General features: G+C 38.4%; 1 protein-coding gene, 1 long non-coding RNA gene and 2 other non-coding genes across 6 annotated transcripts; 3 read left to right on the top strand and 1 right to left on the bottom strand.

Moving 5' to 3' along the window:
* Positions 1–31,272: 31,272 nt before the first annotated feature.
* On the top strand, positions 31,273–36,376 carry LOC139162504 (uncharacterized). Its single transcript, XR_011558335.1, has 3 exons — positions 31,273–32,103; positions 33,408–33,459; positions 35,197–36,376. It is a non-coding gene; the product is annotated as an uncharacterized lncRNA (long non-coding RNA).
* LOC139163342 (small nucleolar RNA SNORA13) lies at positions 32,936–33,083 on the top strand. The gene has a single exon (XR_011558492.1). It is a non-coding gene; the product is annotated as a small nucleolar RNA SNORA13 (small nucleolar RNA).
* Positions 33,527–33,653, top strand: LOC139163341 (small nucleolar RNA SNORA13). The gene has a single exon (XR_011558491.1). It is a non-coding gene; the product is annotated as a small nucleolar RNA SNORA13 (small nucleolar RNA).
* A 5,473-nt stretch (positions 36,377–41,849) lies between the features above and the next one.
* Positions 41,850–125,597, bottom strand: EPB41L4A (erythrocyte membrane protein band 4.1 like 4A). Of its 3 annotated transcripts, none has more exons than XM_070742925.1 (23): positions 124,790–125,597; positions 123,842–124,164; positions 103,046–103,150; positions 91,391–91,442; positions 90,712–90,790; positions 83,063–83,160; positions 79,469–79,589; positions 75,732–75,819; positions 74,646–74,734; positions 73,699–73,762; positions 71,628–71,719; positions 69,402–69,479; positions 65,540–65,661; positions 62,031–62,121; positions 59,887–59,970; positions 57,326–57,436; positions 55,512–55,589; positions 53,784–53,903; positions 48,717–48,764; positions 48,561–48,629; positions 44,489–44,599; positions 43,806–43,884; positions 41,850–43,721 (listed from the first exon to the last, which is right to left on the bottom strand). In XM_070742925.1, the coding sequence occupies exons 2-23, from the start codon at positions 123,938–123,940 to the stop codon at positions 43,593–43,595; spliced, it is 2,007 nt and encodes a 668-aa protein (XP_070599026.1). In that variant the 5' UTR covers positions 123,941–124,164; positions 124,790–125,597; the 3' UTR covers positions 41,850–43,592. The 3 variants fall into 3 exon arrangements, with proteins under 3 accessions (XP_070599026.1, XP_070599027.1, XP_070599028.1); XM_070742926.1 differs by lacking the exon at positions 124,790–125,597 and adding an exon at positions 124,418–124,668; XM_070742927.1 differs by lacking the exons at positions 123,842–124,164; positions 124,790–125,597 and adding an exon at positions 104,785–104,818.
* Positions 125,598–144,179: the final 18,582 nt, after the last annotated feature.

Here is a 144,179-nt window from a genome sequence, read left to right as displayed (position 1 = left end):
GCTCTTTAGTTCTATAATATCATTCTTCATTATCATCTATCTAAATCTGTTACTTAAACCAGTAAAAATGGTTTTTTAAGAACTCTTTTCAATATCGTTTAATATAAATCACTAAAATGAGCAATTTGGACATATGAAATACAAACCATAAAAGAGACCCAGTTTATTTCTGCCACTTAATCCAAGTAGCACCACTTTGAAATAATATTCAGTGGAGCAGCCTGCAGGTTAAGTACCACAAGTATTCCCATTATAATCTTTCAAATGAAAATTAAGTGTAATTCAGTGAATAAAATCAGCTATGTAATGTTTGTAAAAACAAAAAAGAGTCAAAATGGGAATCGTGATGGACAAAGAGAAGTAGCATCAAGATTGTTTTTATAAAAAAGGGGTGGGGTGAGAGATTCACAATACCACCAGGCATTTGCTCAAGTCTAATCATTTGGATGTATAAGAGGACCTCAAGAAGAATCAAATTTAAAAGAACAAGCTGTACCTAGTGTGTACTTAGATTTTACACTGATGTCATTTTGGCTCTACTAGAATTATTGATTGATATTATACAGTGTAATTCAAGGACACTGGAATAAAAAAGGGCAGGAAAAATGTAAAGAAAGAGTAGACATATTAGTCATTAAATTGTCATGGGAGTTTCATTCATGGAATGAAAAATAAGTGAGGATATATCACAGCTCAAATTACACTTTTTTAATTCCAGAACAATTCTGCCAAAAAAAAAAAAAAAAAGTAAGAGCTGGAAGAACTGTAAGTGACACTTGCTTCTGGAATGGGAGGGAGATTTCCAATAGTTTAGACTTGTGGAAGATCCATTTAGAGGAGCCAACTTTTCCTTTATCTCATATATCATATATATTTTCTTCCTTTCATATATCTTCTCCTCTATTTTTATATTTTTCTTTATATATATTACCTCATGTCTATTCTCTTCTATATGTATTGTGTATTGGACAAAATAAATAAATAAAACTGTTAGGCGGCATCTTTATATCTTATTTAATGGGCAAAAAGCATTTCTTTCAACATATCCTAAAGGTACTGATTTTTTACCATTAATTCATTTGACTCAGAGGTGGGCTGATAAGGTTTAACGGTGATGTGTGCTTGCCCCCGTGTTTCTGAGTGCTAGCGGAGACCAGTGCAATTCTGCTACTGCATCTGTGCAGGTAGTAGAATAGCGTGCGGAGACACGGGTGTGCCCGTGTTTCAGTGTGGTTTTTGGCCTCTGCGCGCATTCAGAGCCATGGGGGCGAGCACATATCACCTCTGATTTCACTTAAATTTTGCTTTTCCTCCAAAAGACAAATTAATTTTTTTTCTAAAAGATCGAGGTAACCTTTTTCTAAGAGATTATTCTTTACATGTGTGTTTCATTAATTTATCCCAGACAATAATAACCCTATGACGAAAAATGGACTGAAAAAAAGTGATTGGCATATGATTGACTGAAATCGGATCATCTGCATCTTAACACAACATATTAATTACTACCAAATAAAAGAAGTAAGGCGTAATTGATCATGATTAAACAGTGATTTGGTTATGGGACTGCCTAGATTTAATCTGAAACTCTAAACAATATACCGCGCTGATTTGAAAAAGTTGCAGGTAAATACTGTGTTGCAATTCAATTAGTTGCAAAGATTTAAATCCCTTTCTGCTAATTGTCTATTGATAATTTCACAATAATTGCCTTTATGTTTATAAATGGGTTGTTAGCTGCCTTGAACATAAGAATGAGCAACACTGTCAGCCAGGAGTGGGTTCCTTTGCCACCAGTTCGCATCACGATGTTTCGCGCATCGCGATTGCTCCACTCTCGCCCGCCTGCGCATCCTCTTGTGCCATTTTGCTTCTGCGCATGCTCAATACCAGGACTCAGCCTGAAACACAGCTGAGGAGTTAATTAGTTGTGCTTCTGATGAAGAAATAAAGGTCAGTATTATCCCGGAGACAGGCGGGACGGCTCTTTTTCCAGCAGCGGAAGTAGAGAAGCCATCCAAATACAGACAAATACGCTATAAATTCCCCCCAAAAGATGGCGACACCCACGGACCAGCACCGACCAAACTGGATCCATGACACCATCGTCACGTTACCAGTGGGTTGCTAACAGTTTGGGCGATCTGGTCCCATCTGGGAGGAACCCACCCCTGCTATCACTTTCAAGGATACTGTTAACTTGGTCAAACAACTGACAATGAATATCATACAAATAACATAATTTAGGCATACCATTAGTTAGTGATTATCCTGCATAACTTTAAACCAGTAGGGCAGTGATGGCAAACCTTTTTTTTCTCAGGTGCCGAAAGAGCATGGGCATGTGCTACCGCTCATGCACAAGTGCCCACACCCATAATTTAATGCCAAGAGAGGGCAAAAACAGCTTCCCTCGGGCCCCCCTCCCCTGAGGTGCTCTGGAGGCCAGAAATGGCCTGTTTCCCAACTTCTGGTGGGCCTAGTAGGCTTGAGTTTCATCCTCCCCTGGCTCCAAAGGCTTCCCTGGAACTGGGGGAGGGTAAAAACACCCTCCCCCACCCCCCCAGGAGGCTCCCTGGAAGCCAAAAACGCCCTTCTAGACCCTCTGTGCGAGCCAAAAATCAGCTGGCCAGTACACACCTGCACGTCGTTGCAGCTGAGTTAGGGCAACCGCTCGAGTGTCACCAGATATGGCTCTGCGTGCCACTTGTGGCACCCGTGCCATAGGTTCACGATCACTGCAATAGAGTCTTTCTGAACCTGCATATTATTGTTAGTAATGTGGCAAATCCACATTCATTTTAAAGACCCACAATTTCCAGACTGCCTTACAGCAGTTGTCCCACCCCATTACTGTGCAATCAAAAATAGTCTACACTCGGAAAAACATTATGGATCCTCCTTGAATAGCTTGTTCATGTTATCATTCCTAAGCTCTGCACGGTAAGTCTCAGACACTTAGTTTTCTTTGGAAAATAAAACTGTCACCTTCTGAAACAAGATTGTAATCTTGGCTTTGATTCAGGTCTTCAGCTATGTGATTCTGTGAACCTCCCTAGTTGGTGTAATTAGGAATGGGGAATTAGCAGACCTTCAAATATTGCTGAACTACAACTTCTAATCTCTTCGTTATTAGCCATGATACCACAATGTTTGCATAGCCATAGATGACCCACTTTTATATAATAGAAAATCAATAATGTTCGATAGTATATAACACAATTATGTTGTCTAAAGTTTTTGATTGCCACAAAAAGTGTGAGGCTCTAAACTAGGTGAGGCTCTAAACTAAGACGAAGAGGTACACTTCAGTGCCCCAATTAAATTCAAACCTTTATTGTCAGAGTAAAACATGTGTACTATGGGAATGGTTGAGCCTCCCTTTGTGCACCCCCCCCCTACAACACAATACAACTCACAGGGAAAGACAGAAAATCCTTATCTCAGTGAATCCTGTTAACAAACACTCAATCCTACTGCACTATGTGAACCTATTTGTACCCTATGACAATAATTAAGTGTTGTACCTCATGATTCTTGACAAATGTATTTTTTTTTCTTTTATGTACACTGGGAGGATGTGCACCGATGACAGGTTCCTTGATGTCCAATCACACTTGGCCAATAAAGAATTCTATTCTATTCTATTCTATTCTATTCTATTCTATTCTATAGAAACATAGAAGACTAACGGCAGAAAAAGACCTCATGATCTATCTAGTCTGCCCTTATACTATTTTCTGTATTTTATCTTAGGATGGATATATGTTTATCCCAGGCACGTTTAAATTCAGTTACTGTGGATTTACCAACCACGTCTGCTGGAAGTTTGTTCCAAGGATCTACTAATATTTCAGTAAAATAATATTTTCTCACATTGCTTTTGATCTTTCCCCCAAGTAACTTCAGATTCTATTCTATTCTATTCCATTCTATTCTATTCAACAGCCCCGCTAGTCAATTGTACTATGTTGTTATAATTATTTTTCATTCAGAAGTCTGACAGCCCACAAATAAAAACTGCTCTTCAGCCTGTTTCTATGGCTGCCTATGCTTCTATATCTCCTTCTCGATGGTACACATGGCTTAACTTGGCAGCTAATTTTAGATTTGGATGAAGTCTCATAGGGATATGCCACTGGGTAGTGGGTAGATAAGGGTCTTTACTTCAAATTAGAATGAATCTACACTGAACAATTGATTAAATTCTGTCACAATGATAATGCAGGTCCCTTCTTATGGCACTTTAACTTATTCCTGTCCTCTCCATATTTCAAAAGACCCTTTCCTTACATTTCATGACCTTGAAGTTGAGCAGTTAGCTGTTAATGTCTTCCCTGCCCACTGATCTAATAAGCTTTGTTTGAAGCTTCTTAGAAATCAGGAGCATAGTCTGTAGGATGTAGGATCACAAATCAGTTGCCTCAGAACTTGCTGAAAAAGTCAAGTTTTGAAAAAATTCATAAAAGATAGCAGTTTTATAATTCTTGCTTCACAATGTTCATTTCAAAATGTCAAATAGAGAAGTAATTAAATAAAGTGATAGCTTATTATATATTAATAATCTTGATTATCTAGACCTGACAAAGAAGACTATCTGATTTAAAATCTTGCTTTTAAAAGCGATGCAAGTTATAATAGGCATTGGGAAAATGTATTGTACTATATTCTTTCAACCTGAGATGATCCCCTAATTAAACACTCTTTATAGAGTAGCAGGAATAATCCAACATCTTTAGATTTAGAGATGGTAGCCTCTCATTTAAGTAAAACAAAGCTATTTATTAATTCTTCCTTCATGTATCCTGGACATTTTGTCACTCTGTAATCGAGTCAAATCATTTTTCTTCAATAAAACTCATCTAGCTTTTCAGTAAAATTCAGTTCATTGTTTACTATAAGAATTATTATTATAAGAAATCACTTTATAGATACTCCAGTCTATGTAATTATTTACAAATGAAGCTGACCACTTTTGAGTGAAATATTATATCTGCTCTGTTGTTTACATTCTCATGACTGTCTGTCATATTTCAGTAATCTCTCTGCTGAATCCATATAACACGGGGTTTTATGACATTGTATTAAATTATAGGCAGGACATTTTATATGGTAGAGAGTAGCCATGGGTTAAGTGAGTCTTAGCATAACATAGCAACAGCTGCCTGATTGGCTGCTGGGCCTCTGACTTTCTCCAATACAATTGAGGTATGCTTTTGCCTCTGTTTTGGAAAAGACCGTTTTGCATGGAGCTGAGGAAGAGAGGCTTCAGCAGACTCTGTGCTGATCTATCTGTACCTGTTCTTTTTATTCAATTTTTGTCTCCTGTAATTCTGTAACCTCTCTAACTTCTACTTGATTAATTCAATCTTTCTCATAGCATTATTTGATTTGGAAGTACCAGTAGTTAATGCACATGTTTTAATGTTTATTCAGGTTTGTCCTACCCATCCAGGAAAAAGAGTAGCGTGCCTTTGACCACCGGCACCATTAAGCTGTATAGACCTGGGCTTAGAAACATAGAAACATAGAAGACTGGCGGCAGAAAAAGACCTCATGGTCCATCTAGTCTGCCCTTATACTATTTTCTGTATTTTATCTTAGGATGGATATATGTTTATCCCAGGCATGTTTAAATTCAGTTACTGTGGATTTATCAACCACGTCTTCTGGAAGTTTGTTCCAAGGATCTACTACTCTTTCAGTAAAATAATATTTTCTCATGTTGCTTTTGATCTTTCCCCCAACTAACTTCAGATTGTGTCCCCTTGTTCTTGTGTTCACTTTCCTATTAAAAACACTTCCCTCCTGAACCTTATTTAACCCTCTGACATATTTAAATGTTTCGATCATGTCCCCCCTTTTCCTTCTGTCCTCCAGACTATACAGATTGAGTTCATTAAGTCTTTCCTGATAAGTTTTATGCTTAAGACCTTCCACCATTCTTGCAGCCCGTCTTTGGACCCGTTCAATTTTGTCAATATCTTTTTGTAGGTGAGGTCTCTAGAACTGGCTTGTTACTCAGCTGCTATCTTAACGCTATGGGATTCAGCTAAGGAAAAGATGTTTGGGGAGCCTGGCCAACTGGTATGCTGCAAAAAGGTAGTGGCAACTTGAATCAACTACCTTGACAACAGTAGCACCAGGATGAAGCTTGACCTGAGGAAATTTCAACATCTAGGGCAGTGATGACGAACCTTTTTTAGCTTGGGTGCCAAAAGTCTGTGTGTACCAAAAGCTTGAGTGAAAAGGGCATGTAGGTGTGCAATAGCACACATGCACATGCCCACATCCACAATGCAATGCCCTTCCCCCATACATGTATGCACAACACACACACCCCGCGCTGTCCCCCATGCATGTATGCAGGCCTCACTGAAGCCTCTGGACTTCCAGTTGGCTTGTTGGGGCGTTTTTTGCCCTCCCCATGCTTCAGTAAAGACTCCGGAGCCTGTGGATGACAAAAAACGGGCTCAACTGGAATATTACAACAAACTTCTGGTAAGCCCATTAGGCACATTTTTCGCCATCCACCGGGTCAGTGGCTTTCTTGAAGCCCGGGGAGGGTAAAAACAGCTTATCCCTGCCCTACGGAAGGCCAAAAATCAGCTGGCCAGCATATACATGTGCTCTGAAGCTGACTTAAGGCAATGCCTCGTGTGTCCTCTGATATGACTCTGAGTGCCATAGATTCACCATAACTGATCTATGGAATCTAAGACAACCAGCCTTGGTTCCCTGGATAGAGCAATATAGCTTACTAAGTTTTGCTTCTTTTCATTAGCAGTTGCAGAACCTCTGAGGTAATCTTTTCCAAATAAAAGATTTTCAATATATTCTTTTGCTACATAAAGAGTCCTGAAGTCTGAACCATTTTGTGAGAACTTATTCTTTCTACAATTTGAGGTAAATGCAAAACTGTAGAACAGGGGTCAGGAACCTTTTTGGCTAAGAGAGCCGTAAACGCCACATATTTTGAAATATAATTCCGCGAGAGCCGTACGTATCTTCCTTTCTCTCTTTCTTTCTCTCTCTCTTTCTCTCCCCCTCTCTTTGTCTCTTTCTATCTCTTTCTCTCCCTCCCTCTATCTTTCTCTTTTTATCTCTCTCTTTCTCTTTCTCTCTCTCTCTTTCTCCCCCTTCTCTCTGAAGTGGGGAGGGCCGGGTTGGCACCAAGGGAGCTCGAGACGGGGTGCAAAAGCAAACTACTCTGCTGGCCCAGGCCCACATCGGAAGGAAGGAAGGAAGGAATGGTAAAAGGGGCGATCAAGAGAGGAATGGGTGAATGAATGGACGGAGGGTGGGAAGGAAGGAAGGAAAGAGGGAAGGGACAGGAACAGAGGAAGGGTGCAAAGAAAGCAAGGAAAGGTGTGAAAGGGGAGAGTAAGAGAAGAAGGAGTGAAAGAAGGGAATGAGGGAGGAAACAAGGGAGGAAGGAGAAGGAAAGCAAGAAATGGAGGGAGGGAAGGAAGGAAGGAAAGAAAGAAAGAAAGAAAGAAAGAAAGAAAGGGGGAAGGGACAGGAACAGAGGAAGGAAGCAAGGAAACTTATGAAAGGGGAGAGTAAGAGAGGAAGGACTGAAGGAAGGGAGGGAGGGAAGAAGGTAGGAAGGAGAAAGAAAAGAAGAAATAGAGGAAGGGAAGGTAAAAGAGAGAAAGAAAAAGAGCAAGAAAGAAAGCAAGAAAGAGAGAAAGAAAGAATGAAAGAGAAATAAAAATAGAGAGGGGGAATGAAAGAAATGGAAGGAGGGAAGGAAGGAGAGAAAGAAAGAGAAAGAAAGAAAGCAAGAGAAAGAAAAAAGAATGAAAGAGCAAGAGAGCAAGAGAGAAAGAGAAAGAGAGAAAGAAAGAAAGAAAGAAAGAAAGGCAACTTCAAAGAAAGGCTCACTGAGCATCTCTCACTCTCTCTCTCTTTCTATCCCTCTTTCTTTCTCTCTCTTCCTTTCTATCTCTCCTCTTCCTTTCTCTCTCCTCTCTCTCTCCCTCTCTTTCTACCCTCCTTTCTCTTCCTTCCTTCTCTCCCTCCCTCCCCTCCCTCCCTCCTTCCTTCCTCTCCATTTCTCTTTCCCTCCCTCTCTTTCCCTTTTCTTTCTTTTGGTCCACTTCTCTCTCTCTCTGCTTCTCCACTTGCCTCCCCCTCGCGCCTCGCCCTTCCCACCCGGCCACCCGCGCGCGCTTACCAGCAGCAGGAATTCAAGTAAGCCCAAAAGAAGCCATTGGCTCCGGGCGGCGTTCATGGCCCCCCCGAACCCCCAGCCCAGCTGGAGCTCCCTCTCGCCGCCGCCATCTCCCTGCGACTGCCTGCGGCCGCTGCAGCCCCCCCCCCTCCCATCGGGCCACAAAGGACATTTGCCGCCGACGCCAGTGAAGCTTCAGCTGGGCGGGGCGCTGCCGGTACTTCCCTCCTGGGGCTCCCGCTCGCAGCTGTCCCCCGGCTTCTGCTTGATGCCGCGGTTTTCGGCGATGTCCTGCTGTGCCCCAAAGACGGAAGGCGGGAAAAAGGCGAGAAGAATGGAGCTCTCCTTCTTCCTGCCTTCCGTCTTTGGGGCCCAGCAGGACAGCGCCGAAAACCGTGGCATCGAGCAGGAGCCAGGGGACAGCTGCGAGCGGGAGCTCAGTGCTAGGAGCCCTGTCTGCGAGCCAGATACGGCCATCAAAAGAGCCATATCTGGCTCGCGAGCCATAGGTTCCCGACCCCTGCTGTAGAAGATGAAAATACAGTTTCACCTTCCTTTAAGTTATTTTAATCAGAGGTGGGCTGCTACCGGTTTGCCTGACCAGTTGTTAATTTTCTGAGCAGTTCAGAGAACTGGCTGATGGAAGAAATCTTTTCCCACTTTACAGGGCTATTCCTGCAAGGCAGGCAGTAAAGAAACATTCTGGTATGTCTGTATTTCTAGCCTAACTCCTTATCTTAATTCAATTCAATTCAATTCAATTTATTAGATCTGTATGCCGCCCCTCTCCGAAGACTTTGCCCTTTTCAGGTGGGGGTTCCAACTTCCGCTACTACGGGCCTCCAGGAAGGTGAGGCAGGATGCATGGTGTCAGTTATGGAGAAGTGGGTAGGCATCCAGCTGGCAGAGGAGGCCTGCGGAGCACCCTCCATCATCTGGCAGGAGAGGGCTCAGCTCCATTAGCCCCATCCCAATCTCCCGCTTTCGGGGGCACCTTTGGGAGGGTGCGGCGGTCGGTGAAGAGCGCTCTGAGTGAAGCTGCCTCAACCAGGGAGAGGCAGCCCCTGCCGGGCCCCTGCCACAGCCGCTCGCCTGAGCCGCTTTTTGGCCTGCCGGGAGGGCACCTCAGCCAATGCCCACCGGTCTCCCTCCACAGCTTTCTCAAGTTTTGGCAGCTGTGGTGGCAGCCAGACACCAAACCACGTGAAAAGCCGCCACTGCAGGACTACAAGAAGGCTGCCACCGCCACTGCTGACCACCACCCAACTCCTCCACATGCAACATTTGTGTATAAGACGCACCCAGTTTTTGACATACGTTTTTGAAGTAAAAAGGTGCCCAGTCAACGAAGCAGTGGAAGTGATGTGCCAGTGCCTGGAGGCTGTTGGGGCCTGGATGGGTGTCAACAGACTCAAACTCAACCCGGATAAGACGGAGTGGCTGTGGGTTCTGCCTCCCACAGACAATTCCATCTGTCCGTCCATAACCCTGGGGGGGAGTTATTGACCCCCTCAGAGAGGGTCTGCAACTTGGGCGTCCTCCTCAATCCACAGCTCACATTAGAGAACCATCTTTCAGCTGTGGTGGGGGGGGCGTTTGCCCAGGTTCGCCTGGTGCACCAGTTGCGGCCCTATCTGGACTGGGTCTCTCTGCTCACAGTCACTCATGCCCTCATCACCTCGAGGTTCGACTACTGTAATGCTCTCTACATGGGGCTACCTTTGAAAAGTGTTTGGAAACTTCAGATAGTGCAGAATACAGGTGTGAGAGCAATCATGGGCTTCCCTAGGTATGCCCATGTTATACCAACACTCCGCAGTCTGCATTGGTTGCCGATCAGTTTCCGGTCACAATTCAAAGTGTTGGTTATGACCTATAAAGCCCTTCATGGCATCGGACCAGAATATCTCCAGAACCGCCTTCTGCCGCACGAATCCCAGTGACCGATTAGGTCCCACAGAGTTGGCCTTCTCCGGGTCCCGTTGACTAAACAATGCCATTTGGCAGGACCCAGGGGAAGAGCCTTCTCTGTGGCGGCCCTGACCCTCTGGAACCAGCTCCCCTCGGAGATTAGAACTTCCCCCACCTCCTTGCCTTTCGTAAACTCCTTAAAACCCACCTCTGCCGTCAGGCATGGGGGAATTGAAACATCTCCCCCAGGCCTATACAGTTTATGCATGGTATGCTTGTGTGTATGTTTGTTTTTAATAATGGGGTTTTTAGTGTTTTTTCTTAAATTATTAGATTTGTTGTACATTGTTTTATTATTGCTATGAGCCGGCTCGAGTCTACGGAGATGGGTGGCATACAAATCTAATAAATAAATAAATTTTATATACCAAAAAATACGGTAGCTAAGCAGAACATCTTGTGAGGTGAGTGAGACCAGCTGGTATCTTTAAGTGGTGCAAATAAATCTAATGATTGCTTCTCCTGGTTGGGAAACTGTGTTTTGTCAGTTTACTGAGCACAGGAGTCTCTTGTCTATGGGGATTCTTCAGTCATCCAGGTCATGGTTGTCCCAAAAGTGCTTTTTTTCAAGAAGCAACTGGATTTTCTTGCTTTCCAGAAAGTCCCGATGCCTCTTGAAAAAGCACCTTTGGGATAGGAGTCTCCTGCATTGCTTGAGAGTGGCCAAGCTACATGAGTATTCACTGATAATAAGTGGATCCTCCTTTCAATTTGTCATAGTTTTCTCTCATGATAATGTGGCATAGTAATATGGCACCCCTTGTAGAAAGTTAGCACCCACCCCTCTCCCTAGAAAAATGAAATATTTTGAGAAATATTATAAAGGAAGAATATATTTTCCTGAATGAGAAATGGAGAAACATGTTTTCTTAGAGGGAGAAAGCAGTCCCCACCTTGCTTAATAGCCCACAGCTGATGTCAGCACTTAAGAGATAAAGAGATAGATAGCTATATTCATAGGCAAAAATTCCCTGCAGTAAGGTCTGAACCAAGACAGAATGGGATTAGCCCCTCACGCAAGATGTTAATTTGTTAATTTTTTTCTTTAGCTTGGCATTTTGTAGCCCAAATATGCCCACCCACTTTCTGGGGAGCTTAAATGACTTCTCTGCTAAAGGGTTTCACTTTATGAGCAAGAGTAACTTGGCTGCTGATAGTTATCCTTGTATTTTAAAAATTTAATCCCTCAATGTGCTCTGGCAACCTGCCTGATTTGTAACTCTGGTTGCAGGTATTGCTGAGGAAAAAGAAGGTATTCAGACAGAATTATTTAGGTTTCCATGAGGGCTGTGATTCATTTATCTTCAGTGTGTATTGGCCCATTTCTAATCTAATGGCTGGTGTTTAGGGCAGCTTTTTGCAACTGAAGAAGCTTTTTGTATTTTTGTATCCTTGATTTGTATTTTTAATCCTTGATTTACAACAGTTCATTTAGTGACGATTCAAAGTTGCAAGGCCACTGAAAAAAATGACTTATGACCGTTTCCCCCACTTAGGACAGTTGCAGCATGCCCGTGGTCATGAGAGGGTGAGAGAGGCAAAGTACCCTTCGACGTAAGTGACATCGAGTTGGCCATGCCCACCCACCCATGTCCACCCACTCAGTCATTAGGGCAGAGAATAGGGTGTTTTAAAAAATCGCAACCCTCTGCTGATTTTAATGCATGCTTGCATCATCTGCAAGATCTGGCAAAAGAAATGATTTTAAAAGAATCAAATGTGCAATTTGAATACTAATCCAATCTAATAAACTCGATACACGATTTCCTCTAATATTCCTATGGAGCATAATGAATACAGTAACTTATTCCAGGCACTGAAAAGTGTTCTTAGTAAGTGTCTAGTGAGTCTGCATTTATAGAGGGATAATTTTATTACCCAATAACTCCATAGTTGATTTCCATCTAAAATGTTATTAGGTTGTAAAATGAAATATGAACTTTAGTAATATCTAAAACATTAGAAATTCATAACAGCTAGAACCTCCTTAATTAATCTAAAAGATACCCTTGAATGCAAGAATGCACTCTGGAGAAAGAGAGGATAGAAAACAAAATGCTCAGAGAGATAAAAATTTTCCAAACTGCTCAGTGTATCCCCTTTATTAACCATAACATGTCATCTTCAGGGTAATTAAATCCTGAATATTTCATTGTGTTTTCAATAAATGTGTGCTTGTAACACACTTCTGCATGTGAATACATATGCACATCTACCAAAAGGCATGCCAAGACAAAACAAATTTCAAATATCTGAAGTAATAAACTACTAATTAAAATTAATTTCTTTCAGGTAAGGTTTCCATTTATAAAATTATTATAATTTTCTATCACATTTTTACAAGTAACACATTCCAATTAGGCATTCCCCTCCTTCAGCAGCAGAAGCGATGGAAAGACAATAGGAATAAAACTGCATAAATAATTCAAAGGGAACTGGTAAGTAGACAAGGAACAGGGAGAAAAGGATCTGTTTAGACATTACTGAAACAATTCAATTTACTAAGCAAATAGCCCTGCTGAAGCTAATTTTTGGAAGGATCGAACTCTTCAGCATTATCTCCACAGCCATTATCATCTCAGTCCCTTTGCATGTTTTCAGGAACAATTGTTTTTTGCAGATACCTTTGTAAGCGAAGAAAGCTTCATCTTCCTAGCAGATATGTACAGCCATTATTCATTCTTCTTAGATTTTATAATATCATACATTCATCCAAATCAGCCTGTCAGTCACAAGCCAAATTTCTACATGTTGCATGATGTTTATTATCTCACGAGTCATTTTTAATATTTAAATTTTAACATTGAAGACATTCACATTGAACAATAAAATAATTGATATTTCAGGGAGGTGAGTCCAAACAAACTATTTATTTATACAACCTTCACTGAAATGAATAGAAGCAGCATAGTTTTGTTTAACTTTGTGTTGGGTTTTGCCAAATATCATAAAACACTTAAGCTTTAACACTTAACACTAAGCATGTAGATCTCTGGAGAAATGTTGCATGGCCCCACTCCCCCAACAATATTTATTAATTATTAGAAAGGGGGAGTCATTATTTGTTGATTTTTTTAATATTTAAATTTTAACATTGAAGATATTCACATTGAACAATAAAATAATTGATATTTCAGGGAGGTGAGTCCATGCAAACTATTTATTTATACAACCTTCACTGAAATGAATAGAAGCAGCATAGTTTTGTTTAACTTTGTGTTGGGTTTTGCCAAATATCATAAAACACTTAAGCTTTAACACTTAACACTAAGCATGTAGATCTCTGGAGAAATGTTGCATGGCCCCACTCCCCCAACAATATTTATTAATTATTAGAAAGAGGAACTAAAGGTTATTAGAGAGGATCTAAAGGCACAGAATTGTCTTGTCATTTTGACCAAAGAAGGTAATGTTTGTTTACTATTTCAGTAATTATTCCATTGCGGAAAATGCCTTCTGAATTGCCCACCCAAACATCTTTGAGCTATTCCTAGAAAGATCCAGGAAGCAAAGGCAGAAAAGAATTGCTCAAAATGCTGTTCTCTTGTTCTATTCTAGAAGTTACTTTTTAACTGCCACATTCTGAAACAGTGGAGAATCATGTGGTTTAACAGTCTTCCCCCTCTTTTGAAAATTTTACATTTTGGCAGCAAACAGAGGCTCACTTGGCAGCCTGAGAACTAAATGTTAATTTCAGTCTTGCTACAGACGGAATGCATTACATTTAGAATTGTCTCTGCCCTGGGAACAGTATTCAACTACAGCCAGAAAACTATGAATAACAACAATGAATAAAATAAATATTGGGACTTTTGTAAATTTTTCTTTTAGAAATGTTCTTAATGCAACCCTGTGTATATAAAAATGTCCACTTTCTTCAATGGAACATCACCCCTGGTAAATATATAAACTTCTGTTGAAATTGGTCTACTGAGAATTAACATTTTTTTCTCATCATTCCTATCATCCTTTTCCTCCAACTTAGGACTGTATGACTGTAACTCGTTGCTTGTATCCTAAGATTCTTATTAATACTGATTGTTTCTTCATTGCTTATTTCACTCCTATGGCAATCATTAAGTGTTGTACCTCATGATTCTTGACAAATGAATATTTTCTTTCATGTACACTGAGAGCATATGCACCAAGACAAATTCCTTGTTTGTCCAATCACACTTGGCCAATAAAGAATTATATTCTTCAGGGAAGTTCATTCCCAACTACATTCTGGATAACTTGCAGTCTTGGACTCTGGAGTTCAGGATTTTACATTCTCTATTTCGTTTTTCCCCCTCTATTCTTTTCTCATATTGGAAACAATTCTGAATCATTCAAGTAATCATACAATAATCAAACTACTTTTCAAGTAGATAATATGGATGGAACCATCCACTGCGAATTCCTCTACCTCAAACTATGAAACGCAAATTTTACTTTCCAAATTAAATAATGAAAGCCATTCAAAATGTGACTGATTACTAAGAAGAAGGTAAAGGTTAAGAAAGGAGAGAAGGAAAAAAATGAAAATGAAATAAACTTCTAAATCACGAGAGTCACCAAAAGATATCTCTTGATGTGCAGGAGAATTCTGCAGCATGGAATATTGCTGCTGTAGACCTGCATCTCTTCCAGAAGATCCTTCCAATTGCTCTTCTCCACGGATTTGCTATTCTCTCTAATTCATCATGCCAAATATGCTCCATTTTAACTGAAAGTGGGACAGAGAGAATTTTAAAAATCTCAAATTTGGAATCTCCAGAGTTTGTTTTTACCTTCCGTTTGAAATGTTGTTTTGCCTTCAAGGTTCTACGATCAGAGAATGGGTTTACTGCGGATTTATTTATGTAGTTCGTAACATATTTTATGCACCTATACCAATTATGCTACTGGTGCTAGTATGCTATTGGTGCTAGGCAACAAAAACCTATTTTATATATTTTGACGAAATAAGGTTTTTAAAAAATGATAGGTCTTAACCCTAATCATTACAGAAATAACTATAGTTATATTTTTCCCACATATATTGCAATCAGTGTCATGAATCTTGGTACACAGAAGATAGTTATTTTAAGTCATGTTTCCCATCTGTTTCTCTTTTAAATCAATGAATTACAACAGACTGACAAGACACCATTTATCTGCTGGATGGAAGTAATAAATGTTGTAGCCATTGAAGGCAGTGGACCATCTTGCCACTCACTTAAGTATTGTGAAAAAAATCATATGTTCCAGAATCTGATGTTTTTCCTTAAGAAATTATGCAAGAGCATAAAAGAGATGTAATATAAACTGCCAGATCTTGTCTTTTCTCACATTCCTGCTTAATAGCAATGACAAAAGGCGAACGTGCAAACTGATCAGTGTATTCGAACTGGAGGATAGCCTGTAAATTACATAGGAGGTCAGAGTGGCTGGAGGCGGATATTAGGACCTCGTCAAAGTAGGGAAACACCCCCTGCAATCCTTGGAGCAGCCATTCCATGAGACTTTGAAAAATGCCAAGGGCTACACTTATACCAAACTGGAGGCGCTTGCATGTGAAAGCTCCCTAGTTGGTGACAATGGTTTGAGCCAAGACAATGGCATCATCCACCAGGAGCTAATTTGCTTTTGCAAGGTTCAGCTTGGCTAAACTGGAGCCCCAGCCCAAGGAGTGCAGGAGATACTGTACTAGTGGGACAGGGTACGGGGTTGGCAGGCAATGCCTTATTAAGTGTTGTTTATATTCGACACAAATCCTGATGGAGTCATTGGATTTTAGGGGAAATACAATAGGGATTTCCTATTTGTAGTGATCTATAGGCTGTAATACCCCTTGGGTGATAAGTTTATCCAGTTCTAGATCTACCTTAGGCCACTGAGCCAAAGGGATGCACCTGGGCTTCAATTGGATTGGGGCCATTTAGGGTCCAAATGGAAAGAAATAGGCTTCCCCGTACATTTACAGGCCTGAGTTGAAAACATCAGTGAAGTCAGAGGTGAGGGCATCTAAGGTGTTATAATTGGTATCATGGATGCCGGTGACAGTAAGGCCCAGGGCAGAAAACCAACTGAGCCCCGGAAGCGATGGAAGCTGGCTGTTTACAATGATGAGGCAGTTCTTCCTGGAAACCTGCATGAAAAACATGAAAAAGCCCACAACCCACAGTAGGGATTAACTTGCCTTCATAGTCTCTAAGGGACACTAAACAAGGTTGTAGGCGGCTTTTGTTGAAGTTAGGCAACTGTTGGTTGATGGGTGCCAAGGAAAGTAAAGATTTGGAGGAGCTGGTGTCGACCTCCATTTTACAAAGTTGGCCCTCAAGGTGGACAGTTACAAAGGTTACAAAGCATTTGTGAGGTGAATTGGACAGAGTTGCTTGGCTCACAACCATGTGTGAGGCTGGGTGACTCTGGAGATGGAGAAACAATCATCTCTGGAAGGAGAAGGTCTTCTCTAGCATCTTGGCTAGTAGGCAGGTATGGATCTTGGTGGGTAGGATCTTGATTGATTGTAAGGAGGCATAAAGGCTTTGCACACTTTGGACAGGTGGTTTTTCTTTCCACATTGGTGGCAGATGGCAGTTCTGAACCTGCAGTCAACCTGACCGTGGTTCCCACCACAGCCAAGGCAAGCTACATGAAGTGATTTGTCACCTGAGGTAATTTTTCTGCATGTGGTTTGGAGGTGGCTAACATTTGCTTCTTCATCTGAGGGAACATCTAACTCAGTTTCTTCATAATTCACTCCTTGGCTCCAGAGTTGAGCTGTCAGCAGCTGGAAACACTGACTGATTTTTGTGATAGCTCAGAAGACCTGTTTCATATAAGGTTGTCATGAGGGTCAGCTCTTTTGGGGGCAACAAAGGGTACTGGAGTTGCAAATGTTGCACTGCACAAATGAGTTGGTGAAGGAAGAGGTCGTCAAGATCTAAGAACTCACACTTCGCAGTAGCTGTCCGATGGGCAGTCATGTAATCATTGGTTGATTCACCTTGTTTTTGAAGCTGCTGAAAAAGTGATGCGTGAAGGAGCTGGAGAGTAGTGGTTCCTTAATTTTACTATTAGTGTCTCCCATGTAAATGAGCTGTGTGCTGTCAGGGCTCTGGCTGTGGTGAACATTTTGCGGCCATGGGAGCTGAGGAAATATCCTAATTTCTGGGAACTTCGTAAAGTCGTTCACCCTCAGAATTCATTCAAATTGGGTTAGATAATCATCCCAGGTTTCTGTGGCCAGCTCGAATGGAGAGAAGGCCTGGTCATAACTGTGAGGACTTAACACTTTACTTACTAATACTCCCGATCTGATGGCTCCCAGCTAAACTCCCAGAGCTGGGGTGGTGCAGCAGGCAGAGTGCTGTACTGCAAGCCACTGAAGCTGACTGTAGATCTGTAGGTCAGCAGTTCAAATATCATCACCGGCTCAAGGTTGACTCAGCCTTCCATCCTTCCAAGGTGGGTAAAATGAGGACCCGGATTGTGGGGGCAATATGCTGGCTCTGCTAAAAAGTGCTATTGCTAACGTGTTATAAGCCGCCCTGAGTCTAAGGAGAAGGGTGGCATAAAAATTGAATAAATAAATATAAATAAAATAAACTCAGATTTTATGATAATATATACAATCCTTTCCCAAGTGTCATAACAGTTTGAGAGAAACTGTTGAGAATTGTTCAAGAATAAATGCAGGTGCAAATTATATTTATTTATGTATTTGTATCCCACTTTCAAACATCTTTGATTTCAGAGTTTTGGTTTACAGTATATTATAGATTTTCCCCAAAACTGTCATGCACGAAATAGGCCTGTAGTGATTATAATGTTTGAAAGCTGTTTTCCATCCATTTTAATCTAATTGCATGGAAATTCATCACACTTGTTGCCAGGACTATGTGGTGTATAATGGAAACTGTACATAGAACTAAGTCAAACCATGCTGAAATTTGGTTTTAAACAGAGCTGGCAAGGAGCCCTACCTTGCAGAAATAATTAAGGAGGCTTGCGAGGCAGACTAGAAGTTAACAGAATTAATAGACTTGTTTGCTATTGTTTGATGCAGTTACCAATCTTGGGGTTCCTAAAGCTTGTTGACCCTTCCAGTGGTGCTATTTCAATTTCAAAGTATTGCACTCAAACAACAATTTCATTATAACTATAAAAATAGTGCAAGTGTCTATTATGATGTCATGTGATCAACATTAAGCTTCTGTCATATACATCCTGGGATATTTTTTATTACATTTAAATAAGCTTAAACTCTCTTGACTCCAAATGAAGATGATTACCCATCATATTGGTTTCTATTTCTATTTCAGAACTGCAGAAAAAGCAATTACTGCCAACCTGCCTTCCATTGAGGACCTGTATTCTGCACAGTCAAAAAGAGGGCTGTGAAAATATTTACTGACCCCTTGCATCCTGGATATAAACTGTTTCAACTTCTATCTCAAAAATGTCATTACAGAGTACTGCACACCAAGACAACTAGACACAAGAACAGGTTTTTTCCTGAATGCCATCACTCTGCTAAACCAATAACTCCCTCAACACTGTCAAACTTTTAGCTAAGTCTGCACTACTATTACTACTAGTTTTTTCTCATCATTCCTATCATCCATTTCTTCCCACTTATGACTGTACGACCGTTGCTTAATTTAATATTGATTGTTTCCTCATTGCTTATTTGACCCGTGACCAATGAAGGGCTACCAAAATTTTACTACCATACTGTGGGCGTGGCTTATGCAGGATGCCCTGCATTTTCTTTCAACATATTTCAGTGCAAATTGGGTGCTCTGGGGTGAAGCTCAATTTTTTCTACCCACTGCGTTCCCCCTCCCCCCAGTCCGGGCAGCAGCCCACCCCTGCCTGTGACAATCATTAATTGTTGTACCTCATGATTCTTGACAAAAACATGTGAGATATATATATAGCTGAAGGGATCAGGTCTGGTGGCCTAGAGGTTAATTCTCTGCCTTACAAGGCAGAAGCTGCCAAATCAAATCGCAGTAAGGGTGTGGCTAGCTGATGAGGCCAGAACAAGGCCGAAATGGTGCCATCCTATTCTCCCTTAATTTTAAAATTTCAGAAAAAAACATGTGATATATATATCTATATATTTTGTGATTCGACACAAAAAATATGTAACCCTTCCCTGGTGCAGAGCTGAAGGGATTGGATACTGTAGCCTAGAGGATAATTCTCTGCCTTACAAGGCAAAGGTTGCAGGTTCAAGTCCCAGTGGGTATGGCTAGCTGATGAGGCCAAAATAAGGCTGAAATAGATCTATCCTAGTCTCCCTTAATTTTCAAATTCAGCAAAAAAACATGTGACATATATATATAAATAAATAAAATAAATAAATAAAAGATGGTCCTGCTTTATTGGGATAGCTTTATTTAAAGTTATTTTTACCATTTTCATATAAATTGCCTCCGCTTTCTTGAAAAGAATAGCAGCATAAGGGGGGAAAATAAAGTAAAACTAATAAAGTAAAACTACAGTATAAAGAATGCATATTTTGATTAACCATTCCCCCCCCCCCTCTCGTTTGGTGCCTGCACATTTCTGATTTTTGTGATACAGTTCTCTAATAAAAGGAATACATTTATTTTGACATGTTTAACATTGTTTTTCCTCTGGTAATCTGAGAATGATTTATAACAATAATCATCGGGCCGAATGAAAGACATTCACACAACTTAATACAAATGCTCTGTCGCAATCAGAGGTAAATGTCAGTTGGAACACAGATCACAGCAAAGAGAGTGTCTCAAATAGTTAATAAAACATTGAAACTGAATTTTAACTCTATCTAGTCTGTGATAATCTGGATTAGCAATACAGTACAGTACTGTATATGACACTAAATCTGCCACCTAGTGGTTGAGTATCACGTTGCAGGATTACCAAATTGCAAAAGATTCAATTAAAACACAAATTTTGAGGGGTGGGGGGCTGCGTTCTCAAGAGCAGCCTAATGCAATACAACATTTGGAAGCAAGTCTGACTAGGCAAAGAACTTTAGATTGTGGGTAGCAGCAAGATTTCACTAAATTATCAGCCTCCACTCCTCTGCTCACAACAGAATACCGTATACCAGTGATGGCGAACCTTCCCTCCCCCCGCCCTGGGTGCGGAAAGAGCATGCGCACACGCGAGTGCCCACACCCATAATCCAATGCCTCAGGAGGGTGAAAACAGCTTCTACCACCCCCTGGAGGCCCCCTGGAGGTCAGAAATTGCCTGTTTCCCAGCTTCTGGAGGGCCCAGTGTTTCGCCTTCCCCACGCTGCAAAGCCTTCCCTGGAGCCGGGGAAGGATAAAAATGCCCTCCCCCATCCCTTGAAGGAATTCTACAAACTAAAGCCCACATAACAAGAGTTAAGTTGGGTTCTAGAAAATCCACCAACCATTTACTTTGCTTGTATTTTTCAGAAATAAAAAAGGAAGTCAAGGCATACACAAATAGAATGCCACATAGCTAAGCTCTTTCATAATATACTGGAATTATGGAGAAAGAAAACCTGTGGAAGAAAAAAATAATAGATTTATCATTTTTTAAAACTATCAAATTTCAATCCAGCTTCAGAGATCCAGTAAGAACACTGTTTCAAAGGATTTGAGGTAAATATAATCCTTGATCATTCAAAGAATGAATACTATTTTAAACCCAAACTAGATTGTTAAAGTTGATATATTAAGCAGAGGAAAAATATACTCCTACAAACACTGTCATTTTTAGCACTTTATAGCAAAAGCTGGAGACCCATATTTTTCAACTTGCTTAAAAAACAAATTCTTGAAATAACCTATTCTTAAACTAAATAATTACTGCATTCATTAGTATGATCTCTGTGGTATTAAAACATGACTATAATTATTACATTGAAACATTTATTCTGACAATGATTAAATAAAAGCCATTTATTTATTGTAGTCATAATCCTATAGTTCCTATGACAGCATCTCTCTTTTTTTAATTGATTTTTTAACAAGTTTAATATACACACAACATAAAACAGTGCATAGTGAAGAAAAATGCCCACCACCCCAGCATACATACATACTCCACCACCATATCGGGGGTGTTTCTTATATAACCCACTGTAAGCCAAGAGGATCTCAGAATTTCTTGGATATTATCTTTAAGAAACAATGGTCAACCTTTGAAGAAAATTATCAGATGCCAGTTACTAGTAATCCCTGTCCTTCAAAAGCCCTTCAAAAGTGTGTGTTGAGCAGAGTTTACAGTTTATAGAGTCAGCATATTACCACCAACAATCTGGGTCATCATTTAATCAACCACAAAACAATGGAAAGCTGAGTCAACCTTAAGTCAGTCAGAATACTGTGCTTAACCAAGGTAACAAGCCAAAATCTATTGGCTAAATCAACCCAAAGTTTTCAATAGAGGCATAAATGACTAGGCACAAAGTACAGTATCCTACTTTGAACATATAACACAAAGTCCTAATTCTCTACAGCACTGTTTCCCAACCTTGGCCACTTGAAGATATCTGGACTTCAACTCCTAGAATTCCCCAGCCAGCATTTGCTGGCTGGGGAATTCTGGGAGTTGAAGTCCAGATATCTTCAAGTAGCCAAGGTTGGGAAACACTGCTCTACAAAGTAGAAGAAAAGTAAAGAAGAGGACAGCAAGCAAGCAAGATGGATGAATTCAGTTACAGTGGTGATAGATGCATCATTAGAAGATCCTGTTAGAGACACATCCAAATAGAAGATATGTATGGGGCTACTGAAAGTCAACAACGACTTGATGGCATATAATCAATCAAAACAAATAAATGCTGAAATAAAACTATTACTAATAAATGTACTGTAGTTCCATATGGATAATTACATGAAAGGGAATGGGGTTTTTACAGTATCTTTCCCCTGCCATGCGCACCAAGCCACACCCACAGAACCAGTAGTAAAAAAAAAATTGGATTTCACCACCAATGTTCCCTCTAATTTTTTTTTTTGGGGGGGGGGGGGTTGGAAACTTATACTGTCTGAACGGCAGTCCCCTTGGGACTGGGCAGCATAGAAGAATAAATAAATAAATAAATGAATGAATGAATGAATGAATAAATCCCTACTTTTTTAATTAAAATAAATTAATAATAAAACAAAACCCAAATCTATTACTATTAAAACTAAAACAACCAGCAAATCCAAAAACATAACTATTAATAAAAACAGGTGAGGACTGGGTTTTTTTTTTCCTCTGTTATTATTTAAGTGCTTTTACCATATGCTTTAAATCAAGAGTCACTTCTCTTTCTGTTTCTCTCTCTTTCCTGTCATTCTCTGCCTCAATCATTTTCTCATTTCTCTTTTTTCTCCCCTTTATTCTATCATTTCTCTCTCTCTTTCTTCCACTCTTCTCTCTCTCTTGCTTTCTCTCTCTCTTGTTTTCTTTCTTCCTTTCTCTCACTCTCTCACTCTCTTCCTTCCTCTCTCTCTCTCTTTCTTTCTCTCTCTCTCTCTCCCTTCCTTTCTTTCCTTCTCTCTTCCTTCCACTTCTCTCTCTCTCTCTCTCTCTCTCTCTCTCTTCCTTCCTTCTCCTCTTTCCCTCCCCCAATTTAAAAAGTAATAAAATGATATTGGTTCCAAAAATTCATACTAAAAATACATAATTAAATGGTGTGGAGAGTGAACTGCCCCTTCCCACAGAGAATGCAGCATAAGCCCCAGGCATGGTGCTTTGGAGAAAGCATCCTCAATTCAGATGCAGAACCCTTGGAAGTCAACTTCCAAATTGTCACATGCTTCATCTCATCAGCCAAGGATCTAAACAAAGGCTTATAATATTTTTAAACAATCTCGTGTGTTTTGTACTGCATAAAATATAGGAAGTCATTGCAAATTTATAGAAAATCAGTTTTATTTAAAAAATAAGCTTCCCACAAATTTGAAGTGATCATGTTTCAGAGACTTCCAAATAAGAGTAATTGTCATATTTCTTCCTGAGAATGAGGTATCCCACCCACACAGTTCATTATTATAATGTTCTAATCATCTTGATTATTTATAGCATGGCCATCTGTTAAAGTCACAACATTCTTCCCACTTATAAGATGATACATCAGTTCCAGTAACAGGTAATTAACAAAGAATTGTGGAAGCTCTCTTATTTATTCAAAGGTTTCTTCCTGCTCCTCAGGAATACCATCTGTCTTCTTTCTTTCTCTTTAACTAAAACCTATAGACCCTGAGTTATAAAGACACATGAGAAAAGATATGATACAGTAGATGCCAAAATAACAGATGGCCCAAGCAACAGGCACCTATGAAGTGGATTAATACACCATGCAGTGTCCAAACATGTTGCCAGAGAAAGCAACAGAAAGACACACTCGATAAAAATGTTGATAAACCTTCCCATAGAAACCTGGGCTAAAGCAAAATTGTGATCTAATGTACATTACACTCTGATTGTCTTATCTAAATCTCAAAGGAAATTCATTTTTTTAAAAAAATACCTCTAATTATATATACATTTTAATGTGATATCTCAGTAAAAATGTGTTAATGGTTGCAAAGCTATTTATTATATGTATGTGTATCTTTGTCAGGTAACAAAAAATAGCCTCAAAGGTCTAGTTCAGAATCTAAATATCTTAAAGAAACCGAGATACTTCTAGCATTTACTATACAGTGTTTCCTCGATTTTCGTGGGTTCCAACTTCGCGAATAGCCTATACCACGGTTTTTCAAAAAATATTAATTAAAAAATACTTCACAGTTTTTTCCCTATACCACGGCTTTTCCCGCCTGGTGATGGAGAGCCACCTTTATTAGAACAAATGCTAGAGACAGTGAAGGGTTGCAAAAAATGTTACTACCACACTATGGGCGTGACTTGGTGTGGGTGTGGTTTGGTGGTCATGTGACCGGATAGGAGTGGCTTAACAATCACGTGACTGGGGTTGCTTAAAGGTCAAGTGATTAAATGGGAGTGGCTTACTAACCAAGATAAGTTATCAAATAAGATGCTTAGACTCTTTTTCAGTTGATTAAGTCACATTATTTGAATAGCTACAAAAAGGACAAATGATAAACAGCATTATTTGTTGAGGAGCAAAGTAACATTTTAAGGTTTTGTACTGAACCCACAAGATTCAGTACGATACCAGATTAGGCAAGTAGCTCAGTTTTCTTTAATTGCTATAAAAGTTCAGTTCTAGATAATGATTAAAATGATTAAAGCGTTTATGGGTAAAAACATACTATTTAATTATTTCCTATTTTAAAAGTAATTAAGGATCATACTAAGGTACTAAAGAAGGAAGGTCAATTTAAAAAATTATTAAGTATTCAATAAATAGTGCATAAACTTACTACCCCCACTGTGTGTCCCCCCACCCTCCGTGGGGGAAGCAGCCCATCAATGGCTAGAGACTATCTAATGTTCTGAAGGGCTCAAGACAACTCAGGTTGGAAAACCATTTTGAATCAAAGCTGGGAAACATAGGCCTATTTACAATGTTTTAAGGGAGAGAGGAAAATACGGTAATCTGTTTCTGCACTAGTAATAGGCCAAGCAGAAAGTGCAGATCTGCTCTTAGCCAGAGAATAGGTTGTTCTTCTAAGTGCTGTTTGTTTCTAAAACTTCTCAACAGATCAGTTTCATACTCAATAAAAATACAACATTGGGCTCCAACAGAATAGGAGTAAAACCAAATTCTTTATATTGTTGATTAAATCCTAATTTTAATCCCAGCTCCAGTACTGGAAATAAACCAAGCAGAGAGAAAGAGAGAGAAAAAAAGATAGAAGGGGGGAGGGGTTTTTATTGCTATTCTGCCTCACATTCCTTTCAGTAATAAATGTCTGCTTTATAGCCAGAATGGTAACCATATGTGTAACAAACATGCACATGTCTGGCTTAGACGTCGCAATCCAATCCAATAAATTTGTGGAATAGCACAGATCCAGACAGCCTGGGGCAAGCACAGACGGAGGAATAAATTCTACAGCAGCATTCAATAAAGTTGTAGAAGATATTTTGAAACATGGATAGTCATTGCTGTCCTTCAAATGAAACTAACCCTTGTATATATGAGCATCCCAAGTCATCCAAAAACATGCAGTTTCCTACTGACCATCTGTGAAATAAGGATAACAATATAAAAGTAAAAATCTACCATGGATGTTAATATATGCTTGAAAGAAATTCTTGCAATGGGATACAATTTCTTGCAAATAAACTGAACTGTGTACCCAAGCAATAAAGTGTTGTCCTAACAAAGTTAAATGTTTCCATAAGTAATTATCCATTTTGAGTACTGCATATGATTTTTGTAAAAGTAACAGTCTAACCATACAGAAACTTATGCTGATTTTGTGAAATGAAACAAATGAAACAAAATGGTAAAAAGTTGTATTTATGTAGTTACTTACCAAGCACATCTAAATCACATTAAAGTGATCAATATATCTTTATAGTCACAAGATATGTCACAACTTTTGAGTACCCCTAATGTTTGGAAATTGAAAGTTGAAAAATTTGACACGCCCTGTAAGTAACCAAAACTTGCTTTTTCCCCATTTTACTTAGAAACTACAAAATGCACAGTATGTTCAATATTTATTTATTTATTTATTTATTTATTTGATTTGTATGCCGCCCCTCTCCAGAGACTTTTGATTATGGTTGTAAAATCAACTTGTTCATGATTTCATTTGCATAAAATAAAATGAATTATAAATATTTTTTTCCTATCAGGAATTTTTTAAAATAAGAAGCTGTTCTAATTTTTAAGTGAGTTTCCCCCCCTGTATTTATTCCTAAATATTGGACTTATAGAGACCCCTGGTGGTTTTGCTGAAATTTACAAATTAGGAACATTTTGTGCATACTTACTGTATATGCTTCTTCTCTACTCATTTGAGCCATTGCTTTTTTATTAATTACATAAGAAGCTAATTATTTTAGAATGTAATAATTAGGCTTTAGTTATAGTATTGAAAATAAGGATTGTTGAAAGTGGGATTTATATTTAAGTAACCATACCCATGATGGTGAACCTATGGCATGTGTGCACACAGTGGCACACAGAACTATCTCTCTGGGCATGGAAGCCGTTGCCCGTAACTGTTCCAGATTCCAGCAAGCTGGCCAGTGGTCTTCACACACAAGGAGCGCCGGAAACTGGAAGACCAGCTGAATCGTGTGCATGCACATGCCAGAAACCGGAAGATCATCTTCCCGGCATGCGCACTGGGCAACTGCTACTCCAGTTTCCAGCACTCCTGCGCACATGAAGACCATCTGGCTGGCACACCGAAACCCAGAAGAGAAACAGGCATCGGCTTGCATGCCTGGAAAGATGGCTATGTGCAAGAAGACCGCCCTGACTTATTCTCAGTGGCGGACTGGAGGGGTGATTCATCATAGCCAGAGTTGGGGGAAGCTCTCCCATCTGCTAGGCTCCCCAACCCGAGCCCTGGGAATGCCGACGCTCCTTTGAGACCAGGAAGAGGTTCCAGCTTTCCAATAGAGGGAGGCGGCATTCCCTGACCAACTTTTTCTTCCTGTCTGGGGCTGCAGAACCAGATCATGGGTGGGGATGTCCCCCCTGGTCCTGACAGGGACCAGGGGGGCAAGTAGGGAGGCACAAGGACCCCCAAAAGGCTAGGCAGAGCCAGCAGATGGTCCTGGTACATGCAGGGCTTATCCCTCCTTCACTGTTGACAGATCCAGTGCCCCCCTTCCCCCCATGGCCTGGGTGAATTTTGTCATTCAAATTTTGACACTCTTCTGGTTTTTGGCATACACATGCACACTGGCTAGCTGCTCTTTGTGTGCGCATGTGTGCCAGAAACCAGCAGACCAAGTGGCTGGTGCGCATGCACATGCGTTCTCCCATTTTGGCATTCAATGCCAAAAAAGGTTAGCCAGTATTGAACTATACATTGGATCAATTTACTTTTCATCTGCCTATAAAACAATGAAATTGAAATAATTTCTTATAAATACTATATATGAATTGTTTCACAAAACACACCAAACTGTCTTGTTTGCTTCACAATGAAAGCCTACCTGGAAATTTTAATCCTATATTTGTAACTGTGTTGTACTTCTATTGCCAGTGAATCAGGCTTGTTTCCTGGCAAATAAGGACAAGATGGTAATCATCTTCACTTGTGCCTGAAACAATTTAAAACTTTTTCATTTCATTCATTCAATTATTTTTCTTAGTCTTTCTTTCTATTTTGCCAATGATTTAGCAGGTAATCTGCCCAATCAGATATGGAACACATGTGAGATTTTGTTTTCTGATAAATAAAGGGGGAATAAAGGGGGAAATTTGGTCCAGGGTGAATTAATTACTTCTGGTAAAAATAATTGCTGTGAATTTAGTTTCCCTGGTATATCCTTATCCTTTATAATCTTATATAACTGACATTTGGATTTTTTGTTCATCTTCTTCCTTCCTAACCATATTTATTTCTGAGCAGAAGGAAATAAAAGTATTGTCTTCATTTTTTCCACTATCAAGTTTAAATTTGCTTTGTAGTCACATTGAGACTATACTGTATGCATTTCGTATTTCAGCCGATTCTTGAAATTAACATTGGTGTAGTAAAATATTTGTATTTGTATAAATAGTTTACTATACTGTATTTATCATAGATGTAAATACTAATAATCCAATTTATGACACAAAGCTTTAATCAATCCTTTTTAAAAACACAACACATTCAACACAGATGTTCCTTAGTCTTCAAAGGACTATGGTTTTTAATCATTTTATGAAACAAAATCAAAGCAATTTTAATCAGGGAAGTGGACACTGCAACTGAAACACAAGAGCGCTACTTTAAATTGCTACAGTTTACTTAGAATGCTAGTAGGCATCAATGCCAATTCTATAACTGTCAGCCCCACTAAGACCAGTTCAGAAAATCACAAGAAGGCTAAAACTACTGTAAAAAGTTAGTACTTACCCGTCTCCTAGAAGAACGGAATGTTCTACGAAATATTAAAAAGGCAGAATAGTATTATATTTCCCTGAATGAGAAAAGGAGAAACATGTTTTTAAAGACAGAAAACAGCCCCCTGCAGCTCCCTTCCCCCAGCAGATATTTGGTGCCCATTGAACAAGACTGGGCCAGCCTGTCTGCATGACAATTAGACCTTCAGCTGCAGGGTGATGGGATTAAGACATGACCCACCAGAGATCATAGGATTATGTATTAGCAGAATTTATGCCTTGGCACAAACCCCAGGGAACACTACATCACCCCACCCGACCCCACCCCAAGTTTCAACCAAACCTGGGAGCTCAGACAACCTATGGGACTCTGACAACAGCCAATAAAATACATTTCTTGATGGGAACAGAAAGCTCAAGGGCAAGGCCCAAGAGAAAGTATAAATAACCCTCTCACTCTACTCCAGGGATTGTTGAACTCAATTTCAATGAGGGCCACATCAGGATTGTGTTTGATTTCAGGGGCCAGGGTGGGTGTGGCCATCTTGACATCACTCGTGTTGGTGATACCTGTGGTGGCCCAAATGTTCTGCCAGGAAAAAATATATTTATTTATTTATTTATTCAATTTTTTTTAATGCCACCCTTCTCCTTAGACTCAGGGTGGCTTACAACATGTTAGCAATAGCACTTTTTTAACAGAGCCAGGCTATTGCCCCCACAATCCAGGTCCTCATTTTACCCACCTTGGAAGGATGAAAGGCTGAGTCAACCTTGAGCCGGTGATGAGATTTGAACTGCTGACCTTCAGATCTAGTCAGCTTCAGTGGTCTGCAGTACAGCACTCTACCTGCTGCGCCACCCCGGCTCACCCCTGGTTCCTGGGCTCCATTTTTGGCCGTGATGGCGTCCTGTGGCCCTCTGCCAGCAAAAATGGAGCTTGGATGGGTCACATGTGCACTCCTCCTCGGAACTGTTTTTGGCTGTGACAGCCTCTTCCAGCACTCTGCCAGCAAAAACAGAGTTCCATTTTCACTGGCAGAGGATTGCAGGAGGCCATTGTGCCCAAAAACAGAGGCTGGGGAGGGGCTTGTGCAGCTCTCCTGAGCTCCGTTTTTGCTGGCGGAGGCATCATGGGCCAGTCATTTGCTGTTTCCAGGGTGGCCTCCATGGGCCAGATATAAGAACCCCGTGGGCTGGATCTGGCCCCTGGGCCTTGAGTTGACACCCCTGCTCTACTCTATGTGATCAGCTGCTCCAGGACTTCAAACCCATGTGATCCTGTTCATCAATAAACCATCTTTCCAATCAGTCTCCATGTTTCCAGTGTCTTTCTCCCCACTTGGAACTGAACCCAGATGGATATTTCTTCCAACACTACTTTTATTAAGACAGACTATAAGAGAACTTGAGTCTGATTATGTTGTACCTCCTTGTGCTGTTCCTTATTCTTCTAATAATTCAGTGAATAGGGAAGGCATCTGATAATATTTGCAAGTTCCAGACTTTAAAAAGCCTTCAACTCCTGTTGCTTTAGTAATAATTCCTGCATATATGCCTCACAATTTTGCCATTTTTACAATCAATTCACTGATTTGTTAAACATATTTGAAAAAAAGTAAAATATTTCACAGCCAGATGAGTCTGTTGAGGGGTATTCTTTACTCAAAACACTAGGAACAACTTGAATAAGGATCTGAAATCCATATCCATTTCTATCTTCAAAGCAAGATTTGCATTCTTATGTACATTTAGGAGAACTGTTTCAGCAAAACATGTCTTTTGTATGGCACGTACTGTACCTCTGTTCTTACTCCCTCTTATTCTGTCTCATATTCATTTGCCAAATTAAAATAAGACTTTTTGTTTGTTCCATAATGCATCTGTTAATCATCAGAGTCACAAAACACTTTGTTGTTTCCCCAGATCATAAATCTCCATCAAAAGGAAACTGTTCCTTTCAAAACATACATCTGTGGTTCTCCCTAATCAAAACCATTCTTTTGTGCAAGGTAAGTTAATTGGCATGACCACAAGTCACATTTAAAGCCAGAAATTGGGACATATTTTACTAGTTATTCAGAAGTGCTCTCATTTTCTTTTTTGGTCCTTCAAGATCTTCATAGATTTTCATTAAAAAGATAGAGATAAAATCAGTTTTGCTGTAAAGACTTCAGTTTGGCATTAATTTTTCAACCTTGGAAAGCAGGTCCTGTGTGATTAAACCTTGGAAAGCAGGTCCTGTGTGATTAAACAAGGGATTTGTTTTAACCAAAATTTTTACATCTGATCTTAAAGAGTAAAGTCTCCAATTCAAATTTACGTGGTCCTGTATGTTCATAGAACTGTTGTTGTTTTTTCCCTAAAGCTTTTTGATGTTGTTTTTAACATGTAATCAAAGAAGAAATGATCACGCGGGGTTATAAAAAAGGGTCGCAAACCAAATTTTGCGTTCATTATATATTTTTTAATTACTTTGGAAACTTAAATCGGCATCTTCCAAACATTGAGAGGCGTGGACTTCAACTCTCGGAATTTCTTTGGACTCACAATTATTTATGCATTTTAAAATTACTTTAGAAACTTAAATCAGCATTTTTCAAACTTCCAAACGTTGAGATGCCTGGACTTTCAACTCTCCGAATTCCTTTGGACTCCAATTATTTATGTACTTTTTTATTACTTTGGAAACTTAAATCAGCATCTTCCAAACGCTGAGATGCGTGGACTTCAACTCTCAGAATTCATTTGGACTCCAATTATTTTAAAAAGGAAACCACGCAGGAACTAACAGCTATTGCAACAACAACAACAACAACAACAACAACAACAACAACAACAACAACAACAACAATAATAAATACAGTACATTTCTCTCTGTTTTGTTCCGTGGCTTTGCCAACCTTTAATAGGGGGGCGGAGAGAGCCAGCCGCAAATGGTACAATCCTAATTCTTCTTTTGCTTTATTGCAGAAGAAAGGGAAGAAGGATTCCGCTCACTCTCCACCTGTAGGTTTAAAGGAACTGACCAAGGGTCTTCCTCCCCTTTTAACTTCTCGCCGCAAAGCCGGTTTTGCAACAAAACAAAACAAAATCTCGCAAGTCACTTGACGCAAAGTTACCTGCCTTTGCACCCCCGCCGGCCTGGCAATGGTTTGTCCCTGGAGCAAAGCATAAAAGGAACCGAAGGCAGGGAAGGCCCTCTTTCTCTTTCTGGCGCGCAAGGGGAGCGGGGTTGTCTCGGCCGTTATGGAGGCAAGCAAAGCGGGTGAGGCAAGCTATGCGGGCGAAGGCGAGGTGGGCTGCCTGCATTGGCCCCCCCAACTGATGGAGCCTCCAGCCTGAGAAAGAATAGACAAGACGGTGTTTTTAGGGCAACGTTCTGGTAACGTAGTACTACAACCTCCGGAGTTCGCGGATATAAGAAGCGCGGGATCATCTTTCAAACGTTGCGAAAAATCTCGCAAGTCACTTTTAGCCGCGGGCGGTAAAACTGTACCGTATCGGCATTTAGGCCGCTAATCCTTTGCCGCGGTTTATGAAGCGGGGTTAGTTAGTTAGGATTTTGCAACTGTAATAAAAGGTTCCAGCATTTCGCCCACCGCTTGATGCAGCGCGCCGTTAGAATTTTAAGTCGGCGCAAAATGGAGGGTAGGGGGAAATCGCGCGGGCAGATCCTGAGGTAGATAAGAAAACGTGCTGCTGTTTCTCTTAAGGCGGGGGTCTCCAACCTTGGCGCCTTTCAAGAGTTGTAGACTTCAACTCCCAGAGTTCCTCAGCCAGTAAAGCTTAGGAACTCAAGTCAGCAAAGCTGGCTGATGGTTTCTGGGAGTTGAAGTCCACAACTCTTTAAAAAAAGTGCCAAGGTTGGAGACCCCTTGCCTTAGGCTTAAGGCAACGCGACAGCCTTGGAGGTTCACCGGACGAAAGTTGGGAGCGCGGGGTGGACTTCCGGCGCTCCGCGTGACGTTGCGCTGGAAAGGCACGTGCCCGGCCGCCAATGGCGAAGCATGAAACCAGTGGAAAGAACGTGGTGAGTCTGAACTCATACTGCATCCGCCTGGTTTAGAGACCCTTGACTCGAAGAAAGACTTGTTGGTTTTGACGGGTGGGTGGGTGGTAATGCATGTTCCAAGTGACTTTACCTAGACGGAAGGCTTAAAAGTTAAACAAATTTTAAGCCTAACTACAAAGTTGACCCTCAGCAATAATTATCAACCTTAAAAACTTTTAAGATACGTGGACTCCAACTCCCAGTTTCTCCAGACAGTATGATAGAATAGAATAGAATTCTTCATTGGCCAAGTGTGATTGGACGCACAAGAAATTTGTCTTTGGTGTATATGCTTTCAGTGTATAAAAGTGTAAAAGATATATATATTTGTCAATCTTAATGATTGTCACAGGGGTCAAATAAGCAATCAGGAAATAGTATTAATAAAAATCTTAAGGATACAAGCAACAAGTTACAGTCATACAGTCTTAAGTGGGAGGAGATGGGTGATAGGAATGATGAGAAGAACTAGTAGTAATAGTAGTGCATACTTAGTAAATAGTTTGACAGTGTTGAAGGGATTATTTGTTTAGCAGAATGATGGCATTTGGGTGGGAAATGTATTGTGTCTAGTTGTCTTGGCATGTGGTGGTCTATAGCCACATTTTGAGGGTAGGAGTCTTGATTAAGGAATTATGGAGTACTGAAAGTCCCTGTGTCTTAAAAGTTGTCGAGGTTAAAGAACATTGAGTTACAACCTCACATGTTCTTGGCAGTGTTGAGTAGGATGCTTTTGATAAACTCCATGCACAAAGCAGTGGCTTTTTTTTACTGCATGATGTGAGCAGTATGTGCAGTTCATTTCTGTTCTTGCCTTTAGTGTTGCCCATTCGTTTTGGTTGCTAATGAATGTGGTGTCAGCTAAGGCATAAAGCAAGTTTCCCCTATTGCAGCTTTTTCTTTGCAACACTAGGGATTCTTCCTTTGGTGTTTTGCTGTGTATGGGACAAAAAATATATTCTAAAACCAAAGATAACTTTAAATACAGCACTGTGTAAGTTGCTTTCAAAACAATGTTTTACATATTTTACAAAAACCTTTGCTTTTGGAAACATTTCCTAGCGTTAAAATGTTCCATGCTAGGGTCACTGAGGGACAAACAATTGGAAAATGCAGCATTTCACATGCATACCCCTTTTATATCCTGAATCACTTGTTCACACTTTGAATTCTTTTCTCTTCTCACCCTTTAACTCTGTCTGTAACTATGACATTTTATTAGTACTACGTAATGCAGCAATGTAAGTAATGATCTAAAGATTCACATTTTTTTGGTTTTTCAGATGTAAGCAGAAAAAAATGCCATTTTGAATGAAAACAATGCTTTGGATGCAGGTATGGATCCTACAAAAGCTTTATTTCTTAACAGATAATGGATTAAGAATTTCCGAATGTAAAATTTTGCCTTTGTGTTGCTCATTCACACTGCCCTTGGTGAATGTGGTGTCAGAAAAGGCATATATCAACTCTAGTTGCCATGTTTCATGAATGGATTATTCATTTTTCTCTGCATTTCAGCTAGAACATACTCCTTTGAAGATGCTCATTCAGGATCTACAAGGGATAGTTAGCATATTTTAAATTTGACAGTTCATGGATATCAATGATGGTGAACCTGTGACATGCGGAGCCATATCTGGCGACACGCAAGGCGTTGCCCTATGTCACTCCAGCACACGTGTGGCTGACCAGGTGATTTTTGGCATTTTCCGCTGTTTTTGGTCTCCCCAGGCTTCAGAAAAACCTGAACCCTATGGACAGCAAAAATAGGCCAACTAACTGCATCACCCCAGCTTCCTTTTCACTGTCGGGAGTCTTTGGACTGTTGTAGCCAGGCCTCTGTCACCTCTGCCCACATTTCTTCTGCAGCCAGCAAAGCTTTTCTGAAAGTCTCCGCAGTCCATAACAGAGCTCTGGATCGCTCTGGAACTCTGTTATTGGCTGCAGATGCCTTCAGGAATGCATTGCTGGTTGCAGAAGAAATGGGCCGAGGTGTACCGAGAGGTGAGTTGCAACTATCTGAAGGTACTACTTACCTTCAGATAGTTGTAAGTAGTACCTTCAGATAGATGCAACTTACCTCTCGGTACACCTTGGCTCCACTCCCATTTCATTTCTAAACTTCTGATTAGCCTGTGGGCCATTTTTCACTGTCCCCAGGCTTCACGAGGCTTTCCTGAATCCTGGGGAGAGTGAAAACAGCCCAACCGGCCTACCGGAAGTACGAAAGCTTTAGTAAGAAAAAACAGAGAATAAAAAATATATATAACAAGAACAAAACAAAAAAACAGTTGCAATCTTGGATGAAGTGATCAAGTGATTGGGATCTGAAGAAGAAAATGTTATTTAGCATATGCATAAATGTGCACCTCACTCTTAAATTGAATATATTCTCCTGAAATTGCTCACATTCTAAGTAAAGACATGTTGGAATGTTTAAGGAAATGCTGAGAATTGTGAAGTGTTTGCTCCAAATTGCTTTTTCCTGTTCAAAAGGGAAATATCCAATAGGGCTTTTGGAAGCTTAAGAGGCTTTCCAATCAGCTGAATTTAGCTTCACAAATTCTCTCACAGTTCCTTCTTGGTTTTTTCCATTTTTGTCTACCCATTTCCTTCTCTCTGTCTTTATCAGTTTGATCTTCCACTGCAGATAAAATTTAGCTTACCATTACAAGGTTATAATCCTTTTATAAACATGCACATTCTTAAGTACTGCGTGTGCGCAGAGGGTCATTTCCAGGAAGTGATGCACGAGAGCATGCACAAACATGCACTTCTGTCGCAGTGCAAACCAGTGGGTAAACTAAGTAGAACCCATATAAATCCAATTAATAAATAAGTAGAACCCACCCCGATACACATATATACTAGTAATCTATTTCATGCTTTAATGGCTGACCTTTTTTTGGTGGGGGATGTTGGTTTAAACACCAGCATTATCTTTAATTGGAGTCAAGCTCAAAATTGATCTCAATACAATAAATAGTCAAACAGCTTATATGTCTGCTGGTTATTTTTAAGAAATATTTTGGATGCTATTGAGTAAATGCATTTTTTCCTTGTTCCCTGTAGTTGTAGAATGATTGAACCAGAAAGTAAAAGAGAGAAGATGTGCTTTTTGTATAAATACCGGCAAAAGAACCGTTGTTCTGAGTCAACTTCACAGCAACTCTGCACTACAGCACAATGCAAGAATAGTACTGTTGCATCTTTTAAACCTGCAAATGTATTTCCCCAAGGAGGGGGCTTGAAAATGGCATCCAATTGAAAGAGGTATCCAACCAAAATTTCGGACATGCTACGTCATTGACATTTTTATCATCGTCAAAGGCTTCCAAATTGAAGAGAAACGCCATATAATCAATAATATATTCCCAGTTTGTCTGGTGTTGGGCATCAATCACAGAGCACCTATGTTTATGTTGTATGTATGTTCATATTTTAAAAATCAATTTAAAAATTGGGATCAAATTTACATGCAAAGAGAAAACAGACAACAGATTCATTCCTTGATGTCAGCATAAGGTGACTAAAAAATGGAGAATTAGAAACTTGTGTCCACCGCAATCCTATACACGTACTGACCACATCCTCCGCTTCCCAAGCAACCATCCCACCCCACACAAAAGAAACTCCAGATCCTGTACAGAAGGGCTAGGTCAAACTGCAGCATCTTGACACTAAGAAAAGCAGAAGAGAAACAGCTGCTCAACGTCTTTCTCCGTAATGGCTATCCACCACTATACAGCCAACTGTGTGTTCTTCCTCGCAAAATCCCTTCCCCAGAGATTGCTGGATGTGAGTCTTGAAGTTGGACTCTCGGGCGCTCAGCTGTGCTTATTGCTGACACATCTTCCTCTTAGCTGCATTACAATGTCCCTGCCTGGGCTGTTAGAGATGGTAGCCAGGTTGGCTGTAGTTTCCCATAGTGCTGGGGGACTTCAACTTGCTATCACTTGGCGAATCCTCAGAATCCTTAATTTCTATAATGTTCAGGGTGGTACAATGCTTGTTTTAAAATGTTTTTAATGTTTTTTGTCTGTTAGCTGCCCAGAGTCCAATAAACAAACAAACTGTTTTGGATAGATTTTTAAATCTGATTGATACAAACTTTCAGCATTGAGCAATGCTTCTATGCCTTCTGTAATTTAAAAGATTTGTATGAATATGGCTATAGGTTGCGCTACTCTTTATAAAACTACTTACCTTTGATAACACTAAGGATCATGAAATAAACTATTTTATCTCTTAACTTACTGGATTTTGGTCAGTAACTATAATACTTATTAACTGTCCATTTAATAACGGTTCAAAGTTATGATGATCTTTAAAAAAGTGACTGAAAACCTTTCCTTGTACTTGAGTGTGACACCCCTCAGTCAAGTAATTGCAAATTGGGTGTTTGGTACGCAGCTTGCATTTACGACTGGTTGAAGCATCCTGCAGTCGCATGACTGCAATTTGCAATCTTGCAATTCCTAGGCACACAATTCACTTAATGACCGTGTTCACTATAACACATTATTTTATAAAATCACGTTTGACTCAGTTTATGACCTCAATAGCTTACAACAGAAATCATGGTTCCAATTGTAAGTCATCTCATGTCACTGCAAGAAATCGAGCTGGAGGCTAGTTCTTAAAACGGCTCTTGTGAAAACAAATTCAAGCCATATTTTTTGGATTCTAAAATCAAAAGTTTCTTTTGTTAGGAAATGCTGCAAATATGCAATTTTATTTTTGATCGGTGTATGCATGAATCGTTTGTCTTGGCATTAAAATTTATAGTTAGAAAATAGAAAACATTAACAGAGGAGCATCTGGGTGGCTGCAAGCTGTGATCTCATATATTCCTAATTACACTAAGCATACGGATGACCTGCAGTGTCAATCTTCACATTATAGTCACTTGGGGCTACGTATTTCCAGAACTGCACATCTTGTATGTAGAGAAATAATATAATGGATGCACAGATGATTCTACATATGATCACTCAGTACACACAACAGCTAGCATTGGGTAATCTGCCCAAATAAAAACAAATACACGTCACATCTTTTAGTCCACATGCAGAATTAAATGCAATTGTTCTGGGTGGAACTGGCCCAAGGGGAAAAGTGCAGAGAAAAAGCCAAGATGGGTTTCCTTGACAACAATGTGTGCAGGCATAAGAGATAGCTTGGGGCGGAAGTAAGCAGCTGGGAAGGGGTGACTGGATATGCTATTATGGGATTTTGCTAATTTCTACCGAGACTTCAATACATTTTAGCCAATGAGGGAATGAAAGATGGATGGGCCAACTGGGGTACATGTCATGCAATGTAGTTTTAGCCCTATAAATTATCACAAAGAATTGAGCTGAAAGCATTGCAGACTATTTTTGTAACATTGAAGGAAGCATGTAGACAGGCAGCAGTGCCAACGATCAGATCCAATGTAACTTATCTGGAACTGCAGGAAGAAACGTCACACCTTTCAGAAGCAGCACCCCTTTTCAGATTGGGACCACCATGCAATTTGCGGTCAAGTAAATAAATAATACTAAAGGCAACAGAAAGCAAGAGAATACCATTGTTACTTAAAACAAACTCATGAAGATGCAGCAGCCATTAGATTCCTCAATTATCTAGCACAGTGGTAGGCAAAGTTGGTTCTATGACGTGGACTTCAACTCCCAGAATTCCTGAGCTAGCATGATTGGCTCAGGAATTCTGGGAGTTGAAGTTCACAAGTCATAGAAGAGCCAAGTTTGCCTACCTCTGATCTAGCAGATCTCTTCCTCCCTTCTCCTATTTTGCTCTTGGAGCCATAGTGGTGTAGTGGTTGGAATGTAGTATTGCAGGCTAGCTGCCGATTGCTACCGGTTGAAACCTGACCTGCTCAAAATTGGCTCAGCCAACTTGAGGGTAAAATGACCCAGACTGTTGGGAGCAATATGTTGGCTAAAAACCACTTGGTGATATAAAGCCCTATGGGACATTATCAGAGGTGGGTTCCGCCTGTTTTGAACCAGTTCTAGGGAACCAGTAGTAACTTGGCGGCCTGGGTCACTAGAACCGGCATTGAACCATGCCCCAAGTGGTTATTTCGGTGACGCCATAGGCACCATCATCTTTTTAGCTTCTGCGCAGACACAGCTTTTTAAAAGTACATGTGCAAAGCCCCCCCCCCCCTCCCCAGCACATCCCTGAGTTAACCAGAACCAAGGAAGCTGGAATCCACCCCTGAGCAGTGTATAAGTTCTATTGTTGCTCTATTTCTGATTCAAGTGCCTTTTGATGGCTCAACGGTACCATGCCTGAACAATGGTAAGGTTAATTGTGATGACAGCAGACCAGCAAGCTGATTGAGGACAAGAGAACATGCCTACTAGACTTTGGTATGCTTTATACTACTAATATAATGCAGCTGGGTTGTACGGGCTGGTAGGAATGACTGCACAAAGCCCTGCCCATCCGTGCTGACATCACAATGTCCCTTTTTTGAGATGGTTTTCACATTCTGCACATGCGCAGAAGGCTTTGCACATGCGCGGACCCACATTTGCAAGCCAGTAGGGAAGGTAACTGGATTTCATCCCTGGCATAGTACCCTCTCCTACATTACAAACAGAGCCAAATCTACTGTTTTATTTTCTATGAAAGCGGCTATAAGTAGTTGAAACATTTCTTCGTTCTATTAATTCAGGTGGAAGAAGTGGCGGGTAAGGGTTCAAAAGGCATCCCAGATATGGAATTTATATATAGCATCATCTGGCTCCCCGTTTGTGAAATACAAGTGGATTTGTCTTTTTCCCTTATTTTGAAGACCTGAGTAGTTAGCAAGAAAAAAATACTGTATACCTTTTATTATCACCGGCTTGGAGGAGCACGCACAAGTAGAAAATATATTTTCTTCTTTTCCTACATAAGTTAATTGGAAGTTTAACAATCTGAACATCCTGGTAGCCCCAAGCTTAGGTTATAAAAATCCAGAGGCAAGTTGAATTTTCAGGGTAAGATGGTACAAGTCAGACTTGGCCAAGGTACAAGTCAGACTTGGCCAAGGCAAAATGAATTATAAAATGAACTAAACTTGTGGAAATGGGAAAGCTACCATAGAAACATAGAAACATAGAAGACTGACGGCAGAAAAAGACCCCATGGTCCATCTAGTCTGCCCTTTTACTATTTCCTGTATTTTATCTTACAATGGATATATGTTTATCCCAGGCATGTTTAAATTCGGTTACTGTGGATTTACCAACCACGTCTGCTGGAAGTTTGTTCCAAGGATCTACTACTCTTTCAGTAAAATAATACTTTCTCATGTTGCCTTTGATCTTTCCCCCAACTAACTTCAGATTGTGTCCCCTTGTTCTTGTGTTCACTTTCCTGTTAAAAACACTTCCCTCCTGAACCCTATTTAACCCTTTAACATATTTAAATGTTTCGATCATGTCCCCCCTTTTCCTTCTGTCTTCCAGACTATACAGATTGAGTTCATTAAGTCTTGTCCAATTTGGACAAGGAAAAAATGGGACTTTTTTTTTAAGGTTGGAAAGCTGTGGCTGACTGATATAGCATAATGTTAGGATAGGATTGATATCTGTACTTCTAACGTAAATGCCTTATACACTTTTATTCCATTAGCCAGGACAGGACTGCACGTAAAAGTCACATAAGATAAGTCTGTACTTCAGGTGAAATCTGCTTAAGGAAACTGACCATAAAACGATTCGGAACTCTCCTCGGATAACAAGAATGTGTCAACAGGAAAAGAACTGTGTGATCAAAAGACGCAATTTACATTGCCTGGGGTAAACAGGACGAAGGCTGTGATAAAAGACCTTGCTTTTTGGTAAACAGGAGATAGCTGTTTAGGGCTATGGAGTTTTTGTTGAAAAAAGTTTGAAATGATGTACATCTGGGATTAAAGAAGATAGAGAGTAAGATGGCAATTCCTCAATAGGACGAAAGGCATGTTTTCTTCATTTTCCTTGCTTTCTGTCGTATTTTTGTTTTGTATATTACTGTACTGAAAAATTGTAATAGAATAATGACAAAGGATCTGGACAAGGGTCACAAAGCTGCCTGCTTTATGGCTGAGGATTTTGAACATTCCTGTCAGTTTATTCCTATGCATGTACATAAACAGACGAAAAAGACACCTGCTAAAGTCAGTGAAGGGCTGCAAAAAATTTTACTGGGGGCATGGCTTATTTTGTGGGTGTGGCTTGCTAGTCATATGACCAGGTGGGAGTGGCTAGATGATCATGTAACCAGGGGTGGCTTAAAGGTCATGTGACTGGCTTAAAAGTGGCCAACTTGATGTCATTCACGTTAAGGGTTTGGGTGACTGGCCTCTCCTCGCCTCAAAGCAATGAATTTCCCTATCTATTTACTATTACTGAACATCCAAATTATACTCTTTAATTCTATATAAATATGCCATGTGTACATACATATTACACACATGCACACAAAAATATACATTACTATATAAACTATGTGTATGTACATAGACGCACGCACGCACAACTCTTCTAAAATTATACACACTCAACCTCATTTACTGCAATAGGAAAAACATATCCAGAGCCCAGAAGGGAAAAAACGAGAGAAAAAAAATCTAAATTTTTCTACCAGTTCTGCGTACCTGACCTTGCCCATAGGAGCTCATCACTGGCTAAAGTAAAGTCTACTTTTATTGGAAAAGGAAAACCTACACTGAGTCGCAGAGTACTAAGAGCTCTTATTATTCTACATAACATTCTAGCCAGATTTATGTGATAACATCTCCAACACAAGCACAAAATGAGATATTTGATGCTTTTGACCATTTGTTCTTCTAGCAGCAGCAACTGCTAAATCGTCTTGTGCTGAGATAAATTACTGGCTGAAGTTGAATGGTGAATTTCTATGGATAGACTAGATTCAGGATCTTAGCCGTTACATCTCTTTGATATCAGCGCTCTACCTTTCATTGATTTGAATGAAACAAACTTTAATAAATTGAAAGGGAGATGGGAAATCAAAATCAAACAACACATATACACTCAGAGAAATCTACTACCCTGTTTCCCCGAAAATAAGTTACCCCCGAAAGTAAGACATAGGAGAGGTTTTGTAGAATTGCCTAATATAAGGCATCCCCCAAAAGTAAGACGTAGGTGAAGTTTTGTTTTGCAGCATTCCCGAACAGAACATATATAACACTGCTGTCCATAAATTGCATTCCAAAACGCTGCATCAATCAGATTTAAAACACATCCAACACGCATTCAACATGCGGCTGCGTGTTTAAATGCATTTTAGCTGCAGCAGGATACATGATACAATTCATTGGGGGAAAAATAAGACATCCCCCGAAAATAAGACGTAGCACATCTTTGGGAGCAAAATTTAATATAAGATGCTGTCTTATTTTCGGGAAAACACGGTAGCTGCTAGAGATGATTTTGAAAACTGTTTTGGAAGTGAGATTATTCAAGCCAATTCCTTCTGCAACCTTTGCAGTAAAGCTGTCAAGCATAAGCTCAATGTATCTTGATTTCCTCTACGCACGCCATGGAATGTATAAAAAGCCCCCTCAGGGATCTTCACTGTTGCAACCGCATCTCAAGTTCTTTAATTATCTATAATAATACAGTGTCAAGTTTTAATTCAACTTCAGTTAATATTACTTCTGATCGAGTTTGGGTCAATTGACTGCAAATTACTGATTGGTCATTAGTGAACAAAGATTGAAAACTACGAGCTTTATTTTTCTCAATGTGTGTATCATATTGTTTTTATGTTCACAGCACAAGTAACCATTCATTAAAAAACACATGTTAAATACTGATCCTCTATAAATGATCAAACATAGAGAAAAACATCTACAAAAATGTATTAAATCGTATTTAATAGGAGAAAGCAATGGCAAATGAATTTCATGTATTTTGCCTACTGTAATTCTGCCCAAATCAGCATTGTCAAAATTGACGCATTTTTTAAATCTCAAAGCTCTTAATTGGAGACACATACAATATCAAGAATTGAGTTTGTGCAACCATTTTGGGAGCATTTTTCATGACGCATCTTGAATTTGCTACTCTAGCAGCATTTTATGGTATCCCTTTCATATGGAACTTTCCTTTCTAGAATAAAATTATAGTCGGATCTATGCAAATGTATGTTCTCTCCTACATTCAATATGTCTTCCAGTTGGATTATATTTATAAATGCTCATCATCAAAGCAGTTCAGAAATGTAAATAGGTACGGTAACAGAAATTTTAAATCGTATTTCTCTTGGTTTCTTTTTTTAAAAAAAATTGGCTCACTTCCCTTCCTGTGAAAAGGAAGATAATACAATAATCCATTCATTCAAGGAAATTAATTAGAAAAAATGTTTTCTGCATATTTATCCTCTTACACACAAGGACTTCAGAAAGGTTTTGCAGTCTGTATAATCTACTATTTCTTTCAGTCCCTTCAGGTAATAACCACATTCATTTTTGCTGGAAGTGGTCTTGTGAATTAAACAGCAGAATCATTGCAAATATACCCAAGGAATGAAGTATCCAGAGTTTTCCAAGTCTTTTTCCTATTCCCAAGTGCTATAAAACTGTACTGCCAAAATTCAGCAGGCTACTCATTCTCAATGGGAAATCAAATTAATTGCAGACATTACATGTCTATCACACTCCACGCCCCTCCAAAGGAGTAAACGAGAAAAATTCAGCCCCTTTTCTTCAGTAACTTCGCTATCAGGTCTGTTGCTGAAAAGTTTTAGAAATATCAACAAAAAGGAGTCTGGCTTAACATTTCATTCAAATATGAACTTGTTTAGAAGACTGCAACATACCTTGAAGATTTATAAAGCTGTCATATACTTGCCATAGATTTCAAACAAAACCATGTTTTTTGTATTGGTTACTACTATTCAGGGCTTAGAGAACTAAGTACTGTATACTGATAACTTTGGCAATATTATGAATTGTATTTTAAAACATGATTTTACTGAGAATTGAAGTATTCAATTCATTGAAAGGGCATCTGGGTCTACATAACTGAATAATGCTCTTGATTAATTCCTTGTATTAAGGATTTCTATTAGGTAGCAAAAGATTCAACACTGTTATGAATAATAAAGGAGTAGTATATTTGCTAGGCAAGTATAGGCATATGAATTACAGCCCTTATAATAAAGACCATCTACTATTGCACCTTTGAAAATGCACCTTTCTTTGAATTTTTTTTACTGATACTTCCATTTTGAAATGATGTATTTATGCTGTGCATCCAATGCAATCTGGATAACTTGCATTTTAGTTTTACTCTCATGGTGACAGCACTCTTTTTTTTAACCGACATTCAAACAGCATCTTCTCCACAGCAATCCAGAATGTTCTTAAAATTATTTTATAGTCTCTTCATTTAAAAAAAAGACTAAAGGTGTTTATTTAGATTTGCATTCATTCACAGTCTCGTGTGTAATAAAAATCAGGTCTCTATCTTGAGCCTTGATGCCGGAACAATTTTTATAGTTTTAGCACTGTGTTTTCCATCCACGTTGTTCATAGATGTTTGTATTTTTTCTTCTAATAGGCTGTCCTTAGATCCATTTCGCCTCTGAAGTAAACAAATATTCAACAAATTAAAAACCACATCTTAGCACTTAAAATATTTAAGCATGATCTGCTGGCTTTTACTAACCTGTTGAGATATTGCAGTGAGACAATGAGCATCTGAGGAACAGGTAACCAGGAGTGGGGGTACAAGGTCTGCTTTGGCACTGGAAAAGAAAGCAAACTTCAAAATCCACTGGGCTTATGGAGTAAAAAGAAGGAGCTGCAAAGATGCTGGCTTTTGTGTAAATCATTCAGTTGCTGATTTTTATCTATATTTCAGAGATAATTGCATGCTTTTTACTTGGTTCCATTAGAAATTCTTGATGAGGCGGCCTACCTTTTAATTTGAATGTCTAGCAGAGTATGTTATTTTTGAATATGAGATCCATCTCCCTGTCAATAAGGGTGTAAACTCCTTTAAAAAAAATTCTTTTATTGTTTTTATAAATAACTTAAGGTAATAAGCATACCTACTAATACTTTCTCCTATTTTCTTCAAGCAACAACTCTGTGGTGTGAGTGGGCTGAGAGGAATGGCCTAAAGTTACCCAGCCATCTTGAATAACTAAGGGGATACTAAAATTCACAGTCTCCTGGTTTCTAGATTAGTACCTTAACTATTAGATCAGAATGGCTCTTGAATACTTTCCCAGAAACTAAATATTCTAGCAAATATTCCTAGAGCACCCTCTTATAAGTTGCCTGCCTTCTAACTAGCATTGTAATGTTTATCAAACAACCATCCACCTTCCTCAGTGATTAACATACTTCACTTCTGACAGAACAGATCTCTCCCCATCAGAGCACTGGGATCGGCGATAATGGCGATAGCTTCGAGGGGAATGCGAATGTCTAATGCGAACAGGATCACCTTGAGTCCTAATGAAAAGATAAAATTTCCAGGACCAAATCATTATTTGTTCATAAGAATTACGAAGATGATTTTAACAGAAAAAGCATTTCTTCAAAGTATTACATCTATATCTACAACCAAATTCATTTATAAATGCAGTGTGTGTGTGTGTTGTATATATACACACACACACCACACTACTGTGTTCCAACAAAATAGAAAAAGGATAGAGCAAAGTTTCAATATCAAAACAAAAATGAGCATCTGTAGATTTTTAAAATGTTCATGGAAATACATATAAAAATGTATGTAAATCTAACAGAACATTCCTTCCAAAAAAGGTTCTTGGCTGTTGTTGCTATACTGATGCATATTACAGCTAGATTCAACTCAACTAGGAGTATTAGTTGAATTAAGACTCCAGTCCTAAACTCTCCCTTTGACCTTGAAGCATCTCTTCAAATGCTATGAAAAAGCAGATGAAAAGAATAATGCACCCAGGTCTATCAATGCATTCTAGTTTCAATATAGCTTGTGTCATTGTATCATGTATTTTGAATTTAGAAAAAATGCACTCAGTCCTTTATAGAAATATACAATTTCCCTACACAATAGGAAGAAAGTAATAAAATCAGAAAATGAACCCCCCCCCCCTTACCATGAAGAGAGCAGGACTTGCAATAAGGCAGTTCTTTCATCTTTGAATCCCCACTTAACTATTACCAGTAATTGATTTTGTGTCATCGAGTTTATGTCAATTCTTAAGAGACCACATAGATATTTTTTTCCATGACATTTAACTATAGGGAAACTCTAATAGTTAAGAGTTTGTAAATGTGAGCCACCCAATACAATTGACACTTATTCTCTCAGCCTCTTGCCACATAGAATATCATATGAATTTCAATTTTCAGATCAGAAGTACAGACTACTGAAAAAGAATATATTAAAAAAGCTTTAGACACTATAAAAAGGTACGGTGTGTCTTCAGATTTATACCCAATCTTTCTTCTTAGCTTGAAAACATCCAAATTGTTTCCCAAACATCTATAAAATCAATTGAGGAAGAGATGGTGGGTTGCTAAGGATGAACTTGAACCTGACTCTCCAAACTTCTTTGGGAGTTTTAAATCATTCAATTCTTGCCATTATGTACAGAAAGCATACAATCAAGCAGAACTAGGTCTGTGTTGTGGCAAATATTTTCAGCTATTCTAGAGCTTACAAAGCAGGCTGGGTGGCTAACATTTCTTACCCCCTTTTTTGTTCCAAGCTAGGATGGGAAAAAAATCTAGCAGTATAATTAAAGCATTACTTTAGATGGATTTGGACAGTTGACCTTTTCAATACCCACTAATTTATTCTCATTCTTTTTCTTTCCTCATAGTCACAGGAAGATGAAGACCAGACATCCATTGACAGGCAATGTCTAGATTTTCCCATTTTTGCAAGGCATCTTTGAAAAAGTTAGGATTGATTAATTCAGTAATTGGCAAAGTGAACAGAGGAGTTAGTTAAGTGTGCAATGCTGGGTGTACCTAGAGCTAGATCTTGGATTTAGCTAACTGGGTCTATTAACCCTTTTTCCAGTGTGTACAACTTGGATTTCCTTGGCCCAGTTTACTATAGAAGCAAGCCGTTACATAATAGGAGGTTAGGTTCTGGGGGTAGGGGGGACCTTAAAAATGTATATAAGTCACTTATAGCCAATGATGTCATATAAACATTCATTCATTCATTCATTCTTCCATCAGCATCCTTTTAACTACTTAACATTGGGTAAAGTGTAATAGAAACATAGAAACATAGAAGACTGACGGCAGAAAAAGACCTCATGGTCCATCTAGTCTGCCCTTATACTATTTCCTGTATTTTATCTTACAATGGATATATGTTTATCCCAGGCATGTTTAAATTCAGTTACTGTGGATTTACCAACCACGTCTGCTGGAATTTTATTCCAAGGATCTACTACTCTTTCAGTGAAATAATATTTTCTCACGTTGCTTTTGATCTTTCCCCCAACTAACTTCAGATTGTGTCCCCTTGTTCTTGTGTTCACTTTCCTATTAAAAACGCTTCCCTCCTGAACCTTATTTAACCCTTTAACATATTTAAATGTTTCGATCATGTCCCCCCTTTTCCTTCTGTATTATTATTGTAATATTATTATCTCTTGGTTAGAATTTTACATATGCAGCTCTGTTGCTATAAGACAAATTATTAGCATAAAGGTTTCAATGTTTATTTTTATAAGACCTTTAATCCCAAATTTGTTCTCAAGGAAACTGAGTAAACTGTGTAAGCTCTGAAAGTTTAATCTCTCACAAAAAAATGTTTCTGGCAGAGAAAACACACCAGTAGACTTTTCCCCGACACTTTGGTCGTGATTTTCTTTTAAAGCAGAACCCATTGAGAAACTTTTATAATTTATTTTAGGCTTAAAAGTCACTTGTTCACACATTTTCCATAGTATTATCTTAAGATTAAAGCCTTGCAAAACGACATTTGCATGCATGCATGCACACACACTGAAAGTTCAATATGCTGAAGGAAATGTTTCATGTCTAGCCTTCATGCCTGTATTACTATTCTTTATTCCTACTCAGTGGTGTCTCAGAATCACATTGTGATGCAAAACATGATTCAACTCCTGTCAGAAGCACTTGTTCACATCACCACATGGAAATCCCAGATGGTCAATTACCGCAATGAAACTGGCGCTTGATCTAAAAGGACCAACTGTGCTTTGGCAATTAGTGATGCTAAGCTGAGGAAAGAAGGTCAAGAAAGTCAAAGAGTCATTTTGGATGATCAGAGAAAAAGTACATTTTAAAAACTTTAAAATGAAAAGTAGCTTAAAAGTATTCCCCCAAATCTTAATGAATGAAAACTATCTATTATTCATTACGGTATGTAACAAAACCACAGGAAACTAGAGGAATTAAAACTAAATTTGATGCAATTGTATCTAAATCCATTATCTGTCCCAGTCATACAGAAAACAGAGGGGATTTAAGTTGATATGAACAACTCAAGTGCCTGAATAAGGATTTGGAGTTTCCTCCCACATTTAATAATAATTTAATAATAATAATTTATTAGATTTGTATGCCGCCCCTCTCCGAAGACTCGGGGCGGCTCACAACAACGATAAAAACAATATTATACTGGCACAAATCTAACATTAAACTCTGTGGGACCTTATCGGCCGCTGGGATTCGTGCGGTAGCAGGCGGTTCCGGAGATATTCTGGTCCGATGCCATGTAGGGCTTTAAAGGTCATGACCAACACTTTGAATTGTGACCGGAAAATGATCGGCAGCCAATGCAGGCCACGGAGTGTTGTAGATACGTGGGCAATCATGCAATTTACCGCTGAAAGCACTTGTCACTAATGAATACTCTCCGGATACATGGACTTCAAGTCACAAAATACTTAACAAAGACCAAGTTCCTAAATAAAATATGATTGTCTTCCAAAAAAAGCCCACTTCTATGCCTAATGCTGACAGGAATATCTTTGACAGACTTTCCCAACTTGATGCCATTCAAAATGTCGAACTATAATTTCCATATCACAACCAACCTCAGCTAAGTTACAAGTGAATAGGGATTTCTGCAATACCACATTTCAAGACTTTTCCCACACAAGTGAAACTCAAAGAAAACATAAAAAAAGTAATTATTTCATTTTTACTGGATGTAATAGTGTATGTATGTATGTATACGTACATATATACATACATACATACAAAGATACATACACATACATACATACATACATACATACATACATACTTAGAAGCTTAGTAATTCTCATTGATTTTTGAGATATTAGAAAAAGAGTAGATCTGTGCCTTTTAAAATTTAGATTGATATTCGTCATCCTATTTAATTTTGTTCAATCAACCTCAAATTATGTCCCCATATAGATTTGTATCATATCACATCACATCACAACTCCTGTCCAATAAATAAACTCACTCTATTTTAGTATATGGAATCTCTCTTAGTTGTTCCTCAGATAGACCAGATGGATCTATGAGTTCTTTTCTGGAAATGAAAAGTTTAAAAGTTAACAATCACATTCAGTAAAAAATCATCTAATAATAGGTTATCAATACTTGCAGATATACTTACTGAATGTGTTTCCATAGTTCTTCCTTTGCTTGAACATCTGGGCTTCTCCTATATGCATTCAAATATATATGTATATATTTATTATTAGTATACATAATAAACAAATACAAAATCTTTAAATTATGACAATCAACACAATTGTTTACCCAATCAATACTTAAGCACAGGAATAATTTTTTAATTTTACATGTGGAAATGGCATCTCATCAGTAGTTTTCTAGTAGTCATGAGATGAATCGCTATTTGTTTTCCTCCCTAATTCACAAGGTGTATTGACTAAACTTCTAATAATTATTTAAGGTATCTCCTACCTCTCAAAGTTGTGGGACAATCAGGGTTGACTCTATTTACTCATTAAGTAAACTTGTTTCTGAAAAAAAACCCTACCATATTAACAGCTTAATATCACTTTCATAGAAAAATTACTAGATTTCAAAGCAACCAAGCGAACTATGAGTACCAATAGTCCTTGACGTACAATCACAAATGCAACCAAAATCTTGGTCATTCATTGTGAACAATCATAAAGTGAACCATCCACGTGACTGCTGTGCTTAACAACCACAATCCCAGCCTTCCCAGTTACAGTTGTTAAATGATTGTGTATCTTTAAAATTGAGTGCCAGGGAGAGGGCCTTCTCCCTACCCAACTATGCTCAGGTACACTAACCTTTACCTTTTTCTAAAGCTGCAAATGCACCCATCCAATTCAAAGGCCACCTTTCACCATCCTGTAAGTGTGTTCCATTCTCACAACCATAAGAAGACTTATGGTAATAAGTCTTATAATAAACTGTGTAGTCTTATTTATGCATCGCTGAATAGTTCTGCAAACTGCATAATTGGAAAAGGACCTTCCAAACTATTGTGAGAATGATGAAGTTAGCTAGCTTTCTTAGCACAGGAAGTCCAGAAAGCTAGCAAACACCATTGTTCTGAATTCTGGCATTCTCTACTTTTTAAATCCTAGAAGCTAACAAATCTTTAGGATTTTAGATTTGTTCTTACATCGTGCTGAGAAATTCTGGGTGGGGAGGGAGAAATTTTGTATACTTTCAATTGGCCTAATAAAGGCAGTGGGTCCCCAATAAGAGAGTTGCAGTCCAAATTTTATTCCTGGAAAAAGAGATATTCTTCATAGTTTTGAAGTCCCCCCCCCCAATCTTGATCCCTCACCCCAATCTTTGTACACTGACTCTTATGTCCTCTCTACTCTGTCTGCCTAAGAAACATTGGTTAGTGCAGGAGCGTGGAGGAGGAAAAGGGGGGATTTAATAGCATTTCTCAACCCCTAATGCTAAATTTCTTATTTTTTCACTGAGACCCAATTCATGTAAAAGAGCAGCTGTGAACTCTGCCCTCATCTCGAGGGATCAGCATCCTCTTCTGAATTTGGAATATAACAAGGAATTATGCATAAACAATTCATACTGAAAGAAAGCTTCGGTGAATTGCCTACAGCTTCCATTATCCATCCAAAACAAAAACCTTCAGATCAATAATAGCTCAGACTTCAGCGTAACCATAAACTGCATCCTTAAGCTATGAACCTGCCCTCAATGCAGGACTTTTTAGGCCTCTTTGCTGAAGAACCATGGGGCGAAGTTACACATAAATAATAGATAAAAGATACTTGGATTTATAATAAACTGTGTAGTCTTATTTATGCATCTCTGAATAAGTAGCTTAATTAGGTCACATACAGATCCAGAACAATGCACAGAAAATAAATGTTACATATGACATCCCCTTCATATTAGTGATAACAGTAAAATTCAATAGCATCTTTATTATTGTTGTTATTATTATCGCAAAGCATGTAAAAATATGTTTAGGAATGCTATATAAACAGTTACTTTCCACTATAAATCAGGCAGTCATCAAGGTTAAAATGATCATACTGATCACTGTTTACCTTCTTGCTAATGAAGATTTTTGATCAAAGGAAATGTTTCTCACAATGCTACTGGCTCTTAACCAGCTTTTGTCTTGCTTACTTCTTAGTGCTTCTTGAAGCTACTAGAAGGCAGATCCAATCTGCTTATAGTTGAATGGAAAGAATCTTGCCAAACATACTGTTTCAAGTGGAAGCCGTAACACAGAGAAGGCCAACCAAGACATAGCAAGAATTCTGCTGGATAATACTAAGAGTTTGACTATCCCTGAATTTGAATCACATAATGGTAACTAGATGCATACAGAAAACTCACAAACAATGAAAGTGGACAAAAAAGACAGTTTGCAAAGGCTGGATACATTCCATTAATTCTTACATTACCTATTAAAAATTAGCTATTTAACAGGAAAAACACTAAAATTTATGTTTTTGCTTTGGAAGAACTACGTTTAATTGTAAAACAAAAATGAGACAATAATTCCAGGAAATATATCCTTTAATGACTGTAGGGGAGGGATCAGTGATCCATGTCTTGCATAATATGAAATAATATTTTTTTAAAGATTTTTCTTAAGAAAAATCAAAATCTAATCTAATCTAATTATTTTACAGTTCCTGGAGACCTGAGTTTGCTGATAAACCAACAGATGTTCATTTTAGGTGAAAATGTTATGCCATTGTAGGTGTATAGTCATACTATAGTTGTCTCTCTTTGCCAGCTGAAATCTGTTGTGCTTTCTTTTTAATTTAAAGCAGCTGTATGTTATTCTGTATAATACAGTTGCTACATTAGGAATTCAAGCTTTCTTGAGGTGGAGGACGGGAACAACATTTAGCAGCCAGAAATGCAGAATGGCTAATCTAAATCATTGGAGAGATATCTGATACACCAAAATGTCCATTAAACTGCACACGATATCATTTTGCAGCAATTCATTTCATTTTCATAAGGATGTCATACATTTATGCAAATTATGCCTTTTCCACCGAGATATTATTGTGCAAATACCAAAACAAACAAACTCCCATGATTTTTTAAAAAAATGTAACTGGTTAGTGCAGACTACTTCAGATGCAATGGACTTAGCTATTTCAGGAGGATATTCACACAGGAATTTGTATGCCAAGTCTGCTAAATGAAAGTCTATGAAATCAAGGTTTTAACTTTTACTGTACAGTGTTCCCTCGATTTTCGCGGGTTAAAACTTCGCGAAACCTCTATACCACGGTTTTTCAAAAATATTAATTAAAAAATACTTTGCGGATTTTCCCCCTATACCACGGTTTTTCCCGCCCAATGACATCATATGTCATTGCCAAACTTTCGTCTGCCTTTAAAAAACATTTTTTAAAATAAACTTTAATAAATAAACATGGTGAGTAATTATCTAAATGGTTGCTAAGGGAATGGGAAATTGTAATTTAGAGGTTTAAAGTGTTACGGGAAGGCTTGGGATACTGTTCATAGCCAAAAATAGTGTATTTACTTCCGCATCTCTACTTCGTGGAAATTCATCTTTCGCCGGCAGTCTCAGAACGCATCCCCCGTGAAAATCGAGGGAACACTGTACTTAGTTGATGCAGTCAGAAATTATACAAGCTTGTTCTTCAGAACATTTCAATAGATGCAATTCATTTCATGGGGTTAAAGGGAAAATCTTGTTTGTTATTCTTTTTTTAAAATCATATTTAACTTTTCCTAGCTCCCAAAACAAGAATATGTGTCTTGTCACTATACCTAATCAAATTCAATATACAGTGATCCCTCGATTAGCGCGGGGGTTACGTTCCAAGACCTCCCGCGCTAATCGATTTTCCGCGTTATAGTGGTGCGGAAGTAAAAACACCATCTGCGCATGCGCGCCCTTTTTTCCATGGCCGCACATGCGCAGATGGTGGAGCGATGCAAGTTCGGAGGCTGGCAATGGTGATTTTTCCGGGCTCCTCGCCGCTACCCCCCGCCCGCCCGATTCGCCCCTCTCACCGGCTTTCTTGGGGCAGCGCTGGCGGCAATGGCAATGGCTTCCTTCCCTCCTTCCCTCCCTCCCTCCTTCCTTCCTTCCTTCCTTCCTTCCTTCCTTCCTTCCTCTCACCGGCTTTCTTGGGGCAGCGCTGGCGGCAATGGCAATGGCTTCCTTCCCTCCTTCCCTCCCTCCTTCCCTCCCTCCTTCCTTCCCTCCCTCCTTCCTTCCTTCCCAATCAGCAATGGCCAGTCAGTTTGGTGATGACGTATGACGTCATCGGGCGGGAAAAACCGTGGTGTAGAAAAAAAACCGCGGACTTATTTTTTAATTAATATTTTTTGAAAAACCGTGTTGTAGCGTTTCGCACTAATCGAGACCGTGCTAATCGAGGGATCACTGTAAACCAATAAGATGCAACTAGCTATTATTTTGACTATTTAACTATGGAATTTCAAGTCTAAAAATCTTTTGGCAATAAAAAAAGGAGGGGTTTTGTGTGTTCGCTTTTTTCTTAAAACAACACTTAAGCTTTTTTTTCTCCTATATTCAACCCTCTCAAACAGGGCAGTCATTACTATTTTTATTAGGCCAAACTATTCTTTCATTGTAGCATTTAATTTTCTTATTATTATTTTCCTTTAAGATTTATTGCAATATACAGTGGTCCCTCAATTTTCGTGGGTTCGAACTTCACAAAACGGCTATACCACGGTTTTTCAAAAATATTAATTAAAAAATACTTTGTGTTTTTTTCCCTATACCAGTTTTTTCCGCCCGATGACATCATACGTCATCGCCAAACTTTCGTCCGCCTTTAATAAATATTTTTTAATAAACTTTAATAAATAAACATGGTGAGTAATAATCTAAATGATTGCTAAGGGAATGAGAAATTGCAGTTTAGGGGTTTAAAGTGTTAAGGGAAGGCTTGGGATACTGTTCATAGCCAAAAATTGTGTATTTACTTCCGCATCTCTACTTCGCGGAAATTTGACTTTCGCGGGCGGCCTCGGAATGCATCCCCCGCGAAAATCGAGGGAACACTGTAATAGAATAAATACATTTGACTTTCAAAAAGCTTGTTTATAATGTTCAAATTGACCACAAGAGGGAGTCTCTCCTACTGTATTTAACTAACAAGTAAAATATTAAATAAGGGTAACTTTTCTCATTCTAGATGTCCAAAAAGTTTAGCGTTCAACATACGATCGTGATCTGTGCTTGGAACGTCGATTGGTGGTTTCAGTTTGGTTTTTTTCCTTTTGTCGCCTCAGTACTGCTTCCCACTGAGGAGCTGAATCAACCATGTCATTCTCTTGCCGTAACCTTTGCAAAAATTAACATAATGATAAGAATTAGAAATTATGAGACTTGCAGTTCAACAGATGTAAAAAGCATCAGATTGGGAAGATAATCAGATGAGCAATTTTAATATTCAGGAATTTTAATACTGAAGACAGATACCTGTTCTATATTTCATGGTACAATTTACATAAAGCTAATCACTTGACATACTTGCTTCTGTTCCAATTCTATTTTGAGCTATTGAGCATTTATTCACAAACTAAAGGTATGTTGTTACCAATATCATAAGATGACTGATTCTAGTAGCTAGATACTGTATTTAAGAAAAAGAAATGTACTACTCTAATGAACCAGACAGCACATTTAATTATACACTGCTCAAAAAAAAAGAAAAAAGGGAACACTTAAACAACAGAATATAACCCCAAGTAAATCAAATTTCTGTGAAATCAAACTGTCCACTTAGGAAACAACACTGATTGACAATCAATTTCACAGGCTGCTGTGCAAATGAAATAGTTGTGCAGATGAAATATTCAATGAGAATATTTCATTCATACAGATCTAGGGTGTGTTATTTGAGTGTTCCCTTTATTTTTTGAGCAGTATATTTATTTACAAAACAAATATCTGTTTCAATCACAGACTCAAAGTGGCTTACTCTAGAATAACAACCAATACCTATCAAACCAGAAACTAGTTATTCATTTAGAAAAATTTAACTACAATATAACATTCATCCCCAAAAGACTCTGCAGAACAGTAGTGTTTTAATTACCCTTTTTGATTTTGAATGAATAGAAAATGAGAGAAAAATGCAAACAGAAAAACCCAACAAACAATGTTTGTTCATTTGTTTGTTGTCATGTTGTGACAAACCTAAACCCAATTCCATTTTAGTAGTCAGGCATACCCCCATCAAATCTATATCTCTAGACTGATTTTTCAAATGATCCAACATTTCCTTGATGATCCAACATTTCTTTGATGAAAACCATTGGTGAAATAAATTCACAGACACCAGGTCGGATCATCTAAGATGCTGATTACTCAGTTTGAATTCTTACATTAGGAATTACAATCCTTCCTACCCAAAATGTCATCTGAATTTTGCCTCCAAATTGTAGGCAAGGAATCAATCTTCATATTAGATTACTTCCCTGCATTGGTAAAACATTCTTAAAGATTCAGATTTTATTAAATAGTTAGTCACTATTTTTTATTAAAAACAACCAACATTTCTGGTTGTTTTAAAAAACAACGGATTGCTTCTGATTTCTTTTTGTTCAGTTCTTTAATACATAAAAACAGCTGGAGCCTGGAGAAATTTAATCCTTTTACCTTGCCTGAGCAGGTATCAAGCTGCTTTCATCTCTGCTTTTTAAATGAAGAAAATGGCAATCCCCACCCCAAAGATGAACATAACTGTAATGCTCATCGGGAATATTTAGAATTACTGAATTGCTCATAGTTCATAATATGTAACAAAAGGGAGTTAGACAATCTCTCCTATTTACAGAGAAGAAATACAATATCCAAAGTTTTTTAATGCAAGCAGTATTACATCATAATCTGTAAATTAAGTATAATATGTATTTGTTTCAAAATTTGTGCATAATTTTTCATCACCTGTGCCTCTTCTTCCTATGTTCTCTATTAGAATTTTCTGATTCACTACCACTGCTAGTATTGCAACGGGATCTTGATCTATAAAGGAGAAAAACATAATGACACTGGCAAAAAATAAAACATAGGAGTATTCTATCCACCCATCCAATTTTACATGATCGCCCACCTCACAAAATGTGACATACAACAAAAGAAGCAATTAAAAACATATAAACCCACTTAACTGAGTAAGCATAAATAAGAACAAGATTGCAAGCTGGTTATATGTGGTGCAGCCAATGTGTGAGTCCCCTGTTGCCAGGGGATTCCCAGGCTTGGGAATTCCGGAAGGGGACAAGCTCGATTCAGAGAGGATGATATTCTAATGGAAGGGTGCATGGCAGAAAAGGCTTGTCTCCAAGGTTCCATCAGATGAAACCCCTTAGCAGACAGTATCTGCAACATGCCCCAGCTGCCAAATCTGAGGGGACGAGTAGATGTAATTGGGGAGAAACAGTCCTTCCAGGGGTGAAATTCAAAAATTTTCCCTACGGGTTCTGTGGGCATGACTTGGTGAGTGTGGCAGGGGAAGCATATTGCAAAATCTCCATTCCCACCCCACTCTGGGTCAGTTGGAGGTGGTATTTACCGGTTCTCTGCTCTACTCAAAATTTCTGCTACCGGTTCTCCAGAACCAGTCAGAACCTACTGAATTTCACCCGAGTCCCTCAAATAAACAGCATTTTGAATTGCATCCAGAAGCAAATTGGCAGTCAGTGCAGCTCAGAAAACATAAATATAACATGTGTCCTCCTAGGAGCACACATAATTGTCTATGTCACATCTGAAGCCTTTGGGTACGCTTCAAGGGCAGCTACATGTAGTGTGCATAATTACGTCAAACATACAGTGATACCTCATCTTACGAACCCCTCTTCATATGAACTTTTCGTGATATGAACCTAGTGCTTAAGATTTTTTGGCCTCTTCTTCCAAACTATTTTCACCTTACGAACCTAAGCCGCTGCTGCTGAGATACCCCGCCTCCGGACTTCTGTTGCCAGCTGAAGCGCTGGGATTCTCCTGAGCCTCCCCTCACTGGGAGACTCCACCTCCGGACTTCCGTTGCCAGCTGAAGCGCTGGGATTCTCCTGAGGCTCCCCTTGCTGGGAAACCCCACCTCCGGAATTCCATTGCCAGCCAAAGTGCTGGGATTTCCCTGAAGCTCCCCTTGCTGGGATTCAAAGCAGCGCTGGCAAAAATGAAGGAAATCCCTTCATTTTTGCCAGCGTTGCTTTGAATCCCAGCGAGGGGAGCCTCAGGGGAATCCCAGTGCTTCGGCTGGCAACGGAAGTCCGAAGGTGGAGTTTCCCAGCAGCGCAAGGCAAAAGGGGTGACTTTTGGGATGGGGTTGCACACATTATTTGCTTTTACATTGTTTCCTATGGGGAAAATTGCTTTGTCTTACAAACTTTTCATCTTACGAACCTGGTCACGGAACGAATTAAGTTCGTAAGACGAGATATCACTGTACATATTTGGAAAAGGAAACAATGTGGAGGTTTTCCCTACAAAACAAAAACAATTCTCATTACTAATTCACTTTCAGTATTATTAATGTTGAATTGCAAAACTGTCTACAGATGCACTACATTGTAAAACTTCCATTCAGCAAACATAGCAGATGACAGTCAAAGAAAAAAGAAAGAATGAATATAGACATAAAGAAATCCTAAGTTTGCATTTGGGGGGAGGTAGAAAGAAAACATAAATAACAAACAGCAGAGTTAAAGAGGCCTGTGCAACAGTCACAGAAAATGTAGGTCTGGTCTCACCTTCTTCTGAAAGGCTGCACAGGCTCATTTTCACTTCCGCCTGAAGGATGCCGTCGTGAATGAGGAAACTTTGGTGATCTAGTTCGGTCGCTGGGAGAATTGTAAAGCCCACTACAGCCAAAGAAGAATTTTTTTAAAAATGCCATTTTACAGTGGCTATCATAGCACATTTACAGTAGTCTTCAACCATAACCATTTAGTTATGAGGGACTTGGAAAAAATTACTCATGATCCATTGCTAAAGTTATGATTGCCACACTACCTCAGGAGTGGTTGCAGCATCCTTGGGTCATGTGATCATGCTTTCCTACATTTTTGCCATTTTCCAACAACATTAATTTTTAAAAATTAATTAATATTGGACTTTGAATTTATTTTTGTATTCTGTACTTTTATAGGCTGTAAACTGCCTCAAGTCCTCAGAGAGGGGCGGCTTATAAGTCCAATCTAATGAATAATAATAACAAATAACAATAATATATATATCTATTGCTTCAGATGGATTTGGACTTATGACCATGTGATCCACTTAACAACCACATGATTTGCTTAGCCACTGTCATAACAATGGTTGTAAAATTGAGTCTGGTTACATGGTGAGTCAACTTCCAATCACATTAACTTGCAACCAAAATTTTAGGTTCATTCTGGTTATAAGTTGAGGATTAGCTTGTAGTTTTATTTTACAGTTATTTTATGGACAAAAAATGTTGGTATTTTCTATTGTAACAAATACATTTTGTTGAGGATAGTGATTCTATTACTTTGGGAAACTGAATACAGTACATTGCACTGAACTCTTCCCCAAACATATTTATTCATTAAAAATACATTAAAAATATTTACAAATTTACATACCATGATAAAAGATATTTTTTCATTATAAATAGCACTGCATTGCTAGACTTCCTTACAATATTAGGAAAAAACTCACCATTCCCAACCAGCAATGCAGAAATAACAGACTTAACAATCTGCATATTCTTCTTACACATAGCTTTCATTAGAGCAATTCCCCATATTTATTAATGGTAACAGGGTAAGAAAAATTTGCAATTAGCAAACAGACTTGTGAATGGATTATTTATTCATTCATTTATTTATTTATTTATTCATTCATTCATTCATTTTATTTATATACCATCATTATTTGTTGTGCTGAAGATTTTAAAAATATGCACTGTTTTGTCTCCTTCAAACAAAACTGTAAACATTTATAATTCCTGAATTTTAACCAATGTCTTCATTTCATAGACAGAAATGTTGGTCTTTTGTCAACATGTAATATCTATGAAACTGATTTCTTCAGAGTCCATACCTTTTATTAAGTCCCATTAAAACTTCATTGAAACCAACATGTACCCACATTTTGTACAGAATCTCACATATAATTGAAGAAATTATAACTGGTTTGGCTTCCCATCTCTTTTGTTCTTCCTTTATCCCTTTGCCCCAGAAAAGTCAATGTGTTTTTACGCTCTTAACCTTTGGAAATAGCAACAACTGGTAAGGAAGTACAGCTAATTCTCTTAAGGATGGAGTCTAGCTACTGTATGTAGTAACCCCAATTCAAATCTCCATATCAGATGTTAGCTAGTGATCAAAAGGCAATAATTTTAAGACACTAGAAATATGAGAGTCCTTTTCCCAGCCTGTGGGAATAGCAAGGCCCCGCTGTCATTCAGGGAACTTATTCTTATTAAATAGCAAGGCCCTGCTCTCATTCAGAGAACTTCGTTTTGCTTCAATAACCTTTCTTTTCTATTGTGTCATCAAAATTTAATTAACATGCCTTTGAATATAACACTACGCCAAGACTTTTTAATACAGACTGTGAATGTTTTAAGAAACTAAGTTTGCAATAATTGTGATTTGTTATAAAATTGGCTTGTTTTTGCCCTGCCAATGTGCAGATGGCATTCCAAAGTTCTTAGTAATAGGCACTTATTTGCACAAAGTAAGTTTAAAAAAAAAAACCCCAAAACAATTGCAGATCCAACAGTAAAAATATATTTTTAAAAAAACATTTAACTTGGGTGGGATTACCATAAATAATTAATTTTAGTCACCTTTTATTCTCTTCAGAGTGTATTATCTTGCACTCTGAGGGTGCAACCTTCAGGAAATCCTATTTAAAATAATGTTTACTGAGATTTCGTAAGGACGTTGTTTTTCCCCCTTTCTCTTTGCAAAAGATATAAGCACTCTGGCATGGAAAGAACTCTAGATAAAGGAGGAGTTGCATTGCTAAAGATTCATTGCCAGGAAAAATGCCAGCATTTATTGTTTGGGGAAATTCAAGAGCAGTTTAAATCTGAGAAGTTTGACAATGCAGAAACAAGGAAAAAGTGGTTTTGTTTCTACAGTTTGTTCAGAAACAATCAGCTGAAGCAAATCGGGACCTGTCACTAATGTCAAGAAATGCCTTCAGTTTGTGTTTAGTGTAGGTTCAGATTAACATTAATCTAAGAAGATTTTCAGTTAGCATTATAGCACAAAGATACCTGCAAATACATTACGGCTAACCTCATGTGTACACTTTGCTCAAAGCACAAACATACCTTTGGGGACAATTTTCTTCCCATGGTGCACTGGTTTTATTTCTTTGGATTTCTGGGCTGCTTTCATTTCTTGACTTTTTAAAACTGGGAAGCATAAAAAATTAATTTAGAACTATCAACCTGTGGAAATAAGCATAAATCTCACATCACAAGCTTAGATATTAATTCTAGGGAATTTTCATAACAATACACTTTTGCAATAATTATGTTGACGACTACTTAGATTTAGATATTGTTCAAGTTGGAATGACTGCTGAAATGATACAAAATACTATCTGTGCTTTTTTATATTACACATCCAGTGCAGCAGATCATGCAATCTCTGTATTCTATATGTAAGTTTTGTCTTTGCAAATTTTGGCACTATTTTTTTTAGGATTTTGATAATGTTGTGAGATAGATTGGATGAGCAGTTGCTCTCTTGTACACAATAGGCTACATAAATATAATCCAATGTAGACAATTGTTAGTGTCAGAACAAAAAGGTTGACTCAGCCTTCCATCCTTCCGAAGTGGGTAAAATGAGGACCCAGATTGTGGGGGCAATATGCTGGCTCTGTTAAAAAGTGCTGTTGCTAACATGTTGTAAGCCACCCTGAGTCTAAGGAGAAGGGCGGCATAAAAATCGAATGAATGAATGAATGAATGAATGAATGAATGAATGAAAAAGACTTAGACCAGGAGTCTCTTCCCCCAGTCACTCACGCCCTCATCACCTCATGCCTTGACTATTGTAATGCACTCTACATGGGGCTACCCTTGGAAAGTGTTCAGAGACTACAGCTGGTTCAAAATGCAGCCATGTGAGCTATAGTGGGTGTACCAAGGTACACCCACATTACTCCAATTTTCCGCGAGATGCATTGGCTACCAGTCAGTCTCTGGATGCAATTTAAGGTGTTGGTTATTACCTTTAAAGCCCTACATGGCTTAGGACCAGACTATTTATGGGACCACCTGGTACCTTATATCTCCCAGCAGCCAATAAGGACCCACAGAGTTGGCCATCTCCAGGTCCTACCTGCCAAACAATGTCAGTTAGCGGGGCTGCAGGGAAGGCCTTATCTGTGGTGGCTCCAACGTTTTGGAACGAACTTCCTCCTGAGATCCGCATTATCTCGACATTACCGGCCATCCAGAAAGCTGTTAAGACCTGGCTTTTCCAGAGGGCCTTGGACCATAAATGATTGAGAGCATGTCTTGTTTTTATGGGCTACTATTATGCTTTTATACTTTTACTGTTGTTGATATTGGAATCTATTTTCTTCACTGTTTTTTGCTGGTTGTTACTATTGTGAGCCGCCCAGAGTGCACTGGAGTTGGGCGACATATAAATTTTACTTTAAAAAAAAATAGACATCTTAAGCTAAGACGTGCATCCATATATAGATAGGCAGAAAGAAGCAAAGAACTGACCAAAGTAATTTTCTTATCTCTGTAGTATAAGTCTATACTCAGAGACTACCACAGCAGTGTATTTCCTACTTCTAATCTCCACAATCAGAAGGATGATCAATGGTCTTGCAGGTTGCTGAGAGAACTAAGCTGCACCACCATTAATTTGCCTTTCCAGATGTCATTAGACATCAATGCGGTCTCCACTCTATCTAGCCTGAACACTAACTGGAAGGGGCCAAATAATCCACTTTCTCTAAAATATCTGAAGATGCAAGCAATCTTCATTTAAAAAGGAAAAGGGTTGGAGACTGGCAAACATCATCAACACTGCTGGGTCTTGTTTCATGAAAGGGGCATATCTCCCCCTCTTCAAGGGAAACAGAACTCCCTGGGCTCTTTCCCCATCCTAACTTGACTATTTCTATTTTCTATCTGTATTTTTCTGATATCTATTGAAGGCTTTTCTACTTCTCATATAGTTTTGCCAATTTGATGAAAGCAAACATAATTCTTGCTCTTACATTCTTGCGCCACAATATTGTATGTATATTTATTTATTTCCTTGAAGGACTCTGGGCGACTCACAACAAAGTACATCATAGTGAAAGCCCCAAACCTCTCACAGAATTCCTAAATCCAAAAAACCTATATGTTCAACTAATATTTAGTTCGTTCTTCTGAAAAAGAGATTAACATGTCATTGTTTTAGCTTTAGATTCACAATTTTTCATTTCTTTTGTCAATACCTTTTAATTGGTGACGGAGCAATAATTTTGGCTCTTCCTTCATTTTCCCCAGATTCTTTGTGTGTAATAACCTGGCTTGTGCAATGTGTCCCTATAATGAAGAAAGAAAGTATCTAACATTAGAAATGGTTAGCATTCTTTTTCACGTTGGGGTACACCTTTTTTATATATTTTCATTTAATTATATTCTCAATCTCTTAAAATCACAACTGTCACATACATATTTGTTATGCAACCATCTCAAATTAGCCTGCAGGATGGCTTTTCAATTAAAACTAAACTATTGATATTTCAAAAATACCAGCAAAGATAGCTTTTTTCGGTTACATTAATGTTTCAAAATGTTTCTGGCAAAACCAGAAGGTGACTATGTTACTAGATCACCTAAGTCACAGTTTACATAATTGGCTGTATTTGTACAATATGTTCAGCTAAAATGAAACAAATTGGCTTAGCCCAATCTGAAAACCCACACATAATTATTGATCAGGAAAGAAATGTGTGATGGAGGGAAATGTATTATTTTTATATACTGATTAAATACAGTTCTCTATACTCCAGATACAAGCAGCATATTCGACATTTTATATAAGTCCCATTTGTTTTCTTAAAACTTCATTTTTAAAAACGTTAATATTGTTTAATAAAAGAAATACTTATTCCCACTAGCCCAGGTATTTACAATATGCTCAAAACAATGACTTTGGCAAAAGGCAATTGGTTGGCCAGATTACTTGAGAAGGTTTTTTTCCCTTCCCCTTTTGATGCTGACAGATTTCCATTTTGCTGCTAAATTTTTCTGCATATAATCCGGCACCTCTTCAGTAATATAGTTAAATACTATGTTTACATTTAAAAATACAGTATTGCCAGCTATTAAAATACATGTATTATCATACAAATAAAAAAGAATGTGCATCAAAATAATGGCCGCTGTTCTGGCGGCACTTCTCAGTGGCAGAGGCAGCGCTGGGGTTGAAGTAGAGGCCTTGTGTGTAGGGGGTGGTGGTGGAGTGGCAGCTGTAGGTTGAAAGCCCTGAGCCTCTAATTCATCCACAGCCCCTGCTAAAAAGTACCATTGTGCAGGGTGGCCAAAAGGGAAGAGATCAGGAAGGGTGGGAGAGATAGGTGAGTGGATGAATTGCACTGTTTCAGTGTTTGTAAGTGTAGGCAAGCTGCCAACTTTTCATCATGCTACAATGCCATACATTTGGGCATGTGGCATACATCAATTTTTCAGCAGCAACATAATTTCAAACAGTCTATGAACAAATCTCTGTTAATCAAGGTTTTTGTTTGATATGTTGTGAGCTGCTTGGAGCCCACAGAGAAGGGCTGCATACAAGTCCAGTAAATAAATAAATTTTGCTAACAAGTAAAGGTGTTCGCTCAGTGTTATCACCTTGATACAAGGTGAAAATGGCAGTTAGCAAACAAGTTTCCAAAAATGACAAGAAAAGGAAGCATGCAAACTTAAATGGGCTTTCAAAGGCCAGAGCACTTCAAATCAAACCTTTATTGTCAATGCACAACATGTGTACAATAAAACTGAATAGTAATAATGGTAAGTGATCTCAAGTGCTGTCCTTATCTGGAGAGGTTTGAAGAGTTTATCTAATGGCCTGCTCTTCATACTGCAGTCAAGTTATGCTTTTCACAGAACTATCTTAAATCTACCTTTCCTTCCTCCAGAAATCCTACAAACTTATATCCCACACATTTCTTTTTCTCTCTCTTAAGTTTCTTTTCATCAACCTTGGTTTTAGAAATGGCTAATTTTCCTGTAAAATGGGATTTGAAGTATTTACAGTACAAGCTTGTACTGAATACAAATAGTAAATGCTAATAATAATTTTTATTATTAATAATAATAATTTAATAATAATCAAAGCAGGCATATTAAAAATTCTGTTCAAACAATATATTTGACTTTATTCCACAGAAAAGAAAAAATAAATGTATATATATTTAAAACTGGATATATTATGTTATTTTAGCTTGGGGTCTTTAAATAATATCACTAATTTATTTTTTTTAAATCTAAAAGAATTATCTAGTGTCGGGCTACACAAATGTTTGCCCTCCAGACATAGCTAAATTCCACCTTTCCAAAAGCTCAACCAGCTGATCCATTCTTTAGAGGTGGGACAAGTTACAATCAATCAACTGGAGTAGCTCTAGAGACAGAATTCAGTTTTAATTTTACCATTTTAGCAAATTATTTAAAAAATACACTAAATGGCAAAACAATTAAATTGATTCATTTTTATTAGTCAAAGACAAATATTGTTTTATTAAGTATGCAACTAAAAAAATTGTAAATGGGACATAGCATAAAGAAGAGACTTTGTTTTCTTTATAGTTTTATCAATGCAAAGTATTAGAACAGAGAGCCCTTCCAGAAATCATTCAAAAATACAATATTCTTTTCTCAGTTCCATCCACCATAAGGTTTGCAAAAAAATATTTTCCATTAATTTATGTAAATACTTGTGGTTCAATTTGTAAATGGCTACAATTTATAAAGCCATTTCAGCATACTATGAAATTGGAAAGGCTCCAAATGGATATGGTTTATTATAAACAATTAAATACAAAGCAGTCAGTATAAATAAGGATTATATTGCAAGACTAAGAATTTCTTGTCAAAGCTCTATCAACAATTGAAATTTTACAAATAATTGAATGGCATACATCTTTGCATTATGGAAGATGTGTCTGATTCTCCATACTACGAAGATGATTTAGATTTATGTCATCAGTGACATTTTAAAATATATTCATATTTTACAAATTTGCAGCAATCTGGAAATCTACAGTTTATAAGAGGAGACCTGTGATTTGAACCCTATGACAATCATTAAGTATTGTATCTCATGATTCTTGTCAAATATATATTTTCTTTTATGACCATTGAGAGCATATGCATCAAAGACAAATTGATTGTGTGTCCAATCACACTTGGCCAATAAAAAATTCTATTTTATTCTATCCTACTCTATTCTACTCTGACAAATGTGAGACTAATATCATTTTAATATACAAAAATAGTGAACAGGTCTGACTGATTCAGTAGGAATTATTTATCAAAAATGAAGCCAATATGTCAATCTCAGTGTGATGATTATTTTAGTTTCCCCTCTGGTAGCTATGAAGATTATGCAACAATATAAAATATAAGAGATATTTTGATATACAGGGACCAGGGACCATTTTGATTGCTTGGACCAGCTTTGATCTGACTATAGCAATAACTCAGCACTAGAGAAAGAGATATTAATAGCCTACATGCTACTGATAAATCCAGAGGCATTCACTCAGAAATGTCTACAAATTTCATGTGCTGAAAATGCAGCATGATTTCAATAGGAATTAGCATAGATTTCAGAAAGTCGATTATTTCTAATTATATATTTGATCCAACAAGTTTTATTTTATTTCTTAGCTTTTCCTCTGTATCCTCCCTTTTGGTGATTTTCTAACTCACCAGGAACTCCAACATTTCTTACCAAATTGTTGCACTTTTGATGTTCTTTTTGGATATGTCTTACTACGACTTCTTTCAACTGTTTGGTTGGCTCGAGGAAGCTGGACAGAAATATCTTTATACATCTGCAAAGCTGTCTTCCCACTAGAAAATACAACCAATATTATATGGTAAGTGAACTGAAAACTACAAAGTAAAACACTGCAATTTATCCCTAGTTGGGAAGAAGAGGATTTTAATTGAATTAAAAGTTCAAGTATCAGCAAGAGCTAAACCAATAAAACCAAAAATATGCCCAATTGGCTTGCCATTATAAGGCTTTCTATTACTCTTACAGTTCCTCAGTTTGACATAAAGCACTTCTATCTCTTTCACATTTTTACTTTATGGTGTATATGGTATTGAAAAAGCACACTGATGTCATGTTTTGTGCTTCTTTATTCCTTTCTTATTCTCAACTAGCTATTCCATGAACAACAGATTTTTCAAAAGGATTGTTTTTAAGGAAGAGAAATAAAGTGAGCTTTTTCCAAAAATACTTGCTGAAAAAAAACAGTTTCATTGAGTCTTTGCTGCCACTTCTTAGAAATACAGTACCAGATTATTTTGCCATTGAGTTTTTATTGCCTATACATTTTGAAGAATGTAACATTTCAACTAGAATGCAATGCATCTTTCAAAATTTAACCAGATTAGGATTAATGGAACAAGGTGCTTATAAAGTGCCTTTAGACTAAAGTTACCATCTTCACTATAATCAATTGTCCTCCAAAAGCTAATGTGTATATCTATGAAAAGCCCTTTCATCCTAATCAACCTCTCATGCCTAAGAAACTAATCTCAACCCATCAATTACAATATGGAGTTTCCTGATTTACTTATTTAATTCAACATCTGATCTTCATCTTATTTGCTCATGCCACAGTTGGTCACGGTGAAAAACCTGTCTTGAAATTTATCTAAAATCTGGCATGGGACCTTAGGACCACAAGCTATTATTGCAAGCAGGCCATTATCACGATAAATTTAAACTAGGACTGTTTCCAAGAGTAGAAACTGGCTACCTATCCTAGGAAACAGAGAATTTCATAATCAATGCAATTTACTCTCATGGCATTCAAACCTCATTTCTCATAGTACTTTACCCTTACTTTACCTTGCTTTCTTTTCTAGTGGTAACTATGTCTTTAGACACAACTATGTATCCATTTCAATATGTTGCAAAGCAAACTGAAGCAATTACTATGTAGTTTTCTTGGCACCAATAGAAAATGGTTTGTTGTTGCCTTCTTCCAAGATGTTTCCTTGACTTCCTACTCCAGCCTACCAAGATCAGTCAAGGTTACATAGATACTGCCATCCAGCTGGGCTAAAAGATAGACAAGTGGAATATCAGTAGGTACGGTTCCTCTTCATTCCGAAAGACAAACTGCTGATACCACCCCCAGTTTCCAATTCATAATAATCAAGGTGGCTGATAACTATGAGGGTGTCCTGGAGATGCATTTTCAAAGACTCAAGAATTCAGAGATCTGCCTTCAGAAATGGTGATTTTAGAAGCTTTCTCCTGTGTCTATGGATAGACCTCTGGTGCCAAACAGAAAGTAAAGGGAGTATGCTGGGAGAGAAAGGGGCTCTCTGGGACCTACAGTCCTCTGGTCCTCTGACATAACTCTGGAAGAACAGAAAGTTATGCCAGTAATGGAGTAATTTATTTTCCTGTGACATGAATCAATGAGACGGACCCTGTCTATAACAAAATAAGGTAATAAAAAAATAAAACCTACTACCTTGCTGAAGACTTCTCTCACCTTGGATTCTTCATTTCACCCTCCAAATGACTGCTCTGCTCATTAGTAATGTTATATTTAACTTCAGCTTAAAGGTACCCTTGAATTACTCCACTTAAGTAGCAACCAAACTAACTCTCTTCTCTAGAGAACCTTTTTTATAGTCCCCAAATTCCTGTTTATAGAGCTAACTGTACAATATAATTCATAATTCTGCTAAATGCTTCTATTTTTTCTCCATTTGAATTTTTCTTAAGAAAGTTACCAAAGAATCTACATAAAGTACATAAACCTTGTGTTAAGAGCCTAAATGCAGAAATATTCTTTTGAGTGTATGAACCACAGAAATTGAATGAAGCTTGCCAGTATAAACCCCTGATCTAAGATGATATGTACAAATCAAATACTGTATATTTTTTAAAAATTCAGGTCTGAAATAGCAATCTATTAAATACTATTATCTACCAAAAATAAAACTCTAAACTTGACTAAGTGGCTAATGGTCAAGAAGTGCAGCTACTTCAATACAGATCAGTGTGTGTTCACACCAGATACAGTAAACAGATCTCCATATTCTGCACACGCTGTATTGTAAACCAGTAGCTCCGTACCATTGCAGTTAGTAAAACAAATGTCAATCATATTGCCCAGATTCAACATTTAGACTCTTAATGTAAGGAAAAGGGACAAGAATTTCAGAATTCAAATGACAAACAATGTGCTCTGCAAATACTTTACAAAACAGTTCAGAACAAAGAGATAGTCTACTGTTAATATGTGCTTTCTCTCTTATTGTTTCATATCTGATCTAATGACTTTTTCAGGTTAAACAAAACAATATTAAGGCCTTATCAAGCCATATCATGCAGAGATATAGTATGGTATATAAATATGTACTTTACTGTCCCAATTGTGATGGGGTCTAACAGTACATAAAACCCAGGCGTGCTAACATTTTAAAAATCATTAATCACTTTTCAGCTTAAAGGTACTCAACTGTTTACTCAGTTATGAGGGCAAGAAAGAAGAAGAGTCATGATTCTCATAAGCTACCATAATATACACAGTTTATGTTTAGGTCACACTTAAATTAAGAAATCCCAGGAGAAGGTAATATGAAAAAACTTTGTTTTTATTACCATTAGTGTCCTATGGGTCTTTGAAAACAACACAACAACCAAATACTATTTGCTGGCACCAAGTTTGGGATAGCTCATTGCTTAATTTCTAAAGCATTCAGTTTTTTATATTCCTAACAATTTTATAAACTGAACCTAAGATGACAGTATGTGTCCTAATGATTCAGAATATAAATTAGTAAAATGCTGGATATAATATTTCAAGTAATCATTTCCAAATAGAAGAAACCCATCTACTCCAAGTATACATGAAGGAAACAATATACAGGCACATACAGACATTGTCCCTCATCACCAAAAAAAAAAAAAAAAAGGCCATCCAATTTTTTATGGTACTGCAGTCTAGGGAGGTAGAAACATTTAATGGATCTTGATGGGTCTTAAAAAGCTAAGCAAAACTTAAATTGGTTAATACCTGGGTGGGATACTATCATGAATTTCCAAACATATAAGATAGACTGCAAAATTGATTGAAAAAAATCCTTTAAGATAATAGCGTTTCCCCCAAAATAAGGCATCCCCTGATAATAAGCCCAATTGACTTTGAGTGTATGGCAATAAGATGGTAACAAGGTAGTAACTTATTTTCATACAGTTGCTAAAAAAGAGAATATTCAGGAAATTCAGGAAATTACTAGGAGTAAACCTTCACTCAAATAAGTTACCACATTCCATTACAATCAGCAAGCAAACTATATATTTGTAAACAGAACTCTTAAAACATTAAAGCACATTTCAGCTTTATAAAATCTGCAGCTGTAATTTTAATAAAAGGATGGGGATGAGTTCCTCAAATCCCTTTTAAACCCGTGCTTATAAAACCTGTCTGAAAAAATGGATAGAAAACCACAGCAACAATACCTAAACTTCCAAATTCCATGAACAAAGGGGGAAAACCCCATATAAATGCATATAGAAATACAGCTTCACAATAGTAATGTTATCTTATTCTTACCTGTATCGATGTTTATAACCAAGAGATCCAAGTTTGCCAAGTTTTCTTGATAGAGAATTAGATTCATTTTCTGGCATTCTGTTTCAATTTAAAACACAGAATACATTTGTCTTTATAAGACTAGCTATAAATAAAAGAGAATATTGGCTGCACATAAATCTCCTTCTCTATTACTACTGAGGGCTCACATGCTCAGAATCAGCTATCCATCTTGCCACAAAATTATTTGTGATGTACAGTAAGACCTCACCTATTGCTGGTGTTACGTTCCAGACCCGGCCGCGATAGGTGAAATCCGCGATGGGGAATTTATTGACTGATAGTACTTATTTAAGTATTTATATTGTAATTGCTTGGTAAGTTTTCATTGTTTTAAGTGTTTATAAACCCTTCCCACACAGTATTTATTTTAGATACAGAATTTAAATACAGTATTTACAATTTTAGATATATATTTTTTTAAAAACCTGCCGATCGAGTTCCGCGGGCTGTTTAAATCTGCCGATCGACTTACTCAGAAACCCGCGATGAAGTGAAGCCGCAGTAGGTGAAGCGCGATATAGCGAGGGACTACTGTACTGGCTATGATTGACAAACTGCAAAACCTTCCATCCTACCTGGCAGGCTCTGCACTTTCCTGACCATTTGTGGCTAACAAAGGGACCAGCAGCCCCCCCCCACCTCCCAAATCCCCTCCCAATCATAATTGAAGGACGGTTCTTCACTGCAGTATTTTTTTTCCTTTGGGAACTGGAAATCACATAGGTGGTGGGGGGGTTAAGTTCATGCAAATAGAGCCATACAAATATTAATTTTTAAAATGTCACAGATCTTCACCTCCACAGAAGAAATAACAATAAATTGTGGTTTGGATGCAGAATATTTTGAAATCTTCATTTGGGGATGTTTTTTGAGGATAGTCCAAAGAAACCTTGTCATTTTTCTCTTGAAAACAGTCTCTTGTGCATTGTTCTTTGTTTGCTACCGTTAGCAAAACTTATTCAATTATAGGTCAGATCCATATATTTCTAAAGAGACGGCTCTTAGTTTTCTCGGGAAAGAACTGAGATTACAGTCCCTGTGTTTCTTTCAGGATTGAAATTCCAGCATGTATTTATCATGGTTGCAGCATCCCAGGGTCCATAAATGCCATTTGAGACTTCCCAGTCAGCTTCCAACAAGCAAAGTCAATGGAGGAAGCTGGATTCACTTAATGATGTGATTCACTTAACAATCGCAGTGATTCACTTAACAACTGTGGCGGGAAGGTTGTAAAATTAGCCATGATTCACTTAGCAACTGCCTTGCTTAATCATGGAACTTCTGGTCCCAATTGTGAGTGCAAGTCAAGAACTACTACCTGTATTTTCTTTTTGATTCATTCATGTTTTGAGGGCTAATATTCATAGAATGTAGAATCATAGGGTTGGAAGGGACCTATGAGGTCTTCTAGTCCTATGATGGTGAACCTGTGGCACATGGAGCTATGTCACCTAGCACGCATGGCATCAGCCATTCGTCTTCTGAATTTTTGGCATGCATGTACATGCCACAATCATGTGGCTTTTGTGCATGTGGCAGTGCCAGAAACTGGAAGAGCTGGTTTGTGAGCATGTGTGCTGGCACTAATTGGAAAACTTGGAAGTAAAGTAAACCAGAAGTAAATTTTTCAGTGCATGCATGCTCCCCGGGCAACTCTTCTTCCTGGTTGCAGCCCAGGCGAGCACGCCAAAAAGATTCCCCATCACTGTTCTAGTCCAGCCCGCTGCTCAAGTAGGAGACCCTAACCATTTGTTCTATGGTTCTACCATTTGTTCTGTGCATGGGCTTTCATTGGTATAGCAAAAATATTTACTGCCCATTTGGGTAACAAAAAATGGACCCTGGACAAACTCTGGGATGGTGATTTTGCTTAACTTAATACCCCCCCCCCCCTGAAAAAGATTAAATTAAGCAAAATCACCATCCCAGAGTTACTCATTACTGTAATTGGAAAAATCTTGTTTGTGCAGTTGCAGACCAAAGCCAGTGGCTACTTATGTTCCATTCTTACTTTTGGATCCAAATCAATCTAAATGAAATGTGCACATCTATCCTAAACACAGGTAGACAAGCAAAATAATACGGGATACATGATGTTTAAACTTTAGATAAGATTTAAATATAATTTCCCGTAACTACTCAGATATACCAGTAATAGATTCATCACAGTTTCAGCTCACTTACCTGAAGAAGGTGTGCTGTTCTACACAGCATTTCCATAAATGCTTGCATGCAGTTTTATTGTGTGCTTCAAAAAAGAAGGAAGTTTCATTACACTGAAATTAAAAAATGATAATATTATGGGGATCACTCTGATGTAAAAGATTTTCACAATATCCGAGTGTGTAAGTGCTAAATACACTTTTTTATATCTAGTCCCCTAGATCAAACGCCATTGTGATCATTGAGAATTTCACTGAAGTAATGCCCATTGATATAGTGTAGAACTTTGATCACTTTCTTTATCTTGAAATCAGTCATTACCTCAAGTATTATTTAAATTACAGTATTTGAATACTTGTGTAGGGCTTTTGTCTTTTTCTTCAGTTTATTAACTGGGAACCAAATACAGTAGTACAGTGATCCCCCGAGTTTCGCGATCTCGATCTTTGCGAAACGCTATATCGCGATTTTTTCACCCGATGACGTCACTCCCTTCCTTTCTCATCTTTCTTTCTCTCTCTCTTTCTCTATCTTGCTTCTTCCTCTCTCACACTCTCTTCCTCCCTCTCTCATCTCTTTCTTTCCTTCTCTCTCTTTCTCTATCTCTCCCCCTCTTGCTCTCGAGCGGCGGGCGGCACCCAGGGAAGGTTCCTTCGGCCGCCCACCAGCTGATCTGCTCGGCAGCGCAGTAGCAGCGAGGAGCCGAAGATGGGGTTTCCCCTTTGCGTGGGCAACGGGGAAACCCCATCTTCGGCTCCTCGCTGCTACTGCGCTGCCGAGCAGATCAGCTGCGGCGGGTGGACAAGTGGACAAGCGGCGGACAAGCGGCGGCCGGAAAAGCGGCGGCCGGACAAGCGGACAAGCGGCGGACAAGCGGCGGCCAGACAAGCGGACAAGCGGCGGACAAGCAGCGGGCGGACAAGCGGACAAGCGGCGGAAAAGCGGCGGCCGTACAAGCGGACAAGCGGCGGACAAGCAGCGGACAAGCGGCGGCCGGACAAGCGGACAAGCGGTGGACAAGCGGGCAGGCAGGCGGCTCCTCAGCTGCTGGGTCTTCCCAGGTGCGGAAGTAAAAACACCATCTGCGCATGCGCGGCCATGGAAAAAGGGGTGCGCATGCACAGATGGTGTTTTTACTTCCGCACCACTACATCCCGAAAAATCGATTATCGCGAGGGGTCTTGGAACGGAACCCTCGCGATAATAGAGGGATCACTGTACCTCTAGATACGAGTTTAATTCATTCCAGAACGGAGCTCGTATGTCGATCAACTCGTATCTCGAATGAATGCCTTTAGCCTTTGTTTTTCCCTGCCGAGATCACCAGAAGTAAGGATTCTTGCATCACCTAGTGGAAGCTCGGCTCGTATCCCGAATTTGAGCTCGGGTGTCGAACAGAAATTTCGCTCCCATCGTGGCTCGTAACTTGGAATACTCGCATGTGGAGCAGCTCGTATCTAGAGGTACTACTGTATATGCACCAGAGTTGTTTTAAATACAAATTGATTTGTAGAGCGTACTGACTGACATTCAACAAATGTAGTGCCCAAATCACTGAAGGGTATACAGAAATTGGCAGAATTAGCAGAAATTATTCTAAATAGAAGTTTATCAACTGTAAGATGTAGAGAAAATGCTATTGAAGAAAGTTTGAAGGTTTTTTTTAATGAAATCACTTCTATCAAATATTTCTTTTTAAAAAGGAAATTTTTAAAGGCACAAAAATATTATCCTTTCAATGTAACAGTCAGTTTAATTAATTCATAGGAAATGTAAGGGAAATTAGAGCACTTTTAACAACCAAAGAAAGTCTTCTATAGTTTATACAATATCTAAAATCTGAATAAAAATAATCTTATTATAACTGATTGACTTTTAAAATGAAGAAATCCTATATAACCTTATAAAGCATTACTTTTAAAAAGCATACAGGATTCCTGCCTCCTATTTTCCTCATAACATTTAAACTGTAAAGTGTGTTGATCTGGCCCACAATCATTCAGTCATCTTATTAGTGCCTTTTATTGTTTTCACACTTTTTAATAGGGTTGCATAATACACTTAATTTAAAATTATAAAAATATAAACTTACATCTTTCCCCAAAACTCTAAGTTCAAAGTGAGCTTCTTTGAAGTGGACTCTGGTAATTCTAGGCCTAAAATGTTTTTTTAAAAGATAGAAATGAATTTAATCAGGAACTATTGAAAGAATCAGTCTAACTGTTAAAAGTTAATACAGTAGCCATTCTTTATTTCCTTAGATATATATATATCTATATCAATTCTCTATAATAGATAGATCAGAAATTAATTCTAAATTGGAAATAAGCATTCAATAGCCCACCATGACCCTAAACTGTATTTCTCAAAAGCTTTTTTATTGCAATAGAAAATGCAAGTAATACATTATAGACACAAGTAATAACTGAATGTACTGGTGTGTAGCATAGGGATGAATTATGGGATCTCACAGTCATATGACCACAATTTATGACTTTTTGCCAAAAATCATTTTTCCAGTTTTTGAAAAAAATGTTCTACAGCAACCATGGGTTTGCTAAACAACTAATTAACTTAATGACCAAGTGATTCACTAAAGCACTACTGAAAGAAAAAGGTTGTAAAATCAGGTTGGTCATGTGATCACCTGATTTACATAATCACAATTTATGACTATAATGAGCAGGCTCTATTATAGTTATAAACTGAGGACTATGTAAGTAGTTATCAAAACATACACGAGTGTATCCACACAATCATCAGGACTCACATCTCAATCAAAGGGGCATTTTTCTTTACCAATTTGAGGAAAAATATTTACTTGGAAGATTGAATAGATTAAAAAGAAGGAACAAAATTTGCATATGTATTGTTGCTTACCATTTCTTTATTTATTAGATTTGTATGCTGCCCCTCTCCGTAGACTTGGGCGGCTAACAACAGTAATAAACAGCATGTAATAAATCTAATGTTTAAAATAATTTTTAAAAACCCTTATTAAAACCATCCATTTTGATATGAGCTATAGATTTTACTTACCAAAAATACTTTCCTACTTGCTTTTTATTCTTATAAACAACTACTCCTATAGGCTTTAATCCCAAAAAATATTCAGATTTGTTTTCGCCCTGGGAAAAAAAAATAAGTCAAATTGTATTTCTTAATATGATACTTTTTTTCAAAAGAAATATGTTTTGCATATACATCACTGTAAGAGATAAAGAGTAACATTTTCTAAGATGATTCCATTTTAGTAGTTGCAAAAAGAAAACCCATTGTCAATATTAAATAAGCTTCCACTCCCTCCACTTAAGTCTGAGCCTACTAATTATCTATTATTTCCTGTTATTTTGAACTTCTTAAGGATTTTACTCATATTCTGTGTTACTTCTATAGTTTCTTGCCTGAACATATCTATTACATGTATACTCCTTTTATCTTCTAATGACACTTAGAATAAATCCCTCAGATTTGTAATCTAATACTTTTCATAATAGCTATTTGCCTATTGTACAGCATTGCAACCACAATCTTTAACAGAAAGTTCCCTAATCCATGCTTGTTTCAAATATGAATTTTCAAGGATTTAATTTTTTATTTTTTAAAAAAGGATCTTGTTCCAGGGTAACAGTATTCCTGCTTTGCAACAGATAAGGATTGCTGACCCTGTCCGGGATCCAGTGAATTATACAGTACAGTCTACAAATCTAGTAGCCCCAGACTCTTGAATGTCTTCTAAACTGCTTCTAAATGCAAGAAAATAAAAATCAATTTGTGGTTTAGCACTATAATTTCCTTTTCAATAACTCAACAGTTCTATTAACATAGGGATCCCCAACCTCCATAGTCCATGGCTAGTAAGGAAGCAGGTTGTACAGTTGGAGGTGAGTGAACAGAGATAAGTAAGATCATATGTACTTGCAGCCACTTCCCATCACTGTCTCAGTTCCACTTTAGATCATAAGTTATTATGTTCCCATAGAAGCGCTAATCCTACTGTAAACTGCGCATGTGGGGGTCTAGGTTGCACTCTCTTCCTCCATCTGTGGAAAAATTGTCTTCTATAAAACCAGTTTTTGATACCAAAAAGGTTGGGGACTTTTAACTTTAAAAAATATTACTTACATAGACAGGATAAAGATCCACTCCATACATTTCAAGTGTCTTTGCTACTCCTAAGTAATTCAGTTCTGCCTCCGCTGGAACTTGGCCCCTGTTGAATAAATAGAAATAGCACAGAGTTATATACCACTTCACAGTGCTTAACAGCCCTCTCTAAGTGATTTACAGAGTCAGCATATTTATTTATTTATTTGATTTGTATGCCGCCCCTCAATCTGGGTCCTCATTTTACGACTTTGGAAGATGGAAGATTGAGTCAGCCTTGAGCTGCTCAGAATTGAATTCCTAGAGTGAGCAGTGAGTCCTGCAGTGCTGCATTCTAACTACTACACCACCATAACCTTCTTAGACGGATTTATTCAGAACAAAGTAAGTCCAACTAAATAAAACACATTAAAATCCTTACAAATTATAAAAGATGTTCATCTGGATTATATCATCCAAAACATTCAAAAATATACAATCCTTCTACCATTTCAGAAATACATGTAGCTATATGAAAAATATTTTCAGCTTAAACTCATGAACAGTTTTTATTTGGAGCCCAAATGGGACTGTATAGAAACTTAGATTCCTGAAAGAAGATAGAGTCAATATTTTAAGGAATATATTTAAAGTGAGAGAATATGTGTCCAGTGCAGTTCTTTATCAAGAGACTGGAATGATCAAAGTAAAGATTAATATATGGTTATGTTTTCTTACTAAGCTACTGCCTTTTCCTTTGGGTTCATGCTCTTTCACTTTGAAGATAATTTTGAAAGATATTAAAAATTATTCCAGCAAAAACTGAAGTACTGGGAGTTTTCTGATGATGTACTGTGGGCAGGCAATGTCAGTTCTTAAATAGCATTATGCATTTGGAAGGGCAACAAGATCAGTTTGCTCTCCTTAGAGACATATATTTTAGAAGTTAATCTTCTTTTTTAGGTCAGCAACATATTTACATGAAATAATTGTCTCCAAATTTAGAATAATTCTAACTTTAACATTTTTTATGTATTGTCAACAGCTTTTCTTCAGAGGAAAATGTTAAAAGTCTGATAGACTTGCCCTTGTGGAGAAGGAACAATTGAATCTATATCCATATTCAATTGTAAATTGCATCTTTTATATAAAATACAAGGTTACATTTTGTAGCCCTCCTTCAATACATTTTCTAGGCCATTCAGATCTATTTTATGTAACATATTGATTCTCTATTTTTGAATGTTTCAAAAATCTGTTTGCTTATAGAACTCCCTATGAACTGACTACACTGCAATAAAGTTCCTCTTTTGTAGTTATTTCTACTTAGAATTTATTTTATTGTGATTTTGTGGAATACTGATCACAGAACATATTGAACTTCTTGTTCAATAAAAAGAAAAGCAAATTGCTACTATGTCCATGTGATTAACTGTCCTAATAGAATATTACTTATTGTTTACAGATAAAATGTCAAAAGGTTTTCTTTCATAGATTCTTCAATATACAAATGTGGCAACAGACAAACTGGGGCTGCCTTTAATTTTGTTTGTCATCTCCCAAATAGGTCTATAAACTCCAGTGGTAGAGCATCCACAACCCCAGGAAGCAAACTATTCCATTAATTGCTCTGTCAAAAATTACTCTTACTTCTAGGTTGTATCTCTTTGACAAACTTCCAACCATTACTTCTTGTCCTGCATTCTGCTGTCCCAGAGCAGTGATTTTCAACCTTTTTTGAGCCGCGGCACATTTTTTACATTTACAAAATCCTGGGACACACCACCAACTAAAATGGCACAAAATGACACAAAATGGTCAGGATGAAATTCCTTGTGTGTCCAATCACACTTGGCAAATAAAGAATTCTATTTTATTCTATTCTGTTCTGTTCCGTTCCGTTCCATTCCATTCCATCCCGCCTTCCAATCCATCCTACAAAAGCAGCATTGCCCTCCACTCCCTTCGCCTTTTGCCCAGCGGCCAGCCTGGCGCTCTTCTTTCTTCTCCCCATTGCACCCCAGGCAAACTAGTGCTTGTCTTCCTCCTCTACCTCTGTCACACACCAGGTCTTGCTAAGAGGGTGACAGGTCTCCGAGGAGGAAGTAGCCTCTCTTTCCATCTGCACTCCCCTCAGTTGTCATCCCCCCAGCTCCACAGCCACCCAATATGACACACCTGAGACTCACGCAGGGATGAAAGAATCAAAAGTAGGAGCAGCGCGGGGAAACAGGCTGTGGATGCCGTGCCCTGCCGCGAGCTGCCACCGCCGCTGCCATTTTCCTGTTTCCATCTCCTTTTCCTCCCATTGTTCCACCCCCGCCCATCGTTGGAGAGGGGTGGGAAAGCTGAGGGGGACCGCCACGCACCTATTGAGCTGTGCCCCTGTCAATCACGCACACCTCCTGAATCCCACGTCCCTCTTTTCTTGAGGCTCGGCCTTTTGCTTCCCCTTTCTGAAAATCGGTTGGACATGCTCATCTGCTTGAGGGGAGTTGTTAAGAAAGTATGATCTCACCCACATTGGGGGGCTGACATGTGGCGTAGGCGGTTTTTGTAACATTCTCTAATTTCCCCACAGCACACCTGACCATGTCTCACGGCACACTGGTTGAAAAACACTGTCCTAAAGAATAAGTCAATCCTCTCTTTTTTGTTACAATCCCTCAAGTACTAGAAGAGTTATCATATCCCCCCCCCCCAGTCACTGCCCTGCGATGCACTGTTTTATTCAGATGAAGACTACAAATACAAGAATTTTATTAGTTTATAGATTGGTTTCATCATTTTCCGCTCCCACCACTTTGATTAAAAGTGTCATGCTTCTGAATCTATAGATATACAGGATTTCCTACCAGCATTTTTCATGTTTATCTATATTATTTATTGGTGAGATGTGCATATGCTAAATCATAATGCATATGTCTGGCATAACATAAAATGTAAATTAATTCATTTGTTTCTGAACCATAGTTTATAAATCTAGTAAAATATATTAATCATTATGAAAACATGAAGTCTCTTTGAACTCAATTCAGTTGCTACAATTTCACAGACATATTTCTGTAATTTTCTTAGCAGCAAAAGCAGCAAAGAAATTATTTTCACTACCTTACTCTGGGGTATATTTAACTTCCTACTCTACTTTATAACTCCAAATAGTCACTGACTGTCTCCCATCTAAATATAAGTCAGGCCAAGTCCTGCTTAGCTTCCAACTCAAGACAAAGTTGTCCAGATGCTCCCACTTAAATAATTGTCTATGGTTATGAATCTAACCATTTGTGATTTACTAAGTAGACCATAATTTTGAAAAACAAACTAGTAAGATATTCAGACCTACATCTCCAGTTAGAAATCACAATTATATCCTGGCTGTAATATACTGTTATATCCTGGCTGTAACAATACATAGAAAACACTAAGCCAAAATGTATCATGCTTCTGTTCGTTCTGAATGGGTAAGAAAGGGATCCAGCACATAAACATATTTTAAAAAGCAATTAAAGTAAAGCAGTGATGGGCTACCAACATTTTTACTACCACACCATGGGCGTGGCTTATGAAGGACGCCTTGCATTTTCTTTCAACATCTTTCAGTCCAAATGGGTGCTCTGGGGTGGAGCTCCATTTTCACTACCCCACTGCGCCTGACCCCCATCCGGGCAGTAGCCCGCTCCTGAAGTAAAGGTCCTTCTCAGAGAGATCTACTTCTTTAATGCTGCTTCTTTGCACAAGTTGTCATTTGACATTATTTAAGAAAACCAAATTCTTACATCAGAGTTTTATGTATTTGTTCAATGGCATCTTCCAATTCTTCTTTTTGGTCTGGAACAAAGCGGTATTCTGAAACATAACCTGCAGTGTTCTTGCATGGATCATAGTCTCCAAGTTCAGCTATACAATTACACAAAAATATGAATTCTTGAGTTGCATACTTTTTGAAAGAAGTTCACATAAAATACTTTATTGAAATTATGCAACTAAAAATAACCTAATCTTAATTGACCAAATTAAACTAGATTATAGCATTTAATTTAAAAAGTAGAACATAGGAATGTGGAAGAAAAAATAGGAACAGAAACATTCACACAGAAAAAATTAAATATGGATCCAATTTTACATGGTGCAATAAAATAGGCATTACAATGAGTATTGGGTGTCCTGTGCCTGACCTGTTTTTCGTTTGTACCCCCTTGCAGAGAAGAAAAATGAGAGAAAGGGAAATTTCAAGAGAGTAAATAGGAATATAGAAGTAAACATATACTATAAGAAATATAGTGGTGCTAACAGATCCAAGCGTGGTATAGTTCCCATAGGATGCCTGCTTACTCCCTTGTAATTATTACTTCACCAATTTCTTTCTCTGTGAGAAAAAATTGGATCAGGCACACAGGAAATTGTTTACAAAGATAGCCTGTTTCTTTTTCCTTCCCATCTTGCAGAGGCAATTGCTTAAACAAGGAGGGAGGGAGCAATATTTGTAGGCAATCTCTCTTGTATTTGACATGTTGGATTGCCCCCACCCTCCTTGCCTTTCGTAAACTCCTCAAAACCCATCTTTGACATCAAGCTTGGGTGAACTGAGACATCTTCCCCTTGCCTATGTAGTTTCTGTGCACAACATGACTGTATGTATGTTTTTATTTACTGGGTTTTTAAAGATGTTTTTATATGTATAATTGCTATTTTAGATTTTAATTATTAGATTTGTCTCTATGTACCGTTTTTATCACTGTTGTGAGCCGCCCCGAGTCTACGGAGAGGGGCAGCATACAAATCTAATAAATACAAATACAAATGTTCCCTCTCAAGGGGAGACTGGAGAGTAATGGATTACAAAAGAGTAATAATACACATGATGGGGAACCTACCAAGCTTTTGCATAGCAAGTTCACAGCTACCAGTACCACTTCATTCCTTTTGATGTAAATGCCCCGTGGTGTGTTTCTTTACTCTTTTATAATCTATTCATTTCCAATTAATGTAAATACAGACCTTAATTGCCTTATTAATTATCCCAGTTCTGTAATGAGCATTCCAAATAGCGAAGGAGTTTGGGGGGGGAAGGAAGAAAGCAAAAGTAAAATAATTAGGTGGCAAACAAAAAATGTGAAACCGGCCAGTTATAAATAGGAACGGCTAGTTGGCTATCCCATTGCCAGGATGAGCATTCCAAAGGATGGAGAAGAGGAGAGAAGGAACACAAAGTCAAGTCATATGATTCCAACTTAGTGACTGCTTGGCTTAATGATAATGACATATGGACAGCCTCAATCATTTTCAAATGGGAAATTTAACTTTATGATCAAGCCAAATCCAAAAATCCAAGAGGATTCCTGAAAGTAGCCCACTCCTGAAGTAAAGGTCCTAGATATATGGAGATAAACCTCATTTACACACTATTTAAAAGACACAACCAAAAGTCTAGGACAGTGGTTCTCAACCTGGGGATCGGGACCCCTTTGGGGGTCAAGCAACCGTTTCACAGGGGTCCCCTAAGACCATGGGAAAAGACAAATTTCCCATGATGTTAGGAACTAATGCTTCTATTCTGGCGCCTTGGATTTTTACAATCCAACAGGCGTGGGCTACTGCCCGGACCCGGGAGAAGGGGAAACATAGTGGGTAGCAAATATGGAGCTCCACCCCAGAGCACTCAATTTGCACTGAAAGATGTTGAAAGAAAATGCAGGGCGTCCTGCATAAGCCACACCCACAGTGTGATAGTAAAAAATTTGGTAGTTCTTCACTGAATCTAAACAATAAAGCGTTTACAGTGGGGGTGTCCTTCTGACCTTCCTGCCAATCAGCTTAAAGCTCTGTTGGGAGAATTGGTGCTAGACGTATGGTTGGGGGTTACCACAACATGAGGAATTATATTACGAGGTCGCGGCATTAGAAAGTTGAGAAAGGTTAGACTCTAGGAAGGAAAGAATATAATCTCTCTAACAACCAACACCAGATTAGCAGGAAATAGTAACAAATAAACAATCATGGGAGAAATCACACTCCACCAAGATTGGTGGCAACCTAGTAATTGTAGTCCTCCCTTAATAACACTAATTGAAACTGGCAACTCAGGACTAAGGAAAGCAGTCACTAAGTGAGGAATCACATGTGCTTTCTGGTTGGAATGAGAATAACCACTCAGTTTCACATTTGGCTTTTATCTGCCTTCTAACCATTCCCTTTACTCTTTGGAATCTCAAGTGCCTGCTTACTGTCTTGTACATATCAAAAACAATGCAATGGCACCTGAAAACTGGTGCTGGGAGCTGCAGACAGGCTATGCAACAGCTTACAACACTCTCTTGAAATCCTTTCCTCTCCAATCTCAGGGTGGGAGTGGAGCAAGCATTTTCTGTAGGCAATCTTTGCCTGAGCCTCCCCGCCCCCATGATTGTCAGTATCTCCCTCAGTTCTGGAATTCTTCAGAATGGTATTTTGAAAAGAGGATATTGGATTCCAGACTAAAGACAGAAAAGCGTGAAGTGATGATTCTTAAGTCTTATTAAGCGGAAGCCCAAAGTTACAATACTAAAACAAGCAAAAATGCCAACATTGCCTAATAATAATTTTTTAGGTGAATAAATAATAAATTTGTTTTGTTTATATATTTATTAAATTTATATCCTGCCCATTTCTCCATCAAGTGACTCTAAATAAAACAAAATAATCACAAAAGCAGTTTGGAAACACTATCACTATATTCTTGTAAGCTGCCTTGAGTCGCCATGTGTGAACAGGCAGCAATAGAAATTTCCAAATAAATAAATAAAAATATATGATATACAAGTTCAACATAGTTGAATATTTTATGGGGCGGTCTTACATAAACTTAACAGAGTTTTCTATGAATTAAAACTGTACATGTATTCACTTTGCATAGTAAATGCTAATGAAGAGAAGACATAGAACTTTTGAAGGCTAACTTATCTGTGGTGGCACAGTTTCTGTGGACTATTACTCTCTTCCCCATTGAAAATTTAATATGGAATGGATCATTTTTAATGTGCAAAAGTACACACAAAAGCAAATTTGGTAGTCTTGAACATTGCCCTAAAGCTAATTTAGTGCATTAGGTTTAGTGAACCTAAACCATTATATTTGAAACAGGAATCAATATTTTTTTAGGAAACCATGACTAAAAATACTGATCTTACATTATGTGTGAATCAACTTTGCATGTACATAGGTACCCAATGCATGCATTTATTATCCCTCTGTGATGCATCTTATGGAAGAAATTCATAACAATCCACTATATTCAACTTAAAAGAAACACAGGCTTTAAGATACTGTATAATCAATCCTGTATAGCAAATAAAAGACAGTATTAAAAAGGGAAATACTGTATCAGCACATACCCTGTATTGCATAAGCTCCCAATTGAGCAGCAATGTTGAGAGGACAAGGCAAACGCCCTTGTAAGACATCTTGCTTTACCTGCAGGAAGAACTGATACCTGAAACAAAGGCAAAATGAGCATTAACACATACAATTGTAAACTGCTTAACATGCTCATTTTCCTATGCAACTTTTATTTATACTATTTAATTTATATTAATATTGTTCATTTAAGTTTGAGATGGGATTGTGTTTTAAGTTAATTCCACGTGTTTTCAAATGTATAGTGGTACCTCTACCTACAAACGCTTCTACTTACGAACTTTTCTAGATAAGAACTGGGTGTTCAAGATTTTTTTGCCTGTTCTCAAGAACCATTTTCCTCTTATAAACCCGAGCCTCCGAAACTGTGAAGCCTCCATGGGGCCTTCCCTAGGAATCTCCTGGGAGGAAACAGGGCCGGAAAAGACAGGGAGAAACCTCCATGGGTCTCTCTAAGAATCTCCTGAGAGGAAACAGGGCCTTCACCCTCCCTGTGGTTTCTCCAATCGCACACATTATTTGCTTTTACATTGATTCCTATGGGAAAAATTGCTTCTTCTTATAAATTTTTCTACTTAAGAACCTGGTCATAGAATGAATTAAGTTCGTAAGTAGAGGTACCACTGTATATCGATTCTATCTTATTTCCACATTAGCTTGTAATGTTTTTCATTATTTTAACAAATAATTATCCTTGTCATAGTTATTTTAGACATAATTTTAAAACTGAAATAATATATTATTAATAATAATTTATTAGATTTGTATGCCGCCCCTCTCCAAAGACTCTAAAACTACATACAAGTGTAAAACTACATACAAGTGTAAATCAAAAGATAACCAAGTTCTGATCAACATTATTTCCCCAGAATGGAGAGATTGTACTAGTGGCCCTTCACATGTGAAGTGACTCAGTACAGTATTTGACACTCTTTTCCCTTTTATTTAACACCTATCTGAATTAACTGGGTAAAATCAATTATCAATGTGGCGTTTAGTATCATTCATACATGGATGATGTCCGATTGTATATCTCAACCCCGAGTGCACAGCTGAATCAATTAATGTATTACAGTAGTCCCTCGCTATACCGCGCTTCACCTACTGCGGCTTCACTTCATCGCGGGTTTCTGAGGAAGTCGATCGGCAGATTTAAACAGCCCGCCGAACTCGATCGGCAGGTTTTTCAAAAAATAAATAAATCTAAAATTGTAAATACTGTATTTAAATACTGTATCTAAAATAAATACTGTGTGGGAAGGGTTTATAAACACTTAAAACAATGAAAACAATATAAATACTTAAAAATCATTAAGTGTGGTACCACATGATTCTTGACAAATGTATATTTTATTTTGTGTACGTTGAGAGCATATGCACCAAGACAAATTCCTTGTGTGTCCAATCACACTTGGCCAATAAAAATTCTATTCTATTCTATTCTATAAATTCCCCATTGCGGATTTCACCTATCGCGGCCAGGTCTGGAACGTAACACCAGTGATAGGTGAGGGACTACTGTAATTCAGTCTGTGGAGGCTGTTTTGATCTGGATGAGGAAGAACATACTCCAGCTGAATCCTGACAAGACTGAACAGCTGTGGCTATTTGGGCCCCCTGGGTATTGGATGTTTTTCTATTTTCAGTATTGGATGGGGTTGACTTCAAAAAAGCACAAGTCCTCAGAAAGGGGCGGCATACAAATCCAATCAATCAATCAATCAATCAATCAATCAATCAACAAACAAACAAACAAACAAACAAACAAACAAATAATGTTCTTTCTACGCCAGCTCAGGAAGCTCAAATTGCCCAAGGAGCTGCTGATACAGTTCTACAGAGGAATCATTGAGTCTGTCACCTGCACCTCTATAACTGTCTGGTTTGGTTCCGCAACCCAACAAGACCGATACAGACTTCAGAGGATAATCAGAACTGCAGAAAAAACAATTGCTGCCAACCTGCCTTCCACTGAGGAACTGTATACTGCATGAGTCAAGGGCTGTGAAAATATTTACTGACCCCTTGCATCCTGGACATAAACTGTTTCAACTCCTACCTTAAAAACATCGCTATAGAAAACTGCATACCAAGACAACTAAAGAACAGTTTTTTCCCAAACGCCATCACTCTGTTAAACAAATAATTTCCTCAACATTGTCAAACTATTTACTAAGTCTGCACTACTATTATTACTAATTTTTTCTCATCATTCCTATCACCTATTTCCTCCCACTTATCACTGTATGACTGTAACTTCTTGTTGTATCCTTAAGATTTTTGTTAATATTGATTGTTTCCTCATTGCTTATTTGACCCCTGTGACAATCATTAAGTCTTGTTCCTCATGATTCTTGACAAATGTATATTTTCTTTTATGTACACTGAGAGCATATGCATCAAAGACAAATTCCTTGTGTGTTCAATCACACTTGGCCAATAAAGAATTCTATTCTGTTCTGTTCTACTGTACTCTACTCTACTATATTCTTTCTATTCTATTCATGCACTTCATGTAGTACTGAATGTGGGAATCCTCCTGAACCTAGTTTCTGCTCCTTGAACAGATAGTAGTTGTGACCAAGGCAATCTTTGCACAGGTTTATTTCACCTATTAGTTGTGCCTGCTCCTTGACTAGGAGCACTTCACTTGGTTACTCTCACTCTAGTCACCTCATCACTGGACTAGTAGAATGTTTTTCTTTCTTTCATTCATTCATTCATTCATTTCAAATAAATTATGGTAGAAAACACATCCAACATACAGTACCTTCCTCCTCCAATTTTCCCCATAATAACAACCCTGTGAAGTGACTTGAACTGAGAGATAATGACTGCTCTACAGTCACCCAACAGGTTTTCATGGTTAAGGCAGGACTGGAATCATATAGTCTTTGGCTTTCCAGGCTGGTGCTTTAACCACTAGACAAAACAGTCTACATGGGCCCACTCTTAAAGATCTGCCTGAACCTATGGCTGACCAAACTGCATTGGCACAAACTGTAACAGGGACTTCCTGTTGTACACCATCGCAAGCAGCATCTTTACTGCCACAGAAGCTGCATAGCTACCTGTTGACTTCCAGGTATTATTCAAGGTCTCTTCTATAAAGCAGAGGATCATTTCTGGCATCCTGTGCATTCAGGCAAAGCGTGAGCACCAGGGTTAGGTATATACGTATATTTGCTAGGGTTTTGGAAAGCTTTTAAGATTAGGATTTGTACTCAGGCCTCTAAACAATGTGTTTTGTTATGTTTACTGGTATAGCTGCTTTGTCCAGGTTGCTATGCTGCGTGGTTATGTTTTAAATTGTACAATAGATGTTCTAAACCGCTGACAGGCTTTTGTAGTGGGATTGCTCTAACAAATTTGTATTATTATGGTTGGTTGGTCGATCACCCAATCAGACAAATCTTTAGACTGGATTTGGAATTTTTGTTTACTTTTGAGTCCTTTCTGACAGGCAAATATTGTTATTGCTACCAGAAAACACAGACCAAATAAAATTATTTTCCCCTTTCAAATGTACGTGAAGTTAAGGGTGCTGAGCATGAGTATACTTACTGAGAATCCTTTTTTATGGTTATTAGTTTTTAAATCTTTATTTGATATGACATCCGTTTGTTGGCTTAAGAGGGCCCCATCAGTCCATAGTCTTAGTATTAAGAATCTTTATAGAGAGAGATGTTAGTATTTTAAAATTATATTATATTAAATATAACATAGTATTATATATAGTATTGTGTTGACAACCTTAGTTTTTTGTGAACCTTTATGTCTTTTATGTCATTAGTTTCAGCTTTGTTACTGAAATGGGTGTAATCTTTCCTTATTATATTTTATGTTGGCCTATAATTAAAGTAAGGATTTAACTGACTGATATGGCACTATGGTATTGTATGCTATGAATACCATGCAATTAACATTAAGAAGTGAAAGTTGTGTATATAGTGAATAGCCATAAAAATATCTACTGATTTAGATCACTTTGAGACATGTCTGCATTGCTAAGTTTTGAAACATTTGCAAAACACACACACTCCATGTAAGCCAAACTTCAAATAAGATGACTAAAATAACACTGGTTACTATATATATTCATGCATTCAACCATAACTCCTGCAGAATAAAAATCTTCATTTGTGAGGTTGTTGGCCCTGGTAATATTAAGTTACAAGGCTTATGCTAAAATCAAACCATACCACACTAAAAAAGGATTTCCCTTACCAAACAGCTGCACAGAAATCACAATGGTCTGCAGAAATCAAACATTGTTTGAATAATGCTGTTAAGGAGTAGGACTCAGTATCTCTGCTCATCTAGTGAGTATCCTGGATTTATTTAATGAAGGAGCAAATCTTAAACTGACTTAGCATTTAGAATCCTGGCAAATCATGTAAAGTTTATTGCAAACAATGCTTGGTTTCTTTTAAATCCATGTTTCTTTCAACAGAACATGTTTCCATCCTTTAGTACATTTAAAAACATTTCTTGTTTAACATTTTTCTTAATTAAAGCAGAACAGATGGCTATATAGCCTATTGATTGAAAAATATTTTTTTCATGTAGAATATTTCTCACTCTGTTGCACTTATCAGCTACTAAACCAGATATAGTAGTATAATAATTATAAAGTGTAAAAGGTCACTTTATGTTACAGAAAGGGTACATATAAAATGCAACAAATACACAGCCATGCTCCTTCAAATCTATTCACTGGGATAGAGAAAGCTGTAAATAGGTAATAAGCAATAAATATAGAAATACATAAATTATTTTAGATTTTACATTGCACTGGCATGATCTACTGTCACCCAAGAAACCTGCTTTTGTGATTCAGATCAAACAATTATCATGCAAATTATGTTTGCTGAAACCAATGTGGAGTTGCAATACACTTGAACAGGTCCATTTAAAATGTATACAGAATCTGATGATCAAACATTATTTATAAATAATTTACAAGTTATTTATAACTTATAACTTATATGACTTTTGATCTTTAATATTCTAAAATATTTCTTATATAAAATACAATATATATACAATATATATACATATACAGTAATACCTCATGATACGAACTTAATTGGTGCAAGGAGGAGGTTCGTAAGACGAAAGGTTCGTAAGACGAAACGTTGTTTCCCATAGGAAACAATGTAAAGTCAATTAATCCGTGCAACCAACCCCCCCCCCCCGCAAAAAAACGGCTTTCGGCGACTGCTGGGAAGCTGCGCGGCTGTTTTAAAGGTGACAGCCGGCCTGGGGGGCTTCCCAGCACCCCCCGAACCCTGGTTCGGGGTTTGGGGGGGTGCTGGGAAGCCCCCCAGGCCAGCTGCGACCTTTTAAAAGAGCCACGCCCCTTCCCATCTGTCTCCTGAAGCCGAACGGCAAAGCCGAACTTCCGCGTTCGGCTTCGGGAGACAGCTGGGAAGCGGCGCGGCTGTTTTAAAAGGTGACAGCCGGGCTGGGGGGCTTCCCAGCAACCTCCCGAACCGAACCCGGGGTTCAGAAAAATTTTGCCTCTTCTTATGAACTTTGTTCGAGTTACGAACCGGCGTTCGGGAGGCTTCTGGGAAGCCCCGCCGCCCGGCTGTCACTTTTTAAAACAGCCGCGCCGCTTCCCAGCAGTCTCCGAACGCCGGTTCGTAACTCGAAAAAAGTTCGTAAGAAGAGGCAAAATTTTTCTGAACCCCGGGTTCGTATCACGAGTTGTTCGTAAGACGAGGGGTTCGTATCTTGAGGTACCACTGTATATACATATACGGTACATACACACACACACACATATATCTGAAATCTCCATTTTACTTCTAGAAGGATAGTGATTGCTATGAATGTAATGAATTATTTTTGCTCTTAATAGATTTTTGTCAATAAAGAAAAATGATATATCTGTTATTATAAATATGTGAAATTAGTTTATAGAAAGCCTAGCCTATAGAATGTCAAATGGGATGTCAAAGTGTAAAATGCTTAATATTTCACACAATTCTATGTAATACCAAGAGGCAAATTACCCAAATATAAATACTACCTCTAGAATATCATCTGGCTTTCCTTGTTGCAACAAGTAGGTCAATGCTAGTCTTTTTCTCTTGATTATTTTTCTTTCGGTAAGAAAGTCATGTACTTTATTTTGCATTTCTCCTTACATTTTTATATACATCTTTTCAAGAAAGGGTTAAAGTCAGTATAGGGTTCCTTACCGGTAAAGGCCACACTGCACACCAGTAGTAAAAACGGCGATGCGTCCACAGCTCTGGGTGACTGGTAGGCGGGCAGGCACGTCTTGTTGCAAGATTTTGCTTCCTGCGCATATGCAGAAGCAAAATCACACTGGGATGTGCACGTGCGCCCACCGGTTACCGGGAGCTGCGCGCGCATCGCACCAGTAGCAGCAGGAGCAGCAACTCCCACCTGGTTAAAGTTAGTCTTAGTCTAATCCTAACTCTAACCCTAATCCCAAACCTTTTCATGACTCTCTTTTCATACTTTGCCTAAATAGTTCTTGTTATTCTGCATAATGCCAAGGTAGGTATTACCGTATTTTTCAGAGTATAAGATCCACCTTTTTCCTCCCTAAAAGAGGCTAAAAAATTCAGGTGCATCTTATACTCTGAATGTAGCTTTTTTTGAAGCTTCCCCCCCCCCAACCCTAACTAGGTGCTAACAATCTTCCCAGCTCTTACCTTGCAGGTTCTTTCATTGTTGCTCTCTCCAAAGAATGTTTTTCCAGGCCTAAATGTTTGCAGGGTTTCTTTATTGCTCTACTTATTCTGAATGTTTCTTTCTAGCCGTAGCCAGGTGCTAACAATGTTCCCAGATCTTACCGGTTTGCAAGCACTTTTATTGTTACTCTTTGCAAATAATGTTTTCCAAGACCTAAGTCTTTGCAGGGTTTTTTTCCCATTGTTCTACTTGCTCCAAATACTTCTTTCCAGCCCTATCCAGGTGCTAACAATTTTCCCAGCTCTTACAGGCTTGCAAGCTCTTTCATTGTTACTCTCTCTGAATATTTTTTTTAACCAGGAGATAAATAATGTGCTAAGGCTGACCAGACTAAGGATGTTAGCCAGATGAATATCTGGTAAGGAGGTTCTTTTCCCTCTTCCCCCACCGCAAAAAAAACAGGTGCATCTTATACTCCGTCGCATCTTATACTCCAAAAATATCTACACTGCCTAAGGAAAATATTAAATATTAAAATAACACAGAAATTTCATACTTTCATTCTATAGATTTCCATTCCATGCAATGCTAGCTTGTGAACATATATACTAGAATATGAACTTTTTGGATTCCCCATTTAATTCCATTTTATGCTTTGTAAATTCCTTCCTCCATTTCCCAAACATTTTTCTCATCCAAGCATCCAACCCACACACATGTACACAAAAAAGTACAAAATGTTGGACAGTGCACATATAAAGTTAAGACCCATTAGATTGAAACTACTGACTGTCACTAAGACACAAGTGATTTGAGTGAGCTATTTTTAAAATACCGTATTGTTCAATACTGATTAAATTAAAGCTTCACTACTGTTCCTTTGCCCTGAAATATAGTCAGTTTTCAATCTACTTTAAAATCACATTGTCTTTTTTGTTATTGTTGTTAAAAGTACCTGGTGATTTCTTCTTTTAGTCTGCATGGATCTTCTGCATAGTATTTAACACCAAAATACAATGTGTAAGGCGGACCAGCTATTAGAAATAAGAAAACTATATAAAATTAAATGTATAAGCATATAATTTATATCTGAATATATTTTGATACCTGGTTTTTCTTTGATACCTTATTCAATCAAGCATATACCTGCTTTTGTTTGTGATTTTAGTTATATAACAGCTATTAAATTATTTTCCCATGTTTTAGAACACAATTCAAAATCCATTTACATTTGGAATGCCCCAATTAACTTTCAGATATTAAAATTCTGAATAGCAATATACCATATATAGACTATATATAAGTATACAGAATTGAAATAGCTGTAATATCCCCACTGATATTTTGGGGCAGGAACCATAAGCTGTCAAACACACACCAGAATAAAATAAAAACAGGATTAAAATAATGTTTGTACAAAGCTAGAAAAATAAATTTTAGGACTCTAATCAATTTTGAGATAATCAATATTAATAAATAAATAAATAACAATAATAAATAAATAAATATTTCTACATACAAAATAAACTCACAAGAATTAATGTCAGATTTCTCAAAAAGATTGGAATTACAGATGTACTTTCTAAGCCTCTCTGTACTAAACAATATTTATAAAGTTCAAATTATATACATACTATTTATGAGTTCCTTATGTTCTGCAAGAGTCTTTGTAGGATCCAGCCAGAACTGTAATTATATAAAGAAATGGTTAAATTATTAGAAATATATATCAACATATATGCTACTTACAATATATGACTAACATTTTTGCCATAGACAAAACAAGTCAAAAACATTATACAAAAATCTTCCTAATAATATAATAATAATATAAGTTATAACTTATATATAAATATAAGTTTTGCCCACCACTTTATTGCTGTTGGGGAGATTTTAGTTTTTTAATTTTTTAAAAAAAATTATATACAGTGTTCCCTCGATTTTTGCGGGTTCGAACTTCGCGAAAAGTCTATACCACAGTTTTTCAAAAATATTAATTAAAAAATACTTTGTGGTTTTTTCCCCTATACCATGGTTTTTCCTGCCCGATGACATCATATGTCATCACCAAACCTTCGTCCACCTTTAATAAATATTTTTTTAAAAACTTTAATAAAGAAACATGGTGAGTAATAATCTAAATGGTTGCTAAGGGAATGGGAAATTGCAATTTAGGGATTTAAAGTGTTAAGGGAAGGCTTGTGATACTGTTCATAGCCAAAAATAGTGTATTTACTTCCGCATCTCTACTTCGCGGAAATTCAACTTTCGCGGGTGGTCTCGGAACGCATCCCCCGCAAAAATCGAGGGAACACTGTATTTGTCAAACAATTATAGGATGGTAAATTCTTTAAATAAAACATTAGAAAAGTAATGATAAAAAATAATGATAGAAGATAATAGAACAGTAGGACAGGGGTGGTAGGCACAATGGTGCGCTTATGCACGCCCCTTACAGACCTCTTAGAAAAGGGGAGAGGTCAATTGTAGATCATCTAAGATTAAAGGTTTTGGGGCTGGGAGTAGAAACCACAGAGTCAGGTAATGCATTCCAGGCGTTGATTACTCTATTGCTGATGTCATGTTTTAAGATTAAAAAATAATGCCCCTATTCTGCCCATGCTAAAAATATAGAAAACTGCACCCCCGAATCAGTAATGTCTATCACTAGCCAGTTTGGTCTAGTGGTTAAGGCACTATGCTAGAAAACAGAAGGATGTGAATTCCAGTCTCATCTTAGCCAGCTGGGTGATTTAGACCAGTCACTCTTCCCTCAGCTCAGCTGTGGGTAAAGTAGAAAAAAGAAGGTGTGCCAGAGACGTTCACCGCCTTGAGTTATTTACAAAAATAATAAAAGTGGAATATATATAAATAAATAAATGAGGTTCCTTCAGTAGCTTGTGGATTGGTTTCTGAACATTAGGTCACCAGGCTAATTAACATATTTAGTGGAGTTTAGGGGATATCATGGTCAGTGTTCTTCTGTTTATAAGGACTTTGTGTGGTCAGTAAGTCTTGTGATAGATCATGGGTGTGACAAGTAAGGGTATTATGATGGGTCTTATGATAACAAAAGAAAAGACATCCTAAGAAAACGGAAAAAGAAAAACAGTTAACACCTCTAGAGAAAAAAGACATGCAATCACAAGACTACTCTACACCTAGGTTCTATGGACTCCCAAAAATACACAAGAATGGGATCTCCTTACATCCAATTGTGTCCTCACCTGGAATACTGACATAAAAACTAATAAAAAGCCTGCAGAGACCCGGTCAACAATCTAACCCTCTCAATAAACTGCCCAGAACAATTTCTCCAATGCATCAAGCACACAAAGATCAACAAGGAAGAAATCATGGTCTCCTTTGACATTAACGTTCCCTTTGGCTAAACAAACTATACCCTACATCAGCATTTCCCAACCGGTGTGCCGCGGCACACTAGTGTGCCGCGAGACACAGCCAGGTGTGCCGGGGAGCTCCTAGGGAAGCTCCAGCTGGGTGGGGCGCTGCCGGTGCCGGGGCGGGCTTTCCCGAAACGGAAGAGAATGCCCTCTCTCACAGCCCCCTGGCTGGGAGCGCTTTCGCTGCGAGAGAGGGCTTTCTCCGTCCGTTTCGGGAATGCCCGACCCCCCCCTCTCGCGCGCGCGCCGCTCCCCTTTTCTCTCAGCCCTCCCTGGCTTCGCTTCTCAATCCCTCCCTCCTTCCGTCTTTCCTTCCCCATAGCCATTCTGTCTGGAGGTCTCCCGCTCTTCCCTTCCCCGCCTCCCAGGCTTTGCCTCCACCACCCCCACCCCATTTTTGGTTGGCAAGGAGTCCTTTGCTGCATCCTGCAGTTCGCACTCGGCTCGAGGCCGCTTTCCCTGGCTGCGCTCTTTCTTTCTCTCTCTCTCTCTCCCGTGAGCCGGGGGAAGGAAAAAACAAACAAACAAAAACTTCTTGCAACGGGCCCGCGCGCACGCTCATGCCCGCGCTCGTCCCTTCAGCAGCGAGGGGGGGAAGTCAGAGGGCGAGGGAGCGAGCGAGCGCTCTTGTCCTCGGTGCCCTCTGCAGCCTGCCTTCCTTCTTCTTTGCCGCCACTGAGGGACGGAGAGAAGGATAGAAATGAAAGAGGGAGGGAGAGATAGAAAGGAAAGAGGGAGGGAGAGATAGAAAGGAAATAGATAGAAAGGAAAGAGGGAGGGAGAGATAGAAAGGAAAGAGGGATGGAGAGATAGAAAGGAAAGAGGGAGGGAGGAAAGAGGGAGGGAGAGATACAATGGAAAGAGGGAGGGAGAGATAGAAAGGAAAGAGGGAGGGAGAGATAGAAAGAAAAGAGATAGAAAGGAAAGAGGGAGGGAGGAAAGGGGGAGGGAGAGATAGAAAGAGGGAGGGAGGAAAGAGGGAGGGAGAGATACAATGGAAAGAGGGAGGGAGAGATAGAAAGAAAATAGATAGAAAGGAAAGAGGGAGGGAGGAAAGAGGGAGGGAGAGATAGAAAGGAAAGAGGGAGGGAGAGATACAATGGAAAGAGGGAGGGAGGAAAGAGGGAGGGAGAAATAGAGTGAAATGGAGGAAGAGATATTTTTTTTGTCCAAACTTTTCTTTAGCCCCCACCCCCCGCCCGAGAGAGAGAGAAAGAGAGCCATAGCAAGAGAGAGAGAGAAAAAGAAAGAAAGAGATAGCAAGAGAGAGAGAGAGAAAGAGAGAGAAAGAGAAAGAGAAAGAGAGAGAAAGAGAGAGAGAGAAAGAGATAGCAAGAGAGACAGAGAGAGAGACAGAGAAAGAGAGAAAGATAGAGAGCGAGAAAGAAAGAGAGATAGCAAGAGACACAGAAAGAGAAAGAGAGATAGCAAGAGAGAGAAAGACAGAGAGAGAGAGAAAGAAAGAGATAGCAAGAGAGACAGAGAAAGAGAGAGAGAAAGAAATAGCAAGAGAGACAGAGAGAGAGAGAGAAAGAGAGAGAGAGAGAGAGAAAGAGACATAGCAAGAGAGACAGAGAAAGAGAGAGAAAGAGAATGAAAGAGAGATAGCAAGAGAGGCAGAGAGAGAGAAAGGGAGAGAGAAAGACATAGAGGGAGGGAAGGGAGAGAGAAAGAGAGCAAAAAAGAGAGGAAGAAAGAGAGGGATGGAGAGAGAGAAAGAAGGGAAGGAAGGAAGAGAGAGAAAGAGAGAGGGAGAAATAGAGTGAAATGGAGGAAGATATTTTTTTTTGTCCAAACTTTTCTTTAGCCCCCCCCCACGCCCCCCGTCCCCCCGTTCAGTGTTCCCCAGGATTTTGAAAATATGAATAATGTGCCGCGGCTCAAAAAAGGTTGGGAAACACTGCCCTACATAATCACTAAACACCATATCCACAAAGATGATGCCACTACAGAATGCTCCATGTCCACAAAAACTATCATTAAACTTCTGGATCTACGTCTCAACATACCAGTCAACTTTCATTAACTTTCATCAACTTGCCCTCTATTTAGTATTTTGTGTCTTACTATTTATTAGTCTTGACTGAGAACTGAATAACACTTATTATTTAAAAATACAGTAAAATAAGTATTATGAATAAATGAAACAATATTTTAACTAACTATAATTAGAGTAAGTCCAACCTTACTTACCAATTGCTTTCTGACAATAGTATTTTAAGGATAGTAACATTATCCACCAATTAATGTACCAATTCATGGGTAACAAAATCAATACAATATTGCTAAATCAGAACTAATCAGAGTTAAAATTACCAATTATTCTTGAATGGAAAATATATAATAAATTATTATTATTATTATTATTATTATTATTATTATTATTATTATTATCATCCTGTATAACAAATGAGCAAAAAAAAACCTCACCAAATAAAGGAAACATGGTCTGAAAATACATAGAGATGAAACATTTCAAATAAATCAATAAAATTAAAAATACAAATTAACAACATAATATTTGCTACTGTATTATTTCATCAGTTGTGTAAGTATGTACATGGGTACATTTATATAGAAAATATTTTTCTATATAATTCTAAGTGACAGTTGTGATTATCTTCATGTCAATAATAATCACTGGTATGGCTTATTTCTCAAAGTTGCAGGAAAATCTTACAAATTATATTAGAAAATACATCATTATTAGAAAATTAGTAGAATGCACTACAATTCCACATTGGCTGAAACCAAGCAAAAAACAAGAAATTTAGAAGAGCCTTTAGCAAAACATTGATCAAAAATAGTATTTGAGCTCCTTTGTGCATCAAATTGCAGATTCGAAGCATACTGTTTAAATTCGTATGGATATACATTTTGTTTCAGGCAAATAATGCATAAATAATATAGATGCCAAATCATTAGAGAGCTCAGACAAGAGAAGAAACATGAAAGAACATGTCTCTCAAATAAATACTCAGGCTTACCAAAATATCTTTACCAACACTGCAGCTTCAATAAGGCATTTCTGTATAATTTATATGAGTAACTACAAGCCTATCTATATTATATCTAGAATCCTAACACAGATTTCTATTCTCAGCAAGAAAAGAGACAGAGCATATGCCATACTAATTATTTTAAACAGAGCTTCTTAAGCTGTCACTTGAGTAAACATAGTAGAAATCAAACAAAGAGTCTCGAAAAGAAGAGACAAACTATAGCTATAGCAAACCAGATCAATTTGACCAAAATGTCAGATGATTTTCCTAGCACAAGAATCTATAGCAGATCAAGTTATGAATCTGACCCTAATCATTTTCATCCTTTGGTGTCACAAGGGGTAGATTTCCAGTAGTATTCCTTATCTCAACAGATGTTTGGGACTTTTCTGGACTGCATCTTTAAGCTACTTGAGGTGGAAAGAACTTAAGTAAATTCCTTCTTTTTTAAAAAAAAAAAATCCCCATTATTTTACAATTCTGCTTATCACTTGGGCTCCAAATGAAACTGGCAGAATTTTGCCAATTTCATCTGGTTAAAAAAAGACATACCCTATTTCTCAAAAAATAAGACATCCCCAGGGCTTTTGAGTGCATGCAATAAGGGTTCAAAAAATATAAGACAGGGTCTTATTTTTGGGAAAACATGTGTACTGTTTCAATATTTCATTATTGAAATTGTAAACAAAGAAAAAAAGAAAGGAAGAAAAATAAAATTCAGCTTAAGTATGTTTATTGATATTTAGCCTAGACTGAAGAAGAAACTGGCAGAATTCTTTTCAATTTCACATGGTATTTTAAAAAGTTATGAGCATGTTAATGGGCTGATGACTTTCTCATCAAAGGGTAGTCGATCTCGCAATTGATGAAGCCACAGCAGAGATGTTCTGGCAAAGATGTAGGCTGTAATGGAGGCCCGAACCATCCAGCAACCAGGCGGTCTGCAAGGCCTGGTCTGTCCATTTATCTTCTGGTTTCAGCAGTTGCTGGGGGTCCCCTGGCAGGGCTGAAGAAGAATGGAGAGATGCAACTGGAGCATCCACCATAGGCACCTGAAGGACATCGGTTAGATTTGGTGCTGTGTTGTAAAATCTCTTCTCAGTTGCTGAAGGAAGGGGACTGGATCCCAGAACCAACCACTGTCTCTGAACCATGTCTGAAAAAAGCTTGGGTGCAGGAACAATCTCTGCTTTTGCGGTATCTTCTTGAAAGAGTAGTTCATCAGTAGCAGTGGAGAATTCTCCCAGGCAGACAGAGTTATTGACATTGAATAACAATGATTTGAAGAGCCCTGGGTGGGAGAGCCCAGCAAAAAAAGGCTGATCAGGAGCCAAGTCCTCATCCACAAGTAGCTCAAAGTCCTTCAGGTCACCAGACCCTGAAAACGGAGAATGACTTCTGACAGTATGAGCTGAAGAATGAACTTCCATATAATCAGCTTGTTCCCCCTGAAGGAGAATCTGAGAAAACCTGACACCATGAGTGATCCGGCTAGATGCCACAGGAGCAGGATCAAGGGCTGCATCCACTCTTTGTTTAATGGTGTTAGCCATAAAGGCCTACATCTGGGCTGAGAAGAAAACATCTGATTGGGCCTCAGGCCACAGACCAGAGGAAATAGTGAAGGTGGCCTCGGAGCAAGCCCCTGCTGGGTTACTGGGCACAGTAGTTGAGGTGGCAGCAGCAGAATCCTCCCAGAGGGCCTCAGAGTGTACAAAGAGATTAAACTCATCCAAGGTCAAGAGTTCACCTGCCTAACTGGGAGCTTCAGTACTAGGCCCTAGCAAGGAGGATTGCTTCTCAGCCAGGGCCCTCTTCTCAGCTGCCTTGCTTTGGGATTGGGTGCCTATTTTTTCTAAAACCCTATTCCTTCTGAACTCCTGTCTCTCTGTAGCCTTGGAACTATTGGTCCTCTGACCCTACTCCCTACTGCTTGGGGAATCATGGGCCCTGGACCAACCCCGTGATCTGGAGTCCTTCTTCCCTTTGTCAGAGCCAGAAAGCCCTCCTGCCACGTGATTTTGCTGCAGAGTAAGGAATAGCACAAATCTGGGAAAAGTCTACGGAGAGGGGCGGCATACAAATCTAATAAATGAAATGAAATGAAAAGAGCCTTCAGTGACCAGAAGAACTGTGTCATCAAAAATGGTCAATGAGAAGAAAAAAACGGAAGTGCTGCAGGGACTTCTGTCCAAAATGGCCGCCCTCATGTGGCTGATTACATCTCTCAAAGTGAACAATGCAGCAGCAGCTTCAATCAAAAACTAGAGAGGTCCCTCACTATCGCTCGAAGAGAAATGATGCCAAAATGGAACTAAGCTTCTGCTGTGATCCCTTGCTGTGGCAAAAAAAACCCCTGTTGCAACAATCAGCTGTTAGGTGGCCTCCCACACCCTCCAAAATGGCAGCTGGAACAATTTGCTCACAGCTTTGTTCCCCCAATCTCAATTTACATGGTGTAAGAACTCAAGAGTTCTAATCAGCGAGGACGATGTTTAAGCAGGGAATTAGGACCCGGGTCCTCACTTACACAAATCAAAACAATGAAGAATATTCTCTCCTGTGGCAGACTAAGGGAGGTCCCATAGAAGTCAGCGCCACAATCCAAAATTGAAACATGAGAAGAGCTGAAGCTCTTATCCCCCCCGCCCACCAAGCGAGATTGCTCTAGGGCAAGCATCGACCAGGGAATACTTAAAGTTAGAGGACTTGTTGAATAAATATTAAGATTGATCCTGGATGGGAGAAAAGCTTGACACGTCTGCCCAGACTGAGGACTGAGTCAAAGCTGGCGATCCTGGCCACAGAGTGGAGCCTTTCAGCTTTCACAGGCTTAGTCCTGATAGGTTGAACAGATGAGGTGAACCCATGCCTAGATTTATTTTATTTGTTTGTTTGTTTATTTTATTATTTACTTATTTACTTATTTACTTATTTACTTACTTAATATTTATTTGTTTGTTTGTTTGTTTGTTTGTTTGTTTGTTTGTTTACTAGATTTGTATGCCGCCCCTCTCCGTAGACTCGGGCGGCTCACAGCAACAATAAAACAATGTACAACAAATCTAATAATTTAAAAGACACTAAAAAAAACCATTATTAAAAGTAAACATACCATGCATAAACTGTATAGGCCCGGGGGAGATGTCTCAATTCCCCCATGCCTGACAGCAGAGGTGGGTTTTAAGGAGTTTACGAAAGGCAAGGAGGGTGGGGGCAGTTCTAATCTCCAGGGGGAGCTGGTTCCAGAGGGTCGGGGCCACCACAGAGAAGGCTCTTCCCCTGGGTCTTGCCAAACAACATTGTTTAGTCGACGGGACCCAGAGAAGGCCAACTCCACCAGATAGATGCTAACTTCACCAACTATGGAGAACATGAAAATGTCCAACATTTCCATTTCTCACTTTACCCATCATATCAAGGCTCAAAGTATATGAAATAATTGAAACAATTTTAAAATGGGGTTCTGACAAATGGAAGACAATAGAGTATAATGGCATTCTGAACGTCAAATTTAATGGAATGCAGAATTGTGCAGTAAGTCAGATTTTAATACATAGGTCAGATTTTAACTTTCTAATATTCCATGACCAATCCAAGTCACATTTTATGTTTAGCTATAGTAGATGATTTTATGGTATAGACCAGTTTTTCCCAACTTTGGCAACTTGAAGGTATTTGGACTTTGCTGGCTGGGGAATTCTGGGAGTTAAAGTCCAGATACCTTCAAGTTGTCAAGGTTGGGAAACACTGGTATAGACCATAGGTGTCAAACTCACAGCATCACGCGCCATCATGTGACTTATTGCGACATTTTCTACCTTTGCAGAGCTGAGATGGGCATGGCCTGCATGTGAAACATCTGATCTGCAGGCTGCCAGTTTGACATCCCTGGCATAGAGACTCGTTATTATGACTATTAGTTCACATTTAAATTCAATATATTAAACATGATTACAATAGGTGTTTAGTTAAGTTTTAAAAACCTTAATCGTGGTCAGTCATAATCAAAATGTCTTTTGTTCTGTCACTTAAATACTCATAAATACAAACCCTCCTTTCTTTCTCTCCTTGATATTTTTTGTAATGTCCATTTTATTTACCCATTAAAGCAGGAAAAGAATATGATTTGATTTATTGGATTTGATAAAGTGGCCTAACTCCTAGAAGATTCTGGGCACCATCCAATAACTCCAATTCATAGATTTAAAAAACGTTAAACCCCCCCCCCCCACATAGCTGCCTAAATCAACAATACTCCCCAACATCAAAACCTTAATAGGGTTTCTAGCTGCAGTCTTGCAACAAAGTCAGATCTTAAGATAATTCCAGTAACCAAGGAGAGCAGGAGCTATGTCTTCTGCTGTTCCTGAAGAGCCAGATGTCAACAGGGAAAGAATGCACCCCCACTGTCTTATTCCCCAATAAGATAATATTTAATTGATGGGACTTGAAACACACCCACTCTGTCTGAAAGCACTGGATGGGCAGAAACAACTGGAGACAGGCAGTCTCTCTCAAATGGCAATCTCTATACTATGAAGGACTTTATAGCACCTTGAACTGCACCCAGGAGTCAACTGGAAACCAATGCAGCTCCTGTATCAGTGATGACTCACTGGCATAACTAGAAGCATCTGTTATTGTTTGAACCATTACTATTTGAATCATTCAAAGCTTCCATATAATTTTCAAAGGCCAGGTAGGACTTTTTACAAATTTAGAACATTACTGTAGGAAGCCAAAGTACAAATAAAATTGTTTTATTATATAAAACCCTATATGGGATTTAAACTAATTTCAACACACACAGAGAGACTACAAGTTCCTTCTTATATGAGCAACATGATATTGCTAAACCCAGCCCACGTATCTCATTAAAATCATTTAGTTACTTCAATCAACTTAATACTGTTCTTGATCTACATCTACATTTATTTAATTCTATTTTGAAAAGCAGTTTAAAAATTATGCAATAAAAGAATGCATGTAAAAAGTAAAGTAAATAAAACAGCTATTTAAATGCAGCAAACCATTAATTTAGAATTTGGAAATGTGTGTGTGTATATCGTGTTTTCCCCAAAATAAGACCCTGTCTTATATTTTTTTGAACCTTGAAATAATAATTGCCATGCACTCAAAAGCCTGATTGGGCTTATTATCAGGGGATGTCTTATTTTGGGACAGGAGATACACACACACACACACACACACACATATGTACTGTAGATCTATATATGATAATGCTTGCATGTGCCATTCATAGATAGCCTGAGCAGAGAAGGTGTTATAGGGTAATTTCCTTACTGTGGAATTATTTATTTCCTATATTTTTATTCATCTAACATTGTCCGTTCTGTAAGAAAGATTCTCAAATACCATAGTGTAATTAGTCTATTAATAAAAACATATGTATGGACACAGAAATGGGATAAATATAAATATTTCATATAGGGTTTTTTATATGTGTAGACAAGTTGAAATTATCTGCACACCCTAATGAGCTTCTATTTAATTATTATAACATTTTCCCAGGTACATAACCATAAATTGCAAATCTGTGTATACTTCTATAATTTTTAATCTGATTTCATAGAATATTTCATTTCAATCCGTAACATATTTGTATGTTATCACAAGTGTCTTTAGTTTCATTAGAATGTTTAGAATGTTTAACTTATTTTAACAGGTATGAATGCATACAATAAATTATAGTTTTTTAACCAGTTTCACTTGAACTGCTTATATAACTTGATAGAAAAGATCAGTTTTTATTTTTGCTTCTTTGCCCCATGACAACTATCATCCATATTAGTATTATCTAGCTCTGCCGGTCAGATACATATATTTGTTTCTCTACAGGAGTACAAGTATGATTCATACAATTGTAAACCAATTTCCTCAAAATATGGAGAAAACCATGAGCATTTTACTATATTAACAGATAAACAGCAACACAAACATATATGCATTCTGATGTCCTAAGCCATTGATGACAAACCTTTTTTGGCTCGGCAGCCAAAGCGGTGAGCGCGCGTGCAATAGTGTATGCACACATACTCATACCCATATTGTAATGCCCTGCGCACAACCTCCCTGCTCTGCCCCCCATGCATGGGCATAGACTTTCAATAGTTAACTGGAAAGTATCAAACCATTAATTTAGAATTTGGAAAGCCCATATTTAATTTTTAGGTTAACCATGTGTAACATGCACAATAATGTTTGCATCACTCCAATTGTATGACTCCTTTTCATCATTGTAATATATGTGGACAATTGTCCTAGTTTGAACAGTTCACAAAATAGATTTCATCATGTGAAATTTATTTCCCTATTGTCAAGTATTTTATCTAGAATAAGCCTTGAGGTTAGGGCAGGATGTGCACTTTTGACTCCCATTGCCAAAAAAAAAAAATCTAATGCAACTATCTATTGAACAGGGAATTCCTTATACATGCTATCCTTCCGTGTATACTTAGCATCAAGAATTATGAGATTAAAAGATGCCAAATAAGACTATGCACTGAGAGTTTGGGGATACTCAAAAGTAACATGTAGGAAAATGAATAATCTCCGCATTAATATAAATTTTATTTCAGCTGTGAGCGTCCTCTTAGGAAACATTTACTTATTGACATGTTAGCCTTTTGCGACTTAAATCTATTCCTCTGAAAGGCAATGTTTATAGAGTTAATGACTAACCCTCCCCTCCAAAAGAATTCCTGGCTGAATATTAATTTTCATTCACTAATGGGATATAGATTTTATCTGTTTAACAACTTACATGCTGAGACAGCATATGACAGTGTAAAACGAACTGTAAAAAAAGGTCACTCTGCTATCTATTCTGGAATATCTAATCTCTTGTAGCTTTACTCACCGTCTGGTGACTTCTGTCACAGTACCGCAGTCCAAAATAATCTATCTCAATGAGGTTTAAATGCCGGAATACGTAGCCCAGGACAACCGACCCTTTCGTTGATTTCTGTGGGAAAGAATGTGCAGAGACTTTTCATACAAATGTTCATTCTTTTGTTAGCTACACAGTGGCATTCATGCATTCAGTTAGATAAATCTACCAGAGGAGACTGCATTATTAGAACTGGTCTTTAACGAAAATCGCAATGACAAGAAAGGTTCCCCCCCCCTCATATTTGTCAGTTGTTTTATAGAAAAGATTGAACAATTATATTGACAAGTTTTTAATCCCTAATATCATGAAGTCACATAATTATGTACTCAAACTGCAGTAATTCTGCATTATTCATTCTTGCCTGTATTCAAACATTCTCCTCAACAGTTCGTGATTTCAGATTCTGTCAGAGAAGAAGGAAAACATCAGGCAAATCCATACACAGACTGATTTAATGAATTCAACTTTGGCTAAGTGATACTAATCATTCTGTGGTTTATTGTAAGGACATTTGTATACAGTGGTAATAGCTGTTAAACTACTTGTAGTAAAAATGCAATTTATTTTATTTAATACTATGTAAGTACATATTGTTAACTGGACAATTATGTCCTGGACAATAAAGAAGTACAGTGATCCCTCGATTTTCGCGATCTCGATCTTCGCGAAACGCTACACCACGATTTTTCAGAAAATATTAATTAAAAAATACTCCACGGTTTTTTTTGCTATACCACGGTTTTTCCCACCCGATGACATCATACGTCATCACCAAGAGTCACTTCTCTGTCTCTTTCTCTTTCTTTCCTGTCATTCTCTGCTTCAATCATTTTCTCATTTCTCTTTTTTTCTCCCCTTTTTTCTATCATTTCTCTCTCTCTTTCTTCCTCTCTCACACTCTCTTCCTCCCTCTCTCATCTCTTTCTTTCCTTCTCTCTCTTTCCTTCTCTCTCCCCCCCTCCACTTGCCCACGAGAAGAAAAAAAGCAACCTCTGCCGGGCACTCCCCTTGTGCCCCCGCTTTGTGCCTGCCTCTTTTGGGGATTTTTTTTTCTTTTCTTTTTTTGCCTTTGGTCTCCCATTAAGCCTGCCGCTTGGCCGCCGCCGAGGAGAAGCGCGGGGAGGGCGAGAGAGGGAGATCGTGGCATGCGAGGTCCCTGCAGAGCAGAGGGGGTGGCTGAGGCGGCAGAGGCGTAGCGGCGGCGGTGGCAGGCGAGCTTGGAGCCTTGCTTCGCCTCCTTTGCTGCAATACAAACGAAGGGGTCAGACGCAGCCTCGGCGAGCCGAAGGTTTCCGCAGCTCTGACCCAGAGCAGGAAGGGCTGGTGGGGGCGGCGAATCCACCTCCCCAGCCACCGGCTCCACCATCTGCGCATGCGCGGCCATTGAAAAAAAGGACGCGCATGCACAGATGGTGTTTTTACTTCCGCACCACTATATCGCGAAAAATCGATTATCGCGAGAGGTCTTGGAACGTAACCCTCGCGATACTCGAGGGATCACTGTATGTTGTATGATGCTCTATAATTAAAACATTGGCATAATACGTTTGTTTCTCTTTATCATACATTCATAAACAAGTTTTTTTTAAAGGCTAAAGCACAGAATTAAAAAGGAATTAGAGATATCATGCATCTAGTACCGTACTTAACATGCCAACAATATGAAAAGAGAGAATAGCTTTGAATAAACAATCAAGCACACTCACACAATTTAGATGTAAGAAAAGAATCAGCGAAAAATCTCATCTGAAATAATATGAAACAGCCAATTAAAAAAAGAATTCCAAAGTCATTTTAACGTAATGTTCAAAAATCTCAAAGCTAGTAGGTAGTACAAAATAAATTGCAACACCTGTCTTTAATTACTTTGAAACAAAATTAAAACATGTAATCAGAAAACTAGCATAAAACAACAAAGACTTAAAAGCATGAGTGTAAGATTAGTTTCAACCTATATTAAACATAAATATTTTGGAGAAAAAATATAACTTTGTACAGACAGCCTTCTACTTACAAAGCTGTTTGTAAGTCCATTTTGTTCATAAGTCTAAACAAGCATTTTAAAAAACCATATAAAGTACAATTCTTATTTTACATAAATTAAGTTGCATTTCTCTAGCCAATTAATCAAGGACTAACCCAAAACCCTGGTTTTCGATACATAGGACCTCACTCGCACTGATCCATTGTGGCTTTGGCTGCTGGCATGGCCAATCTTACCATGCGCTATTAGGACCCTTTTTAGGGAAGGGCTGGGCTCCCAGCAAGAGAATAAGGTGCTGCCATCAGATACAACCTGAGGGAGAACTGAACTTCACTACTCCATTCTCCACAGGAATAAGTAGGAGCATATTTGGTGGGCGCTTTACAGTGGCAGGGGATGCCAGACTCCAAGTCCCAATGGCTGTTCTTGCAATATCCCATTTCTCTACCACAACCTCTTCAGGCTCGTGTGTGTCTCAACTTGTTTTCCACTCCTTGATCGACCCTCATCCCAGGTGGACCCTCATTTCAGGTGGAGCAGATCCCTCCCACCTAAGCAACTTCAGCAACAGGGTGATAATTGTGTGGGACACAATTAAATGCCCTTTACATTTTCTGATTAAAATTCTCAGGATTTCTCATTGCAACACTGGAGCTTTCAGTCCAGAACAACTGAAAAGCACCAGATCAATAACTTCCGCTACAAAATGTTTTCACTGTTTGAATTTGTAACTGGTCCTTTCTTGCCCACAATAACTCTTGATTATTCTGTCGGTTCTGCAATGAGACAAAGCTAAACCTAGTAAATCCATGCCAAACTAGAGTCAGAAAATGATAAGGCCTATAAGTTGGGCAAAAAAAATATTACAGGCAATACTTGTTTAATGGCCAGTTGCTTAGTGATCATTCGAAATCACAATGAAATTCCCCAGAGCTACTTGTGACCATTTTTTAAAGTTCCAATGATCATACCCCCTTACTTGATCACAGTTTGGCCAAATGGCAACTGGTTGCATTTAACCATTGCAGTATCCCACAATCATGTGACTGTAATTTTTGCCTATTTCTGCCTTTTACTTCCAGTTTCTGTTTTTAAAAAAAGCCTATTGGTGAAAATGAATTTGCTTAATGATCACCATAAAAAAGGTCATAAAATGAGGTCTGGTCAAATGGTAGCCCACTTAATAACCATTGTAAGCTATAATTCCAGGCTCAATTATGGTCTTAAGTCAAGGATTACCTGTACTGCTTTCATTTTTTTTGTCATTTATCTGTTCCCAAGTGTTCAGTAATTGCATTTATTACTATAACTGTGACTGTATTGGATCTAGGTTATGCTTTCTGAGCAAGCAGTATCGCCAGAAGCTCATTAATAATTACTGTAGAAAGATGCCTTGTTTTCCCATGCCATCTTGTAGTGTGATTAACTTTGACTGACAATAGCTTTCAAATATTCCAGGAAGAAATCTTTGACACTAATGTTACTGAATTCTTAGCTGTGCAGGTTACACTGTATTGCTTCACTAAGCTATAGCTTCTGCATATAAATAACTGAAAAACTCTAATCTTTATAAAAGTTCAGATACAAAGAGGAAAAGAAAATCTTGAATCTATTTTAGTAGGTCTGTATTTTATTTTACCTGTCTTTATGTGTAAAGCTTATGTTTTATAAGGTTCTATTTCCTTATTAAGTTAAAGGAAAATCAACTAAAACATATGCCACATTAGTTGAATAGAAATACTGTATAAGAACTACTACAGAGGTACTTTTCATACGCAATCCACATTAATATCCTATACTTTTTGATGTTTCTATTGATATTCAGAACCTCTCACTTGATCTGTATTTATAGGAATCAGTGAAATTCTTACATGAAATTAAACTACTTCAGAAATGAGTCATGATGACTATCAAGTTGACATTGTAATGCAAAGCATATTCAACCAGTACCAGAGTTTTTTCCACCCTATGTTAAGACTATTATAGCTTGCATTACTCATAAAAGAGTAGGGCACATGTCTGAACATAGTGAGGTACAGTAATATCTCTGATGGCTATAAACGTCTTAGAAATCCCAGCAAGCATAGATTAGTGGATAGCAAGAACCATGTAATAAATGTAATTAGCATATGTGTATATTTGCATAGATGTGATATTTTCCTCCTGCAAAAATCCTAGACTGGTTTGAACAATACAACGGATTTTGTCATCCATTTCTCAAAGTGACAAACTAAACACTGCCCTACCAGCATGATCAAGCAGGGGGTACTTGTTTTAGATACATTCTCAGCCCCTACAAAAAGGATTTCCTCTAGCTATTTTTAGAATCTGTGAAAATAAAATGCAAATCACTAGTGGGCCAGTGGGAATCAACTCTATAACTATCCCAAACTTTTTCTGCTCTTGTTCCACTTTCCTTGGCTGTGCGTGATGGGCATAGAACAGAGCTAGTGTGTCTAGAGAAACCCCAGTTTTGTGTCACTATCCAAAGACTTATCTTTGAGAGGTGGTAGGAAGAGAAAAGGTTCAAGCTCCACTAACTTTGTAAGAACACAATTGACTGAACGAAATCTCTATTAATCTTTCTATTCTATCACTGCAGTCCAGTGTTCACATGAAACATTAACCCTCCCCCTTTGACTGAGTTAAACGAATTATATAAACAAGGTCACTGACTGAATAACATGGCTGTATAGATTTTTGAAAGTGCCCTGCTTTGTTGAAAGCTGACCAAAATGCAAAACTAAGGAACAATGTGGCATCCTGCTTCCAAAAAGAGTCCAATCCTGATTATTATACGCACTTTGAGTAGAAAACTTCATCAGAGAAAAAGAGTGAATAACCAATCTGGACTTTTATCTCCAATTACTGTGGCTATTTCTAAAATTTAAACAGTTGGCTTTAAAATTAAATCTGATAAAGTCTTACATTTTGATTAGGGAAAGATTTGAAAAATCATCAGCAAACAAAGAATTGTTCAAAATGAGTCATAAAATTATGCTTTATAAGGCAGCAGCAGTAAAAACCAGAAAGGCAGGTTTCTACCAGCTTCATAAAATGACAGCTAGAACCTTCAGAAGAGAGATGTATTTTTCCTTTGACAGGAATAAAATGGTACAGTAAAATATGGCAACATACTTAAAATATTTTGAAAATAAAGGGGGGAAAATCTATAAAACAAGCTTGCTAGGGTAAGCATTTGAGGATTTAGAAAATATGGCAATCTCTAAAATATTAAAGCAGCCAAATGTGTTTCCCTACAGCAGCTTCACCTTTCTAACTGGATGATACTAGGCAATCATAAAGTCAGTATGAAACTTTTTGTTGCATATTCTACTGGGAAATGGAAAGGAAAACTCTATTGCTGTATTGATGATGACAGAAAGGAAATATTTATCCGAGAAAAAAAAAGATCACCTGATATTCTAATTTAGAATAATTTAATTAGCCACTCTGAGTTTGTCAGTAGTGATGGGTGAACCAAACCTGCACAATTCAGGTCCGTACCAAATTTTGCGGTGTTTGGCATGCCGAACACGAACACGAAATTTTTTGAAACTTCGGGCAAAGTTCGGGGTCGCGTTCAACATTTGGAGCTTTGACGTCACCGGCAGGTTGCTAAGGACACCAAGGTGATCACTTCCTGGATTCCATGGAATCCAGGAAGTGATCACCTTGGCGTCCTTAGCAACCTGCCGGTGACATCAAGGCTCCGCCCCCGGAATCTCTTCGTGGGAGGGATTCCCCAGCTCCTTCAAAGGGAGGTCTTCACGTAAAAATAAACATGTTTATTTTTACATGAAAGGACAGTCCTTTGCTTGCAGTGCCGCTGCGGTGTCCTTTTTCATAAAAATAACAATGTTTATTTTTACGTGAAGACCTCCCTTTGAAGGAGCTGGGGAATCCCTCCCACGAAGAGATTCTGGGGGTGGAGCCTTGATGTCACCAGTAGGTTGCTAAGGACGCCAAGGTGATCACTTCCTGGATTCCATGGAATCCAGGAAGTGATCACCTTGGTGTCCTTAGCAACCTGCCGGTATACGTGATATCAAAGCTCTGCCCCCAGAATCTCTTGGTGGGATTCCCCGTTCGGGTTTGGGCTTGGGTTCGGTTCGGGTTCGGCCGAATTTTGCATAAAGTTTGTCCGAACTTGCGGTACCCGAACACCGTTGGGTTCGCCCATCACTATTTGTCAGGATTGGGTGTCATAGAAGTCGAATAAAATAAATAAATAAATAAATAATTTCAACTGCTTTTACAAATTATAATTCTTTAGTGTTTTATCTTCTAAACAGTCACTAATTAAAATACTTGAGTAGAATTTACAAGTCATTCATCAGGATGAATCTTTCACTGGGAAAGAGAAGTATGCATACTTCTCTTTCCCAGCATCAAATGGCAGAATATCACTAAATTCTCCAAATGTTCAAAAGCCAATTATTTCAAGAGTCATCTGTCATCCAATTACTAGGAAAGCTGCCCATTCCAAGTCAATTTAAGCCAGCATTACCACCAATTCAGAGGTGGTTTCTTACCAGTTAGGACCGTTTCTATAGAACCTTCAGTAACTTGGTGGTCTGGATCCCTGGAATCTGCAGCGACCCAGGCCTGCCACACACCCTGAATTGTTTTTTTCACAGTGCTGTAGGCATTGCATTTTGTTTTTTGCTCCTGCTAATGCAGTTTTTTTAATATTGAGCATGCACATGCGTATGCACAAAGCATGTGCACGGTGTGCAACACATGCCTCCTCGCACTGCATATCCCAGAGCGAACCAGTAGTAACAGAATCCAGAACCTATCCCTGCAACTTCCCTTTGAAAGTAGAATGTGACATTATACCAGGTGATTCTGTCAATCCAACAGTAATTATTTTTTGTGTTTTTATTAAAACTCCTTCATTTTCTTAACTGAATTAAGAATACAGTGGTACCTCTACTTACAAACTTAATCTGTTCCGTGACCAGGTTCTTAAGTAGAAAAGTTTGTAAGAAGAAGCAATTTTTCCCATAGGAATCAATGTAAAAGCAAATAATGTGTGTGATTGGGGATACCACAGGGAGGGGAGGAGGTCCTGTTTCCTCCCAGGAGATTCCTAGAGAGGCCCCACAGAGGCTTCTCCCCACTTTTTCCGGCCCTGTTTCCTCCCAGGAGAGTCCTAGAGAGGCCCCACAAATGCTTCTCCATGCCTTTTCCGGCCCTATTTCCTCCCAGGAGATTCCTAGAGAGGCCCCACAGAGGCTTCTCCCCACCTTTTCCGGCCCTGTTTCCTTCCAGGAGATTCCTAGAGAGGCCCCACAAATGCTTCTCCATGCCTTTTCCGGCCCTATTTCCTCCCAGGAGATTCATAGAGAGGCCCCACAGAGGCTTCTCTCTGCCTTTTCTGATTACAATTTCGGAGGCTCGGGTTTGTAAGTGGAAAATGGTTATTGAGAAGTGGCAAAAAAATCTTGAACACCCGGTTCTTATCTAGAAAAGTTTGTAAGTAGAGGCGTTCTTAGGTAGAGGTACCACTGTATATATATTGCTCATATCTATTCTTTGTTACATTTGTAACCTTTCCTCAATTTACAACTACAATTGCACTGAAATTTCTATCAGTATGGTCATAATGTGAGACATCACTTGATCAAATTGCTTAGCACCCACAATTCCAAAAGTCCCAGTTGTCATCATAACTGAAGTTGTGTGAAACATTAAATGATCGGAGTGCAGGGGTGCCATGGTGTATAAAAAGGTCCAGCATAGGCCACATATAAGTAGGGTGTGTGTGTTGCAGGGCGAGCACAAGGAGGTTAGGAAAAGAATACACAAGCTCCTGAGCTGTGGTGCAGTGCAAAGCCACCTTTGAAAGCCTCCACTGTCCCAATCCTAGCCACTGTTGCTGCACTCTGGGATGTGCCAAATGCCCAGAAAGCTCCAACAGTATGGTGTGAAGCTGAAGCCTAGTAATGTGATGCAGTGTGGTGCAGCAAAGCCCAGCTAAGCTACCATCATTGCTCTGCACTATCATCCTAGCTGACCCTGGTCATTTTCCTCCTACTGCTGAAGAGGCATGCCCAGTTTGACTGTAATGTAGGTGAGGCAACTGCTAGTCATGCAAACTCTTTCTCCCAAGGCCAATTATGTCATTTTTCAAACAGCATGACCTGTTTACTCTCCAAAGAGTGATGCCTTCCTTTTCACAATACTTTGCAAAGTTTCTGAGCTCTTCTCTAGTTATTGTGAGAATGGATGTGCTGTTTAGGGAATGGCAGACTCCTCATTCTCATGATGCTTTAAAGATCTTAGAAGCATTCTAAGTGGGGAAAGCAGATTTTGTGTTATATTATTCACTGAACATAAATGAAAATTAATAATAATTTTGCTGAAGCTTTCTATTATTTGGCAATCCAGACCATATCAGAAATCATATCTAAGACTGAACTTTTTATTGTCATATATTTGAGACTGTTGGAAAGAACTAATTCAAATATTACAGATTTTCAGATTTTTGGAAGATTTTGCTATAGGCAAATCTTCCAAAAAGGAACATTAAAGTTTGATTCCAAGGCCAGTAACTAAGCAGGTCTCAATCTGAAGAATACATGTTCAAGCAAATAGATTTAATTTAAAACTGGACGCATCTGCAAATATTTACCAAGACAAACAGGTAGAACCTAATTAGTGAGTTACATGTTTAAACTTATAAACAAACCTATACAGGTTAATGAGTTATATGTTTAATGTGATAAGCAAAACGTATAGAAATTATTTATAGCTGTTAACAAAGATAATACAAATACGTATTTGTCAGAAATATAATGGTATCTCTACTTAAGAATGCCTCTACTTAAGAACTTTTCTAAATAAGAACCAGGTGTTCAAGGTTTTTTTGCCTCTTCTTAAGAACCATTTTCTACTTAAGAACCTGAGTCCAGAAAAATTTCCCAGGAAATTTGAGTGCGGCACAAAGGCCCAGCCAGTTTCCTGCCATTCCCCTGGGTTCCTCTCTCTGGCGCAGTGTATGGGAGGCAGCCTCGTGCTGGGTATATGGGAGGTGCGTGCTCCTCCTCGCCGCCTCAGAATCACTTTTTTTTTAAGCCTTAAAGTTTTGGAATTTTTTGATTCCCCTCACTTCACCTTCCTTCATCAGCATCTGCCCTCCTCCTCTTCTTCCTCCTCCTCCCCCCACCCAAATTCTGAGCTTTTATTTCTTTCCTAATGGGTTTGCACGCATTATTTGCTTTTACATTGATTCCTATGAGAAAAATTGCTTCTACTTACAAACTTTTCTACTTAAGAACCTGCTGACAGAACAAATTAAGTTCTTAAGTAGAGGTACCAATGTATATTTATTATTAGCATCAGATTAAGAGAACAAATAACATTAATGTTTTGCAAAAAATAAGACATCCCCTGAAAATAAGCTCTCCTCTGAAAATAAACCCTCCCCTAAAAATAAGCCCTCTCCCAAAATATTTCAAGGCAAATATTCAAGGCAAATATTCAACAGCCGGTCCCCGCCATTTCCTCTGGTTAGGGTTAGGGAGACAGCTGGAGATCAGGTAAGATGCCAAGAAGAACCGTCTTGCTCCACATGCCCCAAAATAATAAAGCCTTTCCAAAAATAAGGTCAAGTGCTTATTTTGGGATTAAAAAATAAAACAGGGTCTTATTTTCAGGAAAACATGGCATCTCCTGCTATGTTAGAAGAGCTGTTTCTACGTCCCAAATCTAGAACAACAAAAAAAAAAAAATCTAAAACAAGCTCAGCACTATAGATAATCTTGACATACCTATAATATAATCCTTCCATAACATGTATATTTATATGACCAAAAACAGTCTGCTTCCAATTGTTGACATTACACATTATTGATACTACAATTTGTTTCATTGGTTTTTCTTATTTACATAGGTAGTTGATTTTTCTGCTCCCATAGCCTCTATTCATATGGCTATGATTTGGACTATATTATTGCTTTATTTACTGAAATAGATAGACATTCTGCTGGGATCCCTTAGTTGCTTTGTGGTTACTATGTTTTCATTTTTTTTTTAGCCTTCTATATAAAAGTGATCCTTTGACAATTTCAAAGTAAGAATGTTTTTCAATTATGGAAGACCTGATTTATATATTTTCCAGCACTACACACGACTTTTTAAAATAGCTGACACTTTTTCAGACTCCAAAAATTAACTCATAGAAAAAAATGCTATAATATCTCTCTTTAAAACATCTATGTTGATTTTCATGCTTGTATGATGCTTGAAAAAAAGGAGCCAGCTGTTTCAGAAAAGTGGTATGCTCATATGTTCCAAAGCACCTCTCATGAATGTAATGTATGGATCCTTCTCTAGATTTGTCATTTATATTTCCTCTTTAATTTTAAAATCTTCATCCACTTTCATTTTGTATATCTAATAAATCACCTTTTTACAAATAATTTTGTTGGCCTGTTTTTTGTAGTTTCCCTTTCGGTACTTTCTTTGTCTTGCCAGACAAAATTGCTTTTATCTGTCATCAGATATAATCTATCTATAACATCAGACATCATTACTGACACTGTTTATAATGTTGCTACTTATTCTTCAATGATCTCTTTTAATATTTACAATGAGTGTGACATTTTATAAGTCTCAGTTAACTGACACTTAAAGTTGGTTTGTATTTTTCCCTTCTACTTAGAATATTCCATTTCCTTTATTATCCAGTTTATAAAATCATATACTTATCTTTGTTAATGACCAAGATAGTTCTCATGAGAAGTTATTGGTGTTGTATAGTTACTTCCAAAATCTATTATAAGATTCCAAAATATCATAGTAAAAGTCAATATTCAAAATTTAACTAACCCTTAAATCTATTTCTTACATCAAATCTTATTTAGCCAGTTGCTGCTTATTTCTAATTTTTTCCAATTTTTATTATGTTCAAAGTTGAAACTTAACTAATCTGGCAAATTTTCAAACTTGTCATTTTAAAAATCTCTTATAGGTTTAAGTTGATTAAAGGCTATTTCTAAATGTGATTAAAAAAAGAAAGTTAATATGGTGTCTTTAAAAAATCTCTATCACTGTTGCAATCAAAACAATTACTGTATTTTTGGACTATAAAATGCACTTATAATGGGTGAAAATGTCTGTGCATCTTATAGACCAAATATGACCCTGTTTCTGGCTCCCTGACACTTCTCAAAGGCCAAAATGGCCAGTGTTTTATGAAAATGGGCCCATTTTTTGCAAAAATGAGACATGCAGAGGGTTTGGGAGGCCTGCAGAGTGTTCCTAGGGGTTGTAGAGGGCAGCGCCTACGGACCAGCACTGACCAATCTGGTTCGCTGATGTCATGATGTCACCACCAGAGCGCTACCGGTTTCGACTATAGTGAGTGATACAATGCATGCAATCATCTGTTTTAGAATTGTTTATGTGAAAACTCCGGTAGTACAAAATTTGACAACTAATTCTGAGATACAGAGTCATGATACTTGAAGGATAATATACCAAGTATATAAAAGTATTTTGCAAAAGCTAAGATAGAAATTTCAACTACAACCCCAATGTCCTTACTGCTCCCACCCTACTTTCATAAGGCCATGAAGACCTGGCTTTGCCGGCAGGCCTGGGGGCCATAAACTAACAATCATTATGGCCAAATCGTATGAATGGTATGTATTCATGTTGTTGTGACTGTTCTATCATGGGGTTTTTTAATGAGGGTTTTATTGTTTTAGATTTTATATTTGACTTCTTTTTATTGTATTGTATTTATATTGTTTATTGTAAGCTGCCCTGAGTCCTTCGAGATTGGGCGGCATAGAAGTCAAATTAGATAGATAGATAGATAGATAGATAGATAGATAGATAGATAGATAGATAGATAGATAGATAGATAGATAGATAGATAAATAATGTACTACATTAAAAATATCAGCAAAAATATGTGTTAATATAATTAACTTAATGCAGCATAAAATAATGTCTTTGGACACAGATGCACTATTATCCTAGTCAAGAATCAAAACATTACCTGACTTGTGTTACATATTCTGTTACGTATTTGGGATGCAAAATTAAATGATCAAGTAGCAGCAAAAGAAACGGAATTGTTTAACGCTGTACTGCTATTTCAGGCTCATTCAAATGTTTGCAACACAATTGAATCAGCCTAACTTCTTCAAACTCATTGTCTGCACTTATTACTAATGAAAAATTCATTACTTTCCAATATTCAAACCAACAGTCTCTTGGGATCAATTAATAAAACACTCTAGGCAACTATATTTTTTTCCCTCAAAGCAGATAAGAATTTGTGATATGTGCCAAACTTTATTAAATAATAACATTTCTAATTGAACAGATAAACCAGTAAAATACAGACCTTATTTTAGTAGGTGTACTATCCCGGGCCTATGCAGATTAGAAAAAAAGGAGGAATCCACATGCTGATATTTCAAATAAATCTGTTTATATAGAAAGCCTCTTTTATACAAGCCAAATTCATGCATGTGAGTTCACTTTGGCAGATTCTCAGTTAGAGGAGTTAAAAGATAACAGTCCAACAGCTAGACTGCTGCTGAAGACCAAAGCTAATTGTAAATTCCTTTATGAGATAAAGAGTCTCCAGTTTCACTGACTTACATTTACAGCTTTACAGCATCTCCGCAGAAAGGGCACTTTCACTCCAAGGATTTTAGCAGGGAAATAAGAGTTGGCTAGTGTAATCTGGCTGAAACCTCAAACATCAACCGACTTCACTACAAAACGTTGAAACTCCACCCCGAATTTTGCATCCGCCACCCTTAAATACCTATGGGTCAACAATTCCCTAAAGTTAACAAACTACAGACTACTTCCTTTTCCCATACAAGTATTCTTGTCTTTTTCTTAGTCTTCTAAAGTGGGCATCTAGCAAAGGCTCATGGTCTTCTTTCTCATCTTCCACCTCCTCTAAGTCAGACCCTACTGTCATTTGCATATCTGCCACTTCTAGTAGTCCTTCAGGTTCATCCAGGACTATTTCTATTTCTCCCTCACTCTCACTCTGCATCAGCTGGCAACACCACTGGTCCAGGTAGCCCAAGGATGGGCCTAGCTCATCTTCCTCAGAATCTATCATTACCAGAGTTGGTAGGATACTGCATGCAGTTTCCCCCAAAGCGTGTATAAATTTGTATACCACAGTATGAATATATGAGTATGCTAAAAAATGCATGTAAGAGCTACCGGAGTCAAACTTGTAGGTCTACAAATGGAGAAACAGCTCAAGACTTGTCTAACTGTCTCCACCCAAAATTAGCAGAGGATTGACAAGATAAATAGGAAAATACTGTGGACACAGCACAACCCACAATTACTATTTTTCAAAATATATATAATAGTTATGATTGTGAATTTGGGTTAATTCCTTTCACTATCACTGAGATGACTAGATTTTACCTGTGCAATTGCCATACAGACAACTAGACCATATATTCTTACAATGATTTAACATAAAATACAAAACAGATGTCACCTCTTCTAGAATGATCTCCAATGATCTTCTCCTGTGGACATTTAACAGAGATGTTAAACATATTCTAGCCTTCCAAAGTCTTTTCGGACAGCAAAATAGTCACTGTGTGCATTTAATTAATCAATAAAAAATGCCCAAGCATTTTCAATCCTTTTGTTGGAGAGAATAAAATTAATTAAGAAAACTTTTGTGCAAACTTCGCAAACTGAAGGGCAAAAATATACCATTTAGAGGTATGATATTTGGGGTGTCAATAAAATATTCATATAGAACAATTATATGTTTCTTAGACAAACATCCGCATGGCATTAGGTACAATATATGAACCCAGCATTGGCTTATAGTTTTTCATTGCAATAAGATTTCCCCACAAGATTCAATGAAAAGAATGTGATTGTGATCTAGCAGCAGTGAAATAGCCTTGTTATGTTTGAAAGCATAGGTTTTGCTACACATTAACAGAAACGAAGTTCAACAAAGCAGTCAGGAAGGAAGCCAAATAAGTTGCTGTTTCAAAAATATTTAGGAAAGGTTGGGTGTGTTCAATAATGATGCAGCTCAAGATAGATTTCACTAAATAGCATTGGCTTGGCAGCATTATATAGCTATGCTTAGACTGAAGCGGTAACTTTTCAGCATGCTTTTCTTTAAATTTAATAAATAAACCTAAGGATGCATGAGTACAAATTAACTTTGTTAATAACTAAAAGTTAAATGACTTCATTGGGCTTTTCCCTTTATACTGATACACTGGGTACTAAGGAGCACATGTGATGTGAATAATCTGCTGAGAAACCTGAATTCTTTCTAGTGCTTTTACTAGAAACCACCATAGAAATACCACTCATTTCCCTTTTTGAAAATAACATCCTCGGTGCTCGTATGCACACATGCACTTGCTCTTCAAGGATTAATCATACTATATTGGTTTATTTGTGTTACGTATTCATGTATAGGTTGCCTCTGAGGTAAGTGCATGTATTCCATCCCTTGGAGGAAAGGATGGATCTAATCAGGAGAGTAGATGTCCATTTATGTGCTTCTGCTATTCTCTCATGATGCTTATCTATGTGACTGATTCATAAAGGAACTAGGAAGTGCAAGTGATGATATTATTATTATTGTTGTTGTTGTTGTTGTTTTGTTGTTTGTTGTTGTTGTCGTTATTATTATTGTTGTTGTTGTTGTTGTTATTATTATTATTATTTATTAGATTTGTATGCCGCCCTTCTCTGAAGACTCGGGACAGTTCACAGGATACAAAAGCAACACAACAAATCTAATTAATAAAAATTACTACTAAAATCCCATATATAATAAAATCAGTCAACCAATTCATTCACAACCACACATTACATCTCGTAAACAGAGGAAGGGGGTTTGATCTCATTGCCCCATGCCTGGCGACATAAATGAGTTTTGCCTGGCAACTAAAAAATGTCGGTTGGCGGGCCCCAGGGGAAGAGCCTTCTCTGTGGCGGCCCTGACTCTCTGGAACCAGCTCCCCCCAGAGATTAGAACTGCCCCTACCCTACTTGCCTTTTGCAAACTCCTTAAAACCCACCTTTGTCGTCAGGCATGGGGGAACTGAGATATCTCCCCCGGGCCTATATAATTTATGTATGGTATGTTTGTAGGTATGTCTGCTTAAAAATGGGGTTTTTTAACTATTTTAAATTTTAAATTGTAAATTATTAGATTTGTCAGGAATTGTTTTTATTGTATTGTGAGCCGCCCTGAGTCTACGGAGAGGGGCGGCATACAAATCTAATAAACAAACAAATAAACAAATAAATAAATAAATAAATAGTAAGTAAGTAAATAAATAAACAAACAAACAAACAAACAAACATGAGTTATATATAAACCTTTTTGTTGCTGTGTGAACAAACCCATAATGCAATGCATGCATGTGCCCCATGCCCCTTGCGCATATGTGCCTGATTTGCCAGTGTGCCCCACCCTTATGTATGCATGCAACTTCCTTCTCTCCCCTACCATGTGCATGCATGTGCAACCCATGTGCCCCCACTCCTGTTCACGACTCCCTGAATATGCTCCGTCCCATGCATGCACAAGTGACCTCACTGCATACGCATATAACCCCCACACATGGCCTCTGGTACATGCATGATCCCTGCACATGTATCCTACACACATGCGCACACATCTCCCACATGCGTACCATCCCCACACATGCGCAGCAGACACCTGGCATCCAACTGGACTGCATGAGTAATGTGGGCATGTGTGGTGCAGCTGAGCTGGGGAAACAGCATGCATACCTGTAGAGAGGACTCTGCATGCCACCTGTGGCAGTGTGCCATTGGCTCACCATCAGGGCTATATACACTCTGCTTAGGGTCATTTGAGGATGGACGGAGCATAGAATACATTGGTCAGCAGGGTTCCAAATTGCTAGCCAACAGTTCTAGCTGCACTGATATATTAAAAAAGGTTTTTTTGAGATACACTGCTCAAAAAAATAAAGGGAATACTTAAACAATACAATATAACTCCAAGTAAATCAAATTTCTGTGAAATCAAACTGTCCACTTAGGAAGCGACGCTGATTGACAATCAATTTCACATGCTGTTGTGAACATTCAACTTTGTACAGAACAAAGGATTCAATGAGAATATTTCATTCATTCAGATCTAGGATGTGTTATTTGAGTGTTCCCTTTATTTTTTTGAGCAGTATATTTTTCCAACACAACACGCAGATGAATCCTGCCCATTTTCAAACAAATGTTTCTTGTTTTCCCCCCACTATTCCAGATTTGGTGTCATATTGTTCTGGCTTGCAAGAATGTTCTTGATTTTTGGGCAGATGTAATCCCATGAACATTTACTTAGTATTTTGATAACAGACCATTGAGTTATAAGAATTTTTAAAATGTCAGGAGTTACAATCACAGAATCCCATATCTCTCATGCTCTCATTTTCAATTCCATTTGGTTTTTAAAATTCTTTCTTATCCAGGTGTTTGATCATTCAACAATTCTACTTATGGAATCTATTCCCCCCAAACAATATATATATATATACTGTATATGCTATATATAATTCCCAACTGTTACAATGCTGTATTTGGTAATTTCTTTACTACAGTATTTGTAATTGTAATAGGACAAAGCCAAGCAGAACCAAGGTGGCACAGTGATTAGAGTGCAGCACTGCATGCTACTTCAGCTGACTGCTAGCAGTTCAAATCCCACCAGGTTCAGGGTTGACTCAGCCTTCCATCCTTCCAAAGTGAGTAAAATGAGGACCCAGATTGTTGGGGGCATTATGCTTACTCTGTAAACTGCTTAGAGACAGCTGTAAAAGCACTATGAAGCAGTATATATGTCTAAGTGTTATTGCTATATTGTATTGTAAAATGAATAGTCCCACAGTTTCCACTTATATTTACAACTTGTACAACAAATATCCAAATCAAGCCTGCTAAAAGTAAATTACCTAAAATTTAAAATACAGTATTATCTGCAATCTTTAAAGAAGCCAGAAATTTAGTCTATTCAATAATAGACTTGATTGTTGATTGTACAAACCTCAGACTGGCCAGGAGGTACTATAACTTTGTTTAAAAATTAATGGATTTCTACCATGTTGTCATGCCAATTCCATTAATTTAGTTAGAGGCACTCTGGGAAAATAAAATGACTTAATATTCATTCAGTACATTCCTTTGAGAATTGTGTTTCTACCAAACAGTTTTATTTTTGTTTCATCTAACCATATGGCATCCTCCCAATACTCTTCTGGATCATCCAAATGCTCTCTAGCAAACGTCAGACGGGCCCAGACATGGACTGCCTTAAGCAAGGGGACACCTCTGGCACTGCAGGATGTTACTGATGGTGACCTTTGTGTGTCACTGATGGTAGCCTTTGTTACCTTGGTCCCAGCTCTCTGCAGGTCATTCACAAGTTTCCCCCATGTGGTTCTGGGATTTTTGCTCACCGTTCTTGTGATCATTTTGACCCCATGGGGTGAGAACTTGCGTAGAGTCGCAGATCAAGGGAGTTTATCAGTGGTCTCGTATGTCTTCTACTTTCTAATTATTGCTCCCACAGTTGATTTCTTCACATCAAGTTGCTTGCCTCTTGCAGATTCAGTCTTCCCAGTCTGGTGCAGAGAGTTTCTGGGCGTCCTTTGACAGCTCTTTCGTCTTCACCATAGTGGAGTTTGGAGTGTGACTGTTTGAGGTTGTGGATAGGTGTTTTTTATACTGATAACAAGTTCAAACAGGTGCCATTACTACAGGTGATGAGTGGAGGACAGAGGAGCCTCTTAAAGAAGTTGCAGGTCTGCGAGACCCAGAAATCTTGCTTGTTTGTAGGTGATCAAATACTTATTTTCCACCATAATTTGCAAATAAATTCATTAAAAATCAGATGTGATTTTCTAGATGTGTTTTCTCATGTGGTCTCTGATATTTGAGATCTACCTATGATGTCAATTATAGGCCTCTCTCAACTTGCACAACTTTTCTCCCCATTGTACTTCAAATGCACACACACACACACACTTCAGTTTCATCATAAGCATATCTACATTAATAATCTACTATAGGTTTAAGGGGAATCAAATGTAGCCAATAAATTTCTAAGATGTTATAGTTGCATTCAAATAAATCAATTCATGTTAATCACTAAGAAAAAAAATTCAGTTTTATATGCTAAATGTCTTGCTTTCAAGCTGCATTTTCCTTACAAATTTCCTGATCCAAGAGTACACATTATTATATCTAACTTCTCATAGTGTTGACTTGTATTTTGCACCATTAGGCCGATATTCATTCTTTCCTACACACATGGACCTACAATATTTACATTAAGCAGGACTGTTTTCCTTAAGATATATGCTCTTACACAGCCAGATAAGGAATTCACAGTGGTTCTAAATGGTTTTCTTACAGTTATCACACTCTTTTATTACTTGGATTCAAGTTACTCTAATTTGTTAAGACATTCCAAAGTGGAGAGGAAGTGAATCATCTACATGACAGAAATATTGGCAAAGGTGGAAACACTCTGGCACTCTAGAATTTCTTAACTGCATTTCTAATAATTCCTGCTCATCCACAATATAGATGAAAGTTAAAGATCCAAAATGTTATGAGTTCTACAGTCTGTTCTATAGAACGACTATTTAAAAAAAGGGATTAATTACTTTATCCCCAATAAGACATTAAAGCTAGAATTAGGGATAGTAAACCTTCAGAAATATTCTAGCATTGAACAAACTAAACAAGTTTAGAATTAACTGTCTCTATAGTTAATTGATGGAATTTCCAAATGTAAGACTTAAGGAAAAATAGAGCAGAATAGAAATAGCCCTATAGTTAATAATCAACATAATTTGTAATATACAAAAGTTAATAATCACCTTCCACTTTTTAAAAACTCAGTTATGTCAACTTCGGACAGAATGCATACCCACAATTAATGTAAATTATTAAATAAATGACATAAGTATATTTGCTATAGATACTGTAATGTTTTTCTTGCTATTGTGGATTTTGCACATTTTTCTTATTGACATTCAGAGTTTTATTTTCCTTGGACAAAGATAGGTGGCCATCCTTGATATAAATGTCTGTTATGTTTGCTACTCTCAAGTTTAACGTTTTTATAATGGTATACATAAAGCTCAGAACAATTCATTTATTCTCATTTAAAAGAAAGCCCGTTTAAATTATAATTTTCAGATTTTTTTTAAATTTTAAAACCTGCACTTCCTATTCAGACCAAAAACTCACTGCTCTAGCATTTATATCTGAACAAAAGTAGAATTCAAAGATTTATTAAAATGTTTATATATAAATGCTTCCTTTTTAATGAGGGAAAGTGGCTTATTTTCTTAGAGGGAATGTTGAAAGCAAATGTCCCCCAATTTAGCACTAATAGAAAACAATGGTTTATTTAGAAGTGCCTCAGTTGCAAAAATATGTTATCATTTTGTTGACTGGGAAGTATTTCAAAGGAATATTAAGCATTCTTACCTCAACTGACCTTACTGAATAGTTAAAATTTATGGGAAATAAATGAGGTTCTTTTGGAAATCAGCAGGAATTAAAAAGGATCTGGATCAAAATTCTGGAGCCTAAAAACTATTCAGCAGGTTCTGATTCATCTTCACTACCATTGATAAACATGTGTCTTATTCAAACCCTACATATACTTTTATTAATTTTGACATACCATTGAGGATGTATGCATTTTTTTTTTAAAGGCTGGTTTTTAATATAAATACAGCGTTCCCTCGTTTATCGCGGGTGTTACGTTCCAGGACCACCCACGATAAACGAACATCCGTGAAGTAGGGATGCTATATTTATTTAAGTACTTATACACTATTTTAAGGCTTTATAACACACACACACACTTTTACGCTACATAAACCTTCCCGTTCCATTAATAACAATTCCCACACTGTTCTGTGCATGCATTGTACCTTTACACTTATTGTAAAATGTTTTGAATTTCTAAATCTACACGATGAAACGATGCTCCACGTGAAATGGCAGAGTGTAGCAGCAGACTCAGAGATGGGGAAGCTGCACACAGATGAAAAGTAAACAACGCGCTACTGCACTAAGCCAATCAGGCTCTGGGATACAAAGCAGCACTCTCTGGTTGGTCACTTTTCCATCAACCAACCAACCGTATGTTGTTTATAATCTCATGTAGGTAAAGTAGCATCTCAGACGGGCAAGTTCCGCAGAAAACCCACAAAGTAGCAAAAATCTGCAATATATCTTTCCATTAATATTTTATAAAAACCCGCGATGCACCGAGTCCGGGAAAGGTGAAATGCGAAGTGGTGAACACTGTATAAAGGAAGGATATCTAGCAATCATAGATTTGACAATTAGGTAAACTAAAGAAAATAAGCAATCAGGGGGAAAAGTGTTTTAATATATAACTTTATACAATTGAGTTACTAAAATTTGAGAATTTCTTCCCTTGCTGCAGTGTCTACACACAATACATGATTTAAGAAAAGCAAATCAGTGCTCATTTTTAACACTTTCATCTGGTTTTTTGTTTGTTATTATTACAACTCCTTCCCTGGGTCATGGAATGTGATGTAAAGTTAAATGCCACTTGACATGGCCATACCACTGTAATTAGAAACCACTTTGTTTTGATAAGCACTCTCTCAGAAATGGGTTTCCATGCGGATTGGCCCCCTGTGGCTTAACATTAGACAAAGCATTTCAAGCACTCCTGACAAGGTAGCAAACACAGAACAGGCAGCACTTACCTTTATCCCTTGGTGCTGCGTGGTTAAGGTTAATTTGGATTCATCCAGAAGCAGAACTTCACAATAAAATTCCTCAGGCACTGCACAGAAGCAGCCCATGGCTGCATCCAGTGTCTTGGATGTCAGAGTGCAAACGATACAAGAGATTCAGGGTAACTTCAAGCTCAGCAAGGGGGAAAGCAAATAACTCCAGTTCTGATCCCGTAATTTTTATTATTCCCTCAGGTCAAAAGGTGGAGAAGGAAAGCAGACCGGCCTTTTGTCTTCAAAGGGGCTACCAAAGAAGGTGGCTTACACCAAAGGTTAAGTCTTCCTCAGGCATCCTGCAAAAAAGAAAAAAAAATAGGAAACCACCTTCCAACCACCTTGCACATGGGAGGAAAAATATATCTATTCATTGTCAGAGTGAATTCGAAAGAAGAAAGTTGTCAGAGGTGAAAATCCATTGTATAAAGTTTCCCCACGCTCCCTCAGCCCTATGGGCTTCTTTTGTTCACAGAAGAATCCCTCGGCCTCCAAAGCACACGAGTGAGTAGTTAACAGTGAGTAGTTAACAAGCTTGCTCTGGATACCAACATATGAGGCAACCGCAAGAGAAGCAGGTCATCCTTTCAAGGCCTAGTGGGGGCCGAGCCCTTCAAGCGCAAAAGAACTTAAGCAAACCACCCGGGCGGGGGTAGTGGGGGGGCTCCAGTTACTCCTCAGCTGCACAACGCCGGCCGCTCCAAGCTCCTTCAAGCCGCGTCTCCGGAATTAATAATTACCCACGTTCCCCTTCCATTCCCCCCCCCCCTTCCTCTCCTCCCTCGGGGATTGCTCTTTTGTATGACGAGAGAAAAGGAAGGATCCGGGCTGAAGGGAAACCGCCCCGCCTTCAGCGCGCACCCCCCTCCCTCACCTCACTACCTTGCTACCCGAAATCGGGGGGGGGGGATATGGGGAGCTTACCTGGAGGAGCGGGAAAGGCAAAGCAAGAAGCCGCTGCTCCTGCTGCTTGATAGGGCGTGAGGAGGCGGGCAGAGACGGACCGTTCACTCTTTGAGGGCTGAAAGCACAACCAGCTTGCGCTTTTTTAAGTCAGACGCGAACCCGTCTACCTCAGGCGGACACAGACACACACACGCCCTTCTCTCCGCGGCGCTGAAATGGAAGGGGGGGCGGCGGTAGAGACACACCGTAGGGCTCCTGTTGCCGTTTTTTCCCCCGGCCTTGTCCACTCCTCGCGAGTCAGCTTTTCCCCCGTCGGGGAAACGGCGGAGAATTCTTATCGCCCAAACTCCGCGCCGGCGAAGTTCCCCGCGAAGCAGCAGTTCACAAACGCCACCTGCCCCGGGGTGGGTCCGCTCGCTCCGTTTCCTTCCCGGCTGGAGAACCGGGATGTCAACGCTGCTTCCTTGGCCGGCCTTCGCTTCCACCTTCTTCTCCTCGGCTTCCCCGGTCCACCTTTCCCGGCATGGCCCAGGATGGGGCCGGGGAGGACCGGCGGTCGCTTTCCTTTGCCCAGACCAGAGGCAGCCGCGGCTCCAGCGCACGCTACCTTCGAGGCGAGCAACGCCTCCGCTCAAGCTGCCGGCGTTCCTCCTCCTCCTCCTGCTCCTACGCGGCGGAGAAGTCGTATTTGCTCCCGGTGAATCGCTCTAGTCTGGCACCTCCGCGATGCCCGCTTGTAGCTGGGCTGTCCAACCGGCGTTTTTTTTGTCTCCCTCCGCCTTTTTTTTTTTTTTTGCTCCCGCCAACCTTTCACCTTCCCTGCCTTAGCAGCAACGGCGGAGGAGGCGTAGTAACTATGCAAGGACAGCAGTGACTCCTACCGGGCGATTCCGCCAAACCGGCCTTGAACGTGATGATTCAGCGAGGGAACGGTGTTGTTTTTACTTGAACAACCACTCCAGGAGAGATTTAAGCATGCAAACTATGCTGCTCAAAAAATAAATAAATGGAACCCTTAAACAACACAATATAACTCCAAGGAAATCAAACTTCTGTGAAATCAAACTGGCCACTTAGGAAGCAACACTGATAGATAATCAATTTCACATGCTGTTGTGCACATTTAAATTTGTACAGAACAAAGTATTCAATGAGAATATTTCATTCATTCAGATTTAGGATGTGTTGTATGAGTGTTCCCTTTATTTATTTATTTTGAGCAGTGTATTTCTTATGGAGACAGACATCTCTCATCAAGAGCTGTCTTGGCAAAAAGGAGACGGAGGCATCGTTTGTTGGAGACTGCTGCTTGATTTAGATGGATTTAAGCCCATCTTTAAAATGTCTGTTATAATTGTTCTTACAAGCCCTTCCTTTGAAAGAAGGGATTTGAACTGGATTACAATTTATTATAAAAATTGCCTGAAGCCTTTCCTCTGCACATTCCACTTAAATCACCTTTTCAACTGTCCTGTACTGTACACCTATATTACTGCAGGGAATGGAGCAACCAGATATTACCAGACGGAATAGCATTCAACTGATTTTTTTTTTTAAAGGGTGTAAAATGTTACAAACTTAGCAAAGTAGTGATGAGTGGGCTTTGTGCTGCACAAGGTCACCCCGCTCAATCTTAATTTTAGGCTGAGTTCAATTTCACATTAATCACACTCATTATAATGTGGATTGTTTATGATTAAGGGCTTTTTCTCCCATCCCCGCATCTAGCACTAATATGCTTGGTGACCATCTTTTTAGCCTAATTTTTTTCTTTTTTATTAAATTTTAATTCCACTGCTTTACCATATCATGCAGCAGCTCTTGGTGGTTTATAATATAGAAAGTTACAACGTCCTGCAAGAAATTTAAATTAGAAGAATTAAATAGAAAATTTAAAAACAAAAATGATGGGCAGTTTGGGAATGGAGCTCTTTTCTATATGGTAGCCACCTCCAACATAGCAGGCCTTTGTTAAAGCCTATGTCTATGATGGCGAACCTATGGTACATGTGCCACAAGTGGCATGCAGAGGTCTCTACAGACACACAAGCCTGTAGAGGTCTCAAGGATGCTGAGCCATTCAAGCAGTAATGGGCCCCAGCCAGTACAAATGGGATCAGCGATCCATTGGGACTTTTTAGTGGGTACCGGAGGCCAGCCCAGCTGCGCACATGCCCGATTGGTGTGCGCGTGCCCCGGGCAAGATTTCGCTTCTGCACATGTGCCCGATCTGATATCTCACGCAAGAACACTGGCCCAGACAAGATTTCGACAATTTTTGCCCTTTTTTGCTTCTGGGCATGCACAGAAGCAAAAAAAGGGAAAAAATTGCTGAAATTTATTTGTTTGTTTGTTTACTTGTTTGTTTATATTTGTTTGTTTATTTGTTTACTTGTTGTTTATATTTGTTTGTTTGTTTGTTTGTTTGTTTGTTTGATTGATTGACTGATTTTTATGCCGCCCTTCTCCTTAGACTAGTGGTCTAGAATAGCAACCAATTATTAAATAAACTACAAATCAGTGCAATGTACAGACTTTAAGGTTATAAATTGTTTTAAGAATATTAACACTTATATTTCAAAACATAATCATCTTAGAATCCCATTCTTATCTAATTGTCTCCTATGTGGGGGAGGGAGGGAGAGGAGGGAGGAAGAGGAGGAGGGAGAGAGAAAGACTGACTCATACTGCTTTCAGGGCAGGGTGCAATGTACATTTTTGAAACTACATTCTTAGTCACAAATGAAAGAATTTGGGCCATAGCCAACTCCATTCTTTTTTACATGACATTATTTAAACATACTTTGGTTGTTTTGCAATCGGAATACAAAATATTTCAAAGTGTTGCTGAGGGTTTGGTCTTTTACTTATTCCAGGAATCGTTTCATTGGTCTGTGATGAATTGTCCTGGGATCAGTAATGAAAACTGGTTGATAAATCTTTAAATAAATTGCTTTTTCAGAACCTAAACAAACATTTGTTTTCATAGTTCTTAGGAAAAGGAACTACTCTAAAAGCCTGTGAACAAGATACCCCCGAAGACTTGTTTCAATAATCGGTATTGAATCAATAGCACTGTTTTATTTTTAAATTCTTTTCAAAACAGGACTGAGTGTTTCTACAATGTCTTCCCTAAAATGGTACACTTAATTTGCAATATTTTGACACTGTTTTAGTGCCTTTCAGCTTGTACAGGTAGTCCTCGACTTATGACCACAAATGAGCCCAACATTTCTGTTTCGAAGTGATACCTTTGCTAAGTGAATTTTGTCCCATTTTACAACTTTGCTTGCCACAGTTGTTAAACGAATCATTGCAGTTGTTAAATTAGTAAAATGGTTGTTAAGTGAATCTGGCTTCCCCTTTGCTTCACAGAAGACCACCAAAGATATAATGAGCCGGGGTGGCACAGCAGGTAGAGTGCTCTACTGCAGGCCACTGAAACTGACTGTAGATCTGTAAGTCAGCGGTTCAAATCTCATCACTGGCTCAAGGTTGACTCAGCCTTCCATCCTTCCGAGGTGGGTAAAATGAGGACCCGGATTGTGGTACAATAGGCTGGCTCTGTTAAGAAGCGCTATTGCTAACATGTTGTAAGCCGCCCTGAGTCTAAGGAGAAGGGCGGCATAAAAATTGAATAAATAAATAAAGATGATCACATGATTCAGGGACACTGCAACCATCATAAATATGAGCCGGTTGCTAAACAACTGTTCTTTGACCGTGTGATATGGGAATGCTGCAAGTGTGGAAAATATGGTTATAAGTTACTTTTTTCTAGTGCCATAGTAACTTCAAACAATCACAGAATGAATTGTTGTAGGTCGAAGACTACCTGTAATTTATTTTGATTATTATTTTTAAATTATAGTGTTAGTCCAAGATATTATATCCACTATGACAAATGTTAAACATTTAGTTAATTGTTATACTTTTAAAGAAAGACAAGTGGTGGTGAAGCATTAAAATCAACTTTGCAGAAATACTGTAAATCCAATAATAACTCCAAACCAATAAAACATATATCAATCAGCACGGGTGAAATGCTACAGGTTGCCCAGTCTGGGGGAACTGGTAGTGGTAGCCACCAGTGGTTGGAGAACAGGGATTTGCGGCAGCAATCCGCCCACCCACTGCCGTTTCTTTTTTTAATCCTATGTGCAAAGCCTTCTGTGCATACGCAGAGGATGAAAAAATGCACGCTTCCGAACCAATAGGGAAGGTAAGTAGATTTCACCGCTGAACCAACAGAATTGAAACTAAAATATATAGATACCCTTTAATCAATCCATACATCAATTATATACCATTCTGAAAACTCCTGTAAAAGAACATGGTATGACAATATTTTAAAATACTGTAAATGTATATTCTTTTCTTTAACTGGAAATCCCATTCTGTTTCCTTTATCCACTAATAATTACAATAGAGAATAGCCTGGTTTCTGGTTTTTAAATCTGTAATATAAAAGTACAGTGAACTTAGTTACACTGAGCGCAAGTGAAATGTTCAAAGACTTCTAGAAATTTGGCCCACACACAACTAATGAAGTTTATGCTTTGCAAAAGCATGCTGTGACCTGTCCACAACAAGCTTGCCTTATGCAGTTATATTAAGATATTTGCATTTCTGAAGAGGAGTGTCTGTGAAGATGGTACCTAACAGGCCACTGAGAGATATAGTTATTGCCTCACCTTACCTCCAGGGAAAATAGGAAATGGCTAAGGGAAAGATGCTTCAACACAGTGGTTTTATAATAAACTTCATTCTCTTAGTTCATCAGTGCGAATTCAGTTCATTTTCTCTTAAGCGTTTTTTTTTTCACTGTTCAACCCTAGCTTTAAAAAGAAAACGTGAGCCTTTTTATTGCTGGGTTCACAAAGAGAGCTTGCTAATTGTTGAAATCTTTCACCTGGACCTGTGCACTATCGCAAATAGTTCTGATTTATTGATCAATGCCAGAAGTAAAATTTTAGGCAAAATAGTCAAATTTCAAATGTAAAATTTCAGGTAAGGCATGAAAAGGAGAGCAATTTAGCTCTCAGAGTTTCACACTTTCTTTATCATTCTTACTGTATTTAGCAGGAAGGGCCAAAGAAATCATACCATGGAAAATCAGTATTTTTCTCCCAAATATCAGAAGAACAATCTGGGATGCTATGGGCTGACACCATCATAAGTGGTAAATAAGTAATTTTTGAGCATCTAACTTAAAAGCAAGCAAATATATTTTTTAAGGTTTCTTTTTGTAAACCTATGTGATCCTTATAGAGGTGCTTCAAAATGCTATCAAAGTTATTTATCAGCAGCCATTCTGTTTACTGTATTCAATAAAGTTAGTACATTTAACATTAAGTTCTATACATTTATTTGCTGTGTTCCTGCAACTCTTGCTATGAAAATAATATGCACATTTGGTTACTCGGTTAATTTTAAAACTACATTATATAACAGAAAAATCTAGCAACTTTGTGAATGCCTCCGCTGCATGTATCATTGATAAAATTTATGTGGGATAGGATTCCAAGTAGTTTTTGATTATTATTTTATTATTGATAGATTAGATTTATATCTCAGCTTTACTATAAACAATTCAAAGGAGTTTTCTCCTCTTGCTTTCTCCACAAGAGATCTATGAAGAGGTTAAGATGGCTCTAAATTATACAGTCAATTTCTAATGAAGGACTAGAGCAGAGGTCCTCAAATTTGGCAACTTTAAGACTTGTGGACTTCAACTGTCAGAATTCTCCAATCAGCTATCCTACGCTGGCTGGAAAATTCTGGGAGTTGAAGTCCACAAGTCTTAAAATTTCCAAGCTTGAAGACCTCTGGATTAGAGGGCCAAAGAACTCATAGCACTCAGGTAATGTAAAGGCATCATGAAGCTCCAGTCAAGATGAATTACCAGTAGTTATGTTTAGAACAAGAGTTTTGGCATTGGATATTGACAGCAATTAATTTATAAAATGGTAATCATTTACTCCACATTTGGAGGGACAGTGTAAATCTGTAGGTTTAGTCTTACAAACTTCTCCTCTGTACTTAAAATGCATAGTTAGCATTCTAGTGGCTTCAGAAATTAGCCAAGAGGAAATCACAGTGGATTAATTTCAACTATTTCAAGAGGCTACTCTTTGAAGTCAATAGGCATCTATTCACCAGTGCGATATTATCTTCAATTATTATTTCCAAAGTGAAGCACTTTACTTATCATTTTCATATATTCATACTAATGCTAAAATGACCTGTCACTTGAATGGATGTTTAAACTATAGCTGGAGGCAAAACATTGCAATGAATACTTTATGATGTCCTTTGTGTTCAGTTTATTAACAGGGTTACCTTTCAGCACATTATTTCCTTTAAAAAATACAACTTTACTTTAAAAGCTAAAAATACCATTAATTTTTATGACTTTTCAGTTTAATCATCCAATTATTAAACCCTTCATGAGATAAATTATTGCTGTACTATGCATGTGAATTGTGGACTAAATTCTTGTATTTTGTAACTGGAGTAACTGAAATCTAAAAACACAGACGATTATGAATACTGACATGTTTTATCCTGTCCTTCTGAAAATATGACATTGACTGATAATTGTGATACCATCAGATTTTTAAATTATTTAACATCTATAAATTCTATCATTTTGTTACAGATTTGCTTTATTTGTTAAGAATTTGGGAATTATGACTTTGCTTTAAAGTATTAATTGTTGTTAAACTCTCCTGATAAGGAGTAATGTGAAATCATAATTCAAAAATAAAATCAGAAATCTTTCATAATGCAAGGAGTTGTATCAATGAAATGGCTGTTAATATATGTCAAGAGTAAAATATATCCAGTGAAGGGCTACCAAAAGTTTTTACTACAACCCTGTGGCCGTGGCTTATGCAGGACGCCCTGCATTTTCTTTCAACATCTTTCAACATCAATTGGGTGCTCTGGGGTGGAGCTCCATTTTTGCTACCCACTGCGTTTCCCCCATGCGGGCAGTAGCCCACCCCATTGGTATATCTTCATAAGTTAATGTATATGGAATCGAATCAGGAATTTCAAATATCTGCCACTTAAACACAAAGCTTTTAATATGTACAATAGAGTTGATCAAAATGTCCATAATAGGATGGATAAATTTGAATCACCAATTGAACTGGTTCTCACTTCAGCTCCATTATGAATGCTAAGAATATGCAAAGTAATGATAGAACATTCTGCCTTTTTTTCCCTTCCAAGTACATGACCTACTCCCCTGCCCCCATCAATGATGTATTGATCCATTGGTTGCAACAGGTATTGATCCAACAGCTCAAGCCTGTTGTTGTGGGTTGAGAGAATATGAATGGCTCAAAGTGCTCCAGCCAGTTTTCATGTCTAAGGGGGGGATTAGAATACAGATCCCCTGATTTCTAGTCTGATGGCTTAACCACTAGACCAGATTGGGTCTCAAGCTATGTATTTGAAGGTTTTTTGGTATTCTTAAAATATAAGAGGGGTTCTTTTTGTTATTGTTGTTAAATATCTCCACTGTTTCCCTAAGGAACACCAGTGTAAGTTGAGGGTTCTTACTGAATTCACAGCTGCTTCAGATGGGAACCTGATAGCATGGTTTTTCTATAGTTATACTGTCATTCATTGTAAAATAGTCTATCCACCAATGTCTGGATGACTCCCACACTTTCAGAATTCAGGAAGATAAAAACTGTTTCTTTGCTGAGCTATTGGCTGAGGACCTTGTTTTGTTGGACTGTTTTTAATTATTTGGTTATACTTATTTTTTAATAGATAGTTTTTGGAATTTTATAATATTTATGTCAGTTACCAAGAATTTGTAAAACAAAGCAGTATAAAAAAGTAAGTAAACATGCATTTGTAGTTCACTTGCATTGTCGTATGGCTCACTAGTCCCTGAAAACTTTACAATCCATTCTTGCTCAGTCCTTGTGGTTAGTGTGCAAAGTTTCTACCACTATCTTGCTAGCCTAATATTAATTTAAGTGTATTTGCAGCCATGCAGAATTTGAAGAACCAGATCTTGAAATCCATAACTTAGTTTTTCACTACCAATGAAATAAGCAAAAATCTGTCTGTACTTTACTGTATATTGTATGTAGTTCCCTTAGTATATCAAAATACCAGTCTCACACAGGCCCAATGTCAATATTTTCTTAACTGTGGAAAATAAAGGGTTGCAAGATAATGACTGATACTATCAAATTCTTGTACAGTATTTGTTCTGGGTGGTGAAAAAAACCTTACTTCTCCACCAAAGCACTATTGCCTAATGTTTAATTTCCACTTAAATGGTATTTGTATTAAGCTGATAGTAACACATGATTAGGTTTATGTGGGAGAATGATGGAAAGATTAATTAGCCGTGTGTGTTGTCAAGGCTGTATGAGATCCTTTTGCAAAAAACCAACTAACTGGTATCATAACCTTTAGCTCTAACGAATTTAGGAATCTCCTTTTCAATTTCTAGTCCTACTATGAAACATTTTCAAAATACAATTTTAAATACCAGTCTCACGCTGACCCAATACCTATTAAAAACCTCTTTTCTTATCTGACACTATGTTATGTATGAATCGTAACAGAAAGAAATATTAGTCTTCAGTGTCTTTGGAGAGAAAAATCCAAGGCAAATTTCCACAGCTTGGGTGAAGTGGTACAAAGCCCAGGGACCATCCAAAGGATGGAAGAAAGACAAACAGATACTACTGCAGATGTTATTCTACCTCAATTGTTTTTCTTCAAATCTATACATGATTTACAGTCATGGATTGCAGGTAGATCTCACTTAATGAAGACAATTGGGACCAAAATTTATGTCATCAAGTGATACAGTCATAAAGCTAGAGATCAGATGACTGCATTGCTTAGTGACAGCGATCTCAACAGTATCTGTATTGAAAACTGCAGATTGTAAAGTGAGGATCTCACATTACTACAAGTTGAAACTTCTTGCAATTTCTAACAAACTCCAGATGGCACGCAAGCAAGGTGGACAAGGTCTATGGAGTTGGGGGTGTTGCTTCTGCTGCAAGTGCATGCGAGCTCAGGAGGGTTTGCCTTTGTGTAATACATTCAGATTGGGAAGAATTATTGCTGTGTCACACAAGTATCTGGAAACTGGTGAGGAGGGTTGCTGTAGTGCCATGCAAATTTATGCAGACTATTGTGGTGGTTCTGTGGGACAAGTTCACTATGGACTACCCTGTTTCCCTGAAAATAAGATGTACCCCGAAAGTAAGGCATGTCAGAGGTTTCGCAGAATTTGATAATATAAGGCACCCCACCCGAAAATAAGGTGTAGTCAAGTTTACATACGGTACGGGGGGAAAACATACGGTACCATTCAAAGCTGTTCATAGCGGTACCGTAATAATGTGGCGTCCCCTGCTGGCCCCTTCCATCGCTTTGTACTGTCCAGTACAGCAGACACAGTCTGCTGCTGTCTCACCGCCATTACAGTCTCCAGTACAGTGCGTAGACTGCAGTTCCTCTGGTGGCCGGAAGCTGCAGTAGCGGGAGTATACTGTTGTACCATATAAGTGCCGTCATTTGTGTGTGTGGGTGCCATACTGACAGGTACTGTACCGTAATCAATGTACCGTACGGTACACTTTCTTTGGGGGTGTCACTTTTCTTCCTGTGAATTTGTCTTATTTGAGAAATATAAGGCACCCTCTCGAAAATAAGACGTAGAACAACTTTTGGAGCAAAAATTAATATAAGACAGTGTCTTATTTTCAGGGAAACACAATATGAGATGGTAGGGAGTTCCTCAGGGGACACTGTGGCAGGAAGAACTTGCAACGGCAAACCCAAAAATCACACCAAAACACGGGCGCACTTGCATCTCCGCGCGCTATTCTGCTACCTGCACAGCTGCAGTAGCAGAATTGTGCTGGACTCCGCTAGCACTCAGAGCTATGGAAGTGAGCACACATCACCGTTCCACCTTAGCAGCCCACCTCTGTATAAAGCGTAGTTTAGAATGTTCATTTAGAATAAACTTTTACTTCCTTATTGGGTCTTATTGGATTTCACTTCTTCCAGAGTATCTTCAAATTAGAACTACTGCTGGTTTCTAAAATAAAATACTTTTTGTTTCTTGTACAATTGTTTTGAAACAGACCTTTGAAAGCAAACATTAACTCTTCGCCTTGAGTACTGACTACAGATTGTGTGGTAATTACATTGCCAAGAAACCTGGTACATCTGCAAATAAATTATTTCTTTTCTCATACCAGTGATTATGCTGTACATCTGAGAGGGAACCTAATCAATGTTTATTATGGCCCAGACTAATCTTTTATCCACAGCTGCTTTGAGGCAACTAAACATTTAGCTGGATATGTTACAGTACAAAATACCACATTTTATGTTTTTGGTGGCACTGTATCAAAATGTACACAAACTGGTACATTTTTTACCTTTTGGAAAATCATTCCAAAAGAATATCATATTGTTACCAATTGCATATTTAAAACAGGTAATGCATTTATTGATAACTTCTGGAATATTAAAAGAGGGTGTTTGATGCTGTGCTTGAGCATGTAATAGATTAGATGAGTTATGTGGCTGCAATATTAGCAATATTTTGTTATACTATTTTTGTTGGTTTTGTTACGCTTATATATAGTCAGAGAAAATTCATCATGTGAGAAAAAAAATCTAAGTTAATTCATTAGAAATTCACGTTATGGATAAGAATAAGGGATAAAGCAATGCAGGTAATCCTCGGCCACAACTGAGCCTCAAATTTCTGTTATTAAGTGGGAGATTTCAGAAATTCTGGAATGTAGTCCAGAATGAAATTAATAAAATGTTAAACATTAACTGGATTATTACAAAAGAAATAGCAATTTTAATCAAATATAGAGAACTAGGAGAATTTAAGGAAATTAAAACCGCAGCACTGGAAAGTGCTCAAGCGGTGATGGTATTAGGATAGAAAGATTCTACAAAATGGACATTAAAAAATTGGTACTGGTATATGGTGGATCACATACATTTTGAAATTATGGAAATAAGATTAAATAATTTTGATAAGAATAAATTGGAGAAGCTGATGGTGCGATGGAACAAGGTAAAAGACTATATGTTAAGTAGAATCTGTGATGTAAATATGAAAAATAAATTGCAATCACTCTTTTAGTAATACTAGAACAAGATAGAGCCAAGGAAGGAACAATAGATAAACAATTAAATTTTTTTTGAATCCTCTTGTATGGGTGGTGGGGGTGATGGGGTGTGTGTTGTTGTTAGGTGATGGGCACATGCACTGTGCACTGTTATATGTTTGTTTTATGTAAACTTTTAAAAAACCAATAAAAATTTATTTTTTAAAAAAAGTGGGAGATTTGTTAAGTGAGTTTTGAATAGAATAAAATAGAAGAACAGAATTTTATTGGCCAAGTGTGATTGGACACACAAGGAATTTGTCTTGGTGCATATGCTCTCAGAATACATAAAAGAAAAATGATACAATTGTCAAGAATCATCAGGTACAACACTTAATGATTGTCATAGAGGTCAAATAAGCAATGAAGAAACAATAAATATTAATAAAATATTAGGATACAAGCAACAAGTTACAGTCATACAGTCCTAAGTGGGAGGAAAAGGATGATAGGAATGATGAGAAAAACTAGTAGAACAGAAGTTGCAGATTTAGTAAAAAAAGTCTGACAGTGTTGAGGGAATTATTTGTTTAGTAGAGTGATGGCGTTCAGGAAAAAAATGTTCTTGTGTCTAGTTGTCTTGGTGTGCAGTGCTCTGTAGCGACGTTTTGAGGGTAAGTGTTGAAACAGGTTATGTCCAGGATGCGAGGGGTCAGTAAATATTTTCCCCGCCCTCTTTTTGACTCGTGCAGTATACAGGTTCCAATGGAAGGCAAGCTGGCAGCAATTGTTTGTCTGAAGTCTGTGTCGGTCCTGTTGGGTTGCATCATCAAACCAGACAGTTATAGAGGTGCAGATGACAGACTCAATGATTCCTCTGTAGAACTGTATCAGCAGCTCCTTGGGCAGTTTGAGCTTCTTGAGCTGGCGCAGAAAGAACATTCTTTGTTGTGCATTTATGATGATGTTTTTGATGTTAGGTGACCATTTTTGCTCCATTTTCTTGCCACAGTTGTTAAATGAATCACTGCAGTTGATAGGTTAGTAACCCATTAAGTGAATGTGGCTTCCCCAATGACTTTGCTTGTCAGAAAGTTGTAAAAGTTGATCACATGACCTTGGGACACAGCAACGGTCATAACTATGAACCAGTTGCCAAGCAATCTGAATTTGAATGCCATGATCTTGGGAATGCTATAAATGTTATAGCTCTGAAAAATAGTCATAAGTCACATTTTTCAGTGCTGTTGTAATTTTGAATGGTCAGCAAACAAACTTTTGTAAATCGAGGACTACAATTAAGTTTAAGTTTTATTAGATTTGTATGCCACCCCTCTCCGAAGACTAGGGGCGGCTCACAACAACAGCAATACAATATACAGAGTACAAATCCAATATAAGTTAAAAGCAATTTAAAACCCATAAATATTTAAAAAACCATCATTACTACACAATCATACCATTCTCATATATTACAGTCAGAAAAAAGGTGGTGCTGGGGGGACAAGATAGTTATTCCCCCCATGCCTGGCAACATAGATAGGTCTTCAACATCTTGCGGAAGGCGGGAAGAGTAAGGACAATTCAAATCTCTGGTGGGAGTTGATTCCAGAGGGCTGGGGCCACCACAGATAAGGCTCTTCCCCTGGGTCCCACCAAACGGCATTGTTTAGTCGACGGGACCCAGAGAAGGCCAACTCTGTGGGACCTGATTGGCCACTGGGATTTGTGCGGCAGAAGGTGGTCCTGGAGGTATTCTGGTCCGATGCCATGTAGGGCTTTATAGGTCATTATCAACACTTTGAATTGTGACCAGAAACTGATCGGCAACCAGTGCAGGAGTGTTGGCGAAACATGGGCAGATCTTGGAAGCCCCACAATAACTCTCGCGGCCGCATTCTGCACGATCTGAAGTTTCCGAACACTTTTCAAAGAAAGCCCCATGTAGAGAGCATTGCAGTAGTCGAACCTCGAGGTGACAAGGGCGTGAGTGACTGTGAGCAATGAATCCTGGTCCAAATAAGGCCGCAACTGGTGCACCAGGCGGACCTAGGCAAACGCCCTCCTCGCCACAGCTAAAAGATGGTGCTCTAATGTTAGCTGTGGATCGAGGAGGACACCCAAGTTGCGGAACCTCTCTGAGGTGGTCAATAATCCCCCCCCCAGTTAATGGATGGACAGATGGAATTGTCCTTGGGAGGCAAGACTCACAGCCACTCCGTCTTGTCAGGGTTCAGTTTGAGCCTGTTGACACCAATCCAGACCCCAACAGCCTCTAGGCACTGGCACATCACTTCCACTGCTTCGTTGACTGGATATGGGGTAGAGATGTACAACTGGGCATCATCAGCATACTGATGGTACCTCACCCCATGCCCCTGGATGATCTCACCCAGCAGTTTCATGTAGATATTAAATAGTAAGGGGGAGAGGACCAACTCTTGAGGTACCCCACAAGGGAGAGACCTAGAGGTCGACCTCTGCCCCCTACTAACACCGACTGCAACCGACCGGAGAGGTAGGAGGAGAACCACTGAAGGACAGTGCCTCCCACTCCCAACCCCTCCAGCCGGCGCAGAAGGATAACATGGTTGATGGTATCGAAAGCCGCTGAGAGGTCAAGAAGCACCAGGATAGAGGACAAGCCCCTGTCCCAGGCCCGCCAGAGATCATCCATCAGCTCGACCAAAGCAGTTTCCGTGCTGTAGCCGGGCCTGAATCCTGACTGTTGAGGGCTTAGATAATCAAATTGAAGGTATAATAAAAGAATTGAATGTATAATTGAAAAAAATCACTCCAAAATATTTGATTCACTAACTGTCGTACATAATTTCACAGAATTTGTTTCCTCAATTTAGTGAAGGTTGGTTTCTATACAAAGTACAAATGGCACTCCTGTTAGTAGAAGCTGCCCTTTAATACCTTCTTTAGACATGTGCTTGACTATTAAATTATCACAGTAATTCTTTAATATTTTGCAGCATGTGAAATGTAGATGCATACATGCCAAATATCCAGATGGGCAAAATCGAGTCAGACAATTGATGCTTCGAGCTACTGTAGCCTTTGTTATCTAGCTGACAAAAGAGGCATTATTTTCAAAGCTGCTGATTGCCCTCAACTATATGAAAGAAGTTGATGATGAGCTGTCAGTGCAGTTTTTCATGCCAAAAGCAAATGAAAAGAAGCTACTATTTCCATGTCCATTAAAGAAAAATTACCAAGATTAAAAGATGTTTCTTCTAAGCAAGATCTTTATTTATTTGACATGTTTATGGCATATTTTAATGTTGGAAAAGTTATAAATTATTTTTAAAATCCAACACAGCATCATTAACCTTTAATATGTTTCAAAAAGTTAAACCAAAATAATAATAAAAATTTCAAAATGGTAATTATAATTCAAAATGGTAATAGTGTAAGATTTATTGCTCATTAAAAGTTTGGTTAAGTTGATTAGTTTTCACTTCTTTGAAGACGGACATTTTACAACTAGGCACCACCATGGATAATACAGACCTTTTCACATTCCATATCCCTGAAGGTAGATTATAATTATAAATATAATTATAAAGATATATAATCTATAAAGAAAGAGTATATAACTTTATGAAGCAAATTAAGAATCCTTTATCAAGGGAGATATGCCACTGCTGGGTATCAGAATGGCTCTTAACTTCCTGTGAATGTGGGTGTCAGGAAAAACAAAACCTAAAATAAATACGCACACAAGCTTCCTTCAGACAGTTGCCTGAAAACATGAGAATTAAAAGTGGGGTAAGGCTGTGTCTATGTTTGCAGCCAAACTTCACGTACCAGAAATTCGAGCAGGGATTAAATGCTTCCAGTCGCTCGTGCCTGTTGGTTGTCGGAAAGCCGGTTGCGAAGGAAGCGTGAGGCTCCATCCACCCATTTCCACCCATGCGCTTTCCTTTGGCCAGCTAATTTTCGGGTCTCTGCTGCACATGGGGTGGAGCCATGGGTGGGCAGCAGTCAGGACGGGGTGGAACGCAGTTCCACCGGCAGAAATGAAGCTGCATGTGCAGCTCCAGCTGACCGGTGGCAGTCACTTCCTGGATTTCCAGGCTCAGCTCGACTCTCTCTTTTTCCCCTCCTGCTGCTGCTGCGCACGCCTCGCTTTTTTGCTCTCTCCTCTTTCCTGGCCTCGGACGAGCTTCCCTGTCTCCTGCCCGGCTCCCCTCCAGCCTCACGCTGCCACTTCCTGAGGCCAAGAAGGAGGAAAGAGGAAAAAAGTGAGGAGCGCGCAGCACCAGCAGCAGGGGGGAAAAGGAGAGTCGAGCCAAGCCATGCCAAAGCAGTCTGGGCTGTGTTCTTTTTCCCCTTGCAAAGCCCTCATTCCACCAACAGCTGAGATGAAAAGGCATCATGTGGCAATAACAACCTTGTGACTCTCCCTTGGCTTTCCAATATTTTTAAATACCCCCCATCCTCCTCCTCCTCCTTGGAAAGCGGCAGGGAGACCAGCACCAGCAGGAATTGCGGGGGGTCCTTTTCCTCCCCCATCCTTTCGGTGTCTGTTCGCCTAGCAACGCAGCCTGAAGCGGGGGCGGGGTGACCCAGGAATTAGAGCACGGGAAATGTGAAGCAAATTGTCGCCCTAGCGAGCAACACTGGTGAGGTTGTAATTTGAGGACTTAACAGTTCACTTAAATGATGATGATCATTCAAGCCACTCCCACCTGGTCACATGGCTGGCAAGCCACTCCCACCCGGTCACATGACCATCAAGCCACACCCACAAAATAAGCCACACACAGTGTGGCAGTAAAAATTTTGGCTGTCCATTATTGGGTGGAGTGCATGTGGGAGATGTGCAAACATGTATGTAGGAGATGCACATGAATGTGTAGGAATCACATGTGCATGAATGGGTGTGTGAGGGACATACACCATTGCATTATGGGTGCAGCTGCACAGTTACACACACATTTTTGGCACGTGACGACATCAGTTGTCTATTGGTTAAGGAGCCAAGCTTAATCTGAGTTCTAGTCCACCTTATACATGAAAACTTTTATTTTATTTTATTATTTATTTGTTTATTTATTTGTTTGCTTGTTTGCTTGCTTGCTTGCTTATTTATTTATTTATTTATTTTGTCCAATGCACAATGAGAGTTTTAGTGGGTATTTATAAATATATAAATTAACTGCCTTGAAGTGGCCCTGGGTTGGGCCTAGAGGTAAAAAAGGAGCTGTGACGTTCCTTGAAATATACCAGGGTGATCCGACATATAAAAAACAAAAAACAAAAACATATATATATATATATATATATATATATATATATATATATATACACACACACACACACACACACACACAGAGTAAAATACATGATGAAGGTTATAGAGGAGATACTCATAGTAAAATATATCTATGAAAGAATAGAAAAGAAGATATAGTAATAGAACATATCAATGAAAAAATAGAAGAAGAGATATAGGAATAGAAGAAAGGTATAGGAGATATAGGAGAGCAATAGGACAGGGGACGGAAGGCACTCTAGTGCACTTGTACTCGCCCCTTACTGACCTCTTAGGAATCTGGATAGGTCAACCGTAGATAATCTAAGGGTAAAGTGTTTGGGGTTTGGGGATGACACTATGGAGTCCGGTAATGAGTTCCACGCTTCGACAACTCAGTTACTGAAGTCATATTTTTTACAGTCAAGTTTGCAGCGGTTAATTAAGTTTAAATCTGTTGTGTGCTCTTGTGTTGTTGTGGTTGAAGCTGAGGTAGTCGCCAACAGGCAGGACGTTGCAGCATATGATCTTGTGGGCAATACTTAGATCATGTTTAAGGCGTCTTAGTTCTAGGCTTTCTAGGCCCAGGATTGACAGTCTAGTCTCGTAGGGTATTCTGTTTGGGTGACTTCTGGCCAATCACTCTTTTACAGCCAATTCACCTCCCAGGATTGTTTTTGTGGGGTAAATAGGAGGCAGAATAAGTATTAGGTATTCATTTATAAAAATAAAAAGGGATATTAAAAAATGCAGCCCAAGCAACAGTGAGAAGCCAAACACCTAAGAAGAATACAAGTAGCCCTCAACTTAGAAGACTTTATTTAGTGACCATTAAAAGTTACAATGGCATTGAAAAAAGTGACATATGCCCATTTTTCACACAACCATTGCTGCATCTCCATGGCCACATGATAGAAATTCAACCATTTGGCAACTCTTTCACATTTATGTTGGTGACAGTGTCCTGGAGTAATGTAATTCATTTTTGCGGCCTTTTGATAGGCAAAATCAATGGGGAAGCCAGATTTGCTTAACAACCATGTTGTTAACAACTGCAATGATTCACTTAACAATTGTGGCAAGGAAAGTTGTAAAATGGGATTACGAACCTATGGAACGAATGCCACAGGTGGCAGACAAAGCCATATCTGCTGGCACGTGATCTGTTCCCTAGGTCCAACATGTACAAAATGTATATGCGGTAGTTTATAGATGCTTCAAGAGTACTCATTGTTGGGGGATGAAGTGGTCTTTCTGGCAAACTTATAAACTTTTTGCAGTTACTATCTATTAGCAGCTGATCTGGATTCAAGAACTTGTAATTGGCTTTTGAACCGTATGCAACCAGTGCCTGCCAGATAAATTCCTTTGATAATGATCTGTTCCAAGACTAGGCTATGCATTGTCCATGGCCATGGGCCCAAAGAGAAAACAAAACCCAGAGACAAAAGATATTTATACTATTGTGTAACCAGGTTATTCAATAACACTTTCCCAGCCCTTAGGTCTCCACAGCCAATAAAGTATGCCCCTAGGAGATTCAGGGAGAGCAAACTGCCACAAAGGCAGCCAGTTTTAGGTAGTAATTAAGCTATCAGAATAGAAAAAAAATTTATTGGCCAAGTGTGATTGGATACACAAGGAATTTGTCTTGGTGCACATACTCTCAGTGTACATAAAAGAAGAGATACGGTAAGTTCATCAAGAATCATAAGGCACAACCCTTAATGATAGTCTGGGTACAAATAAGCAATCAAATCATATTAAGAAGCAGTAAATATAAATTGTAAGGATACACGCAAGGAAGTTACAGTCATACAGTCACTTGTGGGAAGAGATGGGAACAATGAGAAGATTAATAACAGTGCAGACTTAGGAAATAGTTTGACAGTGTTGAGGGAATTATTTGTTTAGCAGAGTGATGGCATTTTGGATGTTCTTGTTTCTAGCTGTTCTGGTGTGCAGTGCTCTGTAGTATCGTTTTGAGGGTAGGAGTTGAAATGGAAGTTGAAACTGTGTCCAGGATATGAGGGGTCTGTAAATATTTTCACAGCCCTCTTTTTGACTCATGCAGTACACAGGTCCTCAATGGAAGGCAGGTTGGTAGCAAATCCTCCCCCCCACCCCCGCAGTTCTGATTATCCTCTGAAGTCTGTGTTGTTCTTGTTAGGTTGCATAACCAAACCAGACAGTTATAGAGGTACAGATGACAGACTCAATAATTCCTCTGTAGAACTGTATCAGCAGTTCCTTGGGCAGTCTGAGCTTTCTGAATTGGCGCAGAAAGAACATTCTTTGTTGTGCTTTTTTGATGACGTTTTTGATGTTAGGTGTCCATTTTAGATCTTGCGATATGGTAAAACCTAGAAATTTGAAGATCTCTGCTGTTGATACTGTGTTGTCTAGTATTATAAGAGGTGGAAGTATGGGCGGTTTCTCCTAAAGTCTACCATCATTTGTGTATGTTCAGTTCTAGATTATTCCGGTTGCACCACAAGGTTAGTTGTTCAATCTCCCATCTATATGCAGATTCATCATTGTCTCGAATGAGAACAATCACTGTTGCATCATCTGCAAACTTCTGTAGTTTAATAAATGGATCGTTAGAGATGCAGTCATTGGTATATAGAGAGAAGAAAATTGGAGAAAGCACACAGTTTGGGTGGCCCCTGTGCTAATTGTGCAGGTATCTGACGTGATTCTGCTTAGCTTCACCTGCGGCTTCCTGTTTGTTAGGAAGCTTATGATCCACTTACAAGTGTGTTCAGATGCCACTAGTTGCTTCAGCTTAATTATCAGGCTAGAAACTGAGTGTTTGAGACCTGGTTCTCAATGTGGGGTCCACACCCCACAGGGGGGCAATTTTTAATGGGTGCAATTGGAAACTTGTTTAATCCTAGTAAATGGCCTTTTAGGCTTCCTCTGCATGAGTAGTTCACTTTTTGCATAATAAGAATTACAGTATATATAAGGGGCGTACATAAGTGCACTGGTGTGCCTTTCGTCCCCT

Source organism: Erythrolamprus reginae, chromosome 2 (assembly GCF_031021105.1).
Source record: "Erythrolamprus reginae isolate rEryReg1 chromosome 2, rEryReg1.hap1, whole genome shotgun sequence".
In the NCBI taxonomy this organism is placed as follows: Eukaryota; Metazoa; Chordata; class Lepidosauria; order Squamata; family Dipsadidae; genus Erythrolamprus; species Erythrolamprus reginae.
This window is presented reverse-complemented; position numbering and strand designations above follow the sequence as displayed.

What these genes read in the sequence shown, in the direction of transcription:
- EPB41L4A (XM_070742925.1), bottom strand. Translation starts at nt 123,940, where the DNA reads ATGGGCTGCTTCTGTGCAGTGCCTGAGGAATTTTATTGTGAAGTTCTG. An exon ending in CTAAAAGAAGAAATCACCAG is followed by an intron (nt 83,161 to 90,711) that starts GTACTTTTAACA and finishes CCTTTGTTTCAG; the next exon opens with GTATCAGTTCTTCCTGCAGG. An exon ending in GGGAGCTTATGCAATACAGG is followed by an intron (nt 79,590 to 83,062) that starts GTATGTGCTGAT and finishes GTAATTGTATAG; the next exon opens with CTGAACTTGGAGACTATGAT.